The sequence below is a fragment of the Oxyura jamaicensis genome, chromosome 9 (assembly GCF_011077185.1).
Source record: "Oxyura jamaicensis isolate SHBP4307 breed ruddy duck chromosome 9, BPBGC_Ojam_1.0, whole genome shotgun sequence".
Classification (NCBI taxonomy): domain Eukaryota; kingdom Metazoa; phylum Chordata; class Aves; order Anseriformes; family Anatidae; genus Oxyura; species Oxyura jamaicensis.
In genome coordinates this window covers 14,436,542-14,578,599 of record NC_048901.1, presented here as the reverse complement: position 1 = coordinate 14,578,599, position 142,058 = coordinate 14,436,542, and the positions used below count along the sequence as shown (strand labels likewise).

At 44.4% G+C, this 142,058-nt stretch overlaps 4 protein-coding genes and 1 long non-coding RNA gene across 10 annotated transcripts in view; 2 read left to right on the top strand and 3 right to left on the bottom strand.

The window, feature by feature from the left end:
- Positions 1–967: 967 nt before the first annotated feature.
- GMNC (geminin coiled-coil domain containing) lies at positions 968–8,934 on the bottom strand. The gene is made up of 7 exons (XM_035334788.1): positions 8,929–8,934; positions 7,311–7,346; positions 6,583–6,742; positions 6,405–6,490; positions 5,164–5,280; positions 2,109–3,713; positions 968–979 (listed from the first exon to the last, which is right to left on the bottom strand). Exons 1-6 carry the CDS (start codon positions 8,932–8,934, stop codon positions 3,069–3,071), a joined length of 1,050 nt encoding a protein of 349 aa, XP_035190679.1. The 3' UTR covers positions 968–979; positions 2,109–3,068.
- A 44,383-nt stretch (positions 8,935–53,317) lies between these two features.
- On the top strand, positions 53,318–108,527 carry OSTN (osteocrin). 4 transcript variants are annotated; one of them, XM_035334238.1, is made up of 6 exons: positions 53,318–53,347; positions 53,853–53,943; positions 100,681–100,779; positions 102,787–103,004; positions 105,757–105,836; positions 106,149–108,527. In XM_035334238.1, exons 3-6 carry the CDS (start codon positions 100,681–100,683, stop codon positions 106,169–106,171), a joined length of 420 nt encoding a protein of 139 aa, XP_035190129.1. In that variant the 5' UTR covers positions 53,318–53,347; positions 53,853–53,943; the 3' UTR covers positions 106,172–108,527. The 4 variants fall into 4 exon arrangements, with proteins under 4 accessions (XP_035190129.1, XP_035190128.1, XP_035190127.1 ...); XM_035334237.1 differs by lacking the exon at positions 53,318–53,347 and adding an exon at positions 53,374–53,476 and having other exon boundaries at positions 53,857–53,943; XM_035334236.1 differs by lacking the exons at positions 53,318–53,347; positions 53,853–53,943 and adding an exon at positions 93,484–93,602.
- Positions 98,778–118,416, bottom strand: UTS2B (urotensin 2B). 2 transcript variants are annotated; one of them, XR_004753124.1, is made up of 6 exons: positions 118,211–118,416; positions 116,077–116,178; positions 113,500–113,537; positions 112,476–112,569; positions 110,242–110,749; positions 98,778–98,789 (listed from the first exon to the last, which is right to left on the bottom strand). XR_004753124.1 is itself a non-coding variant. In XM_035334240.1 (5 exons), the coding sequence occupies exons 1-5, from the start codon at positions 118,332–118,334 to the stop codon at positions 110,724–110,726; spliced, it is 384 nt and encodes a 127-aa protein (XP_035190131.1). In that variant the 5' UTR covers positions 118,335–118,416; the 3' UTR covers positions 110,096–110,723. The 2 variants fall into 2 exon arrangements, 1 of the variants encoding a protein (XP_035190131.1); XM_035334240.1 differs by lacking the exon at positions 98,778–98,789 and having other exon boundaries at positions 110,096–110,749.
- A 9,440-nt stretch (positions 118,417–127,856) lies between these two features.
- Positions 127,857–142,058, top strand: part of CCDC50 (coiled-coil domain containing 50) — a 42,596-nt gene continuing 28,394 nt past the window's right edge. For both annotated transcript variants that reach the window (XM_035334234.1, XM_035334233.1), the window contains exons 1-2: positions 127,857–127,892; positions 128,027–128,114. In XM_035334234.1, coding sequence (XP_035190125.1) covers positions 128,066–128,114 — 49 coding nt within the window. In that variant the 5' untranslated portion in view covers positions 127,857–127,892; positions 128,027–128,065. The remainder of the gene's footprint in view (positions 127,893–128,026; positions 128,115–142,058) is intronic.
- On the bottom strand, positions 128,991–130,857 carry LOC118171268. The gene is made up of 2 exons (XR_004753130.1): positions 130,336–130,857; positions 128,991–130,023 (listed from the first exon to the last, which is right to left on the bottom strand). It is a non-coding gene; the product is annotated as an uncharacterized LOC118171268 (long non-coding RNA).

Below are 142,058 nucleotides of genomic sequence, written 5' to 3'. Positions count from 1 at the left end.
TACCAGAGGCCATATCAGAATCCAGAGCTTCTTGCTTTTTATAGAGAAACAGAAATTCAGAAGAGCCTCAGTCCTCACATTGGCTTGTTTATTGTGCACTGGTGCTCAAATAGTCTTGTTTGCATTGTTCTTAGTGATAGCTAAGGAAATACTTGTTCAAATGATGGTGTTGGTGGAAAAAAATCACCTTTAGTTATTTGGTGAATTTCCTTTCCAGTGTGCTCATTGTGCTATGGCATTCAGCAGCATTGTTCACATGGAGCAGACAGCAGATATATTTTCTCACAGTTTTTTAAACTAGAAATGTAATTTTTTGTTTGCAAGTCAGGATCAGCACTATGGGACTTAACACAAATCCCTGCCACAGGACTCCATATTTTTGTGCTGAGCAAAACTCAGGAGCCCGCAGCAAGAGGAAGATACGTTTAGGTGAAGTATTCATTGAACTATTCAGTTACATCTATAATTTATTTGCTATGAGACAAGGGGGCCAGTCATCCTCTTACAAAATGCTGCAAAGATTTGAGCACTGTTTCAGTTCTGCTGAAACCCTACTTGGAATTGTACCAAAGATCTGACTGCTTTGTGCTGTTCTCTGCAAAGAAATTTTCAAATGAATTGATCTAAAGATGTGGAAAGCAAATGTCAAATGGGGAAAGATTTTCTCTCCTTAGAGAAAACAAAATACAATTTATTATTTGATCTGTCAGCAAATATTGTATTTGTTACTGCTGCTGACTCCGTATCATTGAAAAACATAAGCAATATTATTCAGCACCATTAGAATTCAGAGATCTTTCTCTACTTAAGTTTTACAGCTTCTTTGAAAGATGTGCTATCTACAACTGTGCTGCATATAATGTTCTGGCCACACGGTCTATTTGTCTGCATGTTGTTCATCCCATATGACCACAAATACCAGGGCTTCCCATCACTTAAAGGCAGATTTTTTCTGCACTATTATATGCACCAATAAAAACTCCAGTGAATACAGTTATTTTCTTCAGTGCCACATTATATAGTAGATCTAAAGTCTATTGGTAGAAAAATGCCTTGAAAAAAAATAATAAACTGTTTGTAGGACAGTTTTTTAATATACTTTCACTGAAAAGCAGAAAAGTGCTATAGATCAGTGGTCTTGTCTGACCAGCCTTTATCAGCTGGCCACGCTTTCACAGACTACAACAAAACTCCAGAAAAAAAATAATCTTGTATTTATTTCATGTGCATTGTTTTTTAATCCAGTGCAATAGTGCCTATAATCAGTGCTTTCAAATAGCCTATTCTGGAAGTCTGCTCTATGACTTTAGAGTAACTACACAGAAATACAGTCATTTATTTAAAAGGATTCTGGGAAATCACTACTGCTCCCCATGGAGAAATCCAAATAATGCAATTCTAAGGCACAAGAGGCTGTCTGGGAGACACTTTTATCCTTTAAAAAATAAAATACCTAGCTTTCTATAGAAAAATAAGCCCATTGGAAGGAAATCCTCACATATGATTATTTTTACTTATGAAAGTACTTCTTCAATGTCACTGGGGCCATTCTGAAAGCCAGAATAACCAAATCATTCCCTTCACTTCCAATATTTAGGCATTAAATTACTATAAAGCAGAAAACAAATGTAAGACAAACATCACCAGTGAGCTTACTTCAGGTCAGTTGACTTCATGTCATTAGTAGTGTTACCAACAGCCCTGGGCAGTGCTGGAGCACCTCCTCACCAGGCATTTTAAAGCATTCTCAAGGCAGTCACGGTCTTAGCTTCAGGTCACCACTGCCTGACAGATGCGGAGAGGCAAGAGATGGTGTTGAAGGTCGTTCCCAAACACTCCCTAATCACTAAGTGATACTGCCTCCCCAAACCAGGAGAAACTTAAGTGTTTCCCATAGGAAGCAGGAAGGGTATGGGGGGAGGAGGAAGCAGCCCTGATTCTGGGCTGATGTTGACTGCAGGTAAATATCTGCATGATCTCAAAGATCAAGACAAAAAGGTCAAGAAGTTGTTCCCTAGAAACATCTCCACTTTCACAAGTGCAAAACAGCCCAATGGAACCAACAGAAACCACTTCTGAAGGCAGGAGTGGCTTCCTTCTATAAAAACATCCATTATCAGGCCAGTGGACAGGGATGAAAACTGATCAGAAGACTAGTGGGATCCTGCAGCTGAAGGGAATGCAAGCTTTGCAGAGGAAAGAAGTGCTCTGAGTGTACTTCAGCCACAGCTGAGAAAATGCCTGCCACTAATATGTCAAGTCAGGGCCTTGGCTGGAGATGGCAGTGTCATTACTGCACAGCATCTTCAAACCTAGTTCCTGTTCTGTAGCTAAAGTTGGTGAGATACAGGGCTCTGTTTTAACTCCCAACAGATAAAATACCTTTAAAACATAATGCAGAAAACACATCAGTCTTTTAATCACAGCAGAAGAAAATCTCTTAAATTTGCTGAATCACTTGTAATTAAATAGCCTTTAGGCGACAGAAGCAAGTCCTGTTTTTTGAATCATTATATTAAAAAAAAAAGACAGCACCAAGTGACTGCAGGTAGGACAACCTAGTGTAACACGTTAACAAATAGAGTGCTTGCCTTAATCCAAGGCAATCTACATAGCTGAGAGAGACCCAAATCACTGCTGACCCTCAGCCTATGCCACCTTTGTCATCTGTGGATGTTGGAGTGAGGTGTTATTTCCAAACTGTATTCCCTAAATCCCTTCCAGTTTGATGCATGTGGGAATGACCATCAATGCTGAAAGTAGTTCAGTCTAGAAGACACCAGTTAAGAAGGAATAGTTGATGACAGAGAAACCACGATGTAAGAAAAAGTAGGTATCTCAACACAGGCACAAGGGAATTAGGTCCAATCTAAAGACCTGTCCTGGGGCAGATACCTGTCTCAGTGCAATCTGGAGCCACACCAGTGAAAACCTGGAAGGGAATGACGAATAGGTGGGTAGCAGGGTAGCATATAACAGGCTTGTTTCTGATGCCTGAACTTGTCTTGAGCACAGGGTGAAGTATATGTCTCTTACATCCCCTCTAGCTGACCCTTGATGCAGGTGCCTTATTCAGCCTGCTTGGGCACCCAGGTGAATCTCCATCCTCCATTATCTTCTCTGCGCACAAAAGCTTGTCCTTGGTGGAAGGTGTGTGTTCTCACATTGCAGTGAGGACTTAGAGATGTTGTGAAGGCTACTTCTGTCCTGTTAGGTGACAAGTCATTAGTCAAATATGGCAACCCATAGGCTGGGAGGGAGGAAACACTTGGCACTGGTGAAGAGACACAGGGTGTTGAAGGAAACTGGGGAAGGAAGGTAGAGTCCGTGCTGCATGGATGGACACTGCTGTCAGGTGGAGGCATGTGGCTGTAGCTATATGCTGCTGTTCCTCCTTCGCTGTGGCCATAGTCTATTGCTTCATCAGGGCTCAGGCAGTATGAATCTTTTCCAAGGTCTGAGGACAGGGCACTGTAGTTAGCTGAAGATTCATCGATGGTGTCAACATCTTTCAGTCCTAAGGTCTGCAAGACCCAGCTGTCCACAGCAGGACTGGCTTGCTCTTCACAGGCAGTGAATTCATTAAAGAGGTTCCTTCTGGCTTTGGAAGCGTGAGGAGTTTCTTGAGGAGTAAAGCAGTAGTCCTCTTTTAATCTCCTTTTGGTGTTTTTGAAAATAGCAGAGTTTTTTTGGCCATGGCAGGATAGCACTTTCTATTTTAAAAAGAAAAAAAAAAAAAAAAGGAAGATTAAAGATCAATTATTTAGTTACCAGCAAGTAACATTTCTGATACCAGATTTTAGATGGGCAAAGCAGTTACTACTGTCCTTATAAAAATATTTTTATTTCCACTCTGTGCTCTTTTTGGACTCCTTAAGCATATGGAATATGACTAATTATTTTGTCCTTACAGCCTCTGAAACAACCGAGTCCCTGAAAGAGAAGAATTTGACAATGTCAATAAGGCCTGTGTTTTGATTGCATTCTCACTCAGTAAGGCGTGAAATGAGAGCTCCCGTCTGGCTGTGCTGCACTTCTCCGTGCTGGTGCTGCCAGCAGCATTTGGCAGGTGAGTGGGGTATTGGGGGGGAATGTGGCAGCCTGACAAAGAGGGAGGATGCTGAGGTAAGTCATGCTGGGGCAGGTGCAATCGCGGCCAGGGAGCACTTGGAGCTGCAGCCTCCACGACTCTGAGCTCTTTCATCCACCTCGGCTGCCAGGAAGAAGTCCCTTCTGGCCCCCGGGGATGGTCAAAGAAAGGCAGGAATAAAAAGGAAGGTCCCTACCATGTCATGAACTCGCTGCTTGGCCACCTCCCATGACAGTGTCACACTGGACTCTCCTCCATATAGCATCGAGGGGTGGCCACGTCTCCTTGCTAGGCCCAATGAAGGAGACCTCTTCTACTACCAGGAGCCAGGTCTTGGCATGGCGGAGGGATGGATGTGCCACATTGTCAGCTGGGAATAGGATGTAAAAGGAAAGGCCCCTATTTTTTTGTAAGCCTTTTTACCTCATGCCCAATCCAAAGAGCTGAACAAATAATCACTTGTTTTCATGGGGAAGCCTAGAATAGTTTTTTTTTTTTAAAAAAAGTCTTCAAGTTGACAAGAAATGTATTTTTATTTTCTTTTGGGAGAGAATTAAAATGTCAAAAAATAAGTAAATGTTAATATTTTTTAACATGCTAGTTATAATACAAATATACATAATACTAATTAATAAATTGGAAAAAAATGAGAAGATCAATGTTCTAATGTAAGTGAATGGAATGTACCATAGGAAGGTAACAAAAATTAAACAAAAAAAATCACCCAAAGCATAAAAAAAAAAAAAAAAAGGAAAAATTAATCCTTATCCAAAGGAGTAACTGACAAAACAAACAACTTCAATAAATATTTTAATATGATAAAATCTGAACTTGTCACTGGAAAAAAAAAGTTTTAGACCAAATAATTTTACCTTGTTCTACTTATAACCTAAATTTAATCATGCTATGGGCTACAATGTCTCCACAGTCAGAACCTGAGAGGATGTTACGTTTAAAAAACAAATCTCAGCTGCAGGTTGTCTGCACTCTTACCTTCCACATATTTTAATGGCATGTATCTATTCAATGTGTTTCTTCTGCATACATCTATACAACAGGTTTGAGTACAATACCTTGGCTTTTTCTTCTAAACATTTAATCAGGGCAGAATTCAGGTATTGTCGGAGGTTGTTATTTTCTTCATGTAACCTAGCAAGTTCCTCTTCCTTCTGTAGCAAAGTATCTTGAAGCTGTGGAATAGAGATACTGATGAATAGGTGTTGACTCTGTAACTTAATAGCAATTGCCCTATGGTACAGGCTGCTTGGATTTGATGAACTGGGTGTTTGCTTTGTGAACGCAACCCATCCCCTCAAGCCTCTTGCTTCTGTATATCTAAGTGGCAAGATTGTTCAGTTTTCATTTTAGAGTTTTATTCTTTAGTAAGTGTTTGCAAAGATCACTCTGGAGAGAAAACAAAACAAACAACAACAAAAAAACACCTAACCACCTGTAACTGTGGGATAATAGAAAAGAATTACAGGTATGAACAGCCAGAAACTGTCATGGGCATGACAGTAGCTACCAGATCTCCTCCTGAGTGGCAGTAAGCATCCTTTTACGTCCCTCTCATTCTGACTTATAGTTGGGTGATGGAGAAAAGGAGAAAGGAGCTGGAGGTTGTTAATTTATGGGGATAGGATGCGGAAGGAAGATGCAATTGTCATTGGCAGGATCTCCTGCACCCAGCATCTCAGGCTGAAAAACACTGATTTAAAGGATTAAGGTAGAGCCAGAGAATGAAGTACACTGATGTCAGGAACTAGGATTTGATTCCAGGGACCTTAAAATTAGTAAATGAGCTTCCATTGACTTTAATGTGTCAAAATATCACTCCACGTGTTTCATCAGAATGATCTCTCTGGAATTCCTTCATCTAGGACTGTTCAGAATTTGTCCTGTTGCTTGATGCAATTTACAAAAAGGAAAGAGAAAATTACAAGGCAATGCTTGTTGGTCAAAATGGTTGATCCTCCATATATATGAGCAGGTAATTCTGGTGGAATCGTTTCTCATGAAGGTAATCCTGATGGATTAGGACAGACATAGTGTAATTTCAGTTAACAGCATGAGGCTCTGCAACATTAGAGCCTGAAGTCCCTGGACTTCCCCCGTGCAATGTGCTGTAAGGCGGGGAGATAAGCAGGGAACCCCCCAACAGCTGTTCCATCTTCGTGGGACAACATAGGGGAGACAAATAATTCAAGCAAGGACCAGAGAATCCCCAGAAGGGGGTCAGACCCCCTCCCCACCCCAGAACCAGCCCCAGAAGATGCGCAGCGAAGTGCGGGGTGCCGAGGGGGGACACCCTTACCTGCCTGTTCCTGTAGAGCTGGGAGGACAGCTGGTCTCCCCGCCACGCCTCGTCCTGCCCGCCGAGCTCGGGGGTGCACAGCCGGCCTGGGCGACAGCAGAGCGGGGTTAGCCCGCTCCGACCGCGGGGCCGCGGCGCTCTCCCTGCCGGGGCCGGGCCCCCCTCACCCCCCACTTACCGGGCGGCCGAGCCTCCCGCCGGCCCTGGCCGTGCAGCGGCGGCTCCGCGGCGCAGACGGCGGCCCGGCTCTCCCTGGAAACATCGCCGGGGGCCGGCCAGGGGCAGGAGCAGCCCGGCCCCCCGCTGAAGTCCGGCTGCGGGCACGGCCGGCTGCCGCTCTGCGGAAGGAAAAGGGGTCATGGGAATGGGGGGGGGGGCGGCGGCTGGGTCCCCCCTCTCCTCCCTCCTGCTCCTCCGGCTGCGGCAAGCCCCGGGGGGGAGGCGGTGTCAGCCCTCCTCTGGACCCTCAGCGGGGCGCATCCCGGTGAGGAGCATCCCAGCGCTCCGGGAGGGTCCCTCCTCGGCGGGGAAGGGCTTATTCCCCCCCTCACCCCCTCCCCTCTGTCCCAGCTGGGGCTCTCTCAGGTGCCTGGCTCGGGAGGGCACCGCTGCCCCCCCCCCCCCCCCCCCCGCTTCCCCCCCCCCCCCGGGGGCCCGCTCGGGGACCCGGCCCCCCCCCCCCCACGTTCCCCCCGGCCCGGTGGCACCGCAGCGCCCCGCTCTCAGCCGCTGGGCAGCCGGCGGTGCCGTCCCCGCCGCAGCCCCCCGTGGCAGAGGGGCTCCGAGCAGAGGTGTGCCAGGGACGGGGTTGAGTTTGCTGCGGTGCTTTGGGAAATGCTACGGTCCTGAACGGGTTTAAGATGGAGAGAGGAGCCAGGTTGTCCTCGGCCGGTTCATTCGTCCCACCTTGAGGGCTTGATTCAGGTCTACAGCTGCACAAAGCTAGCGCTGCCTGCTCTCTTTTCTGCCCCTGCCGTTCTGCAGAAGTCCCAGACTGCACAGTAGTAAAGCCTGGGGGTTGTCTCTGGAGTCACCCCTTTTCTCTCCTTCAAATAAGCACGATCTGAATCTCTGCAAAGCAACGGCAGAGCCTGGAGCCTCGAGAGGGGAATCTGCTCATCCTTGGGAAGGCAGAGCAGCAGGGACTGCTGCTGCAGGTAGAGCAGAGCCCTCTTCCTTCCCCATCTGAGAGGGCACGAAACCTCCTGCAAAGCCCCAAGGCAAAGAGACCAGCTGCTCCTTTTCTGCCTCCAGGTCGAGAGAAATGCAAAGAGCACTTACCATGTTAGAGGCAGAATGAAATGCAGGTCTTGGGAGCAGGTTTCTGTTAAAGCCCCAGCGAGGTTTAAATGGCTCTGAAGGAGGGGGAGAGGGGGGAGACCGGGGAGGCGAGTTTAATCTAAAGGAGCTCCCAGTGACGCCTCAGAGCTCTCCTGAAACCCAGCAATCTGATTTGGTGTAAAGCTGTCAAACTTGTGACGTGAATAAACAGCAAACTTGCTGAAATCAAAGTCATTCTGGCCCCACAAATCAACACAAGGAAGGAGGGAAAAGAAAAGAAGGGGAGAGAGAAAAAAAAAGCCTCCACACACTTCAGGACAGCACTGAGCCGGTGTCTCTGAGTTTCACTCCAGGAAATGAGCAGAGATCCAGGGAAGCATCCCACATGTTCAGAGCAGGGCTGTTGGTGTTGCTAGTAAGGTTTTTGTTTGTTTGTTTGTTTGTTTTTGTTTTGTTTTGTTTTGAAGCCTTGTTTGCAGCTGTAAAATCCAGCAGGAGGAAGCAAGTTTGTCCAACATGCCTGGCTGAGCGAGTGAGTTTTCCACAGTTTCCTGGGGGTGTGAAAGCAAACATGATCCGGGGCAGTTCTGTGGACAGTTCTGATGAGGAGGAAAGCACAGGTTTCAGAGCAATACAGTCTGCAATTATAAGCTTCTGCAAAAGTCTCACTTTATTGGGAATTAGATTGCTGTCAAGCCCCAGGCTTCCAGGAGAAGATCTCAGGATAAAAATTCAGTGTCAATGGTGTAAGATTTACTGTCTTACAGGGTAATGTTGCAAAAGCCATATGCAGGTGTGTAAAAGAAAGATTGTCTGCATACAGTCACCTCTAATTCAAAGCAGTTCCATGGCAACTAAAATCTGTAGATAGACTTTGGATTTTTCCAGGGAAAAAAAAAAAAAAAAAAAAAAGAAAAGAAAAGAAAAGTCAAAAACCTCTTCAGTGAGGGTCTGTCTTTGAATAGCCTAGGGGATGGTGTGAATAAGGCTAACAGCAGAGCAGTTGTTCGGTCAGGATCCTGCCTCCTGCCGTGGTGAGAGCTGTTCAGGGACGTGACCCGACCTGCTTGAGGACACAGGCTGCAGCCAGCTGAGGGTGAGGCAGGGCCAAAGACAGGCCAGGCTGGCATATGGGATGGTCTTTCATTTCCCCCCTGAAGGATGCTCAGTGCTGTTACCCATTTTGCAAGGCTCAGGGACAATAACAACCAAGAGGGCCACTTGTCTTACATTATTTTCTTACCGGCATACTTTCCTAGGTTGCTGCCCAAGGTAAACTGGCAGTTTATGCCAAATTAAATTGTTGCCATCACCTGCCTTGATTATGTTTTCTTCCAAGAGAGGCGTTTTATAAAGGCTCATGCTCCTGAGCCACACCACACCCAGCCTTGGGTCACCAAGCTACGTCAGTTTCCTAAACCCCAGCTCTGTGCGGTATATCCACTAACCGCTGCAATAAGCCTCGCTCTTCAGGTGCCAGCTTGGCTGGGGGGCTCGCCAGGACCACAAGCACAATGCAATGCTCCCAGTGAGCATCAGGGCCCCGTACTGCTGTGTTTGGCTCGTTTTATTCCCTTCACTGGGCTGCTTCAGGGGGCCTCCCAGGGCTGTGCAGCAGCGGCTGCATCCTCACACCCGGGGCAGTAACACGCCGGGGAAGCCCCCAGAGGCCGCAGGGCAGGAGAGGCGGCGGGCCGGGCAGCCTTGGGCGGGCTGGAGGGGACGGCGGGGCCCACAACAGCGCTGCGTGAGGCGCCGAGGCCGCGCGGGGCCCGCCCGGCACCGGGAGCCCCTCCACGAGCTGCAGCTTCGGCCCCCGGCCGGCCGAGGCAGCCGCCATCTTGGGGCTGCCTCAGGCAGCGGGAGCGCCGGGCCCCGCCATTGGGGGAGGCGAGCTGGCCCGGTGACGTCATCAGCCAGCGTCTGCTGAGGGGAGGAATGGTGGCTGGGGGGGCAATGGTGGCCTGGGGGGGAGGCACTGCCTCGGACAGGGCCGGCTCTGCTCGGCCCTGTGGGTACCAAAGGTACCCCCTACACAGGGGCTGCCTCCTGTAGTGCCCCCCAGTCATAGAGTTATTAAGGTTGCAAGAGACCTCCACATCATCTTGTCCAAAAGTGCCCCTACAATGTCGTTTATTTCGTTCCTCATGGTGCTCTGAGTGTCTGAAAGCACATCTGTAGGTGCAGGGAGAGTTTACTTCCTGCTTTGTGGACCTGTGTGCGTGGATTGCTGCTCAATCAGATAATGACAGGATGAGGGGGAATGGTTTTAAACTAAAAGGGGAAATTTAGATTAGAAGCTAAGAGGAAATTCTTCACAAAGAGGGTGGTGAGGCACTGGAACAGGTTACCCAGAGAAGCTGTGGATGCCCCATCCCTGGAAGTGTTCAAGGCCAGGTTGGATTAGGCCCTGAGCAACCTGTTCTAGTGGGTGGTGTCCCTCCACGTGGCAGGGGGGTTGAAACTGGATGATCATTGAGGTCGCTTCCAACCCAAGCCATTCTATGAGTTTATGATTCATTCTGCTGGCCCACAGCTGCTACTAGGTACCCCTTTGCCTGGCACACCGCTGGTGGCTCTGTGCTTCCTCTTGGCTGAGCCATGTATGCTCTGGCATGCTATTTACCTCTGAGAAGTGGTTAGAGGAGTGCAGACACACTGAGTGAAAAACGGGTATGAACAAAACCTGTGGTCACCTCATTGTTGCATCTACAAAGCTGGCATCTTGTTGGGTTTTACTGTTGGCTTTGTTTTCTAAGCTCAACTAATTCATTTTGATTCCCTGCATCACGGTTTTCATGCCCGAGAATGAAGGATGATACATAGTAACAGGTCACCATATCAGAGCCCAGCTGCCTCATAGGAGATAACTTTTGAGTGATGCTCTGTCAAGGGAAGGCCAAATGCAGTTGGTATAAACGAGAAAGAGCTAATTTTGCAAAGTGGCCTGGAGATGTTACACATGATGATAGAAAAGCTTCAAGTCACACTAGCTATTACACATCAATGTAACATGTAAAACAAAACCAAGTAACAATCACCTGCTAATTCTTTTCCTGTTTATCTGAGGCAGCTAGTCTCAGAGCTCTTACTGCTTGTTGTAGTTAATCTGGCACTTCAGTTGAAGTTAGAGTTCAGGGATGAGACATTTGTGAATATTGTAGTATTACTGTTGGATTCTGTGTAGATACATTTATCAATGTTTTAATGAAATTTAATTTTCATTAAATTTTATTATTATTATTGTTTAAATGATAATAATGAAGCTAATCCTCCTTGGATTTTTCTAATTTAACCAATTTCTATGTAGAAATGCCTCTAAAATCGTGTTTGGATTATTGTGAACCGGCTTCCAGAAGTGATGGCTTACAAAAGGATAAAAGTTTTCTTAAGCTATTTGTAAATATTATTATTTTTCCAGATGTACCCCAGTCAGTCTCACTTTTCATGCTACCTCCTGCACAGATATCTAGACTCACCCAAAAGTCTCTTCATTTATTCTGTCATATTGCAGCTACAGTGCTTCTTATCCCTCTTAGGAATGGCAAGTGTATTGGTGGCAAAGGAAGGCTGATATAATATGTCCAGGTATTGGCCCTGTAGTGGGGTACATACAGGTATCTGGTATTTGCATGAATCTCTGGTGATGTTTGTGAACTAAAGGTGTGATTAGTTAAGCCTGATGAGACTAATTTGCAGGAATGCTTTTCAATGGAAACTTGTTCAGATACAGGTCCTGATTGTTTCTGTGATTAGTCTTCCCCCACAAACACAGGTCTAAAAGGCACTTTCCAAACCTAATCCCCTGCTGTTTACTTTCATATTTTTTTAATCTCCCTCTTAAAACTAATTAGGTTATTTTCCTTATGTCATTCCCACTGAGAGGCTCTCTGAGCTCTGATGGCTGGGCACTTCCTAGTTTCCTGACTGAATGTATTCATAGCAGGTATAATCCCTTTTGTCCTAGTGCCAATATCTTGCTTGAGTTTAGATAGTCCTTATTCCTCTGTAGTGTTTATCTTTGATGTCTTTGTAGAATGCTGTTGCATACTGTCTTTTCCCTTGCTTTTTAAGTCAAATAAGGCATGCTCTTTTACAATCTTCCCATAATATATACACCACAGGGACCCATCTCAGAGAATATTCCAGCTGACATGTACCTGTTTTTCAGATGGATGACAAAAATTACTTAAGTCTCCTGTGTAATTCACTAATGTTTTAGAGAAGAACATTGGTAAATCTTTTATTTCTTCCTGGTACATTTTAAGCTAATGTTTAGCTTTTCTGTCACTCTCTCAGGTGAGTGACCGGTTTGGAGATTGTTGTCAGCTGGCAGTAAATACAGCAAATGAAGTCCACAGGTGTAAAATGCAGTTTGTCAAACTGAGCCACAGCCTATTGGGCTCCAGCTCTTCTGTTTTTATGCAGTGTAGCACTGTGGCATTTCAAAAATATTTGGAAACAAACAAATTCAAAAGATAACCAAAAAACTGTAACGGAGCCTTCTGTATTTGCCTGTGGTTTCTCACAATGAGGGTGGTGAGTCAGTGATGGAGTCTATACTACACAGACGTGATTCTTTTGGTGGCTTCAACGTTTTCTTGCAGTTTGAAATGAAGGCACACAGTACATTTATATATTTGTGATTGCATTTTTTTTTGTTTGTTTTCTGGTGCATGCATCCTGGATGAGATTTATCTCTGAGAGATCCCTAGAAGTGAATTTGGTATTACTAGTGTTTAGTTTGCTGCGATCTGAAAAGGGTCACTCGTCATTTTTTGTTAACTCCCCAAAGGAAATAAGTTGTATTTTAGCAGCAAAAGGAAAAGGGTAACATTGTGATGATACAGAAAGTTAATTTGAGTAATGGGTATTATTTGATGGATTTATATGCACGTAGTGCTGTGTGTGCTCAAATTAAATAATGAAAAGCTAAATGAGTATCTCTTAATTTTAGTTAATCTTGAATCGCTTTGGCAGTATTTGTGGACTTCTAGAAAGTGTCCTATAGTGCTTAAGGTCCTGAGAAGCTTATACGCCTCTCAATTTGCAGTCATCTTCCACACTTATCCTCTGGATAGCAGCATTGCAAGGAACTCATTATCACCCCATGCAGACATTAGGATTTTGAAAGGATGTTCTTTATTGGACATGCTTAATTTTAAAGTGGAAAATCACATTACCGTTGTATCACATTTTCTTGTGTAAGTGGAATTCTGTAAATTTGTGGCCATGCTTCAGATTTATCTGAAAATGTTAACTTTTTAATACATAGATAGCATGCTTCTTATGTATAAGAATATCCTTACAGATGAGGTATGTAAGCAATGTGCTTGAATAATATAAGTGGTGTTTGTGTGCCATGTGTTGTGTGCACAAGTGCTCACCCATCTGTCATCACCCATGTTCTGTTAAGAGCTCAGCCTGGTTGTCTAACTGCTGTTTTAAAAGGGACAGAAGATCCCCGCTTCAGAGAGAGAGCTGTTTGCGAAACCCTGGATAACAACTTGTGATAGCCTAGGACTTGAAGGGGCTTGTGAGTCATCTTGTCCCATATCCTGGTTTGGTTAGGCAGTCAGTTCATAAAAATTTTAATGATATCCCTCCCATGTGTTCTTTTATGACACCGGTGCTACTTCTTACTTCTTGAAGTTTGAAGTATTACTCTAACTTCCTATCTAAATCTATTTGTGTAGATTAGCCTCTTCTGCTTTTTTTTGACTGCAGTTTATGTGGTTCTTGTTCATCCTGTGTGTCTGCCATCTCGATGTGCTTATAAGCAACAATCTATGCTGATTTTGTTTGGTTTTGTAATCATTTTTTTTGTTTTCCTGATCATCTGAGGAACAACACACCCTAGCACTTAGATCTCTTCTTTCTTCAGTGTGGAGCACTCCAGATTGCAGTTCATCGTATTTCCAGATATGGGAATGAGTAATCATGTCCTGAAGTGAAAAGACAAAAAAGTGCTGTTTTTATGTAGCACAGGATATGTTTATAGAATTCACTGCTATACTATGTCATTGAGGTGAGAGTATCATGGTAATAAAATAAATAGAAGAAAGCTTTTTATCATTCTGGAGTTTTCTTCCTAGATATCCTATCACAGGAGGACAGTAACTGCACTGGTTTTGTGTTTATCTCAGAACGAATCCATCCTGGTCCCTTTACATTGCAGGCATCTTGTCATTTCCCTTGGAGAAGCTGGAACTGTAACATAAAAATAAGGTCCTAAAGTGATACAGATCTCATGTCTGCCTTTTGACATCCTGATAGATTCTCTTGAAAACTACAGGTGGGAACCTGTTGCTATTGCCAGTCTGATTGCTGCATAGAAGAGAAATACATTCTGTTCCTGGGTCTGATGTTATACAGTGACAGCAGTGTTTGTTCTGAGGTTTTGGACGAGCTCTTGGGGTCATCTGCTGTCTTTCTTCTTAGCAGAGTCTTTAACAGACTCTGTGTCACCAATTTACTGTGTATGCCCAGGTCATCGGGTCATTCTTGGCATCTTTGTGTTCAGTTGCTCATCTCTCCATCAGGAATGGTATGTCTGCTTAGATTTTACATTAGTGTAGTCACAAATGTAGTGATCTAGCCCGTGGCCAAATGAATCCCTCTGTTCTTGGCTGTGACCACTGGGCTCTACAAAAGCAATGTTAATTTTGAACAGAAAACTTCTTTCATGGGTTTTAGGGACTAATTGGATGGGAATTTTAACATAAAACTTGATGTGGTTTTGGAACTGAAACCTCCTTTATGTGGCATCAGCAGCACACTACTACCTTGTTTGTTTTCCTCCATCCAGAGGTTACCACTGAGCTGAGTTGCCATGCTGCAGCTAAGTAACCTTTTCATCACAGAACTCTGATTCTGCAGTGCAAACAAATGCACTGAGGTAGCCCCATGGTGAAATGACAGATCATAGAAACAGTTTCTCTTGACTGTGTTGTGAGGGTTGACCATCGATCACCATTTGGGTGAAATTGCTGAGCATATGAGAGAAACAATGGTGTGCTGAGAAGCCATGTTTTTCTCCATGGTGTTTTCTATTGAAGTCAAACTATTTTGCAGGGAGACCTGCCAGAAGAGCTTAGCTCGTGGGTTTTATCCAAACTGGGATGAATTTTCATGGGACCAGATGCAGAGCTGGATGGGTCTCCATGTCTCATCAGCTGCTGATGCGTGCATCTGTCTGCTTCATAACCTGGTCTGTGGGCTCTCAGATGTGCACTGTGTTGCCAGTACCTATGGACTGGACTTCACCTATTTAGTGCTGCTTTTCCTCTTGGCTGGTGCTCAGGAGCTGGCAGTCTGGCTCCCCTCCATCTCTCCTTGGGTGTAGTGCTGGGCACTTTCCATTCTTGGCTGGCAGCTGGGAGGCTTGGCAGAGATCTCTGATCTGAGTAAATATATGTGAGGGCATCTCTTCATTGCAGTGCTGTATAGCGCTGCCTTCCCTAATCAATAATGAATGAATGATCCCAGGATGCGTGGAAATGTGTTGGGGGTCAGAAGGTGAAGGATGTTGTTGTCACGAGCTGAGAAAGATGTCAGGGTTTTTGTGCACGCCATTCAAAGGCTGAGTTAAAACAGTAAGTCACTAGGGAGACATTCTAGTAAAACAGCTCTGTCCATATACACAGACTCTCCAGCTCCTAGTCCGTGCAGGTAGTGTTCGATGAACTGGTGATGAAAAGGAATTAGTTGGCTGGTAATTCATCTAAAAGATTGGCAGAGGATTTTACAGGCTTACACCAGAGCTGGCTGGAGACAATAATCTCTTTTCTCAAAGAATGCTGAGGTCCTGACGCCCAGCTCGTTGGAATGAAACCTGAATGCTTTTTAATTCTCTGTGAAAGATTTTTTTTTCCTCTTTGGTTTTTGTTTTTAGGAAGGAACAAAATGTTTCATTGTGATTTTGTCAATGATTTTGATATAATGGATTAAAAGAGTAAATGTCTTCCAAATCCCAAAGCTTTTTAAAAGAAGAATTCCATTCCAAACACATCAGAGCTGTTTTCTCCTCTGAATTTTTGCAGAAATTTCATTTTAAGGAAAAGTTTACACATTTCAATGGCAGTGTGGGCTCTGTTGCAGCAATGATGTGCAGTAGAGATTGACTGCTAGCAGCATTTTTTGTACAGTTATACTCTGTGCTATCCTGGAGGTGAAAGGGCTGTGGGGGGAGGCTTGCATCCACTTGGCAGCCTTTTACTATGCCAGAGCAATGTAAAAAGGCCTCAGAGTGAATAAGAAACATGAGAAATCATTGGTTTTTAACTGCCCCTGGATGAGAGAGCAGGATTCATCGATGCCTTACTATAATTTTACACTTGTGCAATTGCATTGCAAAATGCAATAGGACAACAGGGAAAGAAATGGGATTAGTAAGCTGCTGCGGGGTAGGCTTCAGAGAAGAGGCTTCTCTTGGCTCAAGGTTCCTGTGTCATACTCTCCTGATGCGGCATATTGCCTTCCAGGTCCCCTGCTTCTTCCCTTTTCCAGGGATATACTCTCTGAGGACACTCTACCTTGCAGTAAGAACTTTCACGTAGTGCTTGTGTGGAAAACACAGCTGTTTCTGAAACACTTTCTGGAAAGCGAATCCTTGTACATTTTACAGTTTCCTTGGAGTTTCCCTGCCCTTGGTCCTGGAGACTCGTTTGTGTGTTTGTGACATTCTGGCCTCTAAGCATTCTGGTATGGGCCAGAGAAAACTCCTGATGCCCACCACTAGATTTTGGCTTCTGTGCTTGCGCTGTGCTATGCATCTCCAGAGCCTGTGGTCTCTTTCTCAGTATTCTGCTGAAGTCCTGTGGCCCCTCCTCAGGCATTCACTTTGTGTCTGTGCCTTTCTGTTTCTGTGGATGCAAGGTGGAACTGAGCCATGCAATTTGGATAAGAACCCAAGTTCCTGAGGTTTTTGAAGTTTTGGCTGTTGTTTTGTGATTTGTCAAATATCAAGGCAGTCTGTGTTCAGTGACAGAGCGTAGACCTAGGTGAAACCCCCAGCACTCAGGAGATGGGAATCTACAAGGAGGTGTCTGGCGAGCACACCTGATGCATCAGGCACAAAGGAGCTGGAGCCCCCCAGAACAAAATCCTTCAATGGGGAGCTGAAAGGCTCTACAGTGCTAATTCAGGGTCAGCTCCTGCCTACAGGATAGCCTTCAGCAAGTCACTTTATCTCTTTGTATACCGATTTATGCCAAAATGTGTGATGAAGAAAATGCTGGTTTAGATGTTCTGACTGATGAATAGCCCTCTGCAAGTGCAGGTATTTTTATTTTCAGGAGTAACACTAATTGTAGACTTTATTCCTTCAAAGATGTGGTTTGTTGCTGTGAGTGAGGAGGGATAAGGCGTAGCTGAAAATGTTTTGGTTTTCAGGCATGCCTGCGTGGTGGTGTGTCTTATTGAGCTGTGCAATGTGTGGACGCTAGAGGGCTTGCTAGCATCCCTCCGTCTGCTCCCACACAAGCACATCGAGGTTGTTCAGTGGAATAAATCAGGGAGCCTTCACTCAGGTTCTTGCAATTGAGTTTGTTTTATTTTGGGGACATCCTTGGAGCAGTGGGCAGTTCTCTGTCATTTATTCAGAGAGCACAATTATTCACCAGATTATTTCCATCAATAAGTCCAGGTCCCACGTGTGTCCTCTGCTCCCTCCAAACAAAGTTATATTCTTTTACCAGCATTTTCCACATCCAGAAGAATTGGTTGGTTTCATCTAATGGCAACAATAATTTGATCTGTGTATTTGCTTCAGTGAAGCAATGTTGCTGTTGGCCTGCTTTTTAAATCAAAAGGAAAACCAAAAACAAACAAAAAACATTTTTGATACTGAAATCCTTATTGTCCATGTAAAGAGTTAAAGTAGTCATGTTCCCTGAATCTTGAGATGAACTGTAGAATAATATTAATTTATCTTATTAGACAAAATATTATTTTTTATCTCCTATTTTGTCTCTTATTAGATTTACCAAGGTTCAAATTTTCAGTGTTGTTGTTTTTTGTTGTTGTTTTTGTTTGTTTTGTTTGTCTGTTTTTGTAACTCTAAGACCACCTAAACAGACATTCTTAGGTAATTGTGTGAATACGGTCCCTGAAATTTGTGCATCAGGACAACTCTTTTATACAGTGAAATATCTCTTGTATAGAAGCAAAGAAAAAAAATATAGCATGGAGGTAGCAGAGGGATGTGTACTCAGATTCTGCAGACCTGATTTCTGAAATTAGGTTATGAAGTGCATATTTTAAGTGATTAAAGATTTAGGAACTTCTTCTCAATCACATTTGGAAAAAAAAAAAAAAAAAAAAAACAACTTCATGTAAGTCTGATATGCATTTCAGTGGGCTGTTGTTGTAATCTACTAGCTATTACTTTTAAAGACTTAATCTGGCATTTCATTTATATATGGCCCTGAAAAAAATGAAGAAAGTGATACATATTTGCAGTTTTATGTCAGGATCCCAGCTTTCACTTTAGCACTGTCTTCTTAGAGTCTACAACTAGTGACTGGTCTTTCTTTGTAAGAAATTTAATATTGCCCAAGTGCAGCTGTTGTATAAATATAGTCATGTGGCTGTGTTAACTCCAGCTGAGCAGCATGGAAATACCAAGCCATCGCTTCCTGAAAGAAGTTCACATTGCACCTGGAAGTGTTCAGGTGCTCTTGAGATCCCAGCATCTGTACTTCCACATCATTTCCCAGCTCTGCACGCTGGATGAATTCCATTTTTGTCTGGGGTAGAACAAGACTGTGTTTATCACCAAAAAGCAACCAGGCACTGTACTGCCAGATAGGAAAGCAAAACATCAGTGGTTTAAAAGTATGTAAGCTGAATGTAGGTTTTTGAGTGTGGCAGTTTGGCTGTGATAGTAAGGTTTAACGTACTTTTTCTTGTTTGTTTGTCTGTTTGTTTTTGTTGTTTTGTTTGTTTTTGGTTTTCCCCTGAAGGGTTTAGAGGCCATGTCATAGTTTCAATGCGGTTACACAAAGTGACTGATTGGCAAGACTACTTAATACTTAGTGAAAGTGAAACAAAAAGATCAAGGAACTCTGGCAAAATCAATGGTGTCTCTTTAGCTACTTGTGTTTTGTAGAAGTCTGATTTTTAATTAGTCCAGATTTTAAAAACTCAGCCTTTTTCAGAACAATGTAGTTCTGTTTGGTTTTCATTCAGGTGTTCAGTGACAGAGGAGATCATGTAAAAATAAATATTTTTTTCCCTTATTGGACAGAACTGAAAATTTCAGTGAATAGGTTTGATAACCAAAATGGAGAAGTGTTCTAAAATTATGTAGGAGTTTTATTTCCATAGTTGTTTGTTTGTTTTTCTTTTGGTACGTCAAAATGAAGAAAAAGAGCCTCCTGGCAAAGGGAGAATACTCAAACAAGAGCAGGGCACCAGTTAAAGCACCTGTCCGGGAGGGAAGGGCTGGCCTCTCAATTCAGTGCTAGCAGCTGTTCGTGGGTTCTGGCCAGCAAATGTTTACTGTAAAATCTGAAACACTGCTGGAAGCAGGACAAGAGTTGTCTTCATCTGGGAGGTATATCCTGAGCCCTGGGCTAGGAATTTATTTTTGCTTGCTTTTTGCTGTAAAGAATCTGGCATCATTTTCCTCCACATCCTTTGCAAGAGATTTGAGGCATGCCTGTGGCTTTGTGGCCACGAGCACTCCTGCATCCATTAACGTAGAAGAGATGAGCAGCCAGGCAGCTTCTCAAAAGGAATAAATCAGGAGGATCAGGAGGTAGCAGTGCTGTAACCACTTCTCATCTGGTAACTGCATTTCAGTCAGTCCTGCTGTGATCACTGAAAGTAAGGTCTTAAGGCTAGGTCTGGGGTTGGGGATTCCCCACAGATACTCAAAATGGAGAAAACAGTAGAAGTGCATGTTAGCAAGGAGCCCAGTCTGGCTGGGGTGTGTCAAATTTATTCTGCGATTACTGGAGAGAGTGCCAGTTCCTGGATCTGAATGGGGTAGGAGTGCTGGGCTGAGGGGAGGAGAGTGTTTCAGGGTGCACGTGGGCAGCTGGGGAGCTTCCAGAGACTAAAGGAGGGGAGGGAAATAAATAATAATAATAAAGGTACTTGTGAAAGTGAGGGTGATAGCACTTCCTCTGCCTTATAGCATCAAGTGCATCTCTAACCAAACACAAATTGCTAACAGGAGCACTGCAAACACAGATTTTGTTTTGGTTAAACCTCAATGCACAAAGGATGATTGCACTAACACTTAACTATGGCCATTTAAGCATTTAGTTTTCAGCAGTGTTCAGGTTGCCTGAATCTAAGTGCTGAAGTTAGGCTGATTTTCTTACAAAGAATATCTTCAGTGTGTGGAGGTGCAAGGACCCTAGGCTAGCTAGGCTCCTGATTCAAGTGCTGTGGATCACTTTCTCGAAGCCTCCAGCACTCTCCATTGATACAGGGAATGTGGTTTAGTGCAGGCAGCATGACTATTGCCCTGTGCCATCCCAAATCAGAGCAGTACCTGATCTCAGTCTGATACCAACTAACAGAAAACACAAGAGCTTTTTCAGTGTGGCACACTTAGGACTGGCCCACCGCTGGGCCCATTGTAACTTACTGTTTTCACTTTTATTAAAAAAAAAAAGTTTGTTTGTTTTTTTTTTTTCCCCTCTGTATAATTGCATCTCCTGAGGCTCGGAGTGGAGCAGTGAGCGCAGATGACCGCTGTGCAGTCTGCTGGGAATTCGGTTGTTTGCAAGGTATCCCCTTGTCGTGCTGCTGTTGCTCACGTACGAGGCTGAGCACAGCATTCAGTGCAGCACACTCGCCTTGTGGCGGAGTTCCCAGCCACTCTGTCTCACCCTCAAGCAGTTGGCTCTAGTTCTGCTTTACCTACTGGCTGGGCTGCTACCTAACAATATGTTTGAGTGGTTTAAAAACAACTATATCGCTGAGTCCCCCCTTCAGCGTTTAAGAAGAAACCTCTGACTTCAGCACTGGGGAATAAGAGATGGAATGGCTTTGGAAGTCAGTGTGCTGCCATCAGGCAGCCTTACAGCAACGGGTTAAGCAGGTACATCCCTGTAGTCCGTCACTCACTAGGCTTTTTTGAGTTGACCTGCTAGGATTTTTCCCTCTGCTCCCACCCCTTCCTCTTCTCTTTCTTTCCCTCTGTTCTTTTTCTCGAGTCTCTTGATTTCATGCTGGCTTTTTAAATTGAGGATAAAGGTAATTCACTTCACAATGCCACAGCTGGAATGAAATTCGGCCACTCGCCTGTGTGGCAGGGAGGGGTGCGTGCTGGCTGGGGGTGGCTCATTGCATCTCCTAAGGCCACTACGGGCTGTCGCTGATTTATTGATAGTGCCTCTAGCGACAAAGCAAGAAGTTAACTAATTACGAACATATGGTACAGCTCATGCTTGACTCAGCAGACACCTTGTTAGCCTGGAGCTGGCTAGGTGTTCAGAAGCCGAAGAGGAAAGTTTTGGGTGGAAGTTGTGGTCCAAAGTCCCACTGACAAGCCAGAGGGAGACCTGATTGATCCTAATCTATCCTTTTTGTTAGCAGGCAGCATGCTGCTGTCAGGAACAGCTTGGTAATAACAGATTTGTGGCCTCTAAGTCCTTGTGGTTATAGTCAGCACGCGACACTCAGTCGGCTCCTTGCATGCTCTGTACTTAATTGGTCTCAACGGTGGGGTCTGAAATGAGACGGTAGTTCAAGGTGCAACACATGCTGTACCTGCGATTGCAGCCGGCGAGCTGCCGCACAGATGTCAGCTTTTTGCCCGTGGGCTTACCACTGGGGAACCGGAGGGTCCCCACAGAAAGGGACAAGGGATGTCTGAGAGGACCCTGCAGATTTTCGGTGCTTAGTATGGGCTTAATTAGAGGAAAATGTAGAGCATGCGTGGCTGGTAGAGGAAGAAGGAGGGAGGCACATGGCACTTGTTAGGAAGTTCATCAAGGTGAACCGCAATTTTCTCTGCATTGAGTGGTCAGCATGCGTAGTCTGGACACAGGAGTGGTTAATGGGAATTGATACCAGTGAAAGGGGGAGGAGGGTGTCTTTTTCTGTCCATCTGTTGGTCTTTCACAAGTGAATTGGGCTATGCCACAGAATTCAAAGCGGTGTAGTTAGAGGCTGGTTTTTTTTTTTTTCCATGGGTGTGCATGGTCTCAAGGAAGAGCAGTCTTGTTGCTGTCTGGATCGTAGTGAGTTTAAAACAATTCCAGGGTTCTCATAGTTTGCTTGGCTGGAAGTGTTGAGGATAGAAAGATCACAATTTTAATATTAGGCAGTAGAAAGAACAACAGGGATGTGTGATTTCAGACAACCAACAAATTATCTGTGATTACCCAGACAAAGCAGAAGTGGGCAATGAAGGTTACCTGTATCCTGGGCATGCCTGCTCACCTCTACTAGGCACTAGTGAAGATGTATCTGAAGGACTTCATTTGGTTTTGGTCTTCACTGTACAAGAAAGATGCTGAAAATCTGGAGAATACAGCAGGAGGGCCGCTGAGTTGGTCAGGAGGCTGAAGCACATGATGTGTGAGGAGAGGGTGAGGGCACTGGGATTGCTTAGCTTGGAGAAGGGGCTGAGGGAGTCTGACTGCGGTCTTCTATTGCCATGGGCTGTGCAGAGAAGACTCTTCTCAGACATGCACAGTGAAAGGTCAAGTGGCCAAAAGCTGAGACAAGTTACATTACAACTAGATAAGAGGGGGTAAAAAAACACAATAAGGGTAACTAAACACTGGAGCAGGGGTTAGAGAGGCTGTGAAATTGTTGTTCTTGGAGGTTTTCATAACTTGATTGGAACAGGTCCTGAGAAGCATGATCTAAATTTGGAATTGAGCCTTAGTTTTTCTATGATTTAGTGGGTTCCTGCTTGGGTAAGAGCAGGATCTTGCTCAGACCAGGCAGCAGCTGCAGCCCGGCCCAGGGTGTGGGACAGTGACATGGCTCACGTGCTGCTGGGCACTGCCCTGCTGGCTGGCTTGTGGCTGCCATGCTGGTGTCATACCATGATGCACATGGCAATTATCATTGTACCTCTTATAAAGTAATGAGGTAGAACAGTTAATTAGTGGATAGAGTCTGTATGCATGTTCAGAATATAGTTCACACAGGTGCAGTGATAGCTTTTCTTAGTGGAGACTGTGCTTAGATGGTTAGAGCAGAAACAGATGTTGGGCCAAAGAGGTTCCTGTCCCTCAGCTATTTCTTATCACTGCCTGTGCGAGGATGCTGCAGGTGAGTCGGAGACCAGAATGTGGGAAGCCCATATGTAAACTCACTTGGCTGCTGAAGCGGGTTTGAGCTCACCTGGCTGACTGCGCTGCTGCAGGCTGGAAGCACTCGTGTAATTTGTACTACGGGTTCAGTACGCTGAGATGTTAATCCCTTGTTAAGTCATCTAGAGGAAGCAGAGGAAAAAATTCTTAAGCTATTAAGGCTGCTCTTGCAGTGTTTTTCTGACTAAAGCCCTTGCTTTGTATTTTCTTGCAGGGATCTTTTCTGATGGAAAGCTTGCCTACTATTGTAACCAAATAACAATAGTTACCTATTGAGATCACTGTCAGCATCTCTGCTGTGAGATGTCACAGTTTGTCTGATATTATATGTTCAGGCTTAAATCCTCAATAAATTCTCATTTATGTTGCTCTAATAGTGTGAGGAAGAGATCTGCATGGAATAGCACTTAAGCCCAGCATAACGCCTTATTAGCATGTCTGCATGGTGCAAAGCAGCTTTGCAGGAAAAGAGAAGCAGGATTTGGTGCTTGTTAGCCTCTCTCAGAACCCGTTTCCCTCTGATTCCTTACCCAGGGAAGCAGAGTGGGGCAGTGGAGACCTTCTCAAGGTGGTGTCAGCATTCCTCACTTCTAAAAAACAGCCACTGCTTTGGTTTGTGACAAATGCATGTTATTTCAAAAGAGAAGGTGGTGTTCATGAACGTTGAAGTAATTGAGCTCAGGTTTGAAAGTGTCTGGATCAGTGAGTGGTTTTGTGACTAGCTCAGAAAGGGAGCTGGGAGTGAAGGATTCAAATCATGATCCAGAAATCCTGTATGATACTCAGGAGGATCTGACTAGGGAGTTTCTGACTGTGTTTCCCTGTCTGCTAATTGTCTTTGGCTTCCCAGCAGAAATCCAGCTCTTAGCAGTTGCCGTGCCGCGATGCTCCTGTGTTGATACCAATTGCTGCTCCCTTTCCCGCCAAACGCAGGTGCAGCAATTAGGATGACTTGCATCCTGCTGCAAGCAATATGTCCGATCTTCAACGTACAAAGGTATTGTTTGAAGGGCTCTAAAGATTTTGAACAAACTGGCCTGGCAGGGGGACTTTCAGCTTCCCCTCCCTTATGGGCGCAACAGCCTGTGTTTGTAAACAGAGCCTTAGAGGACTAGTGGGAGCCACTAGAGGACTGTCAGCTAGTTAATTGGATGTCAGCTCCCCGCCGGGGATAAAGGCTAATGAGTCATCCTGCATAAAGAGAAGGGCCCTGAGAGAAAGGCGAGTAATTGTACAGCAATAATCACATCCACAGAAGAGCCCAGCGCTCGCCTGTTGGGATAAAGGCAGAGCAGCATTTGGGGACAGAGGGCTTCCCTGGTTGAATTTAGTTAAACAGAGATTAAGCAGGTTATGAATCTATAAAGATGAGGTATGGCCGGTGTGTGTTGCCCATGCATACATGCACATGTGTAATGGCTATATATACAATATAAACAACATTCTTAGTCTTAATATTTTGGTTGCCTTTATGTTTTATGAAAAATATGTGCTCGTCTTTACAAAGTAAGGAAACCAAGATGTCTTACTATTGGGGAGTTTGCAAGGAATGGCAAAAAGGAATCAGGAAAGGAATACTGCAGCCATTACTTCAAGTTATGAAGTTACTATTTTTCTTGTGAAAATTTAAAAACAGTTTTTGGTAAAAACTGTCTTCTAAAATGATGAGGTTTTAATTGAGAACCTGACGTTTTCCAAAAAAAATTGAAGCTTTTTTTTAGAAGTTAGCATTTTGTGCATAAATCCATATTTCAAAGAACATTTTGATTGAAAATATATATCTGTGTAGTTACATGGAAAAACTAGAGGGATTTTTATTTTATCTTTTTCAGTAGATGAATGAGAGAAACATTAGATATTGGCTTCAAGTTGTATAATAAGGGCATGTGCTACCGTTTAAACCATTTTGTCAAAGGATAGGCTAATAACAGAGAGGTAGTCAGGCAGACACACCAGCAAGGTAAATAAAGCTTAAAAGAATCTTAGAAAAGATGTCTGTATGAGATCCTGGGGAGTTATTAGGCCTGACTGCATGCCATAAAATGGACTTTTTATGCCTAAACTCTGCCAGACAGGTGTTTGCCTAGCCAGTTCTTAAAATACAGAAGAATGGAAGTTCCTTAGCCACCCAGTTCCAGTACCTCACCATACCTCTGTGGAAATTGTCCTGATGTTTAACTTAAACTGTCTCTGTAGCCATTTAAGTTCATTGCTTTGTGTCCTGTGCTCCTTGGACATAAATAAATAAATAAATCCCATTTCCTCTTTCAGCAACCTTTTCTATATTTGCTGTCTTAAAACTTATTCAGAACAAGCAACATGTTATTTTCTTCCTCTTTCCTGGTATCCAGACCACTGATCTTTCTGGTGTCTCCCCACAGGGCCTTCTCTATTACTATTTATTACTTTCTTTAACAACAAGGAGGGGGAGAAACAAGAAGGGAAGGAAAAAAAAAAAAAAAAAAAAAAAGGTGAAGGTGCTGCAAAGACAATTGGTTAGCTGGGAAAACTTTGTAGGCAGGAGCTGCCTGCTAATTGGAATATGTCAGGGATGTGGAGATGGTGCTGGATGCAGCCAAGCCACAGTTATCGTCCTAAAACTTCTTGGTCCTATGTGGCACACTCATCTTGTCCTATACAGCACACAGGTAGTTTGTGCCATGATCCTATTATAACTCGTGGCAATAGCACCAGGAAGACCTGTATGCCTCAGTGCTCTTAAGTCATTCAAAAGTGGCAATTTGTATGGGCTGAGAGCCAACCGAGTAAATGAGGCATTGGCTTCTCTCCAAATTTATGCAACGTGCTGGATTTTATCAGTGCTGCTCTGAGTTTTTCAATATAGGCTTGGAAAACAAACGTGCAAAGTGGTGTTTGCGTTTGATCTATAGTCATCTGCAGGTACAGATGAATCGGTCCAAAACTGTTCTGAAACAGTTGAGGAAATATTTCTCCCTACCTCGTTTCTGTAATTGCTGAGAGACTGCGAGGTGGCCTGGGACTGTGGGACTTCTTGGTTAGGGAAAGACTTTTGAAATCTGTAGATCCTTCAGCATCAGCCTGATCTCCTTTTTTTTTTTTTTTTTTTTTTTTTTTCTCCATTGACTTCTGTATATGCCTTCTAATAGAGGAGCTGTTCTGGAAATAAAGATTTCTAATGAAGCAGTATTTATAACAAAAAAGCTTGCAGAGAGTTGGAAGGATGGTGCGGTTCCAGTTATCCAAGGGAGGATGAAGCATTGTGCCACCTCCTTCCAAAGCAGTAGTGAGTCATGTTAGCCATATAGCATGGTGTATTTACCTGGCTGCTGCTAATGCTGGTCAATTCTGTGGAGAAAACTCAAAAGGCTGTCTGTCAATCCTGCACCAAATTAAAACAGAATCATGAGAATTAATGTGCTTTATAAATGCAGGTTAAGCACACTATAAGCATGCTGTAATTACAGTCAGCTGCCTGGCTAGTGCAATCCAGTAGCACTGAGTTTAGGATTAAGTTGAATATACAATTAATAGGAGCTTATATTAAAGGCATTAGTAGAGTTACAAAAGCTTTGTAACAACAGTGTGACCCAGGCTTGAACACAGACAATGGGTTTTTGTGTGCTATAATTAGCACACACAAAAACTCCCTATTAACTTGACAGTTTTCCATTTGTTCTTTAAAGAATTGAGCAGTGCAAAGTACCATTGGCCCATCAGGAATGGGAGCTGTGCTCCGGCACAGGGATCTTAGTGGTGTCTCCCTTGGGGAATTTGGGCAGTGCCAGCTGGTTGGTGGAGATACCTGATGAAATCACCTACAAGGGCAAACTGTCGCGCATTGCTTGTGCCTGCCCGAGTGGTGCCAGGACTGGGGCACAAAGAGTTGCAACCAGCCCTCTGAAGTCCCCTTTTGCTGTCATCGTCCAATTTTGGGAACAGGTGTTAGCCCCACAGAATGTTATATCTTTAAGAACTTGCCCACTGCGTGACATTATTTGGACCTGAACCTTGTTCTAGTGATCTCCTGAGATGGAAGCATCTGTCTGTAGGTTTCATATACTTAGAGTAATAGGATGCTACTTTTCCTATTTAAAAGAGCAGGTTTTTTTGGTGCCTGAGTTTCAAAAATTTGTCACTCGCAGAAAAATTGTGTATTTCCAAGTGGTTGCAGAGAGGGCCAGAATTACTGGATAAAATTATTCCTTACTGCTTCCTTTCTTTTCTATTAACTACACAGTCTGTGCTGGAGGATTTTATAAAGCACGCATTACTCGCGGCGGTGGCTTTCCTGTAGTGCACTAATATGTAGTACAAATGACATCTGTCATGTTAGATTTGTTCTGGTGCTTAATTTCAGGGAAGAATAGCTCTCACTTGTGATGGAAAGTTTTGAGTATCTCGCTGTGTGTTAGACTCCTGTAATTTGTTAGGGGCAGATAAGAGGGCTGTTCTCAGCTGAAGCTAGGCTCAAAGTCCTACTAATGCACTAATTCATAGACTCCTAGAATGGCTCGGGTTGGAAGGGACCTTAAAGATCACCCAGTTCCAACCCCTACCATGGGCAGGGATGCCACCCACTAGATCAGGTTGCCCAGTGCCTCATCCAACCTGGCCTTGAACACCTCCATGGATGGGGCATCCACAACCTCTGTGGGCAAACTGTTCCAGTGCCTCACCAACTTCTGAGTGAAGAAGTTCCTCCTAATACCTAATCAAAATCTCCCCTCTTTTAGTTTAAAACCATTCCAATTTGTCCTGTCATTTATCTACCTGAGCAGAAAGTTGCTCTCCATCTTTTTATAAGCCCCCTTTAAGTACTGGAAAGCTGCAATGAGGTCTCCCCAGAGCCGCCTGGTCCTCTGGTACCTTTTTATCAACATCTTATTCATAAAGATAAACTGATTAACTTTCACTCCTTCTCCCCCAAATCAGGAGCAATTATCCAGCTCTCCAGTGTCATTTTGCTTAATTTCTTCTGCGTGTGCCACTTCTCATCCCAAAGGTGGTGATAGCTGGAGGATTAATATAATCTGGAGTTTTTCCTGTGATGACTTAGAAAGATGACTAAAATAAAATGTTCCAGCCAAGACAGTGATTTGCTGTCTTGTCTGCATCTTGAATGATGACAAAACTTAAAATAAAAAAATTCTTACTGAATGACATTTTCAAAATAAAATAAAACCAGAAAATATCATTAGATTTGCTTCTCTTTTTGGTCTGTCCTAGAAATGTGCTCCAGGTTGTCTTAGATTGCAAGTCCTTCTGCACTTCCCAGGTCTTGTCTATCTGTCCTGTATTACTCCCTCTCCCATGACACAGTCTGTACTGGGGATTCAAAGGCTTTCTCCTGCATTTCGTATGATCTGTGGCTTATTTCCTCACTTTTTTGTTGTTGTTGTTGTTTTGTTTTTGTTGTTTTTGCTGTTGTTGTTGTTATTCCCCTTGGTGCCTGAACCTTTCAGTTTCTGCCATTCTATCTAATACTTAACTGAAACATTTTTTAAAGCTATTTGGTAGATAGTTTGCCTGAAATACAAGCAAATAGATTTTTCTTTTTTTGTGTAGAATGCTAGGGGAAAGCTATGTTTGCCAAGGTATACTCTGATGTGCACAAGCTTTTCATTTTTGTATGAGTAATGTATATTTTTCTCTACATATGGCCACACACACCTACCTACCTAATCTGTTTTATCACCCTGTTGTGTGTGCTCCTGTTGTACGCCCTGCCTCCAGATATATTTCATACACCCAGCCCGACCGTCTGATTGTTGCTATTATGCTTCAGAGTATGTTTTCAAAAATAATTTCCTGCCACATTCCTGACTGTATTTGTAGGCTGAGTTTATCCTCTTCCCTGCTGTTCCATGATCTGCCCCTAGGTTACTAACAACCCCAACAGACAGCCTGGCTCATGCTACCTGCTGCTTAGACGCAGATTAACTCACTACCAGCCATATGGACTACCGACTTCACAAATTCCTCTCCTTTTGCTTTCTGTGCTCAGAAAAGTTAATGGACAGTGTGCTGGTTAAGAAAACACAAAACAAAACCCCAAACCTGTGACATAATCACCTGGGTTTAACACAACTGGCCCCTCCATCTGCCTTTACACTGGGATTTGTGCACAGAAAGCAGAATGAGGTGCTGTGTGCAGTGTGGGTTCATGGTGGCAACTTTCCCTTATGGCATATGGGCTTGTTTAGAATACAAGGGAATTAGACAAAGGCATTATGCATACATTGCATGCACACATAAACATATATGACCTTATATTCCTCAAGTAATCCCCGTTGAGGGACTGGGCTTTACTCAGCAGTAACACTTGTGTTGTCGTTGGTTGCTTTCTTTGCTACCATTTCTGGCCTGGGCTCTGGTACTGGAAAGCTACACCACGTTAAGCATTATTAGAATGGCAGACCATACTTCAAGGTGATTTTCACAGTGATGTATGAAGGCATACAAGGTAAAGATTTGGGAGGTGGATGTGAGACCAGAAAAAATGCTTTTCAGGAGGTTAAGATGATGGGACATAAATAAGGAGAGGTCCAGTTATCAGAAAACTGAACTCTTTAATGCCCAGCATTGACACTGGCATGTCCTTTCTAAATATTTTTTACTGCCTGTATTTTAGAGGTGGGGAGCCAAGATCCTCAGGAATTACTTGGGTGAGTAAAGGACTAAACAGTTATGAAAATGAGGATGTCTTGAGACCGTTGATATGCAATGATGTAATTCCTGTAACTGCTGTGACAGTTGGAGCAGCAGTGTGTTCATGGGTGTGTATGCTTTCCTAAGCACTAGTGGAGCGGTTTATTCTTGGAGCATTTTGGTGAATAAGAAATGTAAAGCTTTAGAAAGAAACAAGTGAAAAGTAAAAATATAATTTAAACTCTTAAAAAATATATATTTTTGCAATAATCTCAGGCTTCTAAATAGGAAATACAAACACTTCCATAATACCTTTGACTTTACTATTTGTATTGCACCATAGAAATTCAAAACTATCTTATTGGAGCTGTTCCAGTACTTAGCAGGCAACCTCTTTTCCTTACTCCTCCCCCGAATTAACATTTTGGCTAATGTTTTTGGATTTTCTGAATTTTTCAGTCTTTGGGGAAAGAAAAAAAGAATCATACAAACAAATAATCCTGTATGGCTTCTCCAGTGACAGAAAGCAGAGTGGGATAGAATAAGGGAGAAGAAAGAGACTAAAGTATAGTGTGCTTATTTTCCAAATGATGACGGATTTTCAACAAAATACTTCTGTGGTTTCTTTTTTTAAAAAAAAAAATCTAAACATCACAACTTATGATTACCTTTTGAGCTCTTTAACTGAATATACCCAGAACAGCCAGGCATCATGTGTGGAAAATATTGAGGGGGGGGGGGGGGGGAGTTTGAATTTCACATTAGATGATGTACTCAGGTGATACTGGTTTTGGTGCCTCCCTTGAGCTCTAGTGGTTACTACAGATTTTTATACACACACACACACATATATATAAAGATTCTGGCTTAAATTTTAATTGAAGGAGATTTATAGGCAATCTTTTAAAAGTGATAATTGATCTGAAATATATCCCTTCTTGGATACTCCATTTTGTAATATAAGTGTCTTCAAGTTGTCGGTACAGTCAGAGGCAAGTCTTTCTCCTGATTTTATGCAAGATGGTAATAGGGAAATGGATCACAGAGCCCCAGAATGGCTGAGGTTGGAAGGGACCTCTGGAGATCATCTAGTCCAACCCACCTGCCCAAGCATGGTCACCTGCAGCAAAATGAAAGTAAAGGAATGAGCTGGTTCTCAGGTAGATCCATTGAAAGGTTCTGCTGGAAATTTGGAAGCTGAATCTCACCTGAATAGAGTCAAGTAGGGCTGTCCCTCATCCCTGGGATGCTGGGGAGCTAAATATCTGGGGACATCCATCTTCACCACTTGCTGACTATGACCCTGTATGTCATTCTGTGAAGCTAGATGAATTTACTTGTGTGTCTGAAGAGAGGAAACCTGAAATTCTTCTTCTGAGTTTAGTAACAAAAAGCTCTCATTTACATCTCAAAACTTGATTTGACTTTGACTTCCCTGTCTTGATCCAAATGAGTCTCATCCCCTTGGGTTTGCATGGCCATTGTGGCCATCTGAAAGAGCAGGGCAGAGGCAGGCCTGAGGGCCGGGTATGCTGGCGAGGAGGGAATACAATGGTCTTTCTTTAGTCTTTGGAAAATGGGAACGTTTCTTCAGTTCTAAGGCTTGAAAACCCTAAGGCTTCAGCAAGGAGGGAAGCTGAGACAGAGGGCCAGGGTGCCAAGCTGTGCTACGGCCCAGTGCCAGAGCAGCCCGAGAGCAGATTCACCTGGCTGCACCACAGCAGTAGCGTGGGAGGAGAAGGGGTTTTGCTGTTTGCTTCGCTCTGCCTGGCTTATACGGCCTCCTGGCTGGCTGACGGTATGCTCAGGGGAGCAGGCACGATGTACAGTTGTAAGGTTTTTGCTTCCCTGATAATACACATCCAGCTTGAGTCAAGCGTCCCATCCTCGTGTAATGAAAATTTCCCAGCAGGATGGTGACTTGTGCTGTGGCCCCAGGGCCTTGGGAGGAGGGGCAGGGGGGAGGAAGAGATTTCTGTATCAGCAAATACCTCAGGAGTGAACGCAGGATTTTTAGCGAGCACGTGCAGGCCGCCATGAGAGCAACAGGGAACCAAATGCTTAATGAAACCCTCTGACAGGAGGGTAAGGCTGGCTGGCGTGGTCACTGGTGCTTAGCTCTGGTGTAGACGCCAGCCAGGCCCTGCTGAAATAATCCTCTTAGGAAAGAAAGAGGAGAAAGCATTTCCATCTGCTGCATGTTCTTGTTGGATGCAGCAGTTGCTGGGTCCCATTCTTCTACATTTCTCCCTGCCTTCCCTCTCTGAGGCATGACAGGAGATCTTAGGAAGGGAGAAGCACTTACAGTTGTAGCCTTCCTCATCTGAACCTGGATATAACCACAGATATGGGAAGGAAAGCAATAGGAGTTGGTCTTCCTCTAATGAATCACTTTGTGTATGGGCTGCCAGTCCTTATAGCCCCACTTTCTGCCTCTGTTCTTACATCTCTGCTTTATTTCTCCTTTTCTTTCTTGTCCAACACTGGATCACACTGCTTCTTCTCTTGATATGGTTGCCTCCTAGACTTTCTGCTTTCCACAAGCTGTCTTCTAAAGTTCTGCTGATGGTTTGGTACCTCTTGGGACTAAATGGATGCTGAGATCAACATTCTAGGATAATTCAGTTTTGGCATCAAAATCCTGAATCCAGACATCTGTGTTTTATGCAGGGAAGGAAGCTCTGGTCTGAAACAAATCTTCTGCACTTTTTTAAACAAAGGAGTTACAAAATCAAATTTCCCACCAAATTTAAAGAGCCTGAACAGAGTTTCTCTCTGCCCAATGTGAAACACAGACACGGGGTAATATTTAGTGCCTCAATGCTCTCTTAGAGCAATTGGTAATACCCCAAACCTGTCGGTCAAGGCTTGCAATCTTCAGCCTAAAAGGACAGGTCTCTACATCTTCAGAAGGAGTCAAACCTTCACACACTGTTTTTGCTACCATTTTTTTTTTTTTTCTTTTTAAAGTTGTGGACAATCTCTGACACTTACTTTGTGGCATTAGGATTTTAGCCTAGTGCCGTACAACGTCCTTAGTGTGCTGTGTGCTTGCCATTCTAGGAGAAGCTGGTCCCAGTCATGTGGGGTTTGGTCTTTGTAATGGCCAGGTCAGGTAGGAGGAGCAGCATGTTTATTTCAATATTAAGCCGTCAGCAGATTATAGCAATGTGTTGTGAGGAAAAAGAGGTTCCTGAACATTATTAAGTCTTTAGTTTGGGATTAGGAGGTTTTAAGACAGATTTAATTAAACAGAGCAGGGACACCTTTATAAACCTGAAGTTGGGGTTAATTCACTCCCCTAATGTGCTCCGTTTCTTGATTACACAAAGATGAAACAAATTCCATGTCGTACCTGGGGAGCCCTGCAAGGGAATGTGGAGTTTCATCTCCAGACAGTTCAGTGCCCTGACAGACCATGATTAATAACCATGTCAGGGGACTATTAATGATGGGATAAAATGAAATCAAGCCACGTCTGCCAGTGAGCCAGTCCCACACAGGGTGCTTTCATGGAGATAGTACCCTAGCTGAAGGGACAGGGACTGACCCGGTGAAAGAGGCCCTTCAGATCTGCAGCATGATGGGGGAAGAGGAGAGTGGGATACAGAAGTTGTCAGCAGTTCATGAGTAATGGGATCGGAGAGAGGTGTTTGTTTCATTGCCTTTTGCTTGGCATCTTTTGGACTGTGAAGAACCTCTTTTCAGTTAAGTGGTGAAATAGGTCAGATGCAATTAGAGCTTATCCAAACTGCCACCACTACAGTGTATTAACTGTATTAATACAATCCTGAATTGTGAATTTTATGCAAACTGTGTAATAAAGAAACTAGAGTATTTGATCAGGAGAAATTATTGAAAATGTCTGGATGTTTGACAGTAAGAGAGTAAATACAGTTTTGGGGATATAACAGCAAATTTTCTGTTCTGTATTAATGTGTTTAGAAGTTGTTAAACCCAGAAAGGACCATCTTGCCTCTCACAATATAGCTCTGACAGTTTTTTTCTTAGTTTTCCCTGTACTGAGATTGAGGTTTTGTATGTGATTAAAATATCCTTTCCCAAAAGGCATCTGCCCTGGTTTTGAGTTACGAGGGTAGGGGAAAGTTGCAATGTCTTCGGAGAGCCAGTTCCACAGTTCCCCTGCTTCATCACTGGTGTTATTTAAAGTCTCCATTTCCTTCCCATTGTGAGTGGTAATTTCCAGCTGTTGAAGGAAAGACCTCGTGCGTACCTGGAACTGGAAGCATACTCACATGCTGCTGTTGGTCCACATCCCATTTATATTTTTTGGTGGACTGAACAGACTGGCCTCTTTCCATCTCTAACTGTTCGGCAGGCTCCCAGGATACAGTCCTCTCTGTCTGTAATCTCTTAATTTTATTTTTGTGCTTAACCCACCAGTGTCTCCTGAGCCATGGCCTCCCTATGTTTGCACAGAGCACCCTCATTCACATCCTTGACAAAAGAGATAAAAACTGATATTAAGTCTTGGATGAATTTGTTGATTTTCTTGCTTGCTGTGTTCTCCAGTTCCTTCTAAGTACCGTTGCTGTTCAGAGTATTGTATTGTCCCCAGTTCTGCATATGCATGTAGTAAAATGAACTCTATTTGAATGGGCCCAGCTCCCAGAGGGATCTGGACCACTTCCTAACACTTATCATTCTGAGAGATCAGTACATTTTATTATCAGAGCTTTTATGTTTATTACCAGGTTCTGGTAAAAATACCAAGAAGTATCAGACTGATACAGAGCTCTGCAGGACGCTAGGATGTTCTCAAGTAAGTAAGTTAATGTGTGTGGCCAGACTTTGAGATGGTGCATTCTAGCAAACCCAGCAGTCAGCGCCTGAAGTGTCTTTTGCCTTCTTACATCTCTTTTAGGGTTATTCCTTCAGCTTCTAGGTTTGAACAAAGTAATGTCATAATGCACATCTTACATTTTTAGACAGAAAAGAAGATTCTTAATCCAAACACACCACGAATACTGGGCAAGATGAGGGAAATGTTGGTTCCTTGTTCCGTAGTTTCAGTTCTGTACCTGAAATGTCCTGCTACAAGCTATCTTAAATGAATAAATAAATTTCAAATCCTATGTGTGAACTGAAAGTACATGAATATACAGATCTAGCTTCTGTATCCTGTGCAACTGTTTTCTCATTTTTTGTTCTAAGGATCTGTATAAAGCTGGTGCAAGTTCATGGTGTAGGCAATCACAGCTGAACACTGAGCCAAGGATACAAATTAAGTCCAGATTTTTGAAACGTTCCTTTAGAAGTCCTCTATAGTTATGCACCGTCAGCCTAATAGTGATGCCTTTGGTCAGACCACTTCATGAACACAGTATTCAGGGAAAAATTGAAGCTGGGGAGGGGGGGGTCAGAATTTGCCTTTGTGTTGTATTCTGAATGCCACTTGGTACAGACATTATTTTCTCCTTTTGTTGGTGTTGTTGTTGTTGTTTCTGGAATACCAAACAGCTTGTTTGTAGCAGGGTTGTATCACTACTGACATGCGGATCTGGACTCTGGCCCTGCAGATAGTTAACGAAGGGAAATAATGCCACCTTATGTCCTGATTTGTCACTGCCGAGCCTGATGTTTCGAGTCAAATGCATTTTCAGCAAGGACTGTTCTGAATCGTGTTTCCCCTGCTTTGTGGAGTTATTTCTACTTGATCAGAATGGATATGAGGTGGATGTGAAATGCATACGTGTGAGGGTAATGATTTGGCTCCTATTTTGCATGAGCTTGGTAGCATCAAAGCAAAAGCAAGTACTCATCAGCCTCAAAGGGCTAGCACCAAACCACTGAGCATTCACATGAAATACTTCTTGGGTTACTAGCAAATGAGATAAAATTTACAAATGCAAAAAGGTTTAGGCATGTGTTGCATTGATTTGAAACTCTACACAATAAATTTAAAAGACTTCAAAACAAATGGTACTAAAAGTGAACTGCATTGGAAATGTATGTTTACAGGTGGTATATTTCCTTGTGTTTTCCTTTTATTTTTGACTGTTGCTTTGTGTTTATGTTATTTGTGTTTTTTACACTTTTTTTTAGAAAATAGTTACTTTCTGAAATTAAATACATATAAATATATATACATATATAGAGGTAGTTGAAGTATTAGGAGCTAACTGAGCATGAATACATGGAGAGGAACCTGCTAAAAGACCAGTTACTATTTTACTCAGACAAAGTGGAAATGAACCTGCCAAGACAGTGGTGCTGAAGTCATTGGAACTCACTGAAGTAAGCAGAAGTTGAAGGTGATGTTCTCTGAAAAGAGATGGACAGTTTAAGCTCCTTAAAATATGATGCAAAGCTATTCTTTTCATTAAAGATTTCTTCATCTTTACTGTACAATATTAGAAATGACCAAGGCAGATTCCTGCCCCTCAGAAGGGAAGAAGTATGGAAGATATTTTGTTTTCTTTAGTCATATTTTGTTAGGAAAGTTGGTATGTATGCTGCTCTAAATAACCTCAGGCATGCTCAAATAATGGGCAGGTTAACACCTTCACCTCTGCTCCCAACAAAACATTAGAAGTAAGAGCTTAATACTGAAGGAGTACCGAGAGGTCACAGCTACAATTTTTAGAAATTGTTAAAAACAGGGAAGTGATCAGATTGGATCATGGCAGAGGAACTGCTGCAAGTGATGGTGGCCTTCAGAAAGGAAAGATGCGTTTCCTATAAGACGGTGAGTTCACTCTTGCAATGGCATGGGTGTGTGCTTGTTTACCCGCTCCTTGTGTTGATATACAGGAAAATGCACAATAGATTGGTGTCTGTCAGCTTTTTCCACATTGCCACAATAGAATTTATTAAAAATAACTGTGCAAAATCATAGCTTTTGTGGTCTATTGAATTATCTTGTATAATTCTCTGGAATCAAGGCTTTACACAGGACTCTAATGCAGGAGAAATTGTGTTTCTTTATATCTTACAGCCTGAGGAGAAAATATGGTCACTTTCTACAGGAATGGGCACTCAAGTATTTCGTTTCTCTGGTGGAAAAACAGAGGTTCTGATCTTTGAGTTTTACTACAGCATGAATTTGTTTTTCCTCGTGTTCAGATTGCATTCTAGGGGGTTGCTGTTGTCTAAGCAACTTCTTTGTGATGGAATACCAGAGAGAGAGAGAGAGAGAGAGAGAGAGAGAGAGAGAGAGAGAAGAATCCACTCACTCTCCTGCTTTTGTAGTCTCTTTCCAGGGTTTTGGCATCATCTCTCTGTGTATCTGGTGTGTAGTTAAGAGAACATTTAACTCTGTTTTAGCTATCTTTATGCCCTAGTGGGCTCCTTCATAGGTAACGCCTTCTTCTTGGAACACATTCATTTCACTTGCTTTTGTCCTGAACCCTTATCTTCCTTGGTTAAATTGAGTGCTGAAATAGTTGGCAAACTTTGGGCATCTTTAATTATCATTAGTAAATTATTGAGAACACAGCGGACAATTGACGGTCAGGTCTTCAGAGCGCCATTAAAAGAGATTAGAAAAGGCTGTTTGTGTGCGTTGTACAAATTTGTTTGTTTTCAAGCACAGAGAGTATAATGAAAATGTCGCAGGAAGGCTTAGCTGTTGCCGTAGTACCAGTCAAAGCCTGGGACACACGATTGAGGCATCATTGTTCTGGGTTACCCAGGACCTCTGGGTTACTGAAGCTGGGAAAATGAAAGACAAGTGTAGACTGACCGCCCTACCTCCCTTCAAACCTGTCCAGGAATGTCTGTCTGCCTGTCAGTTGCAGGTGGATTCTGAAGGCACTTTTATATAATGACATAACTTAATTATATAAATCAGTAATATATTGACTGAATATCTCAGGTGGATATGTGCATTACCTCCAGCAAAAATCAATAACAAATGCTTTGGTTAAGAATGCAAGAAAAAAATAATAAATGCTCAAACGTCATCAAGGGAAGTTTCAATTTGAGGCAATGGATGTTCAGCCTGTTCTCAGATAAACAGGCAGTTAGGTGTTTTTAATTGTAGGCTTTGTCTAATATAAAAATATATTCTCTTATTACTCGTGCAGGATCTTGTCTAAACATTTGGTGTCAGTAATGTCTTATATCTGGTGGATTTCCCAGGATGAAGTTCCTAGTGCCAGAGTGCGTCGAAAGAATGTGGTGAAATGTGAAGTACAGGGGTCAGGAGGATGGAGCCCTGCATCTGGTTGTAGGTCTTCTGACTTTGTTTAAATTTCTGTTGAAAGTTTTTCTGGGTTGCATATCATCTTAGTTGTGTGTGTCAGTCAGGAGAGATGCTGGAAACATCCTTCACACTTTGTAGAAATTCATCTGGCTTTTCCCTCTGCATTGCCCCTGTGTTTCTAGCAAAGAATCTGTCACTTCATTTCTGGATTCACACATGAGTTTGGAATATTGAAGCGGAGCTTGACAAAGTGACTTAAATTTCTCACTTCCATCAAAATTCTGAATGGTTGTGTTTCAAATCAACAGTACTTTCCCTTAGGTTTCCTTGGAATTGTGCCAAACTCTAGCAAATGCTTACAGACTTTGAAGCTTCTCACAATGTCTGGTTGGTTTGATACAGTTTCTAACAGTGTTTTGCTGAAAAATTCACAATTGTCTTGATTGTGTGGATATTGTAGTCTCTGCACAGGTATATATTTTCACTGCAGGGTGGAATTAATGGGTGTCTGGAGAGGGTTTTCAGTTCCTCCAGCAAAATGTGCTTTGTGAGTTCCAGTACTCTACCTAATATGTGTTGCCACAGTTTATCACATGAGACAGACCAGATATGCAGGAGAGCCAGTTCGGATTTCCTCATGTGTAAAGTGTTACAACAGTTTTTGAAAGACAGGAGATGGTCATTTTGTTGACCCTACAAACTGCCAGACAATGATGTATATCACTACATGGTGTTATAAATAGCAGGTGAAAAACCTTATATATTAGACTGAGGGTCTCCCTGCCAAAAGATGCTGTAGAGGCTAAACTTTTACATGTGTTCGAATGAAAACCGGAGTAGTTCAGGAAAGAGAAATGCAGCCAGGGTTACTAAACATGGAGAACACCCATCTGACTCAGGAAGTTCCTAAGCCAAAAATAGTTGGGGATGCGACAAGTTTAAGGGCGAAGTATCACATGTCGTGTCTAGCAGCAGCTGTGGTCACTGTTGAGGTCAGGGTGCTTGATTGGGTCAATATTCAATCTGACCTGATACAGCAAGCATTCTTATGTTTTTAGATAAAACTTTGTTTCTCTTAACCCATTTTTCTAATAATCTTATACTGTAGTTTTAACAAATAATGAAATATCAGATGATTGGGTCTGGCTTGAACTATTTCCATCCAGAGCTGAATGAATCCCTTGAAGTTGCAGACCTTTGGGCACACAAGTGAATCTAGACTTGATGCAAAGTTACTTCCTTAATTAGACCAAAAACTGTACTGTACTAATGCAAAAAAAAAAAAAAAAAAAAAAATCATCTTTTTGCTTGCTGTCCCATGAATTATGCCCCCTCTTCTGTGTGGCTGCTATGCTTTGGGCTCCATGGAAGGGTCTTGTGTGAATCCTAGAGGAATGGTTAAGAAAGCTACCGTCTGCTACTCTGTGCCCTAGAAGGGCAGCATGAACAAATGCGAGCATTTCTTTTAGCCAGTCTGCTAGCCTAATATTAACTAATTCAGCAATTAAACTAGATTTGAGCGGGATACCTTGCTACCTATTTACAGTGACAGATATGAGGGCATGAAATTCTGGTTCAACCAAAAAGAATGTTCAAACTAAAAAAGAATGTTCAACCAGACCAGGGGGAGGAGGGGTTTTTGTCCGTTCCTGAAGGTCTTCGAATGGCCCCGTCATTGCCGCGTAGTTTTGCACACACCCTGCACACAGCCAGCAGAGTGCCTGAGTTTCACATGGCAGTGCACGTGATGCAGTTCTTCGGTCCTTCCTCTTTTTGTCCCCCTAATCAATTTTTTCCACTTTCTTTGGGGAAGAAAGAAAAGGTTGTGGAGGCGGGGAGAAGCAATTTCCTTTTAATTGCTTGTTTGTCCTTGTCTACTCTCCCATCCTTTCACGTTTCTCAGAGAAGGGTTGGGGGTATTTTTGTCTCTCTTTTCTTATTTTTGCTGGTACTGATGGGGAAGAATGACATTTTCTGCTTGGACGGAAACCAATCGCTTCCCTAGACCCCCTTGAAAAAGCTTAATTTGCTCAACTAGTCAGTATTCTGTCTTCGTTAAAAACTCCCAGACTGGAATTTGGATTTAATCCTTTGACTCACGTTTTTCCTTCTCTCCCAGCCTTCCACATACCCACTTATACTTCCCAAAGTACTTTCCTCACCACCTTTTTTTTATTATCATAGACTCAAGTTACCCTTAGCTTGGGAGGAGGAAGGACAAAAACCCCAACCCCTCCCAAACAAAAGCAAATAAAAAAGACCCTCACCAAAATAAATAAATAAGTAGGTAGAGAAAACAAGCTGCTAGTTCATAGTCTTCTGTCTTTCCCTTAAGGCATGAGGTAATGCCAAACTATTCAGTGTGTGATGCAACTGCCTGATAGACATTCAGAGAATCCCAGCAGCAGTAAAGACAGAGTTTACCCAAGCACAGTTTGGCAGTGAAACCAGTCTTCCCAACAAGAGGCTATTTAAAGCCACAATGCGACGCATTTTTAACATTTCCATTCAGCACAGGGTTTAATTGCTCACTGACAAACCACCTAGACGTTTGTGCCAGTGTGTTTGTGACTGGAATTGTTTGCTATCTGTGTATTGTGTCTGTACACTTTCTCCTTTTTTGCAGAGCTGTTCAGTTGTTAACTGAGGTTCTGAGGCAGGAATGAGAATGCATTCCCTTAGCACTTGCTGTCTGAGACAGGTCAGGAGGGGCTTTACCCTTTGGTCATGTCTTGCATCCTCCCTTTTTCTACAGTTACTTCTTCCCAGCAGCCTTTCCCCTTCTGCCAGCTTGTTCACAAGTTGAATGGGGTATGAAGATGTACTTAACTGTATTAACTTCACATAAAAGTGAGAAACTGTAGCACAGAGAGGTTCAGTGTCTTGCTGAAGGACGTGGAGATGATTTCTGACAGAACCAGGAATAACCGTGGCTCCTGACTCAGTGCCACTGGGATGACTGGGCCACACAGGCTTTGCACTAGCACAGGCTTTGCACTAGCTAGCTTTGTGGCTGCCCAGCCACAGCACAGCCTTACTGCCAGAGCTTTACAGCTTGCTTTTTATCTCTGCCTCTATGGATTATGCTGTTATCGTATCTACTGTAGCTATCTGATGGTATATCATGGATATCCATACACCTTAGTGTCCCAAGACTCAAATAAATGTCACTGAATGCCAGAAACATTACATATGCTCCCCTTGAACAGCAAGCTATGATCCACAGTGCTCTGTGCATTTCTTTCTTTCATTCTTACCTGCCTCATCAGAAAGTCTTGAGGTTGAGTTAATTTTACCAATTAAAAAACACCAGCACTTAAAAATGTGCTTAAGCTGCATCAAAGTGAAGTCAGGTCACATCACAGGACTCATAGACATGTTCTGACACTTTGCTGGGCCAGGGCCTTGATGTCTGTTGAACAGTTTGACATCCGTAGATAGGAGTAGTTTTGTGTGAGTCAGCAAAGGAAGATGGAGTTACACATGCAGATGGCAGCTTTATTTTGTGAGAACTCTCCAGGTTGATGAGCCTTAGTGGTACCCTCTCGGAGACAGCCAGCATTTTCAGCAGCTAAAGCACCAAAGTTGGATTCAGGGCAGCTGGATTCGGGTAACTGAGGTTTACTAGTGTGAGCTCGCGGAAGTCACTGTATCTGTCAGTGCCTCAGTTTCCACACATGCCACGTGGCCATAGTGATGGTTGTCCTCCTCTGTGAAGTGCTCAGGAGCTGGCTGATGCTAGCTGCATGGAGGCAGGTGCTGCTGGTTTGCAGGAGGTCACCATGGGTGCTGATCATCTGTGTACATCGGCAATGGGAAGAGAGTCCAAGAAATGCCAGGCAGCCCCGCTCCCTGCAGCCTCACTCCCATCACAGCACAACTTCCGGTACTTAAGTATTAATTAACAAATGAGCCAGTCCAGAAGCACTTAAATGATTGGCTTGGGTGAACTGTCCATTCCCTTGAGGCTTCTAAGCTCCTTTTTTTTTTTTCCTTTTATATCAAGGCAATGTCTCAGATGTGGTGGACGTGTTGACATTGCACAATATGGAACCACCCGCTCCTCTGTCGGTGCTTTCGCTGCCTTTGCACAGGACGTTACTGCAGAAACACGCTGCTGGGACACTACACTTCATGCCATCCCGTTGCATGGCAGGAGTCCAGGCCAGCACCCGGGAGCGAGTCAATGTATGAGATTAGTTTAATCCTCTCTCAGAACCCTCTGATGGGGAGGGGAAGGACAACGACCTAGTGCCAGCGTTTATTTTGTCCACAAGTTCAGCTTGAATAGAGAGGAGAAAGTGGCGGTGGTGGAGAAAGGGGAGAAATAGCCTACCTAGAGTTCATTGGGTCTGGAGGGCTGCCAAGCCCTGGGGGTGGCTCACAAATGGGGAGCGAAGAAAAGGGGGGAAAGAAGAGTGGAATGGTGATTAGAAATCACAAATGAAAGAATCCGAAGGAAGGGGGAGAAGGAAAAAAAAAAAAAAAAAAAAAAAGAAAAACACAAATGACAAAAAACTCTGCTTTCTGAATATGGGCAAGAAGGAGAAAAATTCCTTGCCTTTCTAAGGGTCCTATTCATCAGCAGACGCACTTGCTCTTTTGCCAAGGGAAAAGGAGCACCCTGAACAGTCCTCCCCTCTCTCCTTGGGAGGCACCTGCTGGCATAACCGTGGTGCGAGAGAAAATACTGTCTGTCCCCTGCCAAAGCTTCTTTTACAGTCCTGTTTCTTGCAAGGCTCTTTGGTCTCCATCTCCTTTTGCTCCAGCCCGCCTCTCTCTGTTGTTGTGCCTCTTTTCTGAGGTGTGTGTCCGCAACTGTGGGCAGCTCAGAGTTTGCTAAATAAGGCTTCTCCAGTCTGCTTAGCAGTGCAGAATCGCAGCATGTAGGAGGATGCCTTCTAACGCTTCACCTGTCACTGTTGCTGTCAGTGCAGAGCTGTTCCACACAGACGTTTCCACATCTTAGGAGAAACCACCAACACATAGGATCCAAAGCCAGGCTGAATTCCACATTCTGTGAGCGGCCCTGGATGTTGGGGCTGTTTAGATCTCTATGTGGTCAGTAAAATGCAAGCATCTGTCCCTCTGCCTTTCTGTGCACCTGTAGCCAGGCAGGGTGAGAGCTGTCTGGATGGCCGGGCTCCCTCCTGAAGGGCAGAGGGACTGTACTCTGCAGGTACTTGGACGTGAGCAGCCCTCAGGTGGAGAGCCAGGAGCACACACAGAGGGAAGCAGGTTGCAGGGTGTTCTACAGCAGACTTCAGAGGGAACCTAAGCTGCTGCTTTACAAGGGGGCTGCTTTTGGCCTTTTCCACAGAAACTGTATGCAGGAGCGCGTTTAAGAGACCTGTCATCCAGTCTAACACTCCTTGAGGAGTTTGTTTTACTCATGCCTCTCTTCTTGCTGTGCACGAGCCACAGTGACATGCAGAGACAGTGCACCTGTGGCCTTCTGGACTCACCAGCATTTTATGTTTCCCCTTCCCATACCCTTCCAGCTATTCACTCTTTTCCTAAAAAAAAAAAGAAAAAAGAAAAAGAAAAAGCATGTTGTGTGTCCTGCTCTCTCTCCTTTATGCATAAAGCAGCTTTAAGCTAGGACCCTTTTTCCTGGCATGCATTGACTCACAGCCTTGGTGGGGCTCACCCTCCCTTTTGGGGACTGAGGGTCTCAAGTCCCACCTCTTGCCATCGCGGCTGACCCAGCCACAGGCTCTGTCTCCCAGGCCAGTGAAACTGGTGAGCGTGCCTTTCTTTTTCTAAAGTGAGACACTCTTTTGTGCCAGGAGACGTCCGGGCAAGGTGCATCCTCCCTTTTCTCCTGTGGCACGCTGCCTAAAGCCCTGCCCCCGGACGCCTCTGGCTGCTGGCAGCTGCTCGGCTTTCCCCTTCCCACCAGGGGCCCGGCAAGAAGACCCCAGCAGCAGCACCCAGCTCCCACCTCCCTCTCCTCCTGGTCTGCAGCCTAGCAGTCAGGCTGGAGGTTTTTCCCCCTGTATCGCTGCCGGGAGCTTCGCGCGGCGCTCGGACAGCCCCACCTGGCGGCAGCGCCACCGGGAGGCAGCCGCGGGCCGAGGGAGGGAGGTGGGAAGGCAGCGCCTCGGCGGGAAGAAAGCGCTTGGTGCGAAACGCCTTGTCCAGGGGGGTTATCCCGTAAAGGTGAGACAGGTTCTAGCCACTTGGTGCAGAATCTCTCGAGAGTGCCGGGGTGTGTGATTTTAATTATCCACCCCCCCCCCCCCTTTTTTTTTGAACCAGATGTGATGTTTGGACCCGAATCCAAATCCGGATCTGAATTTCCTCCCGGATCAGGTTTCTTTTGTTCTGGGACCCCATTTTAATTTGTAGACAGCTAGAAAGACAGAAACACATGTTCCCTGGAAGCAGCCGGGGTGATGCTGGGTCGTTAAGTATCAACAGAAATGACTGAAATACCACATGTGAGTGCTGGTGGACAGAGTAACAATTTTGGAAAAAGCCTTGCTGGAGTGCTACAAAATGCAATTGTTTAATTTGGTAGGGCAGAATGAATGTGTTTGGAAACTGAAAGCCCAATTCCTGCCCCGTTTCCTGCTGTTCTCACTTCCCTGTGCTATCTATCATGTGTGCTTATTGCATTAGTTTTTGCCTGTTCTTTTAAATGACTTTTGACTGCTTTTTAACACATCACTGGGGCTCTCTGAGAGTGCCAGAGCTGCAGCGGAGTAAGTTATTCGTCTGTCTGAGATCCTGGTGGAAGGTAGAAGATGCCCCTGCTGCTTGCCCTTTCTGAGCTCCTTCTGATTCCTATTCTTCACTGTCAGCAGAGTACTGAAGTCCACATATTTCCATCCGATGTAATTTGGGAATTGGGTGTGCAGGAACTGTGTAATCCCAAAGAGCCTGTAGAGGCTTTGCTACTAGCAAACAAGCTCAGGTTCTCTTTTCCATCAGAAACCGAACTGGGTGTACCAGGATTCCCCACCCCCAGCTGCCGGGGCCATGTGCAGTAATACTTAAATGCAGCACATCCTAGCGTGACAATACAAGACCCAGCTATCCTGGCTTTTCAATTACTTCACAGGAAGCTGTCAGGAACGAAATATTCCTGGAGCAGCCCACTAAGTCTAGGGTTTAATTCCTCTGTATATTTTTCTAAAGCAATCTCAGATTATAACTCTCAAAGTGGAAATCCAGGGGGTGAAATTTGCTATATGTTTCCCTGGTAAAGAGTGTGTGTGCTTGAAGGAGGTGGAGAGAGAAGAGCCTAGGCTGTTCTCACTGCTCAGCTGTCCACTGAGAGCTGTCTAGAATAAACATAGGTTTACATTGCATAAAAAGTGATTGATGCTTAACCTGTACCATTGTTCTGTAACTGTCTTCTGGAGGAAAAACGTACCTCAGAGCTCATTTATAAACAGATTGAACATATGTTATTTAACATATATGATATTACATGTGTGTAAAATGTGGATCAGACTTTATCGGTGTTTTGCATCCTTTCCCAAGCTATGCACTTGACTCGTCCTCATGTTGCGTCCGTATAATTGCTAAAGCAAAATTCCAGGCAGCGAGGAATCCCATGCAGTACAAATGCACTGGTTCGTTTTGGGGACTGATTTCAGATGGAGCCTTTATTCATAGTCAGTGTTAAATCCTGCACAAAAATCAAGCAATAACTGATATGCTCTGTTATTTTGTCCGTAACAAGCCCCATTATTATTAGCCATCTCATGTGAGGGGAACAACCTAAGTCTGAAAGCACTGCAGCAACACTGTCACTGTGCTGTGCCCGGGCCAAAAAACCCTGCTGCCCCTTTGCTGACACACTTCTGCTTTTGGTGGTGATGGTAGTGGAAACTCTTAGTTCAGCCATCTCAGCCCATACTGCAGTTCCCATGTGGTATTCCTGTGCTGCTCACTATAGAACAAAGAGGAACTTGATCTAATCACTTTTTTACTTTTATTTTTCCCTCAAAGTGCTCTTTATGTAAGCCAAGACCCAGAGATATTTAAAGCATGGGTGTTCAGGTTCAATACTTCTCATCTGGCTGGGAATCACATTTTTTCCACTGGGCCGTTCTTCTCTCCCCGAGGCTAAGGAAAACCAGCAGCACAGCACTGCACAGCGCAGAACCACACAGGTTCCTGGCTTTGGCACCTCTGTCCTTGATGTTTGTAGGAATGCCCAACATCAGATGAAGGCATGTATGTGCTTGGGTGCTTTAGAAAGTGAGCTCTGCTCTGCAGATGGGGGCAGCATGTTCATCAGGAAGACATTTGTGTGCTAGTTCTGTGCATAAAACAGAGAATACTGGTTTTTGTTTGTTAACAAAACCTTTTTAATGTGCTTAGTGAAATTTTGACACCCATTCCATGTTCGTTCAACCAAGCTGCCTTTGGTCTGATTTTTCTTTCAGAAGGCTGGATTTTGTTCAGATTTATCCTCTAACCAGCTCTAGAGAATGCCATCCCCTCCACAGCAGAACAGTACAATTTTTTGAGTGTTTAACAGGGTTTCTCCCCTCTGATCCATCATCGTGTAGTCTGGCTTAACACCTTCGCCTCTCACACAGAGGGCAGTTAGCAATATATCTGCAAACTGTTTGCTGTAAATTCAAGGTGAGACCCACGTGTGTGGCTATAAAGACTTTTTCATGTGAGAAACATTTGTGGGGGAATCCTGGTGCAGGCTACCCACAGGGGACTTTTGCTGTTGACCTGTGCAAGGCAGTCATTGCACCCAAGGCTCCTGATGAGATGCAGTGGACACAAACCAGGACCCCAGAACACCCTGGTCTGTATCCCATTGCTAGCATCTTGCAGCAGCCCATCCACCTGCGCAGCACATGGTAGAACCTTGGGATAGTCTGCAACCCATAAATATGCAGCACGTCTTTCCTAAAAACTGGAGGTAACAGCAGCATCTTGGCTGAATCACATCCATTCATGAGCTTGTGCACCGGGTCTGGTTGTGTTCCTGTTTCTGTGTCCTGCTGTACCACGCTCCACAGCTTACCCGGTGATCTGGCAGAGCTGCTGGATCAGCCTGGGGAAGTTTTTGCATGCCCTCCTCGCTGGCTGTGACAGCTGCTTGGATAACCACCACAGCTCTATATCTTCCTAGCCATAAAAAAAAAAAAAAAAAAAAAAAAAGGCATTTATTTGAAAAGCAGCTCACTGAGGGTTCTTTATAAGGCTTCAGACTGATTCTGAGAGGCTGCAAAGCCCTTCCTAAAGCTCATTAAGAACTCACTGAACAAAGGGAGTTGCAGCTGTTTGACAGATTGTCTCAGGGCTGTCACACAGAGGCTTAACGTGACCTGTCATGTGTTATTTAGGCTTATGAGTGATGGAGGAAGAGTAGTTCTGGAAATAGGAAAGGGAAACCATATTAAGCCAGGGGAAACCGTGTTCTGGGCTTTTGGCCGGTAGTGGCTTTAAGCATAGATTATTTAAATGGCAGGCTGCTGGGCTGGCATTAGACCTATAGGTTATTTAAAAATAGCAGCATCTTAATAATTTAAGAGAGTATGAGTATCAGTACGTGTGATGTGATCAAAAATACACTGGTATAATTCCAGGAGCCGTCTGCTGCATGACTGGGCTCACTGCAGTAGGAGAGGATTTGGGACATGTTTTAACAGTTGGAAAAAATCTAGAATGAATGAATGGTGGGGAAATTTCACGCTGTATTGAATATGCATATGTAAGTACACATGTATTATAGCAAACATATATTTTTCTGTTCTGTTTTCATGTTTCTATGATTGATTTCTAATTTATTAGGGGTTGAAAACTGCCACTGGAGGAAAAAAATTGTTTCTCTAGTGTAGACAGAGGACTGTCTGTTTGATTTAAGGTCTGTTGTTGTGAGTGATGGTGTTTGCTCCATAAAGCTACCAAACATGCAGGCAAACTTAGAATTATGCGGTAGACATGCTAAATGTTTATATGTTTTTCAAGGCTAACCACAAATAGAAAATGAAAAACAGAAGGGAAGTAAACTTTTTTTTATTTTTATTTTTATTTTTTTTTTCTTCAGGCTTTCCTCTGACTAGTGGAAGGAAACATCTCTGGGCTGGTTAGTGAATCAAAGCCCATGATGGAGGCCCCTGACCCAGCCTGCTAGTCATGCTTGAAATTAGCCATTGAACTGATCAGATCTGGTAATTCCATCTCTCTTTACCAAAAAATGCTAGCACAGATTAATTATGTGCCCTTGTGCACTAATTTCTGCTTGCAGCCCCATCCCCACCATATCTAGGTAGCAGAAATGCCTTTCTGAATTTCCAGATCACCACGCTGTCACTCCTTGAAGAAAGGAGGGTCAGTCCTTCGTGGTCTCCCTGCCAAAGCTACTGCTCAGGTTGCAAAATGTACCTTGTTTTTGCCTGTCTGCGTGCAGACATAACACCTAAAACTTCAAAGTAATAGCAAAAGTAAAGTACAGGTTCTTCTGCTGCAGAAGGTGTCTTGATAGCTCCTTGCTGGATGTTCTTCCTGCTGTCTGGCAGAAGGAGATGGTGCACATGCATGCATACAGATACCACAGGCAGCCACTTTGCAACAGTAACTGTATGGTGTGCAAAGACTTTTTCTTCCTTAAGAGGCAGCGTGCTTCACATTTCATTTCATTAAAGTCAGAACAATTCATGCCAAAGGGATCAAAAACCTAATGGAAAAATCAGTCTTGGAAAACGCTTATTTGGAAAGGGTTACTACCACACTGGGCGGCTGGCATTGCTTTGCTTATTAGATTTGCTAGTGCTTGAGAGTGATGGAACGCTTCAGCAGAGCAGCAATATTAAAGCAGCTGAATGGCTTAGGTTTCCCCTTTACTCCTAGATGAAAGGCAGAGGAAAGAAATGGTTTAAGAGAAAAGCAGCAAGATGAGAATTTGCTGTTGCCACCATCAGCTTTGGGAGGAATTTGACCAAAATGATGGACTGGCACTGGCAAATATCAGCTTTGCCTTGGGGAAAGTAGAGTTAATTAGAAAGCCAGAGCCAGCCTTGCAAAAATCGCATCTGTGCTGTCATATACACCAAATAACCCAAAAGAATGTGGTTTGTCTCCATAATAGTGACTTACAGGGCCAAATAACACTTCTCCAAACCTTTGGCTAACAGCCATAGAAATCTTCTTTAAACAGATGCTGTCAACATGAAAAATCATTATACGTATTAGTTTGGAGATATATATCTTTATTAATGTTCCTAACCTGTGTTACTAAAATAAACTCTTTTTGCTTTAAGCCTCACTGACACTTTGCCATTTCTGTGGTCTATTTGCCTCAACTCAATTTTGGTTCCCAAATTTGACTCGTCAAGTTCCCCTTCGCCCTGCAAGCCTTTTCAGTGACAGCACCAGTAAAAGAGAAAATGACAACACCTGAGTTCAACTTAATCTAATGTGGGACCAAAGGTGTTTGGGTACATTTTCCCCTAACTGCACATTTTCAGCTTCCCTTGTGTTAGGAGTTCTTCTCAGCTGAATCATTGCAGCACTCCTTTTCTGTTGTCTTAGCACCTGGTGAGGTGATCAGTACCACGTCTCTGTGACGTATTTTATTATTACTGTGTAGTGATTGTTTAGGCTGTGGTATCATTTTGTCTAGAATATAAATGGGCTGCTGCATGGGGCTATCTTATTCATATTTTTCCCCTGATAAACTGAATTCCTCAGACTTAGTTTAGACCTTGCCTCACAAGTTTAGTCTAAAACAAAGATAAGCCAGGAAAAAAATAAGCAAATGGAAACAAACTTAACTATTCCTGAAACGTTTGAAGGTAGTTCTTGGCTTTTTCTGAGGGAAGAGTATACTCAGGCCCATCTCCATATGGGGTGATGTTTTTTCCTATTAACTCTACCTGCCCACTGCCTGGTGCAGATTGCATCTGTCAGCCCTTTGTCTTTACTTGTTTCAGGACAGCAGAAGCACTGGAAACCTTTCTTGCTTCTTTTCCAGACTGACCATAACCTGCATTCTGCTGTGTGATCTTACAATGAAAGGTAAAATATGTCAGAGTGTCTGGTCAGCGCAGAGCTGAACTGCTGCTTTGTCTCCTGGGCGCTTGTGACTGAGTTGTTAATCTAAATTAAGACTTTCACTTCATCTCTTAGAAGAAATTGTTTTGCTTTCTTGGTGTATTTTCTTACTGAGCTGCTAAGTCTAAGGCAAAAGCTAACAGGTAAAGGATATTTTAAACAACAACAAAAGACCAAGGCAGAGCTATTCAAAGCAATCACAAGTAACATTTTCTTTGGCATCAATTCAGGTAATTGTTGTGACACGTTAGTGACTTACAGTGAAAAAATCCAGGTCTGAGAGCAACAGTGATTAGATAAACATATCTTTATGATGGGAGCAGACCTTGTTAACAGCCTGTGGCATTCATGTTCCTCTCAGATCACTGGTTTATGATCAGAAGCTCTCTAGTGGGAAACACAACTGCAGTTTTTCAATATGCACCTAACACTTAGTTTCAGTGACTTTTTCTGGCTCTGGTGCAGACTGTATGTACTTTTAGCCATCTCACTTGATCTCTCAGTGGTCCAGTTCCAAAAAAGCAGGGGTCTTCATCGTCTTTTGTTAGCTTCTGGGAATGGTGGAGCAGATCACCAGGGAAATCTCAGTCAAAGCAGCACATGCTAATGTGAAACAGCAAAGAGCATGTACACGTAGCTGTTTTGTGTCTAACTGCTGGTCCAGAAAAGATTTCTTATGGAAAGGCAGCAAAGTTCAGGTATGGATTTACCAGGAAAGGCCTGGGAACTGCAGCACTGGAGATGTTTGTCTGGATGGGGTTGACCACCTGGGATTCCTTCTGCCCCTGGTTTAGTCTTGGATTCTGTGAAACTAGGACAAATAGTGATGAGCACAATGATGCCATGCCCTCCGTTAGGTTCATTAACCATTACCATAAACCAGTTCTTAAATGGATTGACTTGAAATACTGGGTTTTCTTCTTGTAAACAGAACCAGTCACAAGTATTTACCATCATTAGCTTTTTATGCTTGAGACATCTCCTTTTAATCACCGTGGACAACCACAGATTTAAGAACTCTACACTACTATGAACTTCTTCAAAGTTTGATATTATTTATACCCTGAATTTTGGGTAGTGTCTACCTTTAATAACAATAGCTGAAGTCAGTGAAATGCAAACAGCAATTTAACCATTGGGGAAGAAAATATTAATGAACTGTCTGTGAGCTCCCAAAACTTTGATTCAAATTTTGGATGATGGTTCAGCTCAATTCTGCTTCTAATTGAATGTGCTTCCACCCTGACTGTATCAATAAATAAATAAATAAATCGGATAGTCTCTGGAGAATTCTCAGTAGACTGTATTAATTATTGCTATAGTATCTGATTGATCCAGAAAATAATTAAGGCTAGCCTCATAACTGGGAGTATTTAATATGAGTAAAATGTAAGTCAGCAAGGCCCAGGAGGGTCTTTTACCATCTATGGTCACTTTGGTTCTGACCAAAATATAAATTACATTTATATTTTTCTATCTCCAATAGTTAGTTTATACTTTCTGCTTTTCAGTCATGGTGGTGGAGCTGCATATTAATTTCAGATTTCCTGTATCAGATCATCTGTCTTGAGACACTCAACTACCTTTCTATTTTGGTATTGCATTACAAAGCCGTGCCTATCTTGATGCAAACTGCAGCAATTTGACTAAGGGGGAATAACATATTTGGAAGGTGAATAATACTGTTGATCCCCAAGAAAACAGGAACTTTTTGTTTCATACCTAATAACATGGAGCTGTATGAATTTAACCTGTTCTTGTTTACGGTCTTCAGATATTTTCTTGCATTACCTCTGTAATGCAGTGAAATCTAGTCTGATGCTATGTCACTATTAATAAAATTCATGTCTAGCTTTAAGAGTGTTTTCCTGTAAGTAATGATGCTTATTTTATTTTATTTTATTTTATTTTATTTTATTTTATTTTATTTTTCATTGAGGAATGTGATTCTTTGGTAAACAGTCTTTTCTGATTGTTGCTAAATCTAAATTCCAGGGATTAGGGACTGGTACTGCAAGACCAAAGGGAAAAAAAAAAAAAAAGAAAAGTGTACTTTATTAAGAGACTCAATCCTTAGTTTCCCATGGTAGGTATCAGAGATTGAATCGAGCCCACTAAGATGGTAGGATAAGGGCTGTACTGCACAATCCACAGGAGTAAATAAATACACATATTTTAAAAAGCACATAAACATGACTAAGAATAAGTTGCAATACAATCAGTATTTCCACAGAGGTTGTTTAGTTGTTTAACTGTCAGTGCTGTTCTTGCTCCTTTAAGTTTTGGTACAATCAGTTCCTTGTATGTTATCCAACAGATTTTAGGCGATTATAGGAAGTTTCAGTATCAATGAACAACATCTGGCTTTCTGACATTCATGACTGCATGGAGTAGAATTTATTCTGCAATTCAAGAACATCATTATAATATTTGTTTCCATATTTCAAAGAGTACGTCTGTTCATCTTCAGGAATTCTGCAGGGATATGTACTGTTTCCACTTATTTTTCAAGTTGCTGTGGTAACAAGGAGATACTGCACTTAATATTTATCACGTGCCAGATCTGTGCCCTGGATATTGGCCCAGTTCTTCGAGGTACTTAATACTGCCTGAAAGTGTCAGAGAGCTGACAATTCACAAGTAAACCAGAGGTAACTGAGGACATTTAGTCTACATCACTGTTGTGAAAATGGTCATATGCCTGTTGATAGCAGGATGGCAGGATAAAAATTCAATGCACCTCTTTGGCTGTATGTTCCAAGAGATACAAGTGTCAGCCAGATCTGTTGACCAAGAGAAATCCGGTGAAGTTGTCCTCAGCAGCAAGAGAAAACAGAAAGCAAACATTTTCCCTATTTTTTTCCCCATTTTTATCTCTATTTTTTTGCCTAATAATTTCCCTAAATTATTTTTTTTTTTTAACACCTAGAGGTTATTTGTTTTTCCAGCCTGTGTCCCCTGTAATTTGTACTTGGATTTCTTGGGCAGAATACCCAAGGGAGTGAGTGTCAACCAGAGAGGTGTTTCTTTGTGTAGGATATCCCCAGTTACAGCCTACCTGGAACCTGAGCTCTGGGGTCCCATCCAGTCCTGCAGACCATGACCTGCAGTATGTTTGCTTCTGAAGTCCAAGAAACTTGACAGTGAATAACTATGGAATTAGCTAAGCACAGCTGAAAATTTATTTTTGTCAAGATGTTCATGTCTAGAAAGAATACTTTACAAACTTTGTTATTGCAAGTCTGCTATAAATCTGTATTATTACTGATTTGATGCTTTCAGTAGCTGTTTAAATGAGTAATACTTAAAAAAACAAAAACAAAAAAACCCTACCATATTGAAACAATTATAGAAATAGTGATCTTCTGATAAAGGGATACACCTGTATGTTATTTTTCATTGTCAAGTGAAGCAGGGAAACACTGGCACAGTATTTGTGGTTCTGGGAAACTATTAGGTCCTTCACTCTGGTGTGCTCTGGGCTTCTTTTGTGGCCATGGGAAAATAGCTTGGATTCAAATATATGCTCATATTGCTGTGGCTCAACAAATAATTACTGGATGTTGTCTCAATGCAGGTGCTCAGCCCTCTCTTTGTGTAGGGTCATGATGTCGTAGTGAAACTTCTTTTACTATGTGCTAAGTTAAGTCCTACTGCTGTGTGTTTGCTGAGAGGTGAGAATATTCATGGATTTGGTTCACCCAAATCCAGTGGTTCCTGCTACCTTACTGGTTCCTCGGGTCTTTCTGTCTATGTGAAATCTGCCTTAAGCATAAATTCACCCCTGCTACATGATGTGCTACAAGCCAGCTGTACTGTGGCAGCTGTACTGGCTGTGAAGTGTTCTTTTGTTCATTTTCTGATTTCCTGTAACCAAAACTCTGTCTTTCTACAGACACAAAACAATATCAAGCACTGGCACACAGTGGTCATTTTATTAAAAAATGCAGGTGAATGCTTTGGAAAGGGCGCTAGCTGCCACAGAAGGGTAGACCGGAGCCTGGATTTAAGATGGAATCTGTGCTGAATTTTATCTTACCTGTTTTATCGACAGTTTCACATGGAGAAAGCATTGGATTGGAATTCGGAAGCCCTGACGTGTATCCTTCGTGGCTGTTCCAGACTAGGTGTTTGATTGTGGGTAAGTCACATCATACCCCCTTTGCCTTGTGTTTCCCATGGGTAATTCCACCCCCCAGCTATAAAGTGCTGTGAGACTTTCCAGTGAGAGCTAGGTGTGATCCGTTATCTTTGGAATAAATATCCAACACATACTGTTTAGCATCACAGGTAATGTAGTTCCAAAAGCTTGGCAGCCTGCCATTAGAGGTCACTGTAGCTCTTTATGTACTGGCCTTAAAAAGCTGCTCACATTCATAGCAGTAGTCACTTACCTTGCAGTTCAACCTGGTTTCATGGGTGTTTGTATAGGAAGGAATAGCCTGGAGTTAAGTGATACATAAGTTTGCTGAGATCACGTCTGGGGAGGACACATGTTGAATAAAGATCACCAGTCTCAAGTTTGGTTTCCCTAGTGATACTACAAATAGCAAAACCAAGCCAGAAAAGATTGCACGAGAGTGTTAAAACTGTGCTTCTCTCCGGTCATGAGGATGTGAATCTGTCCAGTTTGGCATGCAGGTGTGGTTTCAGCAAAGCATTAAACATGATTATGAGAAGAGGATAGCACAGATGGTCTAGCTACTACCGAGTCCCCTGAACTTGAGACCTCTTAATCTAGATGTACTCCTGTCTCTTGTGGATTTTGAGATAAATCTTGTAGTATGCTGTGATTTGTGTTTGTTACTATCATATAAGAGAAATGGATAAGTAACACTTTCGAAACTTCACAGTTCAGTAGGATGTAGATACGGGGGAGTGAAACATGAAATATGCAAGAAATAAAACATATCTAGATGTGGTTGGTGCCATACAAATTCCAAGTATTAAAAAATATAGACCTTAAAGAAGTTGCAGTAGAGTGATATAAACAATTGTTATTAAGGTACAATTTTATTGTTTTTAATTGACAGTAAACTCTGGCCAAACTTTCCTCTCTTTACTTGAGAATGCAAGACAGAATTTCCTTGAACATTTGTTTTTACCATTTTGTGTTATAACCAAATATCAAGAGACATTTCTCTTCTGCAAGTATAGCCACTTTAGAAATGAGGTGAATGATGTGGACTTTAAAAAATGGTCAAATAGTGATAGTAGATAATGCAAAGGCTGGCATGTTTTCAGTCACCTTTATGTCTTTTTTGTGGTGATTACCCAGAGTACTGGAGGATGCTACCAAGCATCTGTATGGGCTAGCGTGTACTATGTGGAGTACTGCCAAGTTAGAGATACCTGAGCTAGGTCTGAACAAATGGTTGTATTTGTATTGCACAGCATAGCACTGTATGGAGCCTGTAGCACTGCCACATCAGCCTGGTCCTGCAGGAGCCTTGTTTTCTGTGTCTTTCAGCAGCATTAATTTACTCAAGTGGAACAGAGCATGCATTTGTTATTCCAGATTCAGGGTCACCTGCTGTGGGACTGTGTAACCATGTGAGGGCATGCCCTCAACATTCTTGAGCATTTTTCTCTCTTACATGAATGAGCGTTGCTAAAGATAGTGCTGATCAACAGAGATAAATGTGGGGAATAAAAGTAACTTGTTTGGGTGGAAGTAGACAGAATGTGGTGAAATGAAATGTGCAGAGCTAAATGACAAAACCATGAGATCTTCAATAAGAGAGTCTGTGCACAGATCCCAAAGTGAGCACTGCCCATGATTAGACTGGGGGCTGCTCAGTTCTGTCAGATCAGAGGTAGCCTGACTGCATCCCAGTTCATAACATTACAGAGAGGAGGGTGATGAGGTGCAGCACAACCTGTGCACTGAGTTGGTCCGTCGTTTCAATCACACAGCTCTCATGTCCTTGCATTCTTTGCAGTTCCTTGTGGTTTAGTCTTAGTGGATATATTCATCACCTCTTTCTTGTGAGACTAATTAACCTATTACCAGAAATCCTGACAATGATCTGGGAAAATCAATGATGTAAAGAAAGGCTGTTAGCACTTAGTATGCTTTGCAAGCATACTAGCTGGAAGGTCGTTGCTAAGAGAAGAAATTATTTTCCTCCTGTCAGTGGCACGGCTGGACGCTGTTAATGTCATACAGCCCTGTGCTGGCCTAAGAGAAATGAGTGGTGTGAAACCTGCCAAGTTTTACTCAAAGGGCTGCTGTTCATATCAGAAACCTTGTCACCTCAGTGAACTTAAAGGGAGGAGTGGGAAAGGAAGTCCTATTCTATTATTTACATGTGGCTGTTGGTTTTTATTTGCTTGTTTGTTTAAGCAATTTTCTGTATTAAAATTGAACTGAGACATCAGTGTTGGTGCTCAGGGGTGGCGGTACTCTGCCAGTACAAATACAATCCAGGTGTATTAGGCAGGTGACCTGTGGAGATAGGGACGTTTTAATGACACTGCACAAGGTACTGGCAAGATACCTGGAAATGAAGCTGCAGTGCAGAGCAGAAAGGCTCTGGAAGTTATTTGAGAGCAGGCTAAGACTGTTTGGGATGAGGAATCAGTGCGACAGGAAAGAATAATGTATGAAGACATCTTAAAATGAAATGAGGAGCAGGGGACAACCAGCCCTCCCTGGGTTGAAAGACAGCTGGGACAAGTACGATTAGCTCCTTCCACGTGATTTAATCAATGCTTTTGAGAGATCAGCTGGGCAAAGAGCAGAGTAGGCTGAGTGACAGGACTGATCCTGTGATGAGGAGCTTGAGGAACAGGTGTTAGGCCAGAGCCTAGGTAAAGGTAAGACTCTGAGAAGGCATAGAAGAACATCATTACAGGGGTAGGAGGAGTATAAGCATGTTTGAGATCCCTGTGGTGTCCTCTGAGAGGCTCATGGATGTCTTGGGGCTTGTGGAGGACAGTTTTGCAGGCCCAAGCCAATTGCTTGGACTGCAAGTGGACACAACCTCCTATGTACTTTGGTATGCAGTACCTAGGAAAATCGTACCCAAATACTCTCCTGCCAGTGGATTCGGCATCAAGAAGCCACGTCGTTCAGAATGCCGCCCTGCTTCACTTGCAGTGCCTTTGAACATGCACCAGGCGGGTTGGCAGGAGAGCCAAGAGATACTGGAGGAATGCCTGCCTGAAGGGCTGTCCTGCCTGGCTCTTCCTGACCCAGAGAAACAAGGGACAAGAGAGCCACTGATGTCAGAGCTGGACTGAGCAGCGAGACTGTAGAAGTAGAGCAATTTCTCCAGAACTCTCCGAGTCAGCATCGTATTTGGATAGTCTGACAGGCTTCCTGCACACCCGTGTATTCTCACTGAGCATCTTGAAAGCCTTTTGGCCAGCATCACAGGTAGAAGTTCCCTTCTGTTACTAATATTCTTCTTCCTGCACTTTAATTTAATTTCCCCTATCATTCCTTCTTTTTCCACTGCACGTTTCCCCTTGAAAGCTGAGATTGCACAAACGGATGTATATTCTTCCTCCCCAGGTGCATGTAGCCTTTTCTCTACTGTTTGAAGAAGTTAATGTTCTGCCTGAAGTGCACCTGCAATTCCCATTAATGTAAGAGAGTAAAAATGACCCACTGGTAGAGAGAGAAGCTCTAAACTCCCTTCCTCTGACATCAGGTCTCAGGGGAGGAAAAGAAGGACACACAGAAGATAGTAGGGAAGTCATTCTAAGCAGTGGTAGCACGTAGGGTGTACTGGCTGCTGGCTGAGCCTGCACATCCAAATCCTACTTGTGTGCTTAAGCCTAACTTTGCCATTAGGTGCTTTACTCTGAACAGGCACAGACTGCAAAGCCCCCGATTCCTGCTTAGGGTATTTAATCCTGTATGGGTGTTACCCACAGATGTGTGACCCAGACAGATATGCTAAAAAGTTCTGCAACTCAAACTGTATACAGAAAGAATTACGGAGTGCTAGAGTGTAATTCTGGTCCTCTGATCCAATAAAACAAAGTAAATTCTGACAAAAGCTGTGCGTGAAGAGCAGTTCAAAAGGAAATTTCCAAACAGTTTAAGTACCACATCCCAGACAAATTATTCTTAGGACAGTGAGTCAAGTTATTTATTAAGAATAATTTTGTAAGGAAATAACTTCTCTATTTTTTCCTCATTTATCTGTTTTTTCCTAGTATAGTTGTTGCTTGCCAAATAATTTGGACAAGCACATCTGGCATGATTCTGCTTTTGTTCGTGCAAGCTGTTCCTCATTTGATGTTTGTGGCACATCCAGATGATACTCTGGAAGTGACTGAAATGTGGTAAAATGGGCACTGTCAGTAAGGCTTACAGAAGGACGTCTTCGTTAGGATGAGGAATAAGACAAACTCTCCAGACAAGACCATGGATTCCAAGTGGTGTTTAGCATATTGTGTCTAGTTAATAGCTCAAGCTCTGAAAATGCAGTGGGGACAAAGGGGCAGAGTTGGCCTTCTGGGATGTGTGGGGGGGAAGGATGCAATAGTGCTCTTTGCAGTGATCATCTAGATTTACCTTCCCATACGTCTTTACTGTCTGCTTTCTAACAGGGTTGTGAAAACCTGTTTTTATCTATCTATCTAAAAATCTGTTTTTAGCTATCTAGCTGGCTCTGGTTACTAAAGATAAAACGGGTGTATAGAACAAGCTCTCTTATATCTGAGCTGTGGATCTGTTTTGCTTCGGGTCCTGCAGGAGCTGACTCATAAGGAAAAGACGAAAGAATTAGGAAAGGACATTTCAGGTAATTGATTGCAAAGTGGCCACAGGTAGTCTTCTGCTAGAGATGTGGATTTTTTTTCCCAGACTGTGCATGTATAATATGTAGTGTCTTGTTCTGAGGGTGGTAAGGACTGTGTTTCCTTTCAGTCCCTTGTGAAGTAGTTCATATTAATGAGATTCTATATTTTTCCTTCTAGGAGCTCCTCTCCTTCAGCCTCAGTTTTTCCCACACCACTGTGTGATTATCAGCATCCTTAGTGTCCTCCTCCTGCTCGTGACATTCCTTTCAGACCTCTGTTTCTGACAGCACCTTATAATTATTACACAAGAGTATTGTTCTCTGCCCTTCTCCACGATGAAGGCATATGTGATCCAAAAGCCTTTCCTCACTCCCCTTTCTGTATGCAGCTGCTAGGTATAGTTGTCTCTGCCAGGTGGAGCAGATCAGTTCCTTTTTTGTCACACTCTGTTTTCAGCTGTTTGTGAAGAAGGCATCTCGGTGCTGTGTGCTGCCCTTCAGCTGAGGATTGAGTTCAGGACACTCTCACACATCTTTGTGGTGGGCAGCAGCCTCGGGGACTAACTCTTGTGGCACTTACCACTTCTGAGCAGAATTCCAGTCATGTTTGCAAGATCTTATTTGCTGTGTCAGGCAACCAGAGGTTCTTGCTTTGATGTAGGAAGGGTAGGTAGGAAGATATTGAACCAGCAGTCTTTGTGATTGTTTTATATGGTATGTATTCATGTAGTTTAAATTTCAGCATCTCAGCAGTTCATCTGAAAGTTGGAAGTAGGCAGAAAGAGCAGAGGAGACTGTGGCATTGAAAGGAAAGATGTAGAACAAAATTTCAGTCTGCAAGATAGCTGGATTCAAAGTGTGCTTTTTTTTTTTTTTTTTTTTTTTTCTCTTTCTTTATAATAGGAAATGAATCCCAGATTCCAAACTCTGTATCCCTAGTATAAGTCTGCGGTAGCTGTTAAAGCTGAGTGGGTGTAAATAGGAGCAAAACTGGGCCCTCAAAGTTCAACAGGAATCCTAGCTAGTGAGTGCAGTTGGTGAAAAGGCAGGTTTCCTGACAGATCAAATTGCTACTCCCTGTTGCATTAGCCCTCTCAGTTTCAAGGAATGACACACCAGCACAGTCCAGGTCTGCAGTTTGTGAGACTGGGCATTTGCAGATCCCAGTGAGCCAGAACACAGGATCTGCAAGGAGAACAGGGAGGGGAGGAAAAAAAAAAAAAAAAAAAAAAAAGAGAGAGAGAGAGAATTGAGAACCAAAAATAGATCTCATAGTCCAGCTGGCAAATATTCCCAGGCCACAATTGTCTTTGGCACCCCTCCACCCCCCAAGGTCTCCAATGGTTCTGAGGCCCCCACCACAAGAAAATCAAGGGTTTAAAAATACAACAATTAAAGAAAATCTTGATGTCATTTGGGTTTGGGAGTATTTGGAGGTTAGTGTTGTAGGAGTGTATTTGCACATATGTTTTGTTCAAGTCTGAACTGTTCAATGACTGAAATCAACTGCTTTAGGGACAGGGGGAGGGTATTCTCACTCACGTCTCACTCTAAAAATCATGGAATTGGTGGGATGAAGTAGTGCTTTCTGTGGAAGAAGCTTTAAATTGGCGAGTCCCTCTGCTTGCTTTGTGCCAGCTCCACCCCACTGACCTGCAAGGTTCTGGACTATATTCAGCTTTGTGTCATGATGTGGGGGGCTTGACCCAGTGAAGTTGCTTGTGTTTGCCTCCAGTGTTTTGTATATGGGAGCAGAACGCTAATGGGGAAAACTGTATCTGTACGTATCTTAATTTTTGGACTAAATTTAGGCACATAAGCTTATTGTACCCTCACCTATGAGAACAGGAGAGAGCACGTATAACAGGTTTGTTCATCTGATGCATCAGCAACTGAGTCTGCTGCGATAGAGATCTGGTCCCCTTTTGATGTCATTTGCATTATAGACAAATCAGTCTTGCCCCTGCCTTGCCTTTCTTTGAATTTGCCCTTGCTTCTGGGTTTCCAAAAGATGCCTAGAATGGACTGTCTGAGCAAGTAGCAGATACATCCCTTTCTGTCTGCGAGGTTCAGGTCTGCCCAACACAGTAAAATGAGAGCTGTTGGCTCTCTGTGTTGTCGTGATCACTATATTTATTTCAAGAAGGGTGACTCTATAGTGGTTGAGTTGAAGGCTGCTCATTATAACCCTATCTGATTAGAGATTAGGATTATGCAAATTAAGTATGCAGAAATTAAAATGATGATGCAGGGGAAAAAAAAAAAAAAAAACACCAACACAGTTCCCCTCCCTCCGGAGTTGGAGAGAGAATGTGTCTCTTTTGGTGGTTACAGACTTCTCTGGTGTTGATTTCAAACAGTGTATTTGAAACGTGGTCTTCTCTGGCAGAAGCTTGCCAGCCCTCTTCTGCCTATCAGCAGCTCTCTCTTTGGCTTCTTTGGCAAGGTATTTGAAAGTAGAGCAGATATAACTAATTCTTTTGAACTAATTCAACTGATGTAGATGCTGACTTTAATTCAAGTGTGTCGGATTGTTTATAACCAGCTACTTAAAAAATATCAGTTAAGACAGTAAGTTTTCTTAAAATGTGTCATTTATTATAGTTTTCTCCCAAATTTTTAACAACTGCTTCCTTATCAGTGGTTGAAGCCTCGTGCCTAACTCATCCTCCCACAGTTTGGAACTGACTAAGGAGAATTTTCATTATCTTTTCAAAAGAAAAGAGACAAATCATTTTTGAGGAGGAATAAGGTAGAGAAAGTTTCTACCCCAGAAGGAATGTTTCAGAAATGAGCATCACAAAGCAGGGTTATTACAATAGACACTGTTTTTCACTCTTGACAGAGTTTGCTCACACTAAATTCAATATTCTCCATGTTCCTTGGCCAAGTGGTGGTGCTCACTGATGTATATGCTGGAATAAAATAGAGATGAGTATTTTTGCAGCTAACCGCTGGCTGAACCATCAGTGTTTCTGCACTGACAGAGTGAGAGGAGTGGAGAAGAGGCATGCCTTATTAAATAAAGAGTTCCTTCTTTCCTGCATTGCAAGTGATGTAGGGATGGGACTAAATCTTCAGTTCTGTTATCTTTTGCTTGTACGATCTTGCTCCTTTCTCTTCTACAAGAACAATGTTAGTCACCTGCTGATGGTTTAAAAATGTCATAGAGTATGCAATAGCTGATAAAAGCCTAAGTGAGGGTAGGTCTCAGGGATCATAACTGGAAATCTGAGTTCCCTGTTCCTTTGCTCCCTGAAGGGGAGATGGCCAAAGCTTCAGTCTTGTTCTCTGGAAGCAGCACTCAAACATGAAGGGACGGGAAGGAGAGAGAATAGCTGTAACCCTTCGTGCAGAGAGGCCCTGCTGGCCTGCTCACCCTGAGCACAAACCATTGCCTTAGGTGTCACACAGCACTGGCACGTGGCATCTGGATCGACCTCGGAGCAGGTCCTGGAACAGTGAAGATGCATGCCCTGGCATACAGCGTGGTTATCAGTCAGCACCCTACCAAATGGCCCAGATTAGAGTTTCATATCTCACATGAAGAATTTTCATTTGCTTCCGCATCAGGTGAGGGTGAGGTGACCAGGCCTTTAATCTGCCTCCTGTGGCAGCCTCTTACCTGAGCCCTGATTAGCTGCTGCGTGCTGACTGTCTGGCAGCTGTCTGCCAGCCAGAAGACAATAAAAGAGAGAACTGAGCACAGCAGTGTTTGTTTGGGGGGGGGGGGGTACAGGTGGGCAGGAGCTGTTCTCTCGTGGCCTCAGGGAGCTGCCAGCCTGCTGTAGCAGACCCTGATGAGAACAAGCACAGCCATCGCTGCTGCTAACATTTACAAGCAACTGATCTCTCTGTGGAAGTGCCATAAATGAAGAAGAGCAATTTTGTGATTAAAAATACTAAAATCTTCCATATGGGAGAAAGATTTTTATTTTCTTAATTACTATATATTTAGTGTACAATGAGAAAAATAAACATAGCACTCTCCAGCTGGCTGAACCACAGAGCAGAAAGAAATATCTGCCCCATCTATAAAGGCACGAACCTATAAAGTGCAGATGACAGACTGAAGACTCAAATCTTCACTCTGTTCACATATATGGAAGTTTTACATTGGCTTCAGTGAGACCAGAACCAGGATTTGGCTCACAGGAAAGGAGCATTAGCCAAATCAGGATAAGCTCTTGAGTCAGAAGTCCTGGGTTGGTTGCTGCTTTTCCCACTGTTTGGCTGATTTCTTTACTGCTCTCTGCCTCAGTTTCCCTTATTTGTCACAGTGTGTAGCAGATTGAGGATTAGTCTCACCTTCCAGCTGTTAAATAATAAAGCACTTATATTACTTAGTAAAACTTACCTTACACCTACGATGCTATTTTTGTAAGGAACTTTTGAAACTCCATTAGAGGCGCAATTTTGCTAGCATAAAACCGGTTTGTATCATGAGGATTATCAGCTTCTGTCTGTGTGCCTGGCTCATTCTGCTCGTCCCCAGCAGTTGTGTTTAAAAGACCACAGCATCACTTACGCTGTAGGTGTTCAGGTACAAAGAAGCCACAGTCACTACTTTGAATAAGTGTCCTGATTTTTATTTTATTTATTTTTTTTCAGAAAAGGAAGGGGAGCAAGGAGCTTTCCATTTCCCCCACGAATTGTAGGTTGGTTTGAGAGGTGTCCAGCTAAAGGAGCTCCGCAAACTTAGCTCCAAATAACTCAGGGTCACCTCTGCAGCATTATTGCTGTGGTTAGTACAGGCACCGCTGTGACCGTCTAAGGACTTAAATGCATCCGCATGGCTTACTAGATAAAGCAAAGTGGGAGAAGCCACTCAGTGGATATGGCTTCGTGTTATTTTTGGATGATTCCAGCTTTTCTCTGAAATGCCATCTTTGTGCTTAGTGGATGGTTTATCTGACTGTATTGCTGTGGTTGGAGTGCAATGCATAGGACAGCATAGTTGTGTTAATAATAATAATTAATAAGAAGGCAGTAACAGTAGCAATTCTTATCCCTCGATTCAAGCATAGCATCTTCGCTGTTAAGACAGATGGGTTTGTTCTGAACTCCAGAGGCTGTGTTACTTTTCAGAAGCGTTATTTTCTTATTTTTTTTTCCTAGTTTTATTATTTCAAGATCCTAAGGTTCCTTGCCAGTCCTAAATTATCTTTTTTTATATTTATTTGGCTTCCCATTGAAACCATCCATTCATCCAGTTTCCATAAAACCCCTAATAACTATTTTAAAGCTTTTGTTCTTGGCTCTTTCCAAACCCATAAATACTGGTTTGAAAACCCAAGCTGAATTCTGTGCAAATAATCCTCTCTACCACCCCTTCTCCTCTGGTTATGAGTGGGGCCTTCAGTATTTTCCTTCCCAGCTCTTGTTAGTTATCAGTGGTCCACATACCCCTTGGCTGGGGGCAGAGGGAAAGGTAATGGTGGCATACAAGGAACTGACAGATGGTATCTCAGAGATGTGTTGGATGCAGTAATAAATCAAAGTAGCAGTAGGTAAATTAGTTAAAACACATTTTTGCTCCAGATGTGTCTTTTCTTCCTCCTTTAGTTTAATCCTATCTTGAGCATATGGATGCCCCGAGTGAGGAGGGAATTATGCTTCCAGTCAACAGATCTCAATTTTTGTGTGGCAGACACAGGCCAAGCCCAGCACTAGCACCACTCACTGGTGAGGGCACAGGGAAAGTCCTGACAACCACAACTTGCGCCATGAGATTTTTAAGCTCATTAAATGTTTTGGTGCTCTGATAAGAGGAGTAATCAAAGCTGTGCACTGAGCTGTTGTGTAGCTTGTCATATTGTGAAGGATGAAGCAGTAGAGATGTCCCCTTTGCAGCATATCAGTGCCTTGGGGAGATATGGTTCTTTACAGAGCTGCCTTTTGGACAATAAGCCAGCCCCAGGATCTTTTTCCAGAGACTAAGTCTTGCCACTGATTTCTAGGATGACATCTGCTTGTTATGGGAAAGTTTTGTTCCTGTCAAAAAGCACACTCCCTTATGCATAGCTCATCCCTGAGAAACTCCTTGGTATGCTTGTACCAGTTGAAGTGTGGAGCTCAGTCAGGACACAGAACTTGCATAGACTTGGTGCCAGGTCTGTCAGAAGAGGATTGGGTTCATCCTCTCGTCTTTTCTCTGTGCTGTGTTGGCTTTTCTTTGTGTCATGTAGGTGCTAGGGTGCTGCTTCCTGAGTGTGACGGACTTGACTCATCCCAACTTCTACAGGCACGGACACCAGGTTAATTGCAGCTAGCCAGAGCCAGCCCTTTACTTAATGAGTGCCTGAAGTGAATTCAGAGTTAAATGTCCATCTTATGTCCTTTTCAGACACTCATTGTCGATTCATCAGCACTGTCTTTTCAGGAGCTAACCAGTGTCAGAAGCGGGAGGCCAGACCTAGAGCTATTGAACTCAGTGGAAAAAAATCTTCCAGAGCCTTGAATCCTCACCAGAGATAAAAGTAAATCTTCCAATGTGCTTTTTCTACGTAGAGACACCGAGTGGGGCCTCTGGCCAACATCTGAAAAACTGGGGCCTAAAATTAGGCCCCTAAAATACCAAGAGCAGTGAGTGATTCCAACTGATACCAAGTTAGGAAAAAGGGCCTGAAATAAACAGATTCCTCAGTAACCAAGATCCTGTTTTTGAGACAAGTGTTCATTCTCACAAATCAAAACAACAAGAAACCAAAAAAAAAATAAAAAAATAAAAAAAAAAAGAAAAGAAAAAAGTCAAATCAAATCCCAGCAACCCTATGATATTATCAACCAAAGCATGTCCTAATAGAATGTTTTCCAAAATTCCTCAGGGAGTACCAGTGAGCCGTGAAGGGGATATTGCTCTTTTTTGAAGTATTAGATTGTTTTTTTTTTGGAATGCAGCACATTTATTCATGTGTCATATTTGTTCTTCTGTTAAGTCATGTATCTGCTGTATAGCTCTTCTTGTCCTTCGTGAAGTTTCTTCCTTTTCCAGGCTTATGCTGTAAGATAAATCTTATTTTTAAAGGAACCTTATTTTATCAGAAACATTTGGGATGAATGACTAAGCAATAAGGCATAGGAAGTCTTTGACGATTATTATTTGTTTATTATTGTATACAAAGTTGTTACAGGGGATTGAGCACCTAGTATGTATATACTGTTTTACTTGAGTTGCTGTCCTGTGCCAGTACCCTGCTTTTCAGGCAAGATCTCATTGCAGTTATACAACCAGAAGGCAGTTCCTACCCCAGGAGACCATGTACTGGCTTGGCACCACATGAGGGGAGGGAGGACTCGTGCTGGGCTGAACCATGTATTTCCCCAGAGTGAGTGAGTGTAACTTTGCAGGCTGCTTCGGGCACCAACCACTTTTTTTTTGTATGTACCTGTAGAGAACTTAGGAAAATTAGTGTTATTACTGGCTTAGATTTTGTGCTTTTAATACAGGTTGAGTAAGTAATATCTCTAAGAATGTGCACCTTGAAATCCATGTGTGAGGAGGAGTATAGAGGGCACCCTAAATTTTGCAGCAAAGAAAAACGATGTGTCTCTGTGTTTTTTCTGTATCAAAAAATACACAGTCATCTCAGTTCAGCACAGCATCATTTCTAACAAACTTTTTTTCCATTCTTTTTCCAATGTCCCATGCTACCAGATTGCCCTGGCAGTTTAGACAGGGAAGACCATAAAAAAAAAAAAAAAAAAAAAAAAAAAAAAAAAAAGAGCTAAAATACTCTCAGGACAGGAGAAGTGCTATACATAGCCAATAGAGAGTCTGACCATCCTTATGAAATCCAGCAGGAGCTTCCTTTTTTAACAAGGCATCTGAACAAGGGCTGGACTCCACTGCAGTCCATGTTGCCTATCCTCTCTCTGTAACTGGAGAACTCGCTAGTCCCTGTAAATGGAGCATGGTAAGAAGCTGAATCTTCCAGAAGCCCTACTGGCAACTTGCTTTGCAATCTAATTAAGAAGGGAGGTGGTCAGAAACTAGAGACTGGTACTGCTGCAAAGCCCTAGATAGACCCTGACATAGAGAAAGGGCTTTTCCTGACAATCCACTCAGTTGATTCTTTTCCATTTTAAGTTCAAGTGCAGTCATGGTGGCTATAGTGACTTGTTCTCTCCAGTATCAGTTTATGATGGAACATAAATGTAGTTTTAAAAATACATATTGGGTTTAAATGCAGCTCAAAATGTCAGCATATTACTCTGTGGTCTTGCAACAGCAGCGTTCTAATAAAATCACAGCTATTTAGCTTCTGGAAGACAACACAGAGAATGATACTCCTCTGGTACTGTAAGTTATATTTTCCCTTTATGGCTCTGGCAGATTTCTCGAAAGTTCAGTGATGTCCAGAGAAAAACTATCTTAAAGAAACTGAAACTCTGCCTAGAAAGGAATCCTGATGTTACCTAGATGTGGATCTTCCTCATGCTAGTTTTAACAGAATGCTTTGGTGATTGAAGGAGTTTTTATGTGTGGCTGGGAGGGTGTCCCATTCCTCTCCTCCATCTGCATCCAAGAAACACTCTCTAGCTGTTTTAGTAAGGAGATATTTCTACTTTTAAGATTTCCAAGGGAGCCCAAGGCAATGTGCGCATAACTCGGCTACAATGTGGGGTAGAGCCCTCTGTGCTGGAAGTCTTTATGGTGCCTCTACCACCCTTTATGAGGGCTGATGGGACAGACTGGGACTCTCCAGCCTGGGAAAGTGACTACATGTGGCAGTACAAAAGATGCCAACAAAATCATGGCGTGTGGTACCCCCAGCTCTTTGCCACTGCTGCTGCCCAGCCTTGAGACTCAGAAGTCCCCTTTCTCCACTTCCTAACATCTCTGCAGTTTCTGCCCTCTGCACCTCCTTCATTCTCAGCTGACAGCAGCTCTCAAATAAGCAGACATCTCTCTGATGTTGTCAGGAAAGTCCTAGGGCAATTTGCATCTCCCAGTTGTCTGTATTAACTCTTTGTAAAATTTAGGTGCTGTCTTCAGCTCTCTTTTCCCTACCTGCTTCAAGAAAAGGTGAGAATTTTCCACAGTGCAGATTTCTTGCTTACCTCCCTGCCATTCCCTCCCAAAATGTTCTCATCACCAGTGATTCACAATGTATGTCTACCTGGATTGAGCTGCCCTTGGAACGTAGACAAGCTTAGACTGGAGAGCTGAAGTTAATTGAGAGGAAGGTTTTTCAATCCGTGGGCTGTCTGAAGTGATGGAGAGCCCACTGCAAGTCCTGTCTTGGTTAGGTCCTTGGGGCAGCCTCCTCAGAGGGAAGAGAAGAACAATCACAAGCTAACACCTCTGTCTTCCATGGCAGTTTGCTGGAAAATGAGCTTTTCTGATGATAAAAAGTCAGGTGTGTGTGTCATGTAAATCATCTAATAATCAGCTTTTATGTGAGACAGATGTTGCAGCTGCACAAAGTAGATTTCTTATACATTTCTTGATTTCTTATCCAGGGAAGTGCTGAATTCTCTGACTACATATTCAAACTGAATGCCTCTGTTTTAGCCTAACAAAAGTTAATGAATGCTGACTTAGTAGAATATCACCATTATCTGTAGAGATCAACTCGAGATCTGGTGGCCTGATTCTCTAGGAGTCTATTAATCTTCAGAAGTTTCTCTTCACCTTAAGTAATGTACAAGCATCCAAGCACCTTAAGTAATGTTACTGACATCCAAGCAGATAAATGTGTGAGGTTTTCATAGGCATAATTTGTTGGGTTTAGTTTGGTTCTTCCTTTGAGCAGTGTATGAAAATGAAATGCAGTGAGAGCTGTGTTAGATTTTTCAACTCTTAAAGCTATTTAATGTAAAAATAAACAAGATTCTGGGCAGAGGAAGGGAAAGAGTATTTGAAATCATTACGGGAGACTTAGCATTATTTTCAAAATGTGGACTTGCATTTCTTTTCCATCAAAATAATCAAATTCTGAAGAAGGTATCGTGTTAGGCTACTAAAAATCTGTCAGCCTTTTCAATAATGGGGATAATATCCTTGCATGTCATAGCAGATTCCAACTTCAACTTCCAATCTACTTTTTCCTTTAGTTGCTTTGAGCATTCCTTTACTCTTGGACTCATTCTCTTTCACTTTATATTTATATCAACCCTAGCACCATTACATCTCAGGACATTCCTCTTTTGTCTCTGTACAGTGTCATAAAAGCACCATTAAGGAACCCTTATAGTTTATCCCAAGACTGCATAATTTCTTTGTATAACATCGATTCAGTTAACGCTTTGCAGTGCATCACTGAGGGTCTGCAATACTTGAAGGATTTGTGCCAGCTAAGATATGTAGCAACCCACTTTAAAATCATTTATTAAAATTTGTTTGAAACATAAAAAGTTTACCTTCTCCTGCCCTAGCTTTGTTATGGACTGTCAGCTTTCTTCTGTGAAGGTAACAGACCCAGTGTTGATGAGTCAGGCTTCAGTAGAGCTACGCTGATTCATACTGGCTCAAGATCTGAGCAAGTTCAAAGGCATGCGGCATTTGGAGTTGGAGCAGGAACCTTAAATCAGAGGTCTTTTCCATCCGTAACATGTGGGTATGGCAAGAAGGTTATCCATTGGAAGGCACATGCGGTATCGTAAAAAGATAAGTGCAGCTCAGTTCTTCTGTTTTGTGGGTGCTGTAGTTAGCAGAACCATTGGCTAACTTGAATGCCATACAATTTTTTCTGGATCCCAGTGAGTCATACTTCTGTCCCTAAAAACAGGGAATGCAGTGTTTCCTTCCTTTCTTCAGGGGCCTTGTCTCCTTCATCATCAGCAAAGAATACTGTCCCTTTGCCAGGCAGAAAAGGCAAGTCACCACATCAGCTTTTCATCCTGGAACCAGTCCTGGAACTGGTGGAGCTCAGGCTCTGGTAAACCAGGAAGCATAAGTCATGCCTTCGCTGCTTATGATCGAGGTGGCAGCCAGAATGCCAGCTTCAGACATTTCCCTGGCTTTCTGCTTGCTTTCTGCCACATGGGCGATGTCTCTAATGTAACACTCACATCCTGTAAGTATTATTGTCTGTCTGTAGGTACTCAGACATGTAATTGTGTTCCAGAATTTAACACATCCCCACATACTGTCTGCCCAGTGCACTCTGAGCCTGAGGCTGCAGGGATGTAACACGGTTTTGCTTAGTCTGCAATGGAGGAAGGTGAAGCTGAATCAGGTCATCCTGCTGCAAACTAGGGGTGCACAACCAAGAAACACTACAGTCAGCTAGTGGTAACTTGACTGTACCCAAAGCCTTTGACTGTAAGGCTGTGAAACAGGAGAGGGTCCTTCCATCCTGTTTATCACAGCTCTGATGTGATACGGCAGGGCTGTGACCTGTGTTTGGGACCACAGTGAGCAGTAATCTAATCCTGCGTTTTACTTAAAACTGCAGCAAATGTCTCGTGTGGAAACTCTATTTGAGAGCACAGAAAAAAATGGACAGTGGGTAACATTCTACCTGAGCCTTGATTCACAGCACAGCAGGAGAGGGAAGGAGCTGGGGGACTGCCTTGCTCCTGAAGGAGATGCAGGAGAGCGTTGGTACTGAGCTCTGGAGGTGACTTGAATCCCCTGGTCTGCTGTTAATGAAGGTTGGGTGCCCAGTGCCAACAGCTCCAGGAGGACCAGCAGAGTGTGACACTTCAGGTGCTAAGGCTTTCCCAAGGTACACATGGGCATGGACAAACACAGACCAGCAAACAGGCATGGTGCAACAAACCATCTTTATCCCTTGCCATGGGGTGGAACAGATTCTGTTCGGCATCTGCCATGCAAGCAAGGCTGACTTGTCACCTTCAGCTTTCAGCACAGAGAAGCTAAATCTCTGCTGCCCGTTATAGCCCTGATCCTTTAGTGAAGGCAGAGGGACCTATTCTGCCCTGCAGGTAATATTCCCATGAAGTTCATCAACACTCATTTGAAGTATAGGGCATAAACAAACCCAGAACCTAATACTGACCCCACATGATGGCCATGGGCTAGAGCTTGCCAACTGTATACATGGCAAAGAGAGACCACAGTCACAGCAATTAATGTCTTTCCTGAGGGTGGAATAGCAGACTTCCTTCACTCACACTTATGCAGAGCCAACCCCATTTCCAAAAGCTAGTGTGCTCACATTACACCGTGTTCAAAAGTCCTTGCTGTTCTCAGAGTATTTCCTTAGCTCATTTGTCCAGTGAGGGGCACAAGGGAAAGCAATTACTGCAGCAAAGGTGGAAAATGGAGGTAACGGTTCAATGTAATCACCACCTCACCGTGGAGAAAGCTACATCTCTTCTAACCACAGAGGAGGTGTTTAGTGCTCCGGCTCAAAGCAAATATTTCCTCATCACTCAGCAGCAGTTAGGCAGGATGTGCCAAAGCCAGACAGGTCTTGCAGCATGAGGAAAACAAGAGCTGCATGGAACTGTCATCAGCAACGAGAGTCCTAGAATTTAGACTTGGCTCTTCTGGCTGCCCTAAAACAGACAGGCCACATTACACAGAGATTAAAATTCAGCAAACTTCGGTGCTAGGTGCCAGTCTTTGCATTTAACTCTTTGAAGATTGGGAATGACACTTGCACTCTTCTTGCTAAGACACAGGAGGAATCCTTTCTGGAGGCAGCTGTGGCTGGTGCAGAGGGTCCCTTCTGCAGCTCTGCTGGGTGCAGTTCTTGTACAGCTGTAGCTACCCTGAGCCCTAACTCAGTGCAAAGAAGGGCAGCCTTCTTCACCTGCTTTGCCCTGGGATGAGCCCCTGCTCCTGTGGTATCAGAGACCAGGCTGGATTTTATGCCTTCCAAAGTCTTTGTATCTGGCTGACAGAAGGGAGATAAGCCAGGCCAGGCTGATCTTATTCATACTATCTATATATCAGTGAAACTTGCTGTATTGATTCTCATGATGTTATTCCTTGTTTGTAGTGAGGTCAGGACACAGCATACTGGATTTATGTCATGAACAGGTATGAAAACAATTTTTCTCCAAGTGCTTGTGCTTATAAGGTATTAGGTGATAAGAGTTTCTTGGGAGATGGCTGTTACAGCCTAAAAGAGGTTTTAAAAGGTAACTGTTTTGAAGACTCCAACCTGTTAGTTGAACTGTGACCAAACTCCTAACCCAATGGTGGAAATCTTGTGGAACATTGGAATTAGATTGCTTTAACTAATGGAAAGAGTAAAGCGAACACACAGTGAGAACCCAGGTAGAGGTCTCCATTGCTTCATTGCTTTAACTAAACTATAGCTTTCGCCTTCAGAAATGTAGGCTTGCAGATTATCAAGTCTTGCTTCCTCTACTATAGACAGTCACATCAGATCATACCATTTCTGAACTGATTAGAACCGGGATCAGCTGTTTGCTATTTGCTCTGAGCTGGGTCCTGAATGTTGAACTGTGTTTCTGCTGGCCAGCTGTAGTGAGGTTCTTTACTTTCTCTTTAGGTCAAGTCTAAGAGATGGTGTTTTATTCATGAATAAATTGCAACTTCAGTCCAATTTATGTCTAAAGACTTGATGTAGAGGTTGCTGAAAGAAAAACATCCAAAAGAGAATTCAAGAAACTTCAGAGAAAAAACGTTGCTTCTCTGCAAATTGATCTCTCTATTTATATAGTCTGACACCAACCTGTGCTCATATGCAATGACTTTCCAACATGGATGCTCTAGATTGGATGTTGATGCCCAATATGTAATTTTTTTCAGAGATGTTATTTTTTAAGTCCTGAAGAAGCTATTAACAAGATCTCAATTACAAAGGATTTGTACAAGTAGCAATTAAAAATGTCATATATTTGCTGTATCAAATGTCAAGTCACATACATCTGTTTAATGAAATCGGTTTCCAGTAGAGTTCATAACATCATCAATGACCTAAATAGTACACCTGACAGCTTGTCTGCCATCTCGAGCTGTAAATCTGGGTAACTAATGGTATATTGAAGAAGAAAAGGTCAATAAATGCAGAAATGTGTGGAGAATAGAATCTTTCCCTGGCAATTATAATTCCTCCCTTTTCACTCTTCTTTCCTTTTATAATCTGTCACATTAAACTAGTTACGCTTGGCAAGAGCCTGATCAGGGCAAGTTTCCAATAAAGCTGCAGCCGTTCTCACTGCACAGCATCGGATGGACAAAGGTGACTGAAGATCTGGGAACAGTCAAGGGGAAAAGTCTGTCCTGGAAATGGAATTTAAGAAGGAGCCATAAATACATGTAAATATATTAAATTTGAGTAAGAGATGGGAGAGACTACACAAGTAAATTATCTCTTCACATGCAATTAAAAAGGCTTCTGATGAGCTTAGTTTTGTTTGGAGCAAAACTGCTACTGCTGAGAACAAAGCTGTCTGAGGATTCTGAGCACTAGACCTGGTAGCCTTTCCATCTGCCAGTACATTTTTTTCCTTGTAGTGTGCTTAACACTTTGCCCAGTCCAGAAAGAAATGACTCAGTCAAAAGGACCTTCTCCATCTCCCTTGGGTGATTATTCCACAGCCTATTAGGTCTCCCCGTTAGGAAGTGTTTCCAGCATCATTTTTTTCTGTGCTTACTTTTAAATTATCGTTCTGTGAGTAGGTATTATCCTAAACAATGCTCTTCCATTTTTAGTGTTTCCATTTCTTCTGGACTTGTCTATGGTTATCATATACCCTCCAGCATTTCGCTGGCATTCAGTTGAGCTGCAGATGTTTAATGTGTTTAACCTTTCCTTGTGTGCCAAGCATAGGACTGGCACTGGGATATTTATACACCATTAAACAAGGGTGGTGACTGTTAAATGTAATTACTTTCTTCTCATTCTTTCATGGTAAAGGTTGTGCTAGAGAACAAGGGCAGCTTCTATTCTGAACTACATGGAAAAGGTGCAACTGCTAAACAAGAATGAATTCTAAACAGACTATATATAGTAATATGTTAGTTTAGTATCCACCCTTGATTTAAGTCCATAGGGGAAGCAGTTAAATTTAATAGATGCCAGCCTCTCAAACAAAGACCTTGCATGTACGGGCACACACAAGAAATTCCAACCAAACTGATGAATATCATCAGGTTTACTAGTATTCTGTATTTTAACTGCAAAGAATATCTCGAAAACCACTAGAGTCTTTTAGACTGTGGGAAACATTGCAAATGTTACCACACTATGTCTGGATGCATAATATATATGTGTTTTTGTATCTCAGCATATTTGGGTTTCTTTGAACTTTAAGATTAACTCTGAACGTCTTGATTATACAAAGCTCACTTTAGGGATAATTATATCATCACTGTATTGCATATTATCCTAAACTGCTGATGTGTACTGTCTACTTGAACTCAAAATACATTTTTTTTTGCATTAAAGGTAGGGATGATAACACTCATTTATTAAAGTTGAAAACAGTTAGCATTTGCCTTTCTTTGGTTAGTTATAAATTTACTAATCTTGAAGTCTTTGGGTTGAAATTTTCCGTGCCAACTCTGTTGGACATTAGATGTAAATGTTATGATTGTTTCAGTTAATATTTTTAAGCCATCTCTGAAAATAAAGAAACAGAAAAATGCATTATAAAACTGCAAGAGCAGTCATACCAGGTCAGACCAGGCATCTGTCTAGCTCAGTGACAGTGGCCAGCACTGCAAGCTTATTTGACACTTCCTTCATATATTCTCACAACCTCCAACAATTTGTGGCTGAGGGATTTTAGAACCAGACACGATATTTTGTACTTAATAGTCTTGGAGGGATTCTCCTTTGGTGACTTTGTTTTTGAATCTGTGCAAGCTTTGGCATCTAGAATATGGTGAGGAGTTCCACTGTTTAAATACACACTGGTTGAAGACAGCTCCTTTCTGGTTTTTGAGCCTATTTCCTGTCATTTTTGATTGAAAGTCCCAAGCTGTTGTATTGGAAGCAGTCATTTAGAAGGCCTGTCTCTGCCAAACCCCATCTTAGTCCTCATTTCAGAGTAGTAACAGTCAGCTCAGAGCCCTTTGCCATGCAGACAAAATAGAAATATTTAAGATTTTTTTTTTTCCTCTGTGCATCACTTCACACTTATTGAAGATTAATGTCATCTGCTCTTTTTCTTGCCAGACACTCCATCGAGTCGTCTTCATCTGAAATCTCTCATAATCGTCCCTAAACACCTGGAATACCCCATTATCAGTAGAGAAGTGTCTTTTAACTATTATCTATCTTTTCTAGATCATTGCATAAAGCATATTTTTGTCAAGATAGAAGTTTTAAGTTTTCTTTGAGCAGCTCTAACCCTTTCATATGCTAGAAGAGAGACTTCAGGTAGCAGACAGTATTGTCACAAGCCTGCATTTTGCTATTGCCACCAGTATCACAAGATGTCATGGGTTAAGGGAATGTCATGGGTTAAGATGTCATGTTAAAGGGAATGCTGCAGATGTTTAACAATAATTAAGGAAACTATAGATGTTCAGCTTCACTGAAAGATTAGTCCATTTTATTTCTATAACCTTAAAGACTTTAGATACCCAGGATCAGCAGATCTTGCCTGAAGAATAAAATAGCAGACCCAACAGTGACTGAAAATGAGACTTCTGAGATTTGCTCAGAAATCAGTAGGGTGTTATATCAGATAGAAAAAATAATGTCCCTGGGTTAAGAATGAATAAGAACAAGTCCAGGGCAGCAATTGAGTGAATGGCGAACTAATCATGCTGGAATAAATATTTTCAATGGGGATACATATGCTGAAATTGAAAACTGTACTTAAATGCTTCACTGGACCCCTTAAGGGATGGCATAGTTGTCAGTGAATATTGAAAATATGTGAATTGTTTGCAATGTATGAGCAGGGGTAGGTTGAAAATAACCGGTCTATCAGAATGCTTCCGACTGTCAACCTTGACTGATCATTAGTTGTTTGCTTTGTTTTCATGTATTTCTCCCAGAATCCCTTGTGGGGGTCTTCTCTGGGGTCTGTTTTGGCCCCTGATGAACCTCACCAAAAATATCAACAGGATTTTTTATTTATTTTTTTTTAATAAAGTTTCTTAATCTTCCCCCTTCTTCCCCTCCTTCCTCTCCAGGAGATCCGTTCCACACTGCCTGTGGAATTTTGGCATCTCATTCCTATCTGGAAGAAAAACAAATTTCAAAATGCTGGAATTTCTCACAGATCAGAAATTCCTTTTTCCAGATAGTTCGACATGAAAGGATCCTAATGGCTTCTGTGGCACTTGGAATGCCTGTGTAGGATTGTCAGTCAGATATAACAACACCTGTATGAAGGAGGAGGGACTGTACAGCAGCACCCCCACCACCTTGCACAAGGTAAAGCACCTCTCTGCCCCAGAAACGATAGCTGGGGCTCCTGAACCTCCTCTTATCTGGTCCTTTGTTAAATCTGTCCTAGAATAATGGCTCCTGTGCATGAGTCAGTTTAACCTTTCCAGCTGTAAAGGTAGTGGATATCTTTGTTAGAGATGGAATTCTCAGAAGTTCCTAAGAGTCAGCTGTCACCTCTCAGCAAACTTAAGTGGGACATTTCATCCCAAGCCTGCTGGTAAAAGGGAATTTTGAGGTGAGCCAGAAGCCATTGTTCCTTCAGATGATACTTTTTCCCTAACATAAAAGAAAAAAACAGAAGTGGAGAAGAGTCCAGTTAGTAGGAAAGAAATGAAAATAGTCCCAATATGTCCCTATACCCAGTCCCTAAAGCTACTGTTTCCACTTTCAGTGTGTTATTTTTGCTACATAAAACTGTCCACTCTCTAGCTTCTTTCTGATAAACCTCTTGGGAGAATGGAAGATGATTGAACTGAAGTAGAAGCAGGGGTAAGTGGGGACAGGAAGCTCAGTTTATATGGGATAAAAAGGAGAATGTAAATCAGCCCAGAAGAAATGTGCAGGGTGGCAAAGCACAGGCTGGGATGGGGACGGCACGGAGATCTTGTAGGGGTTCTGCTCCTCTTCTGCTGCACCCGCTCAATACCAGTTGTGACTGTGCACACTTTATTTTGAAAACAGGCATGACATTCTCCAAAGCATGCACCTCCTGTAGTCATTTCCCCCAGTACAAAGAATATGTAACAAGCTACCGTGTCACGGTTTCTAGCTTTTTAATTTCTATCATAGAGGACAGTCAAGGCTTACACTTATAGAGATGAAAAAGGCACCGGAGGAAAATTGTAAGCGTTTTCTTCCATAAATGACAATGAATTGCCTTTTCTTTGTTGGAAAACAGTAGTTAAAGGAGACATAGCTGATGTAATTTGTTTACAGCACCCTGAATCCTATGACAAAGTCAGTCACAAAATGTTCTTAGAGAAGTTGAGTAGTCAGGAAGGAATGATAAAATAATGAGCAGTGGACTAAAAAATAAATCAAATTATTTTCAATATGTCTTAAGGGACAACAGCAGACACCTCAAGGTTCAGTAATAAAATTTAACATACGAATTTCTGGAAAGATTGAACAAATACGAAGCTTGCAGAGTTTTGCAGGTGTAACTTTATTTTATTCGGGTTACCCACGACTGGGGAAAACTGACTTATCTCAGAGGGATCCAGCTCAGTGGGGTCTCAGTTCAGGGACAAGGTTATGGAGTACATAGGTGATGCAAGAAATGGGTAGTAGGAGTAACTGGGGGAGATTTAGTTACAAGGAAAAAAAAAAAAAAGAAATTCCTCAGTTTTGTGGAGGTGGTTCCTAACGATGTACCAACACGCATAGGATCTTTGCTGGGCAATGTTATTCTAAGATCTGTTCTCTTAAGTTGCATGGTAAAATGAGTCTCAGAAGATAAGACTTTCTTGGGAGAGTCCTTTGGGCCCAAGAAATCCCTTTTGCAGGGATTGTGGTGGTCCTGATAGCCAGGGCCATGCTGGCACTGTGCACATTCCTCGCGTGGCCACCCAGTGTGCAGCAGTTGTGGTTTCACTGCCAACACTCCGAGATGCAGGAGAGGCACATCTCACCTGAAACACCAGCAGCCCTGGTTTAGGGCATGCTCAAGTGACCATCAGAAGTGAATTAAGCCTCTGTCAGTGGAGATGACCAATTACTTGTTCCCTTTCAGAAGCATTTTATTTGTTTGTTTTGTACCTCCTGCACTGCAGAACATCCCTTGGTTATGAGCACTGGGGTATAGACACTCTGAACATCCCGTGGTTATGACCAAGGTATTTTGCTTTCTTCCACGCCTCAGCACTTGTGACTCCTGCCTCCAGGCTCCAGGGTGTGTATGTTTTCATTACACCTTGGGCTTTAGTCCCCCACACCAGCTGTAAAGCTACATGTGAGCAAGGACATGCTATACTTGTTACTGCCGTGGGGTGCTCAGCAACAGCAGTACTTTTAGGCATTAAAGAAGTGCAGGCAGAAGCAGTGTGACCATCTACTTAGCCAGAGATGTGGAGATAAAAGAAGGTTCCTTGGATTTTCTACCTCACACATAGGGAAAATAAACGTCTTGACCTTCATAGGCATCTTTTCAAAGACTTTGCAGTAGTGGATGGAGGATCTTTCTTTCACAGCTCCAGTAAGGGAAAGGGAATCAATCTCCTGCAACAGCAACTTCCATGAACATCAACTCTGATTTTAAAGTGCTGGGGGGAGAGAAATGAAGGCAAAACCCAAGGAAATGAGCTAGATTCCTGGAGCAGAGCTGAGGGAGGGTGGAATAAAGGTATGCATGTTTCAGAATCTCAAAGTAAAGGACGGAAGAGATTGTTTGGTAAGGCTTTTCAGATCACTGCCTGAGAGTATAAACAATGTTCATGACACCCACCAACTTGGCTGGCTGCACTTGGAATTGGCCTGCCTCAACACTGTTTCTGTACATGATGTTTTGAAGGAAAATGAAGGAACTTTTGCAGGTAGTGATGGTCCACCTGGTTGTTTCCCTGTAGCTCCCCTCTGTCCTAGTGTGAATTATCAGGGGAAAATACCAGTGGTGTGAAACAGAAGCTTCTTTAAATGGCTGAATTCAGGCTTCAGTCTGCTTTTATCCAGGCCTAGCTCCCTGGATTTCAGTGATTTTTTTTTTTTCTAATTGACACCAGTACAAAGAGGAGAAAATCAAGCGATAAAAATCTCTTCCAGTAAGTAATCTTGGAGCTGTCTTTGCCATTAAAGTCTCTCTTCACAGCAGGGTCTTAAGAAAGCTCAAGGAATGCATGTCTGTAGATTCAGGAACAGGCACAACAAGTCTAAGTGCCTTCCTGAACCAGTCTCTTAAAATAACTCCACCAATGGCCATTTGTGCAGTGACATTTTGGAAATGTGCACTGCTTTATTAGAAAACTAGACTGTGAATACCAGGCAATCTACTGCAGTTCCTGGGATGCCAGCCCAGAATCCCAGCAGCCTTCCCATTTCAGCATAGCTCAGAAATGCAGTTTTTAAGTAAAATCTTCATGTAAAATAATAGACGCTGGGAGATGGGATGCCTCATAAATTGGAAAATGTCAGTTGGTTTTGCAGAGGCAAATGAGAGGTTGTTTATTTAGTTTCACCTCATAAACATTTCAGAAGGGATTCTAGCACTTTGTTAAACTGCTGCAATATTGGAGTCTTCCAGGTTTATTTATACATACCTAGTAAACTCCCAGAAGTAGCCAGATTGCCTGGTTTCACCACCCCATGGCTGGTGACCGGGCTTGTTATTCTTGTTGTTTTACCCAATTAATGTTCTGATAGACAAATCTGGGTAGGGTGAGTGCATTAAATGCAGACATTAGTTCTCTGAGGAAATGTGAGAGTTCACCAGCTAAACTGTCTAGTCCAGGTGTACTTGTCCAAAACAGGCTGGTGGTTAAATGTCCAACCGTGTGTATCCTTTCTTTTGCAGCTGCAGTCAGAGCTCCGATTTCTGTTTGGAGATACTGGCTTGTATTCAGCCTCCATCCTATCAGCAGCTCCCTTGTCACACTCAGCGCAGTTGGGTCTCTCACTGGGTTCAGGATTTGCAGAGGACTTGTTGTAAGGCAGGATCCCAGCCTGATGGGTTGGCGTTGTAAGGCAGGATCCCAGCCTGATGGGTTGGCTCAGCTCCCGTCAAGGTTATTGGCCAAAGTCTCATCAGCTGCTGGAAAGCTGAGCTGATTCAAAGTCCTTGTGCAAATCCGTGTGGCTCCGTACCATGATTTGTTTCCACTTAGTTTCAGGGTAGTTGTGCTCACTTGCCCCACTGGAAACTTGTTTAAGCTGGTGGAGTACAGTGGTGTTTCCTCTGATTTCAGCTGGTCTCAGAGTCTCCCAGTTCTCCTGGACCACGGCTTGATTTCAGTTATGCCAAACTAAATGTTACTGAGAACAGAGAAGCTGTAACACCGTTATAATACTGTGAGATTAAAAAAAAAAAAAAAAAAAAAGGCTATTTATTTTTCTACTTTATCCATCACCCTGTGCTTATGTGTCCTTTATGTGTCCCTTATGTGTCCTTTACCCTGTCTCAGTGCAGTGGGATCAGCCACAGGTCTCCTGACCCACGTCCTCCCTGTGAAGTCAGTCCGACTGCCAGTGGGGTAAGCTCTGGAGCCCACTGGCAGTGGTACCCAGGATACCCCCGCTGAACACCCTCCCAGATGCATTTTTAAGGTAGTATCAGTTGTTAAGCCTTCACCCAGCAAAAGTCTATGTGAGGCACTGAACTCAGCGGTCTTGGGCCAGTGACAGGGAGATAAGTGTCATGGGCTAACAGTGCAAAAGGTTTTTGCATGGGTGTTAAGGCATGTGTTCGTGACAGACACCAGGCAAGGTTAACCATCTGGACAGCATCTCCCGTATCCTGTATCTGTGGGTGGTTTTTGTTCCATTATTCTTGTTCAGCTGTATACCTCCCTCATCTGGAGTATCTCCATTGATTTAGTGAACATCTCTGGATTTTCACCAGCATAAAAGAACATTTAGTTCATGGCTTATAATACTGATGCTGCCTCAGCCGTGCGAGGACCGTGGCAAGTAGGCCAAATACAAAGTAGGGGTAGACAAAGATATCCTACACTGGAAATTTTGTGGGCAGATTTTGCAGCGCTAAATATTTATGTGAATCAGACCTAGTCAGGATGTAAGCTGGCCAGAAAATGTGCACAGAATGGGTGTGCAAAATGAATATGAATTCCATTTCACTGGGGCTGAGGGGGGATATGGCATGGCAAGAAGAGAGAGCTGTGATGCAGAGTACATGTGTGGGGATACAGCTGTGCAAAGAAAAAGGAAAAAAAATGCAGAGATTTATGTTATCTGTGGACGTAGCTGCCAGTGTTGTGGTGAATCAGTTGTTGCTACTACAGCCATCTGTAGCATGCAAAAGGGGTGAATCACAGCTCATGGTTTCTAGAGAAGCAGTTAGGACAATTTCCCTAGTTCCCAGCTCTTTGTGTTCAGTACCTAAAGCTGTGCTTTTCGTTCATCGTGGGAAGGAAGGAACAAGTGACCTGCACCTTGTCTGCAGAGAACTCCCCTAGGTGTAGTGCTTGCCTGTTTGCATGTTCTCCAGAAAGCTGCCCAGACTACCTGGGTACAAACATTCAGCATGTTGCAGTGGCTTTTCCCAGGAACAAGTATCTATCCTGCCAGTTCTGTAAGCCCTGTTGGCCGCTCAGATTTAATGTGCATCATTCTGCTGTGCTGAGGACTGGCTGTGCATTGCTGGGCAAGAAGTGTCCCCCCCATCCTCCTGCTGGTAGGTGTGTGCTCCCTGCTACCCAGGGCGGGAGGGGAAGGGAATGTGTTAATGTTTCTGTAAAAAGAAGGGTGATTTTTCCTGGCAGTGCTTTTAGGTTTGCTTCCAGAATGTGTACAGTTATCATTTATGCTCCTTCAAATTCTTTCCTTTTCTCAGAAGAGGTCGGTGCATAGAAAGAGAATTTGGATTATCAGGCTGCTGGCACCAGCCTGCATTTTCCATTGTGTGTGCTTGAAATACAGTTTGGTCTTGTGCCTCTCTTCATTTGTTTACTGATTCCCTTCCCCTCTTCCTGCTCCCCACAGTAAGTTGTTGGACTCTTCTCTTCATGATAAATATTTTAAAATTAAACGAGACATTAAATCACCTTTACAATTTATTTGAAAACCTTAAAATTGCACATTTGATCTCCTGAAGTGTGAAGAGCCCAGTGAAATGACCAAGACCAAGGCATATCTCAGATCCTCAGAGCACTCAGAAGACACCAGATCTGGGTCCTTGCTACTGGAACAAGAGATCTGAAAATGTCAGGTCTGATCCTTGATGTGCCACTCCCTCTGTGTCAATACAGGACAGGTGGCACCTCCTCGCTTTTTCTGTTGCTGCTGTTTTTAGTGGGCTGCAAAATCAGGCCCTGGTTGTAGGAGGCAGTGAGCAAAGGGACCAAGATGCTGACTGAGCGCATCAATTCAGTCTTTTCTGTTCAGGGTTTCTGTGCCCTTCTAAACAGATTGGTGCTCGGTAGAACAGGACAGGACAGCTCTGGATTGATCTGGATTGTAGAGCTTTACCCGAGGATGCTCTTCCACCCCTCTGAGCTTAAAGATCTGTGGTATTGAGTATCAGGTCTCCTGACTTACTTATGTGAGTCAAGTATAGCAATTTTAAATTCTGCTCTGTGGATTCAAATCCAGCCCCAAGCCACAGTGAACAGCAATTATCACTGCTTCGTAGCCAACTGATGGGTTCCTGGGAAATGAGAAATGCAACCTGTATCTTTTTGAACCATTTTTAATGTCATGAAAAAGGCCACCTTGGTTTGCGTGAGATTGGCCTGGTGAGCTTTGTCCAGGCAAGGCTGTCTGGCAGCGTGTGATATATTCTGCTGGCAGCTGCTAGCACAGTGGAGAAAAGGGGCTGCTCCCTGCACCCCCGCACTGAGGGCTTGGGACTGGGGAGGCAGGGGATACATTTTCATGGGAAATGGCCAGGGATGCCTGTGATAGGATGATAAAAAATTGCATTTCCTAGGAACCACTCCGGTTTCAGAGCAAGCAATGGATATAATGCTGCTTCTAACTGCTGTTTGGCTCTGAAAGAAATATTAATGTAAAAATAGAGTAATTTAGAAATAACTATCTTCCCCCAGCTAGCTGTCATGGCAGTGAAAGCCCCATAGCAGAGCGAGTCCCAGAGCCAAGGTTATTTCTAAACCACTTCTAATTCGTGGAAACCAATTTGCGAAATTTTGAGTGGTTTGGGAATAAGAAAAGTCACTTTACAAATCATTGTCTGCTGTAGGAAAGGCAATTGTCATAGACCCAAGATGTAAAAGCACGGTATGTTTTTTTTTTTTTTCAGTGTATCAAGCCATGTGACAAATTAGAGGGATACCAAATAACATAATTTCAACACAGTCAAACAGATCGTGCTCCGCTTGCATGGTGATTATCCTCTCAGTTTACACAGATCTTTGCACTCCTGTGGTGCTTTAATAACATCACTTTAAAACCCTGACATTTTGGTAACATGAGGAGCAGTGAATACTCACAGCACCTACAGTCTTCAGTCACTGTCAGCTCCAGGCTGAGGTTTCTCTGCTTTCTATGTGTGCTTAGCCTGAACTCCTTTTTCTGATGCTGAATATTTGACAATGCCCCCAACCCCCCCACCCCAACAACCTGAAGAGCCTCTGGTTTGTATGTCCAGCTGCCTGAGACCTGAGCGCCTGTGCAGGCAACAGGCTAAAGGAGAGGTTTCATGGTTCAGTCAAATGCTGTTCATTAACCCTGGCTGCACCCGAGGGTAATGCAGGTTACCGGCAGTATTTGCATGGCAGTCGAGCGAGGGACCTGCTGGAGATGGAGGGGAAGGGAAAAAAATACACTGAATAATAAAAGACAGCCATTGGTCTGAAGAGGTTAATGCTCTAGGTATAAAAAGGGATGGAAGAAGGGCAGGAATGAGGTGCGTCTGGTAGTGCCTTTGTGCCGTAAGTGCCTTGAGGAAGGGTCTGATTTTTCTCTCCGTTCACTCCAAGCAGCCAGGCTTTGATTTTGTTCGTGCATGTGAAAATCACAGATAACTCCACGGACTTCAGTGTGATGCCAGCACGTTTTGTTATCGGAGCTTTTGACTTCAGAGCAGTTATTCCACTTGTAACCTGGCTGCAGAGAATCCAGTCCTCTATATGGGATGGGAAGTCAAAGACTGGCAGGCAGCTGGCTGTGTTTTCCAGCTATTGGCTCCCTACTGGATCCAGTGACAGCTAAATTCAGTTCTCAGTGAAATGGTCACTCTCCGCTCCTGACAGCGCTGGAGGTCTCCAAGCATTTTGAACGAGCAGGACTTCCATCAGTGGCATCATTACGCATCCAGTAACGTCTGCGTGCAACCAGTGCCATAGAGCCTTAGCAGCCCATGGCTTTTTTATGTTCGGAACACACCTTCATCGCTTACTGTTACTATTTGTAATGTTATTGCAGTATTTAAAAAAAAAAAAAAAAAAAAGTCATCCATTCCTTCTAGTTTTACCTTAAATGCATCTAGTGTGCAAGGCACTGAAAACCTCACAATGCCGTTTTGTTTTCCAAAGATAACTGGGCTTGGCTATGGCAGGGCAGTGCTACAGTGAGCATAGATACTTTGGACCCATGAAGGATCTACCTGTGAACCAATGCCCACGTTACTGTGACACGATGATGTCAGTGGCCCGCTTCTGTATCCTCTCCTGTCTAGTCGCTGGAGCTGTGTGCTTGGTGGCAGTGATCTTGATCTGGGGCTGCAAGATAGGGCTCAGAGTGCTTAGTCAGTATTATCTGCTGTGTTTCGTTCCACTGGTTGGTTGGTTTTAAATGTATTTTGGATGCCTAATAATTCCAATAAGAAATTTCTAAAAGAACACCAGAAAAGCCATCCACAGTATTTAAATCACTATGTTAATGCGACTGAGCTCATGCGGCTAAGAGATTGCAAATCATTTTCAGATGCAGTCAGCGGCTTTTTTTGCGCTTGTCTATGTCCTCCCGTGACCATTGCTTGGAGAGCCATGTACACACTCGAAGGATTTGCTTTGAGGGGAGGGCTCAAATATCAAAGCGGAAAAAAAGCATTCAAACCTAAAAGCTGACCATAAAGCCCAGCACATCATTTTCAGAAGCAGAACATTATTGTTACTCTGCTGACAAACTTCTTTTGAGGGCAGCAGCACGGTCCAGCACCATTTTAGATTTGTCTTGAAGCCGCACGTAACCAAAATAAATATATGGTTACATAAGAAACTATATTGCATTCTTGCTCCTGGGTTCCAAGTCTAATTGTAAAGTAAGCACAACTCCTCTGTGTCTGCCCTAACGGAGGTAGAGGGCCAATCTCCTCCCACGTGCAAGCCAGTTGATTCACACCTGGGATGACCTGACCAGCCAAGTGGCAGGAAGATGTCTTTTCCCTTCTTCTAGGAACTGGGAGGTGGAGGCCCTCTGCGGAGATGGACACAAGAAGGACAGGTAAGGAGAGGCACTGGGCAGGCTCAGGCGAAGAGCTCCGGAGAGCAGCTGCATTTCAAAGAGGGCAGTGTGTGGTTTTTGGACATGGCCCAGCTTGGTGCGAGTAACTGAAGCCCAGAGGATTACATTGCTCATATGAATCAATAATGATTTATATAGCTTCGTTAGCATGCCAGCAGCAGTGCCTATAGTTATAGTGACTTAATGCCGCACATGATACAAGCCTGCTTTCTGCTGCATATGACTAGGGAAAGAATTATGCTGAGAAGCTGTGACAAACCTGCGCTTCTAGAGCTAGGCTTTGAAATTTGGCAGGGTATAATTATACGTCCTTGGCCCTGAAGGTGTTGTGAAAATATATGAATCATTGTTTATTTCCAAAGCACTTGGACACTACAACTTTAAATGGGAGAGAAAAACCCACGAAGGAATCCAGTTTACTGAGATACTCGTGAAAATTCTCATGAAAGACAAACTTAGGCCTGGGGAGGGGAAGGATCTGGCAAAGTGGCTGACATGATGCAGAGAAGGACAAAGAAACATACAGCGAGAATAAGCAGGCAGTCCTAGGACCTTGAGTTTTCTGAAGTTGGCAGTATCTCAGCATTAATCAGGTACAAATTGTTCAGTTCCATGCAGAAGGGACTGGATAATGTTTACTGTCCTGTACTCCGCATGAGAACAAAATAAGTTCTTCCTGGCTTCTTGGTTAGGCTAGGGTACTGCAGCAACAGAGGAAAAAAGCTGGTAAGGTCCAAGATCCTTTGCCATTATGTTCTGAAGAGGACTTTATAGCCCCTGGCTGTAGGATGCTATACACTGCTCAGTATTCTGTCTCAGTTTCTACACTTGTAGTGCACATAGCAGAATAATGTGTGTGTGTAAGCCTAAAGAAAGGACACCACAGCAGAGAAACTAAATTAATTAAAGTAAGTGAGGCATATAGGCAGCAGGAGAGTGACTTCTATAATGCCCCATGTGGAAGTGAATGTTATCAGGACAAAAGCCCACACACTAACAGAGGACAATAAGATAATTACCTGTGAAGAACAAATAAAAGTGATACCTCCCTCAGACAACCAAAGTATAAAATCTCTTTACAAAGACAACCAGTATCATCAGCACTGTATCACACCTGTGGATAGTAAGGCCCAGAGAGCTTCATCCAGGGATATCTGGTCAAGGCAGAAGTGGAGGTAAGAACAGCCCTATGCATCAGCACAGTTTGAGGGCTGAGCTGCTGGAAAGCAGCTTTCAGAAAAGACCTAAGGGTCTTGGCGGACAACAAGTTGACCAAAAGCCAGCAGTACCCTTGCAGCAAAGAAAGCCAACAGCATCCCACAGTGCGTTAGTGCGTGCAGAGGTCTGGGGTGCGGTGTTCCCCAGTACAAGAGGGGCATGGACATACTGGAAGGGCCACAAAGATAATTAAGGATTTGGAGCAGCTGGTATACGTGGATAGGGTGGGACTGTATGGCAGGGGTGATCATATCAATGTGTATAAACACCTGATGGGGGAATAAAGAAGTCAGTGCCAGACTCTTTTCAGTGGTGCCCAGTAAAAGTACAAGAGGCAACAGTCAGAAACTGAATACAGGAAATTCCACTTAAACATATGATTTTTTTTATTATTTTACTTTTATTTATTTATTTATTTATTTTTACCGTGACAGTGACTGAACAGTGAAACAGTCTGGAGAGTTTGTGGAGTCTCCATCCTTGTGGATATTCAAAACTAGACTGACCGAGCTCTGACAAGGCTTTTTTAATTGACCAGGCAGTCTCTCCGGAGGTCTCTTCCAACCTCTGTGGTGCTGTGATTCTTTTTTAACAGAATCCTCTCTTGAATAAATGTAACGGAATAAAGTCTCCTGAATGCCGGAGCAATGTTCACAATGAAATGTTTACTGGGATCCTGGATGTCTGCTCTTTTTCAGTTCACTGTTGCCAACAGATATATATGTTCAGGTGTAGGGCTGCACATGCACAGGTGGTCTGTGTATGTGTGGATACCTGGAGAATCCCTGCATACAGAGGCAAGCCAGAGCCTCCAGTCAGCCTGCCAGAAAAAAAAATTAAACGTGAAAAATTACTAAATTCCACCTAGACAGAATTTCCAGCTGGAAAAAAAGAGGATGTGTCTGGGGAAACCTGGACATGAGCTATTCCTGCCTCCAGGATCTTGTGCTAATTCTCTGCACAGAACAGTTTCTCCTTGAATAAATACCTACTCGAATAATGTCTTCACACACCAGAAACAGTATATTCATCATTTGATTGCAGTGGTGGGTTACTTGCTATTTATCACTCTTTGTACTTTTCCCTATAAAACCCTTCGGCAATTCCAGCCAAGGGAAAGAAATCAGAGTATGTAGTTGTGTTTATCCATAAAGGCTTGCTGCCCCTGTGACATCAACACATCCAACTTGTGGGGACTCAATTCTTTCAGTTGTGACAGTGGTATAATTTACAGACATTGCTTGAGTAAAATAAGCTGTAACAGAAGAGAGCTTGGTCCGAGAGTTATTTTTACTTCTTTTTATGATAGCTGTGTCATATAGCTCTCTATCAGTTTCACTGCTACCTGCAGAACGATGGCTACAAAATATATGAATGAAAAATGCTGCGGGTTGGGTGACCTTCCAGGCAAGAAAGGGACAGAATAATCGAGGCGCTGACAATCAGCACAATCAGTAATTTGTTCCTGTAACAGCACACAGATCTGCTCTAATCAGCAAGTATCTTCCTCCTGCTGCATACAGAAGTGCTTGGTCCGTCAGATAACTCCTGTGCAGCAAGCCAAATCAGCTCCAGCCCGAGCTGTGGCCACCTCTAGAGGGCGGTGATTGACTGATTAATGTTTGTGCTGTAATTGAAAATGATTACTGGTTTATCCTGGATTAATCCAGTTATGATGCTGCAACCGTTTAGCAAATTACAGCTTCACCGCAGAAAGCTGCAGTGAGTCTGACAAGAAAACGTCTCTGTCCAGTTGAAATGATAGAGGAAATGTGGCCAAGTAATGTAGCAGAGTTTGGCCAGAACATTAGGATGAATTTACAAACTGTTGTGAGATCTTTAATTATCAGAAATACTAGAGACCTTCACTTCTAGAACATCACTTGCTTGTGAGGTCCATTGCAGGAACCAAGCCATAAGTACATTTAAACCAGAGCAAAACAGGGAAGGAAATCAAATCAGTCTGCCTCAGTTGCTCTAAGCTCCTAGGTTTTTGCTAATAACTTGTTCCTGTTGGCCTCCAGCATAAAATGGTCTCACCGTGCAAGCTGCTGTTCCAGGGACAGACTTACCAGGAATGGGAGGACAATTAACATTATTTGGTGGATGTTAATTGCTTCCAGGGAGAAACAGCTGCCCAGCCCCACCTGCGTGCCAGGTAAGGAATGAGTGGTGACATTTGCTGCAGCCTCCTGTGATGTGAGTGGTCCACATGTAGCCTTGCCCAGCTCCCTGACCACTCTTTATGTTTGAAGAACATCACTCATCTTCCTCTTTTCCCCTAGACCATCATCAGCATTTTGCTGGTTAGCTGTTTGCTTTAATTCTTCTGTATCCTTTCTCCCACTGCCAACGAACCAAACTCCACCTTACTTCTCAGCTCTGGACAGAAAAGGGTGAACGGTTGTGTTAAAAAGAGGTGTGAAGTCAGGACAGACATATTTTTTCTTGTTGTGAGCGTGTCTTTGAATTTAAGCTGCTGCTGTGCATTCTGCATTCATTGGTGCTACATTGCCAGATTTGTAATTAGCTCGGGGCTGACACATGTGCTCTGGAGCCAAGATGCACTTTGCTGCCTGTGGCACTGCACCATGCCACAGGGGTTCGTGGGTCAAAGAGTTTATTTCAGTGACAGGTGACATCAGCACACACGTCTTTATTTGACGAAAGAAGCAGGGTGAAAACATCATAACCAAGGCCTCTCCCTCTTGGTACAGAAAGATGGGGCTGCTTCTCTGTACGGCATCTTTATGTGGAGCATTGACTCCAAGTAGCATGGCTGCAGGGGATGGAAACCCAATCTACCGGCTTTCATTATTGTCTTGCCAGTTTGAATTAGTGCCAGCCTGGTGATGGCTCAGAGTGATTGCTGTTTGCTTAGGACTTTTGAGACCTCTTTGGATGGTTTTGTTGCCCTGTGGACCACTGTGTCCCTAGCACAGAAGGCCCCATCATTCTTCCTGAGCACCTAGGGCCATGAGCCAGTGGCATGGGCACAAAAGATAAACTGTATTTTTTTATTTCCAAACACATCCTTCTGCATCATAGCGTGACTGTTACAAAAGAAGCTTGCATTTAAATTAGCTCTCATTGTTTGGGATTTTTTGCTGTGGTTTGCCAGTACTTTTTATGGATTCATAGCTGTCGTGACCCAGAGTCTATCACAAGCACTTAATTATGGCACAAAGGATCTATTAAAAGTATATACAGAGAAACTGCTTGTAGGAAGTTTAGCAAAATATTACTGACTTCAGTTTTATACGCTACCTCCACTTTGTAGGCTTTGCTTCTGAAAATCTGTTAGCTGCAAGGAATCATCTTAAATGGAAGTGACACAAGAAAAGCTACTTGGATAGCTTGCAGGTTTTAGAATAACTGTGCGAAGCTAGTTCTTCCTTCCGAGGTAACACACACTTTTAATTGGAAAACATGTATGCATGGGGTTAACGTAGAGTCTCTTTTCCATAGCTCTGTCTTGCAATGAGTCGTCTGCTCTCTGTCTCCGTGTATCTATGTGAAAGGAGGTGGGAATAGCTTCCTTTCTGAAACTTCCTCTTACATATTAACTGAGAATCCATGGTAATTATTTTAAAATGTCTTCTCTCAACAAGAGATGAACAGCAACCGAAGTAATATTGGATGTTCTCCCTGAACCAGTGATGTAACTGTAAAATTCTGTGCGTTTGGTTAACCTAGGTGAATGCTATTGCACTTTAAGATTGATCAGAATTGGGCCCATTTAATCAGACCAGTTGATTGTCTCAAGAAATAAAAATAGACTGAAGGCACCAAAAATAAAAATATCTCAGCTATTTAAACAAAACCAGAAACAAAATCCACTTTTTATGACTTCAGTGTTGTCCTTATTTCCCACACTAAAACCAGAACTGTATTCCTAGTATAAGACTGTATTGCTAGTGAACTAGAATGTTCACTGAAACTGAAAAATCCTGTCAGTGTATCGAGTCCCATGCTTTTATTTCATGCCAATTCAGGAATTCTTGAGGAAAGATCTACTGCTTTGGCCAGAACACCTTCTGGACCCAGCACTACTCATGTTGATTTATTAATGACAGATGTGTGACTTTATGTGATCACTGGAAAGGATGACATGATTTGAAGAGGCTGGAAGGTAGGCTTCCCGTGAAGCAGTGAGAGAAGGGGAAGGCTTCTGTAACTTAGACCACAGTGATCTAATAGTATTGGCACAGGTTTTGGTGAGAGAAGAAAACGATTAAAGGTATGATACAGCAAAACCAGCAAATATACGTCACCATATTTGTGTGTCATTCCTAAGACTTTAAAGACAAGGTCTCACAAACTCAAATATAGTTTCTACAGGCAAGGCTGATGAAGACCAAGACTGCTCAACACTTACACTGGTGAGCCCTTGCTAACACCAGTTCCTGAGTTGAATAAGAAGTTGTCTCCTGAAGGAGTTAAGGAAATTTTTGAGCCTGATTAACTGATATGCAAACAGGTGTTGAAAAATACAGAAAGTACTTGCAAGAGTATGATGGCAGCAGGGAGGCAAGCTTGTCTTTCTCTTGAATGGTGACAAAAAGAGCTTTGAGTGTTGTGCCTTTCCTCAGACAAAATCACATTTTGTTTATTCACTTAGAGTTAAGACAATAAAGATTCCTACCAAACTCTTGGTTGCCCTAACTTAGTTAAGTACATTGGAAGTATAATTAAACCACAGCAGTGTTGAGCACATCTGTTCCTTGGGCACTCTGCCAGCCAAGTAACCACCATATACATTTTTCATTATCTGGGAAGCTTCCTTATCAGCCTTCTTCAGAAGGTGTCAAAAAGATATCTGTAAGTTGTTGCTCAAGTCACTTCAGAGCAGGGAATTGCAGGGAATCGACTGTTAACACTCTCTCTATATATTTTTTTAATTTTATTATCATTATTCTTTTTTATTTTTTTCCCCAGAAAAAAATAAAAAAAAAAAAAAAAGTGTGTGCTGGTACGATACGTGCTTTTCTAAGGTCATCCATCAGCAGCTGTCCTGGTCAGAGTTCCTAATAGTTGTGTTTATCAATATTCATTTCTGAATTCTTTTAGACTCTATGCTTTTATAGGAAGAGAACAGTATACATTAATTTTGAGATAGGGAAAGCGTGTATTATTTATCTAAAAGAAAGAGCCATGACCTCATAGTAGGACCAGGTGGTAGAAAAGTAGCTGGAGATTTGTTACAGGATCATCAATCAGCAGAAGGTCTAAAAGCAAGTTCTGGAACCTAGTCTTGGACATCCTCTTAGAGTCAAAGCAGCTGAAAACGTGGCTGGATTTCTCCTCCTGCTTTTTCCCCAACCCAGCATCCTCCTGTCTTGTGAGGCACTGAGTCCCAGAGGGCTGAGTCTCAGCCATGCTCCAGGCTTCACTCTTTGTTGTGAAACGCTGAAATGCCGAAGTTACAAGCGTTCAGTTGTCTGTGCTCAGCTTACTGACACGGGCACAGCCTGTCACCTACCAGCCATATCCACATCAAACGTGGTGGCAGAAGGGAGCCCTGCAGAGACCCTACTTAAAGAGCTTGAGATAGAACCTGTAAAAATTCCCCCAAGAGGAGTAAACGCTGGTGAGTGTGCCGCCTTGTGTCTGTCCAACAGCAAAAAGAGAACGAAAGAAACCAAGTGGATAGGGCTGCAGCTGCTGCTCAGCAACACCTCATGGTCACACTAGCAAAAGTACCCCATATATCTAATAATAACTTGTGATTAAACCATGCTTATCCTTTTTTCCTGAGACCCTGCTTGCATGTGTTATACAGATCAGTCAAGTACTGCTGTGTCCTTAGACTTCAGGCACCCAGCCTCCACCTAAAGCAGGTAGTCCTATAAAGCTGAGGCAGCCCCGGTGCTCTTCCAGTGGCAGCATTTTGAGCTGTCTTTCACAAGTTTGCTGCTGTTTGGCTCTGTGGTTTTGATTCTGCTGCAGTTCGTGTATCCACAGGGCCCATTTGGGCTTCTGCTGCTGCCACTACTGCTCTGTCATACCCTGTAGTGGAAAACAGTCCTAACCTACGTGCTACAGCGTGACATGGGTGCTCCTAATGTGTATTTTTGCAGCACTAGACTAGGCCATACTTAAAATATCTGCCTGTACTGAGAGATGCTGTAAAAATACTTGCTTTATATCTCCTTGTCTTCTGCAGCTGTACATTTGCGTTGTCTTCAGGATCCAAACCAGCCTCTCATTCTCCATTTGCTCTTATTTCCTGATATCTCATTCAGGGAGTGTGGTGAAAACATGCCCTGCAATGAACAATCCTGATTTGGCAATTCACGTCAGCTCTGCAAAATTCTGCTGCCATCTTCATCTAGGAAATGAGCTGTGTTAAAATATGATTAACCTCTTGCCTTTTACTAATCACTCTGATCAAGACAGATGATGAAATCCAAGGCTCAGCTCCTGGCTGGCACATTTTCCCACCTAATGCAAAGCTATGTTTGAAATTTCCTTTTATTCTCTGTTGCTTGTAGGAAGGATTTTTGGAAAGTCAGACTAAAAACTATTCTGAAAGTAGTGTGACTATCTGTTAAGAGAATAAAATAATTATGAATAAACTGCTAAGGAGTCTGCACAGGTTGGAATTGTAGACCCCCAAATTGTTCACAATTTCTATGTAAATTACTTAAGAAATTAGATAAACAAAAAGGGGTGAAAGAGAAGATAGACTCTTTCTAGTACACAGGCAAAGAGAGAAAGAAAAAGTCCTCTGGTAGTGCCTAGGGAAGATACTTTCACAGCTCACTGCAGTCATTTCATTAACTGAAATAAGGTGTCTGAAAGATTTAAGTTATTGTGACCTGCTTTTACAAAACACTCCTTTTCTACTGCTTAGCTTACAATATTGTTGCTCTGGTAAACATAGTAATTAATTTCTTCCCAAAGTAAATGTAGTCCTGAAGTTATTTCTGTTGTCCCCAGGAAATACAACTCTCTCTCTATATATATGTATTTCAGGACATTAGGTTTCTCTACAGCAGTTTGCTGAAATGAGAGGTTAGAGAAATGATGATGATGCTGAAAATATTTCCACTCCCATGGCTGTCTCATTCTCTGAAAGGAAAAAAAAAAAAAACAAACAACACAACACAACAAAACAAAACAAAAAACAACAACAACAACACACACAACAAAAGCCTAAACCTTAAATCATAACCTAATCACCTTGATCAGAGCAATAAATGTAACAAACGTGAGGCAAGTATGTGTGTGAGAGTGCAAGACAGAGGAAGGTTTAGGGCAAGGATCAGTGGAAAATCTTTAGAAATGATGTAAGAGAAAGCACAGGCAGGGATTGGAGTTTGTAGCCTACAGCAGAGACTATAAAAACTCTGAAAGAAAGCTGAACATTAGGGATAAGTTAAGGGAAAGAACATAGCAGGACCATTAAGGTTGGAATTGCTTGTATCCAATGCAAGGTAAGATGAGTGAGGACAGAGAGGGGTTTGGGATGTTTTGTGTGTCTTTGTGCTCTGTTTACTTCTTTGCTTTCTTCCCTCTTGTGCTTTCTTCTTTTATTTTTTTTCTATATTTTTATATTAACAGGCATGCATGAAGTCCACACATGCCCATGTCAGAAGGGAAAAGTATAGCTTCTTTTTCCAGTTTGAGATTAGGATAATAAGGTGCCTATCACCTAGTATTTTTGGTACTAAAATTAAATAATATTCTGTGGAAACTTATTTCCTTCAGTTAACCAGACAATATTTAAACAAGATGTGTCAGTGCATTTTACAACAGTGACTAGTTGCTTTCATGCTTCTGCAGTGCTTTGCAGTAAACTGCTGTCTGTTTTTATTGTTATGGATTTTCCTCTGTGTGTCTTATTGTCAAATGCATAATACTTCTTAAAATAAGCTGAAGAGCTATGACAGAATAGTTCCTTTGCATTACTAAATATCATTTGCAGTAGACAAGTTAGCTGCATGTAGTATGTTGTAAAATACAATATAAACAATTGATTTAGGGGAATATTTTTGCTTTAATTTATAAATCTGCCAAAAGGTTTTATTAAGTCCCGTATTAGATAAATGTCCCAAATTAGCAAAATGATCCAGATTCCATCACATTCCTGCAATAACAGAATAATCCTGCAAAAACATTCCTACACTGACAGAGTAATTATCATTATCCAGTGATCTGATTACTTCAGCTTTGTACCACTGTAAATGAAGTCAGACTGATTCAGTGATAGTCATTTGTAATTTCTCCATTCTGGGTTCAAAACTATTTCACCATTTCTTTTTGCCTCCCAGACTGGAGTCATACAAGTAAATACATGTGTATAACCTTTGCTTTAGATGTCCAGAGGCTACTGTAAAGTTCAGATCCCACTATTTTTCAAAGCAGAAGCACACACTGCCTTTAGCTTTCCTTCGTTGGTTTTTCAATTTGGAATGACTGTCCTCTCATGGGGAGTGCAGAGCTGAAAGCTGAGGAACTACGAGGACATTTTGTGCCCCTGCCCACTGATTCTTTTAGGGAGCCTGGGGCAAATTATTACACTTATCTCTCTCTGCTCACCTGTGTTCAAAATGCAACTCAGCCTTCCTTTTCTTGTAACATACTTGAGTATCATGAGGAGCAACGGAAAAACAAACAAACAAACAAACAAACAAAAAACCACCAAAGCTATGGTATAAATGATGGAAAAGCTGCAAAATATATCAAGCTGGACCAGATGTTTGTCAGTATTTATAAATACCTGCCATGCTGATTTCAGCAGATTAGGGCTTGAATTAATGACAAAGTTACCTCTCTGGGCTTTTTAGACCGTAAATTTAAAAGATTGAGCCATACAAGTGGTATAAGAACTCTCTTGATTGACCCTGCCAAAATTGCAAGTGATTGTAGCTTTCCTTTTCTTCTAAGTAAACCTAGTGAACCAGATTAATCTCTAATTTCCGTTTGCAATTCTTCCACTTAATTGACTTTTCTTTTTATGTTAATATCCTTGATCAAAACTTTTAAAAATATTTATCCGATAAATCATTGTAAGGGTTTGATTCTCTTAATCACAAATTCCAATGCCATTCTTGCCTCTTAAGAGCTTATCTTGAAGGCATATCTTGAAGGATATTTTTACTGGCCTTTAAATGTCCTATGTCTTTGTATTGGTAATATATAGTGATAATATACTTGTCATATCAAGTATGAAGAATTTCCATTTATCACTCCAATGCTGTTAGAAGAGGAGATGAATTTTACAAATGCAGGAAAACACAATGTATTTCTCAATTTTTATTGATACAATGGCTTCTTGTTTTTCTCTTAAATGCTGGAAATGGCACTCCAACAACGAAGGCTTTAGTTCTCATGCTAAAGATGAAGGAAGAAAATTAAATGCAAAGCTATTAGAAACATTCAGAAAAATTGGCATGTTCATTCAGTAAATATATAAATGATTTAGGGCTGAGAGTTTGTTGGCAATGAATAATAATCTAATAATGTTTTGTTTTCCATTGTGCATACCAAGAATATTGTAACTCACTCAACCGTCTCACTTAGGAAAGGTGGAAATAGGCTCTTCTCGTTAAGGGATATTTTCTTATAGTACACAGCGTCTGTTTTATTTGATAGTCCTTAGGCTTCTAGATGTGTTTTATGACTTCTGGTTGCATCTGCTGCTTCCTAGTTTCCTACTTTCATGGTCTTGAAGCAAGTTTGCTAAAATGTGCCACTAGAAATGGCAGTGTAGTCAGTTTTGCAAGGTGTCCATACTTTGCACAGAGATTAGGGTGCCACGTGTTCAGCCTTTCCTGGTATGAGCGGTGTGATTTGAGCACTGCTCACACACCCGTTGAGCCCCCCGAGGGCAGAGTCAGCGGGGAGCCTGGGCAGGCCCTGCAGGGACCACCCAAACCATGACCAAACCGATAGCGATGGGATGAATGGCCATATGCGTGAGCATCCTCTGGACACGTCTGCTCCCAAAAGCCCAGCTGACAGTAGCTGGGTCAGCATTTTTAATAGAAACTGCAGTGCAATGTGAGCTAAGATAACTCGTGATGAAACACAGGTAGTTAGGACCAAACACTGGAAGCTGTATCGTTACAGTGAAAGTAATTATTAAAATGAAGACATTGAAAAATGATGAGTGGTCCCAAATGCCTTCTTGAGAAACCTTTAAGGAACTTCATCTTCAGAAAGTGGAACGTTTTTGTCATTGAAATATTGACAGGCAAAACGGTTCATTTAGGACACAAAAATACCTAGACATTTTCTGAAAATCACTAGTCCTCTTGCTAGTCTAGCCACTAGTCACTTAAACCTCTTGCATGAGTTCAGGAATTTTATGTTACATCAGATGAAACCTGTCTGCATCTATTTATCTACATAGTTGGGAAACTGAAAATAGAGGGAAATTTACATTGTAGAAATTGACAGTGTCTATACCATATGTCTAATAGAATATATGGCATTGCTTAAAAACCTAAACCTACTCCAGGAAGCGCATTATTAATAACATAAAGTGCCTGACACTGCCTGCTTGCATTTCTTTTTGCCACAAAGCCCCATGCTTCAATGTCGTGCTTCAGTATCTTTTTAGAAAGCAGGACGTAAGAAGTGCTCTATATCTCATCTGTGGGGTGAGAACAAAAACACCACTCTAACCTATTTTTGGACTCTGCTTTTTTTTATGAGGGTGGGATTTATTTTGATTTTTCTCCCTTTTCTTTGATATTTACACGGCTAGAAAATTACACTTCAGATAAACATAGTCTCTTAGGAGTTTCTGAAATCACTAGGACTGCTGCTATGGGCATATTTTTGGCTTTGTGGTAATGAATATGCTCAGAGGATCCATCCTACAACTTTTAAAAGTAGGGCAAATTGGTTTTAGCAGGAGCAGGCTTATTCTCAGACCTTCCCAAGAGCTATTTATAAGTTGTTCTCTTGGTAAGAAACTCACCCATCAAAATCTTGTTTATAAGGCAGATTCCCACAGGCTGTCTGATCCAAGGCTGGTGAGGCCAGTGTTAAGACTTGGTGAAAGATTTAAGATGGGTAGCAGCACTTCATTTCCTCTTTTATGGCATTGGAGCAGCAACACAATGAGTCAGTAGCTGGCTTGCAGACACAGCCATGATTTACCCCAACTGTTTGGACCCTGCACAGCATGAGACCCTGAGAGCTATCAGGTGATGGAGGCTCTCCAGCACCATCCCAGTGCTCATACAGCAGAAGAACTGGAGCTTAATGGATGCTGCTGGGAGCTTCCCAGCGCCCAGGAGACAATTAGGGCTTGGCTCTGAGGCAGCTTGATTTGGGCGTACGTGGCACAAAGCCCCAGGGGCTTCGGGGCTCAGCCACATCATTGCAAGAGCAAGGTCCTCATTTGCAGGTGAGCTTGGACACGTCCCATGTTGGTGCTGTGACAACAGCCAGAGCACAGTCATCAACGTGTAGTGGCAGCTGGAGTGAAAGATTACAGTGCAAGGCATGATGTCTTGCCTCAGTTCTCTTGCTAACAGGCTAGCAAGAAAAATAAAGCTCTTGTGATTTATACTTGCAGAGTAATCTCTGCAGTAATGTGAAATATGATAGTTCAAATGGGTAAGAACAATGACAGCTGTTACTGTTTTTGACAGGCAATGGGTTTGGAGCTTGGTGATGAATTACGCTCTGTCTGGGGTTTGTTCAGCCCACTTATCTTCAGGATGTCACTTTGTTTTTTGTTTTGGGGGGGAAGTTTTGTGGTGTGGGTTTGCTTTTTTTTTTTTTTTTTTTTAAGAAAAACATCTTTTAAGTCTTTTGGTTTGATGTTGGTGACTTAACAGTTTCTGTTTGGTAAAGAGTTTTGCTTTCTTGTGATCTTTTCTTGGAAAATATCTCTGCACAGATTCCTTAAAAAAGTTTTGAATGTTTATCCTGCTTTGATAAGGTAGAATAATGTTCTCCCTTTTATCTTTGATTGTATTTTAATTGGAGCTGCAACAAAGATACCTAACGGTATGAGGAATTTGAGTTTTGACACGTTTCAAGCTAAAATATCATTAAAACACATAAATATGTCTGATTTTCAGACTTGCAATTACATTTACTGAAGGGTAAGCCATATTTTATGTCAGATAACACCAGGCCAGACCCTGAAATACTAAAGACATGGAATAATACCCCAATCCCTTGACCTATCTCTGTGAAACCAGTGGAAAAGTGTTTTTTACAATGAGTAAGAAGGCTGGAAATTCAGTCTAAGTGGGAAGGGTGCATCTTCCAAAGGCCCATGTGTTTGTCAGAGCTTTGTTTTTTCTCTCTTTCAGTGACAAATGCTCTCAAACCTTGCTTTAGGTCTCTCTGAGAACAGGACAAGGTATAATGTAGATAGGGTGAAGCAGTAACCAGTGCATGGCTGGGAGGGGTACCTACAAGGTTTGGGAAACCCCTTTCAGCATGGGGGGGCTCTGAGTGCCCAATCACAACAGATAAGCTCGAGTACAAAAAGCAACAACTGCTTTTAACGTCTAAGATCCTATGACATGGCTGAAGGTGGTGAACTAAGTTCCATTCTGGCAGAAGATAGTGTGATTATAATTATGTTACCATAGTCCTCGTTGCACCCAAAGTTTTGCAGACACTTTTCTAGAGTTGAACTGCTCCTTTCTCTTGTCTTGGTCACAACACTGCAGGAAAATCCAGCACAACTTGATCTTGCTGGACAGAGTTTTGCTCCCTGTTAAACCAGTGACATTTCTTCTTAGCTACTGATTTCCATGGGAATTAGAGCCAAGTTTTAAGTCCTTACAATTTCCTCTGCTTCCAATTTCACTGGCGTCAAGTTCTGACCAGCTAATCAAATGTCTTTTGTGTTGCAGGTGCCTTAATGTTTATTTTGGTTAGTGTACCAGTTGCTATTTTTAGCTCTTTGGTCCTTGGGATGAATGAATACCAGCACAGACCTTAAAGCATAATAAACATGTGTTTTTAACCTTGCCATTTATTTTTATGTCCCTGTATCCAAATAATCAGGATGTGGTTACCTGTGAAGGTAGTAGACTACTACTTCGAATTTCAATGCACAGCCACGTACAAAAATATACATTGTCGAGGGCTACAGCTTTAAAAACACCAAGCCAAACTCTTGTCTGGCTTTAATGGCTCTTCTTATCAAGCTGAGAGACAGTGGTACCACCTCGTTTGCTGCTTTGTCTTTGTCCCTTGATCCCAGTGAACTTAGTCTGCTTCACCCCTGCAGGACAACTAGCTGCTATATTCCTCACTATAACGAATCCTCAAGGACAATATCAAGAAGATATGTAATAGGGTAACCAAATAACAGAAGCACATGCAAAACATATTAAAAAGAAACAAGCCACCAAGCAAGAAACAGAGTTTCAAGGAACTGTGTAAATGATATATCTTGTTAAAACTGGACTCCAAGCACTTTGGGGCTTCTCTCTTTTGTAGTGCAGGAAAAAGTGCAAAGCCAAATGCTTTTTACCATGTGTATTCTGCCTGGTCTTACAGATTTGCTAAGCAAAGGATAAAACAACTGCTGTGCATCATAGAAATGTATTTATACCTCCTTTCTATTTTTGCTTTTGCTGAGAGAAGGGTCAGCAAAGAGTCATAGAAGCAGGCTTGAATTATACTCTGGGGCCAAACCTGGAAACAGGCTGGTTCTTATTAACATCAGTTGAAATATTCCCACCTGGTCAAGTCAGAGGTATGTCAGGTTTTAAGAGCTCGATCCAGTCAAGGACTTAAACAATGTTAGCCCAAATCCATGGCCAAAGAAATCCTTGCAGTTTCCCAGTCCTACCAAGACTTGAACCTCTCTTCCTTTAAGGCTCTGGAGGCATCTGGAGTTCTGCAGCAGTGGCATGTGGTCGCAACAATACCAGTCTCAGCAATGTCTTCCTATGCATGTTCCTCCTGGTTGTGGGAGCTATAAAAACAGCCAAAACTTTATTCTAAGATCCCCAGAAGATCCTGGAAGTTGTGGCTACCATTATCTCGCATTAGAGACTAGTGAAATTCAGCCTTGCTTTCAAAATGCTGCTAGGGGGATATGTGATTTCTGTAACAGCTCCAGGCACCTGCCCACCATGTGGGGAGGTCAGGGTTAACCTGGGTGGTCATGAGCCAAATTCTTTCTGTTTACAAGTGAGTGTCTAATTTACCTTGTTTTAACCCAATTTTGCATTTGTTACTCCTCCCGCTGCAAGGAGTGGGTCATTGTGCAGAAAGGAATCAAAAGATCCACGGGGTCCTGAAGGGGTGAAGAGGAGGGAGCTGGTATTGCACCCAGAAATGAGGGGCACTCAGCTGGTACTGGCTGGCTGCTGATTTTTACACAGCGATTCTGTAAGATACGTTTTATTAACAACCATGGGAACAGGGTCTCCTTTTCACTTCTTAAAGACCTTTGAAGTGAGATACTCCCTTCATCTTTCCACCATCAGTCTGTAAAGCCTTTCATGGGTATTTGTTGCCTTCTCTCTCTCCTCTGGGAATGTGGCTATGGAGCCATTAATGGATTGTTCCCCTTTGCAGATGCTGCAGCTTCAGCTTGTTGTGGTGCATTTGGCCCTCGTCATCACCCTGCTGCAGCGGCACTCCAGCTCGATGCTTCTGGCAGAGGCAGCTCCAGAGGTGGGTGAATGTTTCTGGCAGCTGTCACCTAACACGGCTCTTCCTAATTTGCTCCTGGGCGTAGCGTGTGGAGGGCATACACTGAATGATGAATAGTGCATATTGATGGCGCAAAGGCAAAGCAGGAGCAGGAAAACTGATGCACAGTACGTGGTGGTGAGAGGACAGGTGGAATGAAGTCTCACCCAGATTCAAACAGGCTCTCCTCAAACACCATCTCATTTCCCTGTGTTAAAACATTGCCCAGTGAGTCCAGAGGGAGATCTCCTTGGAAAGGGGAAAATGGGGTGGTGAAAAGGGGGGAAACAAGCTAACACTGAAGGGAGATTTTCCTTCTTTTTCTGAAAAGACAAATAGCATGAGGAGTCAGCAGCTTCCAGGAGCCATAAGGAGAGCCTGGACAGAAGACCCCCTGCTCAACACTTACAAATGAAAGGAGCCACAAGAGATCAGGAGAGGGAAGGAACAAAGTAACTTGCCTAATCTTGCAAAGGAAAGCAGTGGATGAAATGGGAGAACTCCCGTTCCACATTTCATCCACTAAGATATGTAGAGATTGCACCTGAAAATACTTGTAGTGCATTCTCTTTTATGTCATCTTGACATACACCAGATGTGGCAGCAAAGGTACTTATGTAATGGTTTCATGTCATAAAAATCAAGGATATAAAGTTTAATCAAAGTAGCACTGCTTGGCTGTAGGCTCTTTACACAGGTTTTTAAGATGAGCTTAGAAGTTAGATGCATCCTGGAGAATGCTGATGAATCCTTTGGCCTTGCTCTCTGGCTTCAAGTGAGCATGCCCTGATTATAAAAAATAATATTTTATTATAATAATATAAATAATATAAATATAAATATAAATAATATAATATAATAATATAAATAATATAAAAAAATATTAAAAATATAAATTATAATAATATAAAGTAACTGCTCATACTTACTTTAAATTTGGTGACTTAAATGAGTGAACAAGTAAGCTCTCTTTTTTTTTTCCATTTTATTTTTTCTTTTTTTTTTTTCCTTTTTTTTTAATGAAAAATTACTGGATTTTACTAGTCTCTTTTATTCATGTATTTTCTGTTCATAGGTTTATAAGCCCTCCTTTGTACCCAACACTCCTCTCTTTGCTTATCTGTGATGTTGTGCTCTGTTTGGTGATTCATAACAGGAAAACCTTTGTCTACCTCTGATTATCATTTTAGCATTCTCTTTACTTTTTCAAAGATGAAATAAGTAAAACTGCATACAGTTCTCAAGAACAAAGGCTACTTTTTACTTTCCAGTTTAAGCATTATTGTAGATAATTATCCCCACTAATCAGAGGGAGAGTTCATTCATTTTTTTAAGGTATAATTCTGTTGTAGACCTTTATGAAAGTTTTATAGCCCTGAAAGGGAACAGAAAGGATCACTCAATGGCACTTAAAATTAATAGAAAGGAAAATCAGAGGACAATATGAGATCCTTTACAAAAATATTAAATGTTGCTTCACTCTTGTGATTATTTTGGTCATGTGCTCCTCCTTATATAAAGGTCAGAGTTTTATAAGTTCCATCACTCGTTATGCCACGCACCAGTAGCAGGGAGTTTCACCACCACAACTATGGTGTGGACCACGTAGATATAAGCATATTAGGTCACCCCTGTGATGGTTATTCAGCTCGTGCTGTAAGTGAAACTGGTCACATGGATGAGATAACAATAGTGAGCTGGCCCACAAAAAATGGGCTTTGTGAAGTGCTAAATATTTATGATTTTGATGACTCTTTCAATAATAATGAAGGGGAGTCCTGTTCTACCAAAAACTATCCCAGCCTTTTATATCAAACTCCTGTGGTTGGACTATGACCAAGTTTCACAGAAAAAAACTTTGTTTTAAAACGTTGGCCCAGGTTTAGCATCCTAGTGATTGTGTATTTAAAGGGCTGCTGCTTTGATATTGATTGAAAAGGGTTTTCTGGACCTCCAGCAGCAAACAAATATCCCTGCTTTCTTCTGCAGCCTTTGGAGCCTTCTGCTGCTCTGGGAATGGAAGCACACCCAACTGCCAGTGAAGAGAAGTCTGCCTCCAACCTGGCAGCCAAACTGTTCCTGCTCGATGAGCTGGTGTCTCTGGAGAATGAAGTGACTGAGACCAAGAAGAAAAGAAGTTTCCCAGGATTTGGGTCCCCGATCGACAGAATTTCTGCGACCTCTGTGGATACTAAAGGCAAACAGAGGTAAATTCCTAGATGGCTCCTACCAGTGATAAAGCTGGAAGAAAGCTGCCGGCAGGTTGTCCTGGATACACAGGACTTAGCTTTAGCCACTAGCAATTTCACTAGTCAGTTGCAAGGTGTGTCTGAGCATGGTACCAGAAACTCTTCAGAAAGCATCCTGGTTGCACGATATGTAATTCTTCAGTTGTGATGGATAATATATACGGTAGTTCATTTATCCCCAAAGTGCCATCCAGCTAACAAAGAATGTTCAAAGCCATGCATTTTTTTAGTACACTTCTTTCCTCTGATGTGAGCTAACATTCAATATAAAACTTCCTTTTTGGTTCTGAGATTATTTAAAGCCAAAATATGCCTGAGGTTCAAAAGCTAAGGGGCATGGTTAGGTGTTCCCAAGGCTGGGGTGAAGAGAAGCTATGGTGGTACGCATCCTGAAGAGCAAGACAAACATCATGCTGTGAAAATGGACAGAAAGGGTATAGAATGAGCTTCCAAGGAAAAAAGCTTCAAGAACTTGATCAACTTATGATAAGTCAGGGTTTAATCAATACAACAGTACACCAGTACCTTCGCAGTACATGCTGGAAGATAAGCAAATTTATAACGGAGGGCTAATGAATGATTGTTGATATGGCTGTGGAAAGTCAGCATGTCTGGGGCAACGCTCAAGGGGATGTTCTCTGTACCTGAAAGAACTTAACTGTCTTGTTCCCTTTTTCTGGTAACTCTTCTTTTGAATGGAATCCCCAGTGCGGTCAGTATTTAATAACATGCTTAAATCTTAATCTGAAAATGGAAAGTATTCACAAGAGCCAGTCAATGTTACAGGATTTTTGGATTATTATTATTATTATTTTTTTTTTCCTCCAAACAGTGTTTTGCAATATTTTCTTGACATTTTTCCACTTATCCATCCGGTCTGCTACTAGGACTTTTTGAATGCAGCCCAAAGTGTTAAAGTATAAAATTTTTAAATCCTCGAGTAGAACTATTTTGTCTTTATATCACTTCAAGAGATCAAAATCAGTTCATTCTTTGTTTGCCTTTTTAGCGTGTTTTCCTTTTGAGGGGAAGAAATTCTAGTTCATCTTTGAAGCCACAGTGCCTTTTTTGCAAAAGTACATGGTAATCCCAATTTGTCACATGCTTTTTGTGTGGAAATCTTGTTTCATTCTACGTGCCATACAAGGGGTGGGGGGAACATGCAAAGGGGAAATTGTGGTGAAAAATTTTAGAAGGTTTTATAACAGCTTGTCTCTGAATAATGAGATCGTGCAAGTGGGGGAGACACTGCACAAAATTTTTCTTCTTTCCCAGCATCATCAGCAGAGTTTGCAGTTTGACTTCGAGGTTATCACTTCTGAGGAGCTGACTAGTTTTTGAGTTTGGGATTGACACATTTATGAGAATCACCTGAGCTGCTTTGATGACTGCACTGACAGTCTGACACTGTCATCAGCACGAGCAATGGATCAGATGCGTGATGTGAAGCAGTCAAAAAGCTGTACCTTCAGGTGGAAACAGGCAGAGGCTGCTGCACTTACAGGAATAAAACGGAGGATTGAGCACCCTGTCACTGTCAGCAGATAGTACATTGTCCACTCATGTACTATCAGAGAGGATTACCTATAGAGACTTTAGTTAATGACTTTTGAAGCATGAAAGTTGTTAAATAGATTTAACCCGCTGAAGTAATACAGCAGGCAGAGTACCTGCCAAAAACCAGAAGCTATTGGAAGAGAGCAAACCAAATGCTGGGCCACTTAACAGCAACCACTGTTTTGGCACCCACTGGTTACAAGTGGGCATGGATCCTTATCTTGCTTGTCAACATCAATTTATGAAGCTTTGAAAGCATGGGAAAAGCATGCAAGAAGTGCTGAGTTCTCAGAAGAGGTGGAAGGTTCTGTAGATGAAGAGAAGGAAAAAGACTCTGGGAATCTTTAAAATTGCTGTTTTAAATAGAAATGATCACTCCGTCCCTAGTTAGTGCTGAAATCGGCAGCTTTACCTGGAAGATGAGCGGCAGGCTGTGGAGGCAGACGGTCCTGTTATGGCCCCAGACGGCCACAAGAGGGGAAGCTCAGCTGCACAACTTCTGCGAGACGGCTCAGCCTTCCCCGTTGACATGATTTTACAGTCTCCTGCTCAGTTTAACTACAGACCACGGCGGTATTGCAACTGATGCGGCCGTAGAAACCCCCCATGCTAACCAGTTTGGGAAGCGAAGTCCCCATTTTACCAAACCAGGCTCAGTATGACTCCAGCAGCCCAAGTCCCTCCTGCCCCCGTCCACTTGTGCCTACATTGTGCAGGGGGCAGAGCTGCCTGTGGGGCGGTGGGCTGAAGAGCAGCCCTGAGCCACTTTGATTTCCCTACAGTTTAGTGTGAAAGTGCTTGATGTATAGGTTTTTGAGGACAGGAGGCTGAGGGCTACGCATCTCCTTTCTTTTATTAATAGCAGCTAACCCGTGAAGTTGTTTGTTTGCTGTCAGATAAAAGCAGGGTTAGCACATCAACATCAGTCAGTCTGTAAAACAGGTGCAACTCTTGACTATTCGTTTCTGAGAGAAGTGAAGCTTTTTTCTTTTAAACACACATTTTCAGCTGCTGCAGCACAGCTCTTCTGTCTGAACAACAAAGTTGGGGGTGGCATGAACTGAGGAATCAAAGATTTAGTAACACTTCTGATTATTCCTATGATGTCTTTTCCCAATTCTTTCCCTCCTTCTTTCCCTTTTTCCCCCTGCAGGAAAGTGGTCGAGCTGCCTAAGAGACGGTTTGGGATTCCTCTTGACCGGATCGGAGTGAGCCGTCTTGGCAACACCAAGGGTTAGCAGTTTCTGCAAGTAAGCCAGAGTACTCCAGGTGTGGGCATGCATGGCACGGAGAGCCCCACCTGCTCTGTCACACGGAGGTACTCAAGTCGTGCCAGTAGGTTTGGGTTGGGAGCCCTGGGGAAGGATGGCCTCTTATAACATGGTTTGTGACACAGCTTAGCTTGAAGCCCCTGAACTAGAACTCAGTACCCTCTTAAAAGAAAACAAGTATTCCTTAGCTTTTCCATCTCCTTACTGTGTCTTCATCCAAGCCTTGCAGTCCTGATTTGGGAAAATGTAACATTTATTGCTTTTCTGCCTACAGGTGCTTCTGTTCTGAATGATTGATGCTGTACTGGAAACATCACAGAAATGCGGAAGATGCACCAGAGCACGTCTTGTCATTGACTAATGATTCAACACTCAAGGAAATGACCTCCTGCAAAATCTATTTCACATTGCATTTTACAAACATTGCATTTACAGATAGTAAGAAATTCAGTTCATCAGGTCAGAATGCTCTCACAGTTGTGCACAGTGCCACTGATAGGAGGAAACAGAAAATATGTATATAGTTTAATTGCATGGCATTTCTCTCTTAAACCTGCAGAAGTTCATTTTCCTAGCAAGGACTGTTAAAATTTTTTGATTTAAAATAAAACTTTCAGAGAAGCCAACAGCAGTCCATGAGAAGCAGACAGTTTGCTTTGCACATTTCTTTCAAGAGGGTGTTTGTCTTGTAGGTGAAGGGAGATTTTAACAGTTATGGGACAAACCCAGGTTTTATTTGAACTGCTATTTGGGAAAAAAACATCTAGTGATATCATAGGAGTTAGTCTGAATAAGAAAAATGAAAATACCTTAGGATTTGTACTGATGCTTTTAACAGTCTTTCTCATATCTCCGCACCAAATTTGGAAATGTTTTCATTGTATGGCATATCCTGAAATGTGGTGAGACTTTTAGTTTCCTCCTCTAAGCTGATGAATACATTTCAGTCCTCCCTATGCATAGCATAGGATACTGTCCAAATATGAAGTCATCTACTTCCTAAGCCATCTGCATCGTATGCCTTATTTTAGCCTCTTGATGCATGCATGGGGCATAATCACATGTCCAACTGTAAAAGTTCAAGCATTTCTTAGTCTGATAACATGTAAACGTATGCCTGTCCTCACCATTTCAATTCAGAGTAAAACAGGTAATTTTAAATCCTGCTTCATTGCTTTTCACTTTTTTCCTAGCTTATAAAATATTGCTGAAAAAAAGCTGTTTGCTGACATATCACTGCTCAGATTCTTAGCTGATCTTTTCTAAACCTCGCCTGCTCCTTGTTGGACTATGATCCATGTCAGCTAAATGCCTTGGATTGATATTCTTGGGTATAAATCATCCTTAGAATTGCAAAAGATGATCCACTGAGAAAGGATTACATAGGACTAGGAAAATAAAATACATCTTGCCACATATTTACCTTGTGTTAGGCAGAGAGTTGCAGTAAGGCAAGAGATAGAAGTTAAGTGTTTATTTCCTGATCTTATGTGAGGCACAAAGAAACTGGCAATCAGCTAGCAAGATGGGGAAAAATACAGTCAGCCTCTCAGTCAGCTATAAGAAAGGAGTTGGGAAGTCAGTGCGTCCTTGAGATTAAAGTTATTCAAAAGATTGGCACCTTAGGACAATTGCCCCAATATAGGCCATAGTGGGAGGAGAGGTCCCCATTCAGAAGGGCAGGCAGCATCAAGTACATGTCCCCTAGTCCCAGTGTTCATTTTCTACCTTTATGCTTGCAGATGAAGGGTTTGGGACTGAGTGGCTGACCTGAGACAAGATTTTCTGTCCATGCTAGAAAAGAATCCGCAAATGCAGTCCCAGACAGTCTCAGCCCCTGTCCTCTGGAGTATGTTACAACTACCTATCCCAAGTGTGCCCTGTGGCTTAGTAAACAGTTATCTTATTGCACTGAGCTCACCCAGACAGTCTGCCGATAATCTGATTGTGATGCAGCCATATGTAGGGGATATGGGCAGATTATGGAAGTTGTGTGTTCCTGACCACTCATATAGTTGTCGGTCAGCAGCAGCATGGTCACAGTTATTGTAGGATGCATTTTGGGAGACTCCGATCAGAAGAATCCAATGCTAACATACCAGATCTGCTTGATCATAAAAGTTTTCCAGCAGTCATTTAGTATTAGTGTGGGTTTCTAAATAAAGAGGTGTTTTGTAGCCCATAGTTGGGTGTAGAAATGCCCTCCATCTGAAAGAAATCATGAAGGCAAATCAGGACAGAGGTCTCCGTTGCAGTGTAGCCTGTAACTGTGACCTGAAAGCTTCAGTCCTGCTCTTGGCTCTTGTCACACTGCATTGATTACCTGGGGGGAAAGCAACAGCCTTTCTCTTCCTCTGCCCCATCCACCTCAGAGCACACTGCAGTCTCCTGTGGCTCAAATACACTTTAAAATCCATTAATCAACAGGCACTATTTAAAGTACAATGATGTCTGGAAGGATAAATGCCATGATTTGTTCATGGATAAATGCTGGATAGCTTTAGTCATGGTGCATAGCATGCAGGTCAACAGACATGAAGTGAGGATATACTACAGCATCCATTGCATGCTAGATTAGCCCTGTGCTGCCTGTTTGCAAACCCATTCAGATGCCTGTGAGGATTTTCTGCTAATAAATCAACATGATCTACCAGGATGCCTAAGTGAATTCCCTTTAATTATTGCCTGTGGGTCATTAGCTTTAGCAGCAGTGACTGCCCAAGCATGGGTAAGGTGCGAGCAGCCATGATGTGGAGGTGGCATCCAAGGAAGGTTTTCTGTCCTGTGTGTTTAGGAGGAAGGACAGGAGCTCCACAGTGTCACACTGATGGTGAGTCTTGCAAGAGCATCAGCACCTTTGCTGCAATCCCATAAATGAATTGCATTCAACAGTGATGCTCATCATCCCAGCAGAAGCAGCCAACACAGCAGGATAGGAAATAGCGGGGTGGTTTGGGTACCGTGAACACTTAAGTAACTGCACTGGTAGGATGCAGAACATCACTCGGGCTAAAAAGCACTGCTAAACACTATGGTGCATTGCACTCCAGGGAATTCCTGTGTACGGGATCAGAGCAAGATGTTAAATAGCCATGACACTGCATTCCTTTTCCTGACTCACCGGTGAGCTGTCACACCAGGCAGGGGATGCATGGCTCCAGCTAGCAGGTAACAGATGGAGCCCGCTGCTGCTCCAGCCTTTCATTGCACTGCAATTTCCTGCGAGCTGAAGGCACCTGTGCTGAACACCAGCTTGGGGCACTCAGTATAGCTCCCCTTCACCTGCAGCACCAAACACGTAAAAGGAAAGAGAGACCCTTCTCTTAGCAATAGCCTATACTTTTTTCCTGAATTTGATGCTGTTGTGAGGGTATATAAATGTATGTTCCCACGTACTTTTTTCACATTCACAAATTCAGCAGAAAATGGGAAATTTGTTCTGAATCACTACTAAGGAAAAAGCAATGAATTAATGCTAACAGCACACTTTGTTTTGAATATGATTAGACCTCACCTATATAATCAAACTGTTTTTATTCTATATATGCCAGCTTTATCCTGTAATAAGATGAATAGATCTCCTGTTGATGAAGTACACACAACGTACTGCTGTGGGAAGCGTGCACATCTTGCCAGAGCCCTAGGCAATGAATGTAGCATGGTAATTAGTGCTTTGGGAGAGATAAAGTTTTGAAGAATACATAGTACGCAAGCTGCAGTTAAATAACATGGTTAGACAGGCCTGGAGAGACAGTTCACTTCTAGTCAAAGTCAGTCAACACGGTCCTTTTGCTTTGCAAGTAAACTTGGATAACAGAACTTAAAATGGTTATATGGAGGACGCATGGAGGGATTGTGATTTCTTCCTTTTGGGCAGGTGCAGACATACTTCTGCAGTAGGAGAAAACAGCATCTACACTGACCAGAGAAAAAAAATCTCTTCTCAAAACATCTCTTTGGGGTGAACATCTCTTTGGGGTGAGCAGATAGAAGTGAGTGGGACTGGTCCAGTCCCTTGAGTACAGCAGCCCACACAGGGGACTCTCATTCCCAGTTCTGGCCAAAGGAAGGGCTTATTCCTCAGGCATAGTATAGCAAACGTGTGTTGCTAGGTGTTAAATAGGAGTATTTTTCATTTTAAACTTCACATGACCCATTAGGTAACAAACATGCTCCCCCCCTTGGGCCTATGCAAGGGACGAAAAAGAAAACAGCACATGCTTCTGTGCAACAGAAAATCTTTATTGGAGTGATATCCAAAGGGTCCAGACTTCTGTGCTTGTCCTCCCCCAAACCTACTGTGCTCGCTGGCAGGACACGACAAGGAACAGCTCTGGCTCAGCAAACTAAGGCAGGCAGCCCTGAACCTTGCACCCAGCCTGCCTTTGTTTTGTAACGGAGGGTGCTGGGTCATCACTGACCTGCTGGTGGGAGGCAATGGGAAGCCCAGGCACCACCATGAGCAACACCTCCAAATGTGGGCAGAGGCCCAAGCTCAGGGAGACTGAGTTGGTGTTTGGTGCCTCGGGGGAGCTGGTGAGAAGGGGAAGAGGATGTGGTGGCAACAGACTGAATGGCACACACAGGACAGCAAGAAAAGTTGGGGAACATCTTCCAAGCAGAAGACGGTGGAAGGTGAAGCCTGAATGAGGGAGGAGCGGGGAGCGGCTGTGCATAGCCACTCGGGCTCCTGTCACGGTGCCTGTTAGACTTGGCTGTGGTGCAGTCACGGAGGATGGCATCCAAATTAGCAGCACAGTGTGAGAACAGAACAAACTCTTAACACATTAATACCCAGCGAGGCAGTTTGGGGAAAGGCCCATCTTCGTCTTTCACTCCTGGCAAGTCTTCAGATGCAGTATTTCCAAAAGCAGGCTGGGGAGGGATACGAGAGAAGGGTTTTAGCATACAAGGGACTTTTTCCAACTTCCCACTGCAGCCCTGGAGTGGGTTTCAAAAGCCCAGTGTCTTGAGAGAGTTGGGTGTTACGACAGCATTGTGGTTTCCAGGCACCTCTCAGTAATAGGCTTTGATTTCATATAACACTTCTAGAAGGTGACTCTTTTGGCTTCTTAAAATACAAAGAAATGGTCTGAAAGTTGTTTCTGTGTTGCTCGATTTATAATGGTTTGCTATTCCTTTGCTCTACTTCAGCAATATCAGGAATCAGCTTATTCTTTCCTGTCTACCAGCCAGCAGTTTTGCAGCCTCAGGGTTTCTCACTTGTCACTAACCAGAAAAGCCAGATACTGACCTGCAGACACCTGATCTAGACACTACATTTTTTTTCAAAAGCTCAATCACTCTAGCATTTTGCTACCAGCTACCGAACAACATTGACCACTGTGGGATCTTCCAAAAAGAATAGATTAGGGAAAGATGTGGATTTTGGTGTTGGAAAAAATAGCTGTGTCACCAGCATGCCTGGTTCTTTGAGCCCTGTGCAGGTCTCCTATTGTCAAGTATAAGAAGGGTTTTCTGCCTGGTTTTTGAGACCTGGATCTTGGGAGAAAGCTTCTACTGGATCAGCAGTGCTCAGGCCAAGACACAAGCTCCTCCCAAACTGGAAGGACTTTAGATGAAAGTAAACACTCTCTGCTTTAATATCTGGCAGAATCTAATTTAAACCTGGCTGGGAGAAGCAGTTTTATGTACAGCTGAAACTTCCAGACTGGTGGGGGCAGGAATTAGTTTAGCCAAATTAATGACAGCCTCCAGGGCTGCTTATTAATTGCAGATTGTCTAAGGATCACCTAAGCGCTTAATCCAGCCTTGCACAAAGGGGGATTTTCCTTCGCCTGTCTGGCAGGTCAGCAGCCTGCACACGCACAGAGTATGTGGGGTAGCTCTTTTGGCTTTGGGCCAGATCTGTCATCAGCGACTTCTGTTTTACAGCTGCCACTGCTCTGTGAAGGAGTCTTCTGGAAGCCAGTGTGAACGGCTTTGTCCTTGTCCTGCCTTGCAGCAGTGGTGGTGCAGGATGCTCCTGAGAGGCTGGATACAGACAAAGCTCAGGGGACGTGATGCGTGATGCAGGGAGCAGTCCTGCTTTCCTTGCAGAGGGGACCAACTGGGGACCTTCTAGATATGAGCTCCCTGCATTCCTGCTTGATTTCCACATCCCTTTTCTTGCCGCTTTTCAGCAGCACAAACAATTGCTCCTTTTTTCTCTGCAGGGAGGCAGTGACCTTGGCGGAGGGGAGCGCCTGCAGACCACATGCCTCATTATTTCTTCAGCACGAGCTTTGTGTCCAGCCGAGAGCGAGGGGTGCGCTGCGGGGACGCGTTCAGACCAAAGGCACCTCCGAATAACCCCATGGTCACCCGTGAAAAGGGGGCTGCGGCCCTAAGTGCCTGCAGTGGGGCCTGGGCCTGTGCCGACAGCCGGCCACCTGGGCACCCAGCCCTGCTCCCCAGCTGCGAAACCAGCCAGCCAGCAACGAGAGAGCGATGGCATGGAGGGAAATGCTGTTCTGAGCCCATTCTGGGGCATGTTTACTGTCACCGTCTTGTGGCAGAAACGAAGCCCTGGAGATGAGGGCTGAATGGGATGGCTGCAGCCAAGCCAGACCCACGGACGGGGCACTAACCCAAAACTTACCGCGTTTTTTGGGCTGGGGTGCTGAGAGACTTTCCAAAGCATAGGCCACCTCTGACCCTTCCTCAGCTGAGAGCTGATCCTTCAACTTCTCCAGCTGTTAAAAAACAGACACAGCAGTGAGTAACTGCTCCATCATGAGGAGCTCCATGGCCTGCTGGCAAGCACGGCACAGGAGAGGCAGGGTCAACAGGCAGCCAGGCCAGCAGCATCCCTGGGAAGGGCAGGGTCTTCCCTGGAGTGGGACCATCCTGTGAGGATCTGCCTTTGGAGCACTCAAGCCTCGTTGTGTCCCTTCCCCCTGCTCTAGCTGAGTTCCCTTGGTTATTATGTGGAAAGCCCGCAGAGCTCAACGTGCCTCGGCTCTGGATCGAGGGGCTCGGCCGGAGCTGGCAGCCTGCCCTGCCTGGCATCCCCTGCCTGGCACCCCCCGCAGTGGGTTTTAACTGGGAAGTGAGAGATGCCAAGTAGAGCTCAGCAGGAGCTTGAGGATCCGCGTGTGCCTGTGCATGCCCACACAGTACGGCAAGGCTCCATCCATGCCTCAGGCCTTCCATGCTTGTAGAGAGCCCTAAGAAGGGTCAGTCTGGGTGAGGTGCACAAGGCTGCCCCCCTTGCTTGAACCCAGTGCCGGCTGCAGCCTGCTGATGCAATGAGCTGCAGGCAGCAAGCCTCCCCTTCTCCCTCCCTTTTCTTCCATGGAGATTTCCTTTGGCATTTTTTTTTTTTTTTTTTCTTTTCCAGCATGGCTTGTGCTGGCCTCTCATCGGTGGTGGAGGCAAGAGCTGTCTCAGCCTGGACTGCATTACTCTACAACTTTGCTCTGCTTTTATCTTTCCCAGCTTCTGCAGCTGTTTAGCCCAGGTTTTGCCTTGCCCTTTGTGGGACACACATTAAAGCAGCAGAATGAGCAGCAGCAGGATGTAAAGGCAGAAGGAGCAGGCATCAAGACAACATACATAGTGTAGCTGAGGTATTATTCACATAACCGTAGGTATGTATGTGTCTGTGCATCTCCTTCTCTCACCTGTTCAAGCTCTTCAAACTTCTTTGCCAGCTCCCAGTCTGCAAGAAGGGAGAGCAACATCAGTACTGGCATTGCTCCCCAGAGCTCAAATCAGCAGCAGTTTCCTCATGTAACGTATTAAGGATTGACAGGGAAAGACCTATTTAACATTTAATTCCTGTTAGGCATCTCCAAACCAGAGGTAGCAGAAATAGCGACAGAGAAGCAGGCTTTCCGTGCTCAGACCCATGGGTCTTGGCCCTGGCTCTCCATTTTAAGGGAGGCTTCTTGGGTTTACCAGCTCTGGGGTCATCGGCCCCCACATGGTCCATCCAGTCTCTTCGCTGCATTTTAAGTTTTATCCTGGGAACTGCATAAGATGTGGCAGGGTCTGTGTGGGCCCTTCCCTGAGCAGTGGCTGTGTGCTGGGCACCAGCTTCCTGCATCAGACTGAGCTGGGGCTGAGCAGCACCGTACCAGGCAGTCATAAGCCTATGCTCATGCATGAATGAAGTGCCCTGAGATACCCTGTCCAGGACAGGGCAGTCAGGTGCTGGTGAATGGGATCTAAGGCCTCCAGCTGAGCTGGGGAAGGCCTGGGCTAGTAATAGGAAAGCTGCAGGAAGGGCTGGGGGATCTTCATCTCACTCCTCTTGAAGGCTGAGGGACCTTATTCCAGACTCAATCCAATGCCAAAAGCAGACAATTATTTTAAACACAATAGCTGAAACAATGGAAAGTACCGCACGGAATGAGCTCGGCCAAAGCTGAGTGACCAGACCACAGCAGTTCTTCTGGAAGGAGAATGCAAAGCCATCTGCTGCTTTGAAGTGCCAGTTAGTGAAAATATGCACTAAAATAAGCAGAAGAGCCAGGAAATTGCTCAAGAATGTCTCTGCTAGGCCCAGCAAGAGCCAAAAACCAGCCCTGGAGCTGCCTGCTCTGTCTGCTCCTGGCGTGGCGGCAGGCGTTGCTCTGCACCTCCGAGGGGATTTAGGATATCATTCCCCTGACTTCAGATAAGCCTTCAGCACACAGACACCCTGCCAGACTTCTTTTTTTTTTTTTTTTTTTTTTTTTTTTTTTTCACGTTTGAGGCTGAGCAGGAGGGTGCCAGAAAAAGAGCTGCCTGCATTCACAGTTTCTCCTTCAAGAAGGCAACAATTTAGTTGAAAAATCCTGAATATTTTCAGACAGATATTCATAGAACATTCAGATATTCATAAAAGTAGCAGTTTCTAAGCTAACCCCTTACACCGGGGCTGGGTTTGAGAGGCAGAAGGGTGCCGGAGACTGGCTGGGAGGCAGGCGGTGGGGCTCAGCTCCTGGCACTGCCAGCAGCGGCCTCAGGCAGATTCCTCTTAAACAGGTCATTGTGCATCCGTATGTGAAAAGTGCCACTTAAGAGCTTATTATTATTGTTAAAATTATTATTGTTATTGTTGTTATTAGTTTACACATTGTTGCCTCTTTCAGAGTTTTGAGTGCCTATTTTGGCTCGGCTTCCCACAAAGCGTAAGCTTGGCCAATGGCTGCTATGAATAGAAAATGAAGAGCAGTCGAAATTTGGAACAGATTATCTCAAGCAGGGGGAAGGAAGTTAATTTATGGATGATGCCTTGAGAAACTGCCTGCTGTAAATCCTCTGTCTGTGCTCTGCTCAGAGATTCATTATATTCAATTGTCTGGCATAAAATGCAGCCTTTCCTCTAGGAGTAATAAGTGCAATAATCCATAAAGCAATCATAAAAATGTTATTTTTGAATGCATCTCCTTTGCAAGAAGAATGCCTTTGTTAGTATAAGGACTTGATTTATTTGTATTTATCTATTTGTCCCACGATCATTTTACCACTGCCTCACTGCATTAACAAGGGGCTGGGGAGGAGCACTGTGTGACTCTGATGAATGGATTTTCATGGTAACATTTTTGCTGAGCCCCATTCTCTGCTGTTTTCACTTGCAAAACCAGCTTCCTGCCCTGAGACCACCACATATCGCCCAGCCCCTTCCCTCACTGTGGCGGCCGTGGGAAGATCTGACCTCTGGGCTCCATGTGGCCGCTTGCTGTGCAGTAGTGTCCTGGAAAGCCCAAGCTTTTCTCCAGTGAGCCTGAGTTTGGAGTCTGTCCCGACATACAGGATGGCCTGAGATTTGCTGTCTGGTCACATAACATAGGCAGAAAAATCTTGACCTCCCCTCTGCAAAAATCTGCACAATCTTAACTCCCCCTTCCGTGTGTGCTCACAAGATGCTGCTGTTTTTAACGTGCCAGCATGACACGGAGCAGCAGCTCAAAGTGCATGAGACTCTATGGGCTGTGGGTGGAAAGGTGGCTCCAAAGGCTGAGGTGGCTCCAATGTTGAGAGCCTGAGGATCTAGGGGGCATGTTTTTGGGCAGCTTTACACCTCATTGCAAAAGCAGGTCCAAAAGCCCCATGGTGCAGAGCATCTGGCTCTCATCACATATATAGCCATTATGCTGACACACGGGGCTTCCACTTTCTGAGCAGTCAGACTCTGCTGAGGAACCTGAGGAGCAGGTTCCTTGCATTTATATGAACACAGCTGCAAGAAGCTGGGATCTCCCTTCACTTACCGATATTTTCTGGTCTCCGCCATGCGAGTTTCTTATTAAGAAGCAGAGTCAGCAATGTGTCCTCGTGATTTGTGTCTTCTCTCTCCGGAAGCACTCGGTTCTCTGCAGCACATAAAACGCCATTCTTGGTCTCTCGTGCCAAAAAGGATGGACCCTCCAGACCCCGACAGTAAAATGAAAATTAAGGCTAAGATGTCTCCTGCAAGGCGAGTGTATCAGCTGCCTTTGCAAAGCCAGACACCAACCCACGGGACCCTCTCTTCTCAAAACTGGGGCGCTCCCCCTTCGCCCCCCCCCCCCCCCCCCCAATCCCATCCTTTTCCCCAGGGCTGGTGGAGGTGGGAGCTAGCTCCTCGTGAGCGTGGATGCATGCACCTTAGCTGGAGAGCTCTGCAGCTCCATGCCTAACCTCGCCCTTGCTCAGCACTGGGGCTGATCTATCTGACTGCAGGATTACGGCATTCTGCAGTGGCACAGGATTCTTCCTGCCCTAGGCAAGGTGTGGAGGAGTTTAAAGCGAGCCTCTTTTTCCTGGAGGAATCCTCTTACGGTAGCTGTCGGCCATGAATAATTTTCCTGTTTTCCAGGAAAATCCTCCCCAGGCTCCCCTAGCAATTTGGGCTTCTCTACGAGGCCTGTTTTGGGAGCTTTCTGAGTGGTTTTTCTCTAGTGGTTGTGGCTATGCCCTCAAATGAATGGTTGTGAAGGTCAGAGGTTCAGCAGTATCTGATGGACACAGGGGATCGGGTGATCAGAGCCAGCAAGGCTCTGAGACCCTCCCAGCTCTGCCAAACAGATTTCCAGGAGCATCTGAAACCTGTGTGATGCATTCATTTTGGGGAGGGGCATAAAACAGGAGAGCAGACATTCCCCCAAATTTTTGGTCTGTTTACCCCTGCCCCACGCCCAGACCTTGCCAAGCCCTAGAAAATATATACAGAACCCATGTAAAATGCAAAAAAGTGATGCAGAAAGATGTATTTTCCTCTCCTTTCAGGACCTTTAAGACTTCTGCTCACTCCCTTCGAGGAGGTGAGAAAGGAGCAATTGGTCTCGTACAGCCATCAGCCATACATAGCTGTGATGGGATGAATGCAAATGTTTTTTTACATGCATGAGACAAAAAAATTGTAAGAGATGAGCTCTCAGGATGCTCAAGAGGGTGGGGGAATCCGTCCCAGTAGCCACAGCCACAGAAATCCACATAGGCAGAGGGTCCCCTGGCCCAAGTGATGCTCCAGGTATGTGGCCAGGCTTATCCCCACCCGATGCCGCTGCTGAAGCCACGGGTGCTGACTGGGATCTCAAGAAATAAGCCTGAGGAACGCAGCAGGGCGACGCATTGTGTAAGACTTGCAGTTAGCGTGGAGTGCTATAAGCCTCCTTCCTAAGTCTGGTATTCAGTTATGATTTTAAAATAGTTACCTTTAGTCATTTGAGGGATTTGATACAGAAAAAAAATATATAAACACTCTAGGAAAAACTAAACAGCAGCGGTATTTGGATAGAGTGGCCTCAGGAATGTTTTGGTTGTCATTACAAAAATAAATAGGTGATATAAGAGGAAAAATCATTTGAAAAGCAATGTTATTTTCTAGCCTATATTTAGCTGCCTTTTTTTTTTTTCTGCTGCCAAATATCTCTAAGAAAGGAGATGAATGATTGACATTTTCCTGCAGAGTAAGTTCAAGCTAAGATTAATTTAAATTATGGGAGAAGAACATATAAACAGAAGTTTCGTGAATAAAAAAAAAGTTCAGCAGCACCCTACTACTGACATTTAGGAGCTGTCAGATCTCATATGCTACATACTGGAATTGCTACTCTCTGATATTTTAATATATTTCCTTGGAAATTTTCTTTCAGGAGGAGAAAAAGAAACACCAGCTATCACCAGATCCGATATTTTTACTGATTAGCAAAATGTGTTATGCGACCAGCTGCAGAGCAGAAGGACATGCTAATATGACCAAGTCTCTGGGTAGCACCCATGTTGACTGATTAGTTAGTATAGCTCAAGGTTGCTTGTATTTTCTTTCACGAGTAAGCAAGTGTTGCATGGCCATGACAAGCAGCAAAGCAAAGCAAAAAGACAGCCACCTACCTGTGTCACCTAGCCTGTGTTCCAGCTTACCTTGTAGTAAAAAAGGCTCTCCGTGTGTAGATGGGACACACACAGTCATGGTCAAGATGGTTAGCACTCCAAGGGACAGCTGGACAGACCACATCTTCTCCATGTTCCCACCGCCCAAAAGCATTCTTCCTTCAGGCACGGTGGAGGACTTCAATGCAACCCAGTGCCAGATGAGCTCACTTTTAAGAGGCAGTGGATGTGCCGTGATTGCAAATGGCCTTTGGAGGAGGGGAGAAAAATATCTCTTGAGATATAATTCAACCTGTCAATATGATTCACTCCTTTGGGAGTGGACAGAACGACCCAGTAACAGACGTCAGATGGAACCTGTTCAATATATCTCATATCAGACTGATCTAATGAATTTTGATGTTCCCACAGGCATGCACTGTCCATGCACGTTGATATACGTTCCATACGTACATACATTAAAAATATTTTTTCATGGCTTTAGTGTTAATGGAGTTCAGACATGAGGACTCCCACATTAGCAAGGAAGATTTGTCTAACGTACCAGTTGCCATATGTCACCAGTTTGGACAGAATCAGGTTAATGGGTTTTTGTAATTTATCATTGCACTTCCTAGTGCCTATATTAATTAACGTGAGATATAACGAGTGCTGAAATGGTGGGAAAGAGAGGGACACTTTCCATTTAGCTGATTGGACGGTATTGAGTGCGTCTCGCTCACGGTGACTTATGGCTTTGTCAACGGGAAAAGCATCACACCCTATTTTGGGATTCTGTCTGAGTGGGGGAGTGCAGATTTGGCAGCAGATATGGAATACATCAAGGATGGGCAACTGTCTTCGTTTTTTTTTTTCTGGGGAAAAGAAGAATTGGAAGGTCAGATTCCAGTTCTGGGTGCACAGCCATATTTTATTAGTTTAGAGCAGAGTACTGAGGCACATCACACATCTTCCATGCCTTCTCAGGACGTGACTTCATCTTGGTTTGTTTTCTCTTTGTTGTCTGTCCATCACTATTGATCAGGGACCTGCTACTGGTTTTCTATTATAACCTTATGAAGAAAAATGCTCTAATAGTAACGGCACTAGACTTTGTTCTTAATTTCTGCTTCTTCTGCCAATCATCATCTGCAGAACTGAATCATTTGTACTATACTTTGGCCAAGCTCTGACTTGTACATGCACTCCTAGTGACTCACCTCTTGTGCTTTTTTGACACTACATCATGCCAGATTACCCAACGTAGCTTCATCTGATGGTACCTGCACTTCATCTTAATTAAGAGACAATGCCATTTCCATGTTTGGGCTTTTGGCCTCTGATCCCAGCTCTCCCTACAACTTGCTGTGCAGCTTGTGCTGTTTTAATATCCCTTTTAATATTTATTTTTTACTAAAAAATGTGGATTTTTTGCAAGAAGTGCCTATGAAATTGAAGGGTACATTTCCACTAAGGAATATTTCCCTACTGTGGAAATGATTTATTTGTTTATTCATTTATTTATTTTCCTGCAGAGATAATATATAGAAATAAAACAGACTCATCTTTCCTCTCAGGCTTATGAACTAATGATCAGCCAGCTGAAGTACTCCCCTCCCCTCTTCACCAAGCACTCTTTGGACTGAAGGACACCTACATCCTACTGGGAGTACTTTTCCAGCCACCTCTCTCCCTAAGCTGCCCGTAGCAAACCGGTCTGTAGCGAGCAGCCCCCAAGAAGCAGAGGCCATAACATGAAACTGTTTTTGCCTTGATATGCTGGTGGATTTCCCCATCTCATCTAAGGCTTTGCAGAATCCATATCTCTCTGGCTGCTTTTTTCCCTTCCTCATCTGTGAGGTATCATGGGCTATTGACAGGATCTTTCAGGAAGATGAGCTTTTCCCTAGGATTTTTTCTTTCACTGCGGTGAAACTTCAGTTCTGGGCCACTGAAACTGTTCAGCCCCCAAAAGTGACCTGCGAATAGATTATGCCAGTGCTTTCAACTGAGGGCTCTGGTGACAGTGAGGGACACTGTCTACATTGACACACTGGAAGGGTGAGGGGTGGACGCTCTCAGTGAGTGGGTGGAATGAGGCCTGACAGCCACTGCCAGACGCCAGTGGACTTTTTGCACTTGCTGCAGTTATGAGATGGTTGATGTGAGGTGTTATGCTAAGTAAGACTCCCAGTTGGGAAATATCTTTGCTTTTAGCCCATTTGTCTGGGTGCTGGAAGTATTATTCCATTTTATTGTTCTTACATATTTTATTCCCAACAACAACAGTCTCCACGTTCTCTCAATTACTTCACTCAGTGATAATATCTCTACAACATCCACTAAACGCATGTGTCTAGAGCTCAGCAACAGTGAGAACCTGAAGATGGGAGCTCATATGGTCCTAATTTGTCTAAGTCTATTCACGTAGAAGTTTCTCTTTTCATAAAACTATGCAAACATTGGGTAATCCAATCCAACTGAACTGGAAAATTGACCAGGGTGGACAAAATCGGCCAGCCCAGGGGGGTGGGAATGGAGAATACCTGGCCCAGGCAGGCTGGATGCCACTAAACTCAGCTGAAAAGCCCGAGGGCATTAACAGACCTTAATGGCCCTGAACAGCCCCAGCTGGGGCCTCCACCTGCCCTCTCTGCTGCAGGCTGAGGAGCCTCATTTAAGCCCAGCCCTTGGCCTGTTTTTCTTCCTGATCTGTGCTGGAGGGGTGCTGGTCAACTTTGTGCAGAGTACCCACAGGTCTGGGTGTTGACCTGGAGGCTGAGTTCCTGGCTTGACCTCAGACCCATCCTGTCACCGTGTACATCTGTTGTTCGCTGGGGTGTGTTGGACTCTGGTTGCCATCACTGGGCATGGTTCTGATCAGTGGGTTGTCTTCTAGCTTGACTTTGGAACTGCCTCATCCCTCTGGACTTTCCTCGTGACCTGACCAAAGACCTAGGGTCTTGATTGAATGTGGTTGCTGTCTCTGGACCTGCCCTGCTGGCTGTGTTGCTGTGTGTGGCTTGCTGGCCCTTTGGGGGCTGCTGGCTCTCTGAGAGCTCCCTGAAAATATCTTCTTCAAGGTGTTGAGCTTCCTTCTGTGTGCTGAACCCTTTTCTTTGCCAGGCAGACCTTGGAGCCGTAAAGACTTCTAGGTATTCTGTATGAAATTCCCATCTCTCTGAAGCCCTTTGAGCTTTGCTTCTAAATCTAATGGATATCTCAAGAAGAGATGGAGTCCTCAGATAACCAAAAGTTAGCTTAATCCCAAAGCAGTAACACTTCTATTTTTGGAATAAGCCTCAGACTAGTGGAGCTCAACAACTTGCAAAATGCAGGAGGCAGTGTTGAGCTGCTGTGAGCAGGAGAGCCTGAGCCTTGCTTAGAGTGGCAGGTTTCCAAACCACTTCGTATGCTGTATGTTTGGGATTTGAAGAGAGGGAGGGATTTTTCTTTTCCAGTGCTTCCTGAGAACATCGCATGCATCATATATTCCAGGTGAGCCTCAGCAGTGTTCACGGGCTTTACTGTGGTCTTACGATCTCCGCTTAAGCTTTGTTTGTTTGGTCCTAAAGGAAACAACCTGCTGTGGGAGGACCTGTGGGAAGAGGGCCTTTGCTTACAGTTGGGAGAAAGGGTATGTGAACTGTCCTGCAGCCTCTGTACCACGGATGGGGCTTGGCTGAGACCAGGTATCTCAGCTGGTGGAGACAATATTTTACACTGTGCCATATGGGGAGACCCCTGTCTCTGCTTTCTTGCTCTGAGCATTTCCAAGGATAAAACAAGGGTGGGGAATGACAGAGTTGGAATAAGGGAGGGGTCGTGCTCCACAGAGGGAAAGGCAGACTGGAGGCATAGCAGCCTCAGTGAGAGGGAGGAGTTAGGGAGCTTATAGCAGCAAGAAAAGAGAGCTGCCCTCACAGCAGGGGTCAGGTGAGCTTCATAGAGGAATTCAGAAAGGCAAGAATCATTTTGCTCCCATCCTGAGCAGTGACTCGCAGTGCATTCCCCCATCCTATTGCATACCCCTACCCTGTCTGTCCATGTGTGTGCCCACTAAACCACTTCCCTCCTCAGGAGCCCAGTCCCTGTGGGCCCCTAGTGCCTGTCCTTCCCTGCGTAACCAGCATAGACCTGGTGCCACTTGTCTCTCCCCTCTGCTTTATGCTTGCAGCTGTCTGTCCCTCTTTCTCTCCAATGGTGCTTCACCTGATAGAAATCAAAGAAGGAGACACTGAAAAACACCTTGCCCTCTTCAGCCTTCTTTCTTAACACATTTAATATCTGATTTCGTCTCTGTCACTTCTACCCCAGGGTGAACCTGAAAGAGCAAAACCCACTCTGGTCCTGTTATTTAGAGCACCCCAGGAAGGCGCTCAGATACCCTGCTGCAGGCTGGTGCAAAGTCTCAGCCAGCGCAGCTTCACTGCAGAAAGGAATTAAAATAACGTGGATAAGCCAGAAGAGCAGCCCCCCTTGCAGCTCCATGAGAGGACGGAGTGCATAATGGGGAGGGAGATGTAGTTATAAAATGAGATTCTCTGTTCCTCAGGGGACTGTTAAAGCCAGTCAATATTTATGAAGCTTTTAGTCTGACTCATGCAATTTGTTCCCCCTTCTACGTGCTTGTCTTTGGGACTCAGCTGTTGCTTGGCCTGTTACTGGCATAAAATGAGATGCTATGGTTTAACTGTCTCCTCACCTAGTGAAGGAAGGTCCCAGGCAGGGCGTGAAATGTCTCCACTTGTCACCTCGCTGCAGCTAACCAAGGGAGGGCACAGAGGGAAGCATCACCAGCTCCCATCAGAGGGGGATTGTACTAAAGAGAAGCAGTGCCTCGTGGTTAAGGCAGAGGAGGGCAAGAAGTGCAGCTGGTCTTCCTGCCTGCCTTTCACATCCACTCCGAGGGCTGCCTGGAGACCATCCAACTCCTTACAGAACAAGACAACTCCAAAGTGTCCTCCTGGAATGAGGGCTGAAAGAGCAATGCAGGACTGTTAAAGCATGTGGTGTGGGAGGAGGCAGCCCGTAGACAGAAAGCTGGGACCAGAGACAGTTGTGATTCTGTTCGCACCTCTGCGTCTTAATCCCGAGCTGGAGCACCTCCTCCAGACTAGTTCTCAGTCTCCCATCCCTCCTCACAAAGGGTTATTTAGCTGAGCCAGGACAGCGTTGAAGTGGCGTGATCTGGAATAACCTTGTTACACCATCAGATGTACTCTGAATTTGATCCTTCCCTGTTCTGACTCACCTTCTGCAGGCCCCGAGTCCATCCCGGATGATGTGTGAGCAGTGGCCCTGGACTCAGCAGGGACACAGTGCCCAGTAAGTGATACTGTGATGTTTCCTTACAAGAACAGCATTACCCTACAGAGGCTAATCTTCCTTGGGCTACAGAAGGAGGAAAGCTGAGAGTGATCTGGAGCAGGAGCTGAATGTTTTTGCCTGGATTTTGCATGTTTCTACTTCAATCAGCCATTCTCAGTAAGTCTAAATTGAACACAGTTCGTATGTATACTTTGGGCAGCATGGCCATAAACAAACCGGGGTGATGTGCTGCTAGAAGTGCTGGCTGGGGCACTTTTTAGGGCTGTGGAGGTCAACTGTCTGCTAATGGTGCCAATTTTCACACTGTCCTTTCCCTTTCTCCTTCTTCCTCATCTCAGTTTACATCATATGGCCTTTTGAGTTATTGAGAAATAACTTTTTTTTTGTGTTGGTATTTTTTTTTGGAAAATGTTCTCACTAATGGTCACCCAGGGGAGGTCTTGTAGGGTAAATATATCTGTTTTATTTTGAGGAAATTTGCATAGGCAACTGTAATACTTGCATTTCTGAGAGTCTGTCTTCTTACCTAGCTTGCCATTTGCACACAGGGCTCCTGAGACTCTCTGGTAGCTCCTGCACATGCAAAATGTGTTTTGTTGAGTGAACATCAATCCTCTGTGGATGTAAACTTGTGTATACAAAATCATGACTTGAAATGAGGGATACCACTGTGATTTGAGGGTCTATCCATCACTCACATCACAAAACCCTGAAAGTGGCCTTGGAAATCAAGGCTGGCAGAAGTGATAACACGAGATTATTTTTTTTCTAACCAGCAAAGGATGGGAGGGTGGGAATCAAAAGGTGATCTTAGGTAAATTTAGCAGTTGTTCACAGTGAAATATAGCAAGCTTGGTGCCATGTGAGAGCTGCACTGACTTCAGCCCCCACCAAAGTCCTTCCAATGACATCAGTGTTGAAATTTCATCCAGGCAGTAGTGGCTGAGTAACTGATGGCAGGCCAAGGGGCTTCCACGCTACCTGCCACTTTTATTAGGTTGCTTATGCCTCTGTGCAGGCTTGCAGGCAGCTCCCTGCAGAGCACAAAGAGAAGAAATATCTGTTCTGGGGGTTTCTGTTCTTCTGACCTGTAAGTAAATGAAAGAGCATGATGCACAGCAGACAAGGGAAAAGCAGTAAATCCATCAGTTTTAGTATTACTTCTCCATTTCTTTGTTGCAGGATAATTTTGGAATGCTTTTGGTCTCTTTTGCTGATGTGAAACTTAACTGCTTCGTTGGGGCTGCGGGTGAACTACTACCCTTGCAAATGCATATGTAAAATTGCGGGCACAGATGCCGAGCTCATTTGCACATTGCAGTTTCCTGGGCAGCCTGTGCGAACATCTGATCTGTGCATGTAGCTGAGCTGTGAGCAGCATTATACCTGACTTCTTGTTGTATAGGTTCTCTCTCCAACTGGAAAGTCAGCAAAGGCCCTGTAAGTTCACAGCTCACGATTTTCCTGCTGCCTCCCATTATGTTACATGTAAGCACAGATTTTGTTTCCTTTGTTCTTCTGTTGCAATCTCCATTCATAACCCCTGGCGTGCTTTGTTTTATAATACCCTAATCCTTGCAGGCTCCTGCTCCACTTTTCCTCCAGAGAGCCTGGATCGAACCTTTCAGCTACCTATGGAAATTGCACACCTGCTTCTTGGTGCTCCTTGCCAAGTGCTGTAACATTGCTTCCTTTCATCGGCCCTTTCTGGCACAACACTTGAAACCTCTCCTAAAGAGCATCTTTGCTCACTTGGAAAACCCTCATGGGTTTTGGACACAGGTTTGTATGGCATCTGGTATCATGAAACACCTAGAATCATTTTTTCCATCCCTTTACATTGACCAGTAACACCTACGTTCCTGCCTGTAGGATCATTATCCTCTGTCTACCCCCACAACAGCCTCATCAGTCGGGGTTAGCCTTGCAGCCATTAAGGAAACTAACAAAGACTGTTCTGCTGAAAGAGAACATCTTGATGAGGCCCAATTTATTTCACAGTTGTTATCCTGCTGACCTAAAATGACAGCATGACACTTGGAGCAGTGCCCGGTTTATTTAAGAAGCAAGCACAGAATTGCGTCTTGTGGCCTGCAGAAGGAACGGAGCAGCATGAGGCGCTCCCAGCTCCTGGTCCTAGCAGCTCCCGCCCCCAGAATCTCACTGTGGCTTTTCTGGGGGGCAGTCCAGATGGCATTGCTTTTAGCTGTTTTTAATAGTTCCAGTTTGTGCTTCACACATCCCTTCAGGAGCACACAGAGGGCTGGAAGGGCATTGTGTGGTGCCCCAGGATGATGCCTGCTGTTTGGGGCAGCACCAGATGCCTGGAAGCAGCTCGGGAAAGTGCATGGGCTCCCTGGGGACTGAGACTTGCCCAGTAGCACAGTCCCAGCCATTGCTGAGACCCTGCCTGCAGCTGTCTGGACCACGCTACTCTGGTCATGGGGTGCTTGGTCCTCGGGGTCTGCCACAGAGAGAGATGGGGCACGGTGCAAGGAAAAGGGGCTGGAGTCTCAGGCTGCTGCATAGGGAAGTCCATCTGTTTTTTAGGAGAAAAGTCACAATGAGAACAGAGTGGAACAGTGCTCAGAGAGGTCATGCAATCTCCAGACGTGGAGATCCTTAAAACTCACCTGGGCAAGGCCCAGAGTGAGCCCATCAAATTTTGAAGCCAGGGAGTTGGACGAGAGCTCTGCAAATATCCCTCCCAAATGAAGGTGATTCATGAAAAAGGAGTTAAATGTGTGCTGTGCACTTCAGCTCAAATTCTGGATCAGCTTCCCAGCTGCTTTTGTCCTGGGAAATGACATGGGCTTGTCATCCTATGAGATTAAGCTCTTGTGAGAGTTCCTGCTTTTACGAAAGACTGAAGTGTTTTCTTATCTTAAATAAAGTGGTTATTTTCCTAACTTTATTTGGATTAATCTATCCACTGCAAGGTCTATTGTCAAGCTAGCTGTTGTACAATTTGCACAGGAAAAGCCCAAGTCAGTCTAGCAGAACGGACACCTTCCATTCTTTTGCCTGGTAGCGGCAGCTTTTATACACAAGTGAGAGCCAGGAGGGTGATCTGAGATCCGTTGCAATTAGGAGCCCTTTGGGAGCATAAAACGTCATTGTGCCGTGGTGCTAGCTCCACATCAGTAACACATTTCCTGGATCCTGCTTAATTCTTTCTCATCTCCAGGCCCCCTGTGGTCATTCTCATGTTTCTGTAGGTCTTTGAAACCTTCTATAGTCTTCAAATAATTCATGCCATCTTCCAGCCTCAGAGTTTTCAGCTGAGTGTCCCCAGATCAAGTGAAGATGAGAGAAGTTCAATGTCACAAAGGCAAAGAAAATGCTTTGCATGGTGTGCAGGGCCCCGCACTGGGGAATGGCGCTGAGAGATGCTGCTCGCTGGTTTTACTTGTGCTGTCCCTCCCAGCAGTCTGCTCCAGCCCTTCTGGGCTCTGACGACCCTTCTGGGCTCTGGAGATACCCTCCTTGTTTCCAGCACTGAGACCTCAGCACCACGTACGCTGCTGGCCTGAAGTTTCCTCAGGCCCTAGCAGAGCTCACAGCCCCGCTGCTATCACAGAGCAGGGTCTCACAAGAAGAAGCGTGTTTGTTTGATTAAGGGAGCTAGAGAAGGCACGAGGAGCCACGTAATTTGTATAGTGGAAACCAGGAACCGCAGGAATCTTGACTAATTTGTGCGGCTGGCTTTGGCCTTAGATAAGATGGTACAAATTCATTAAAGGAGGCAAAACAAAGAGCTGCGTGTATAGAGGAAAACTGAGGATTTCTGGGATCAAGAGCTTAAAGATCGTGTTTGTGAATGCAGGGTCCAAGCGTTGGCTGTGATGTATTAAATGTGCTGAGTGAACGCTTCAGGCTTTCAGCTTCATTTGTCCCTTCCAGTACCTACAGGGGGCTACAGGAAAGCTGGGGCGGGACTCTTTGTTGGGGAGCGACAGAACAAAGGGGAATGGCTTTAAACTGAAAGTGGGTAGGTTTAGATTAGACATTAGGAAGAAATTATTCACTCAGAGGGCGGTGAGGCCCTGGCCCAGGCTGCCCAGAGAAGCTGTGGGTGCCCTGGAGGTGTTCAAGACCAGGCTGGATGGGGCTGCGGGCAGCCTGGGCTGGTGGGAGGTGTCCCCACGGCAGGGGAGTGGAAATAGAAGGGGGCTTAGAAAGAAATAAGAAAAGAAATAAAGGAGAAGAGAAATAAAGAAGTAAATAAGATAAAAGGAAAGAAAGGAAAAAAATAAGGGGAACAAAGATAAAAGGAGGGGAAAAAGGGGGGAAAAAGGAAGGAAACAAAAAGGAAAAGGGACGGGCTGAGGCAGCCGCCCGCCGGGCCCGGCCGCAGCAAGCAGGGGGAGGCCGCGGGCGGCAGGGGGGCGGCAGCGGCAGCCCCCGCCCCCCCCCTCCCGCCCCGCCCCCCCCCGTCCCCCCGCCCCGCCCGGCCCGGCCCGGCCCTTTCTGTCCCCTCCGCCGCCCCGTACGGCCGCTGCCGCCGGAGCCCGCCGCTGGCGGCTTGGTGCGGTGGGGCGCGGCACCGAGCGGCACGGGCACGGAGCGGGCAGCATGGCCGAGATCGGCATCGACCAGTCCAAGCTGCCGGGCGTCAAGGAAGGTAGGGCGGGGGCGAGCCCGTTGTGCCGCCCGGGGGGGGGTTCCGGGGGAACCGGGCAGGGACTGAGGACACCGGGGGACAGCGAGGGACACTGGGGACACGGGGGGGGGAGGCACCGGGGGGCACCTGCAGCCCCCGCCCGGCCGCCCAGCCCACCTTCCGTCTGGGGCTGGTGTTGGTTCTGCAACCAGTGCACATGCAGCCCGTGTTCCCCAACTTGTTTCACTTGCTGCTCGTTTATTTATTTCTAATGTCATTTTTTTTTTTTTTTTTTTTTTTTTTTTTTTAAATAAGCCTGAATTTGGCTATTTGGCTAGTCCGGAGCTGAAGGTGTGTGTGTTAGTGTGGGGAGCTGACCCCTCGTATCCCGTGGTGCTTGTGGACAAAACCCCACATCTGTCTGCTGAACTTTTAGGGCTTAGCCTTGCTCCCGTCATGTCATTAGCCAAATTGTTAATGGTCATTAACGAAATTGCACTTGGTCCCCTCGGTGCTGCCAGGGTCTCATCCTTAGAGCCTGCCCGGCGTGGTTACTCGAGGAATGAACCCGGTTCACCTCCGCAGCGGGCCGGTAACGTTGAGTTACAGCTTGCGGGAGCTCACCGGGCTCAGTCAGGGCGGCTCAGCGAAAGCGACTCGGTGGCAGTGGGGTGAAGTTCAGCCTGTCCCTGCTGAATCCACACCTCTGGGCAGCGTGGATGGCGTTTCAGGAGCGCCCTGGTACGGCAAGCTGTTGATACCCGATAGAGCTTGGATTAACACATTGTCCCCAGCAGCTCCAGGGGGCAAAGTAGGTGAGGCCTGAGCTGCGTTGTGCAAAGCCTCAGGCAGGTTTCGTGCTCGGAGCTCTGCGATACCGTTTGTTTTTGTCGAGCAAAGTGTTGAATCCAAGCTACGCCTTGGATTAGGTCCTGTCGTGGCCAGTGTTAACGCCAAGCAGGAAAGAAAAGCATTGCCTTCCGTACCTGGGGGGATATTTATTGTTCCTGACACAAAAATCACTGTTGATCCTTCGGGAAAGACATCCCCTTTCTCCGTGTTGGGCAAAGGTCAGCTTAGTCATTCATTAACAACTGAGCACGGTCCTGCTGCGTTGTTGTGGTTCGAGTACTTTGTTCTTCACTTGCTCCCCTTTTGGAGGGGGGGTGTCTGTCTCTCTGTCCACGTCCAGCTTTCCTCCTTGGTCACGGGTGGCTGGGACGGCTGCACGACAATGTCGTCCTGCTCCTTTGTTGTGGGCTCCAAAGCTGCTCTACAGGCGGGGTCGTTTCCCTGCAAGGAAAATCCGATGACCGTGGCTAGGTGCTTACTACTTGTGCTTACTTCCTTTATTATTTTTTTTTTTAAATTTTATTTTTAAAGGCATTTATATTAGCTGAAAGCATGACATCGGTGGAGCTTTGCTGGTGAAAACTGCTTCAGCCAGTCCAGTTTACTTAGTGGGCAGGAGTTTACTGCTGTAAGATATAACCTCAAAACGCTCTCCTAGCGTAAGCTAGCACTTGGTGCTGCAGCCTGCTGTTACCAAGCTGCTTTTTCCAGGCATGCAAAGTTCATGTTCTGACCGCTGTGGTCAGTAAAGCTCTTGTAAGACGTTTGCTGAAGGTTTTGGTGGTGGTTGCAATATGTGGGCTGAGCATCTCTGCCAGTATTTCCACTTGCTTCTCAAGTGCCTGTGACATTTTCTCTCTTCACAAAGCAGCTTTTGCTGGGTGCTCCTTTGACCCTCCCTGGGGGATCGCTCAGCTGTCTGTGTGTCGATCTTTCTTTTTTTTTTTTTCTTACTGGAGGTCTAATTGGCGAGCCTTTCAGGGACAAAAGCATCCTGGAAATATTATTTTAATTAGTTACTTATAAAGCGAGTAAAAGAAACTGGCTGGAGCTCTGCTTGGTCTCTGTTTGTCTTTACCTTCCTGTGCTCCGATGCGCTGCTGGAGGTGCAGTTTGGGCAGGACTTTGCTGCCTGTTTTAAATGAGCTCTGGAGCCCAGCTCAGCACCGTGCCTTGCCCCAGCACCCGGAGGTGTCCCTGATCCTGTGCGAGAGGCTCCGGGAGGTAATTCTGGAGCTGTGTAGACCTGCCCCTCTCGGGGGGGTGCATCTGTGGTCCTGCCTGCCCTTGCCAAAGGGATGAGGTCAGTGACAGTGCTTTGTGGAAGGGGCACCTGGCAGCCGAGGTGGAGGCTCAGTCCCTTCCTGGCGTGGTTGGCATTGGGGAAAACCCTGGGTCCCCTGATCTCGGTGCTGGTCTGACACCGCTGAGGAGAGAGAAGGGAGTCAGGAGGTAGGGCAGGAGAGATCCTGCACTCTGGTCCAGCAGTACTCGGCTCTTTGGAACTGCAGAAGATTTCAATGGCTTAAGTTTTTATTTAATTTTATCTTTAATAGCATAAAAAAGTATAAAGGCAGTGTGTCAGTGCCAGTCATTATAATCAGCCCAGCCACACTGCTGCCCCTTAAGCTTCAGTCTTAACAAAGGCGAATTATCAACCCCACCTGTGTTGCGAGAGGCACAGCAGCACTGCTCACCTTATGATTTCTATTTATTGTCTGATTTGATTTCCTGAAGCTCCTGATCCATACTTTAAAATGCTGCTGGTTGTTTCCCAAACGTGGTAGCAGAAGATGCACCTCCAACTGCTGCCACAGGGTAACAGGGGAGAGGCTGGAGTTGGTATTGACAAGGCTGTCTCGGGGACAGGCAGACTAGCTTGCCTTAGTAGACACAGAATAAAAGTTTGCTGTAAGCACCCATCTTCCTCCCAGGCACAGCACCTTCCCTTTGACTGCTGCAGCTTAACCTGACCTTCACTGAGACTCCTGCAACAAAAGCCTACTGGCTGGGAGCGACAGACGGACGGGTGCCTCCAGGAACAGGCTGCCAACCTTGTTGGCTTATGGCAGGGCTCGCAGCGTGTGCGCTCAGCTACGCGATGGTGGAGGGAAGGAACTCAACGTCTGTCGGAAATGCACGTGGGTTCAGAAAGCTTCGATGGCTGGCACGGTATCCGGCGAGGAATGTGTGGGGATGGATTCTGCTTTGGGATTTGTCAAGGGGGTGGTGTTGAGGGGTGAGCTGTCAGCCGTACTCGTGTGAAGGAAAGGTTCAACTTCAGCTGGTGTCAGTGGGACAATTTGAGAGCGGCTGACAGTCAGCCAGGTCACTGTGAAGCCACCTGCACCGTGCCCTTTGGCTCCAGCTGATGTTTTTTTTTTTTTTTTTTTTTTTCATGGAGCCTGATGTGCAGTGTCACAGCTCTCTGCTTTGTGACTTCCTCTGAGAAGTGCTCTGAAAAATTCAGGCGAGCTGGATGGCTCGAGGGCAGCAGGGCGGTGGAGGCTGATGGGATGTGGACACAAGATTTTCTTTCTAGGTCATTGGTTCATGTCCAGCTCTTCTAAGTAATAGGAGGTCTGTTTTTCCAGTGTGCATGAATTCAGTAGCTGCGGCTGTGGTGCTCATTTTGCCTCTGGTTAAAGCTGGGTGAAAGTTTTATTATGCATTCAGTTGTTCTGGGTCTGCAGCACTTGGCAGAAGAGATGGGCAGGATTAGCATTTCATGCTCGTGGCTCCAGAACTCAGCTCTGAGCGAGCAGGTCTGCCTCCTCCCACCCCTTAAATCCTCGCAGTGTCCTCCTTGAGCTGCCATGAGCATTGAACCAAGGCAAAAAGATTGCCCAAAAGCAGTCTTTGGCAGAGAGAAGCTGCCAAACTCACAGCGATGCCTTCTGCAGACAGGTATTTCCTTAGTTACTGACTAGCAGAGAAGTTCTGGGGCCGGAATAAAGGGTGCACAGCTTGTTTTGTCCCGACTCCTGGAGGTGGCCAGGAGGCAGACGGAGTTCACAGTACCAGGACGTTGGCTGGTGCCCATTGCTGCTGCCTGAGCAGTGCCTTGCAGAGAGCATTGTGTTTACTGTGACCATGGGGCTCTGTTTAATCTTTAATTTCCCGTGGCTGTGAGGAAAGTCAGAGAGCTTGTGTGTGCCAGGAGGAGTTAGAGACGGCAGGACAGGCCCGTTGTGCCCTGCAATGGGACTGCACGAGGAAACCGTGCTTGGGGAAATGCTGGGCTGTGCCTTGGGACTGCGTGAAATGCCTCTGCTCTGCTGGAATTAACCTTGTTTTTCTTCTTCTTGAAAGATATCCAGCTCACGTGAATGTGGCAGTTTATGGATGAGGTGACATGTCCCCTCCCTGCTTCCTTGTCCCCTTCCCAGTGTGCGTGCAGCTGGCCAGCTGCTGAGCGCTGGTTTGAAGGCTGAAAGGCTGCGGGAGGTGGCTGAGCTCTGCCAAAACTGCTGTAAAACTTCAGAACTTTAACTCCGCTTTCTGGCATCGTGCTTGCTGCTGACCTGTCCTTTCGTCTTCCTCTGAAACGACAATAAAGGTGTTTGCCTGTCTGCTGCCCCTGCCTTGCAGTGCATTAGCGGTCCTTTGCTGGGCATTGCTGCCTGGGAAGGCAGGGCAGAGCCTCCCACAGGGATGCTCGGTGCTGGATGGCTGTGGGCCGCCGGGAAATCTTGTGGCACTTCATTTATATTTCCATTTTAAAAACAGAAATTGGGCCCTTTGCATAGTTTCTGTCTTAGTATGTGAAAAGGCACCATGCTGCTTGTTAACACTATAAGCACCATAAGGCCTTGGTGCAGTATTGCTGCTGGGAGAGCCTGTTAGGAGGGCTGTTGTGAGCCTCGTATTCAGCAGAGGAGGCCCGGTGCTCCTAAAAAAGTAACCCTGGGTGTCCTGTATTTTAAGCCATCAGTGCTCGTCAGAAGCGTTACCATCCATGGGGAGAAAGGTGTGGGTGAAACCCCGCTCAGAACCACTACACAACCCTTCTGTACCCGGGTGGTTTGTGTCAGGCTCTGGAAGCTGAACCACTGATTATTTTAATTGCACGCTAGCCCACAGTGCCACCGCCACGCTGCTCTGCCAGCCCTGTAAGAGTGGTGTGAGCTCTTCGACTCAGGGCTGTGCTGGTGGGGTTTGCTCTGCGCGTTCCTTGCAGCCCTGCCTGTGGTGAGTGCTGTTCAGGACAGAAAGTCGAGGTGGGTTAGCAGGTGACTCACTCTTCTTCACTTCTCTTTTCAAAGGAGGTTTTTTAAAAAACTGCGTGCAGCAAAATGCTGAGGTCATGTGGGTGCATGTGCGTGGCTCTTAATTTCGCCAGCCATTCTGCTGAACCGAGTCACTGGTCGGAGGAACGGGCTACAGAGGAAACTTCTGTGGGCTAAATATACGATGCTCAGTCAGTGATGATAGAGGGGAAATACTTGAAGGCACTGTGAAACAAGCATACCCAGCATTGGCTACTTACAATGAGAAAGGACGAAAGGCTGGAGCATGCCACAGCCTGAGACGTCCCTTGTAGAGGGACTATCACTGCTGACCTCTGGCTTGGAGGCAGACTTCACCAGCTCGGGGGGAAAGCCTGTACCCAAATGCGTGGGCACACCTCAGGGTGGCTTGGATGGAAAGCCTGATGCACATCAGGATGGCTTTTGGTCTGCGGAGGTGTCTGAGCTTATTGGGTGTGCCTGCTGCTGGCATGGAAACCTTACCTGGGGCATCCTGGTGGGAGGGAGCTTCCCTCTGCTCTGAAGCTGGTTTTATTCTGGAGTGCTGGTGGGGAAGTGGGGATTTATGTCCTAAATTCACCAGTGTCTCTTGTAGCCATCTCCAGTGGGGCTGGGGCGAAGCAGCGGAGGACAGCAAGGAGAGTCCTGGGACTTTTCCAAGCCACCAGGGTGTTGGCTGTTCTCGTGGCGCGCAGGGAGCGCCGCTATTCACATGGCTCTGCTGTCCTGCAGGCCTTTCAGCCGGCGCCAGGTTTCCGAAGGAAGTTGGTGTTGGGAAGAGGCTGGGCTCTCCTGACGTAATTCGCAGTGCTTGAGGGACTGGGTGCTTGGCTGGGGCTGCGTGGCCCTGCCTGTGCTCCCCACCACCCTGATCCTGCAAGGAGGAACAGGCAGCTCTGCCTCCAGCCCAGCTACCTTGTGCTCCAGGCTGTTGGCAGTGTCTAGAGCGTCAGATCTGGCCACGCAATAGGTGAACCTATTAGGTCCTGATTTTAGTCTTTTTTTTCCCTTCAAGCTGTGTGTATACGCTACCACATTTTTCCCCCCTCCAGGCTGTGTGTATACAGTACCACCTAAAGGTGATTTAGCCCTCGAAAGGGAAAAGAAAAAAAAACAACAAACCTTACTTCTGACTGTCTTGGAGCTTGTTTTGTGCTCTAAGAGCAGGCATGCGAGGGAATCGGGCTGTCAGCCTTACAAATGCTTCGCAATGTGCGAGAGCTGGACGCAAATGCCCAGATGCAGTTTGCTCCAGGTTTGTGCTGCAGGCTTCGTCTCCCTGCCCGTCTGCCCCAGAGGCTGGGGCCGTGTTCTCACCCTCCCATACTGCTGTTTGTAATCTTAGCTGCTGAGGGCAGAGTGCCAGCACAAGGCTCTGACAGGAAGGGGGAAGTGTATTGTTAGTGCTGCAGCTCTACTGACTTGTGACTCTTTTACAGATGGATGCAGGAGTTTGACTGATCCGGGGCCAGCTTTGGTACTCCATGTTCTCCAGAGCTGACTAATAAACGAGGAGATCTTAAATGTGGGAAGTGTGTGTCGGGGAGGGGGAGAGTACCTGAGAGGGGCTGGCAGAGCAAAAACAAACCAAGGAAAGGGTGTGGGGGGGTGCTGGAAATGAAGCAGAGTATCCCTGACCTGTTAGATACAAGACGGCTGTCCTCACAGGGCAGAGAAGGCTCATCTGCAGCGTGGGTGGCAGGCAGGAGTGCTCCTTTCTAGGAAGAAGGAAGCTCATAGGAATCTACAAGAACCAGAGCTGGTGGCAGCATCCCTTCAGACACCTTCAGCTTCGAATGCAGCAGTTGGCCAGGTTTCCAACAAGCCCAGGAGGATGCCCTGAGGCCCATCTTGCTAGAGCTTCACTTCTCTTGGTATCAGATCCAGATGAATCAAAATTGCATGCTGATGCTGCCGTCTGCCCAACTGCAGCTCTGGTTTAGCTACGGGCCTTGGAGCAGTCTCAGGTTTGTCTCTGGTCACCTGGACGTGGAAAAGAAAGTGGCATTTCTGCTGCTTGTTCCTCTAAATGACAGCAGGTCCTCTGGAGTGTAAAACCACAGTGAGGTTTTAAGAGGAACTAGAACTCTTCTTGGCACTTGGCACCTTCCCGTGGGTGTTAGCTTTTCAGAAGTTAGTCTTGCGCAGCGAGTATTGGAAGGGTATTGAGCAGTGCCTCTCTGAATCCCATCTTCCTTGTCTTTTCTGCATTATCTTTTAGGGTTAAGCTGGAAGAGAAGCCTCAGAAAGCTGACAGTTTCAATTATCCTGGCTCCATCTCTCTGGAGCTGCTGTGTGAGCTTATTCACTACTGCCTAAAACCAGGGGTTTAAAATGAAGCACCCACAGTCCAGGGTGCTGTGGCTCCTGAAGCCACCCCAAAGCACAGGGTGGAACTGTCAGCCCTCTGCAGAGATGCTGCTGCGCTGAGCAAGGGATTTAGGCTTGCATGGAGCAAAGAACAGAAGTTTTGCCTGTCTGGGAAATTAGTGTGTCCTCCCAACAGTTTTGTGTAGTATGAAATTGCTGAAAATGCTGAAGTGAAAGCTACTTAACAAATCAAAGTAAAATACGGTAATCGCTGTTGAGATGGATGTGGGGGAGAGGAGCGTATACAGAGCAAATCCCTTGAGATGCGAACTCCATGCCTGAGCAGTTTTCTGAGTGGGTGGCTGTTCAGAGTTGTGCATGAGAGGAGACTGTTTTTCTTTTTCCTTCCCTTACACTGCTTTAAATGAGTGGTGTTGGGCTTAGAACTAAAACTGCCATGACATCCTGTTTGGGGAGGAGAAGAGAGAGAAGGGGGGAGAAAAATCACACACACACAAAATCCTCCTGAGAAGAACAGTGTCATATGATCTGTGGGACAGCACTGAAGGCATGGTTTACAGCTATAATAGTGTTTGTGGGGACATCCGTATGAGCCAGGGATTTTGATCGGGACAGCGGTATTTATTTTGCTATGCCCCACGGTTGGGGGCGAGGGTTTGCTTATAGGGAAACTTCTTTCTACTTTCTTCTGCTTTCTACTTTTAAGGTGCCAAAATACTGTATGTGTTCAGTTTCTCCAATGTGCCTGCACTTGTGGAAAAGGAGGCAGCTGCAGTAGCAGCAACTGGGGGGGTTTTTTTGATTCAGAGTACTTCAAATCTGCGAACCCAGCAGAACCTGGCTGGAAGGACTGAGTTTCTGAAGCATGTGTCAGTAGTCCTGAAGGCTCAAAGTCATTATCAAGTACGTGTACAAGCTTGAAGTGCTTCAGCTTAGTATTTTCTTCTGAAAATGAAGGACGTGGTCTTTAACATCCTTGACCTATGAGTTGTGTCTTAAGCTTGAGGGATAAAAAGAGTTGCTCTTATCTAGAAAGTTATCTAGAAAGACTGCAGGTGAAACAATGTAGGGTGGAGTGAAAAAGATGTCAGCCTTCTGTAATAAAGGCAGAACAGTAATTTGGATTTTTTTATCAAGTTTTGTGGTGGGGCATGGTCTAAGATGACCTTCTGAGGTCCCTTTTGGTGCTACTTTCTGCAGTCTTACGTATCTCCAGCTTCCTGTTTATGCTGTGCAAGCTCATCACCTTCTGCTTTGGAGTGCTCAGCAGATGCTATCTCAGCTTGAGGACTGTTCTACAGCACACTTCACAGGCAGGTTTAAAGGAGAGAGAATGCCAAGGCAGTGGCCTCAGAGAGGGCATTTTGTGAAGGGAGGGCTGCTGATTTCCATTTCAAGGCAAGTTAAAAGATCGACTCATGTTCTGAAGGTTTGGTTCGAAAATATATGTGGTCTTCCTTTCAAAGCGTTGTTTGGGCAGGTGAAAGCTTATTGTTGAAGATAGGTGCAGGCAGAACACAAACCTCTCCTGTCCTTGGCCACAAGGCATTAGCTTTAGAGCAGAGAGGATAACCAACCTCCTTCCCAAATCCCAAGTTGTTTTTAGCTTCCATGCCAAGACTGCCAATAAAAACAAAACAAAAAAACAACCTATGGTTCTGTGGAGATATTTCTTGCACTGCATGTTTGCCCTTTACAAAGGGAGGCAGAGACCTGCTGGTTTGGGTCCCAGTGGGGTTGCCCAGCCTCCTCACGCTGCCTCGTAGCTCCCGGCTGTGCACAGCTGTGCTGAGGAGCAGAAATCCCTTCCCCAGGCTGCCCTGCCCGTCGCCCAGGGGCCAGCTTCTCCCTGTGCCAAGTCTGATTTCCTTGGCATCGTCCACCCATGCTGATCAAGGCCCTAGGAATGCCGTCTGTAACTCCAGCCCCGGCAGCCGAGACGTGTCCTGGCCAGCCCGGGCACCACGTGGATTAGCACGGGCTCAGGGATCTCCTGGTGCCACGGGAGAGGCAGGAAGGAAACGAGAGGCTTTGCTCGCTGCTGGCTGGAGGTGAGCGGGCGATGGATGTCCTGACTCCACGTTTCCTCTGGAAGCTGCCCCCGGTTAGCCCCTCGCCCCTGGCTGGGTGCCTGCTCAGTCAGGCTAGCTGGGGTTCAAGGAAACGATCTGCAGGCCTTGGAGCACTTGCCTAGGCCAGACCAGGCCCTGCTGATAGGAGTCCCTGAAGTCCCAGCTTTTCTTTCTCATCTGCAGTTTTTTTTTTTTTTTTTTAACAACTCAGCATCTTCCTGAGGTCACTGGCTTGTGCTTGCTGCTCTCCACTTAATCGGTCAGCTCTGCAGGCCTTATAAAGTGGTTTTAGCTGCTGAAACTGTTTTTTCCTGTGCCACTTTTGCCCCCCCCCCCCCCCCCCTCTTGTCCTTCGCTTCAGGATTCAAAAGCTGCAGATGTTCTGAGCTAAGCGTGACTCACACCTTCTCGTTTATTTTATGAATTATCCAGCGCGTGATGTCAGTGGGGAAAATGTTGGGAGTGGAGGGGGTGGGAGCAAGAGATGGGTTTTTTAAGGCCCGAAAGGAAATACTTGGAGCATGTGTGTGGGCCCTGGGGCGCTGTTATTAGGGCAGCACACACCGAGGCGGCCCTGGGGCCCCTCAGCTGGTGGCAGAGCGTGCTCTGGGCCTTCAGGCACGGGTGGGCTGCGTCTTGAGGAGCTGTGCTTGAGGAGCTTGTGGGGTCTGGCCCCTTCCAGAGGCAGTACACACTCGTGGACTGGACTTTACCTCTGTCACATACCTCCGTACAACATTGAAGGCTCCTTCGCTCCTCTGGTTCGTTCACCTCTCTCCCCTTGAAGCGAGGCAGATGGCAGAATATAAAAAGGAAAAGGTTATTTTGTGAAATTTCGTCAAGTTGTACCTAAGGGAGTATTTGCAGATGTGCTTCAAGAGCTTCAGCAATGCTTCGAAAGGCGTATTTTGGGGCTGGACACCTACCAGTGAAGCAGGCCTGTGCACAGAGCTCGCAGGGAGGCTCTTTGGGTCCCTTCAGCGAGTGAGCTCCCTCGTGGGTGCTGCTGCTGCACAGGGTGATGCTTCCAGCCATACTTCTGCCCTCCTTCTCCTCTGCTGGCACTTGTGGCTGCGAAAGCGGCTGGCATTCCTGGGCTGGCACCTCCGTTGTTCACAGCTGTGCCAGGAGAGCACAGCCCAGGCCCGCTCCCTGCTGCGGCAGGGCAGATTGGCTTAATCAGGCTATGGCAAACCTGTTGTTAATGTTTCATGCTTTGCTGGGCTTGCCACTCAGAGCTGCACTGATTGCACCCCTGCTGCTTGTTTGGCCGTCTGGTGGCTCATAGCCAGGGCCCGGAGATGGGAAATCAAGTTAATTCGCAGCGGTGAATGTACATTAATCTTACCTTTTCATTTCTTAGCCGTGCAATTAGGGAATAGGGGAAGAGATTTCTTTCCCCCACGGCACGAAGCCTCTCAGAAAGGAGGAACTGTGAGCCTGTTGTCCTTGGGGCCGTCCTATTTCTCAGCACGAACCCGGTGCAGGTAATACCCAGTAATGAGTACTGGGGCCAGGCTGAGGCTGGGCAGGGGGTGAGGGTTTGTGTTGCTGAAGCTTTGTTTCAGACCACGTCTGACCTGTCTGCATCTCCTGCTATTCTGAATTTCCCTCATCGCTGGATGCCTCCTCAAGGAAGGAGGGTTGGCTTTCTTGGCCTCACCTGCATTTGCAATCATGCTTGACTCAGTGCCATGAGCACTGGGTCCAGTCTTAAGGGAGTGCTCTGCACTTGCCATCACCCCAAAACTTGGTAGGGAGCTCCAGGTGTCCCCGTCTCTTGCCACATGTCTGGCTGACAGTGCTCCATTGTGTTCGTAATGGGATGTTCTCATCTTCCTTTGCACATTGTTCTTAGGCTGACGAGACTTGGAATAATGTGCTCAAATGAGTTAGAGGCAGCCAGTCCAGCCAAGTTTCTGGTGGTGATGAAAGGTCTCCTCATGCCTTCTGCCCTGCCAGCAGCTTCAGCAGCACAAAGCGAGGGCTGTGTGCTCCAGTTGCCCGTTTTTGGGTTTAGAAGAGCAGCTTAACATGGTGTCAACATGGCCAAGTGGCTGCTTCAGCAATGTGCAAATGAATCCACACGTGTGAGCAAGTCCAAGGGCTGCTGCTGCCATGCAAGCTTGCTCTGCTTGCTTTCCTTTGTAAGCTGGGGGCAACATGGAGCCCACACACCTGGGGGCCTCCTGCTTTCCAGTGCTGCATGCCTCTGCTCCTCAGTGTGCACAGCGGGAATAGCCATCCAGTTTCCCTCTTCTCTACTGGATCTTGGTGGGATAATCATCCTGGCTTTAAGGCACAGCCCCTGTACTCACGCCTAGGCCCTGCTGCTTGGTGGCATGTCCCAGGGCACTGTCCCTGCTCACTTCATCCCCATGCAGACAGGGTGAGGTGGTGGCCGAGCACAGCCTGGAGCCTGGGTGCTGCCTGGCTGTGTTAGGGGTGGCAGCAGAGCAAGGCAGCTCTGGGCACGTGCTGGGAAGTGCACGTGGTTGTGCCCTGGGCCCTGTGTGCCTCCTGCCCCATGGTGCTGAGCTGTGGGTGGCGCAGACCCGTCCTGGAGATGCCAGAGGGAGCCTTGGGCCCTGCTTTACGTCTTGTGCATCCAGCAGCTTTCAGCTGTGGCCCGTGGGAATTGAGGACCAGAGGGCTGTGTGGTTTTGGTTTTGGAGATCCGTAGATTTCTTCCAAGAGATCTCTGGAGGAGCAGCTAGAAGCAGGCCCATCTATACAGTACAACAGTATATGCACTTGGCCTGTTGTTTAATTGGTCCATTCGTGCTTTAGAAAGTTTTTAGTGAGCCATCGTTCAGAAAAAGGTTAAAAGTCCCTGCTGTCTTGTAGGAATGAGGCTCACAGGAGGAGATGAGACTTTTGGAGGGTTGGTGCAAGGCTGTTAAGAGAAGAACAGTTGTGTTTTACCATGGCCCTCTGCTTTCTTACCTGCACACCAAGCATGTTTCCATCATCGTGTTTTTCCCCAAATAGAAGAGAGTAGCTGGGTGTGGGCAGAACAGAAAAAAATCTGAAGTCGTCTTCCACATATGTGCCTCTCCGGGGAGGGGAGGATGGAGCAGAGATCTGCCAGCACCCTCGGCATTGTGACCAACAAGGCAAAGCTCTCCAGTGCGATGGGGAGCAGAGCAGTGAACGGGCCTGTGTGGAAAGGAGCTGGGAAGGGCTGGAATGTGGTTTCACAATCTTTGCATCAATCTTTAAGTATGTGGCTCTGAAATGTTTGTCCTTGCTCCTGTGCTCCCTTGTCTTGCTCGTACAGCTGTTCATGCAGCTGTGCAATGAACTCGCTCACAGACCTTTTGCAGTTAAAAATAGCACTTCCCTCTTTTTTTTTTTAATTTTTTTTTTCTTTTTTTTTATTGGTGCTGTACTGAGATGCCTTTGCTTAGCCCTAACATGATGGCAGGGCTGAAGCCTCCGAATCGGAGGTGCCCTTCCAGCAGGCTGGATGATACTCATGTAAACAGAAGAAGGTGTTTTTTTGTGATCATTTTGTGAAGCTGCAGTAGTATTAGGGACCACAGAGATAGTTTCTTTGGACAAGATCTGTCCCCATGCCCTATCCCATAAAAATGAGTCTGTGAACCCTGGGTACGCCAAAGGCCAATTGCAAGAGTTTTGGTGCTGCTCAGTATCCTCTGTTCAGTATGTCAGTGCTGTTTAGTATCCTCTTTCCTTTTTTTAAAAGAAGTTGCAATAAAAAGAAGGCAATGACAAAACCTTAATTGCACCATCCAGAATTATACACGCTTAAATAGAGTCACTATGGGATTGTATGACCACAGTCGTCCTCATCTCCACCCTGCTGCCTGTTCTTTCCCCGAAGCACTGTTTTTTGACCTGAAGCTGTGATGGTTTTACTCGAGTGGGCAGCCGAGCTCCACCACAACCGCTCTCTCACTCCTCCCCTCCTCAAAGAGGAAGGGGGAGAAAAGACAACACAAAGAGCTCGAGGTTTGAGATGAGAATGATTTAATTAAGGAAAGGGGAATGGGGAGAAAGAGAAACAAAAGAAACAACAAGGCCGCGCGGAAGCACAGAGAGAAAGAAAAAAAAGTTATTCTCTACTTCCCATCAACGAGCGATGTTCGGCCACGTCCCGGGAAGCAGGGCCTCAAAACGCGTACCGGTTGTTCAGGAGAGACCCTCCCCCATGAGAGCCCCCCTTTTATTGCTCAGTGTGACATCAGGTGTTATGGAATATCCCTTTGGTTGGTTTAGGTCAGCTGCCCTGGTGATGTCCCCTCCCCATCAATTGCCCACCCCCAGCCTGCTGGCTCTTGGGGGCCTGGAAGGAGTTCTGATGTTGTGCCAGCACTATGCAGCAATAGACATAACACTGGAGTGATACCAGTGCTGTTCCAGCTATGAGTGCAGAGCACAGCACTGTGTGGGCTGCTGCAGGGAAAGGTGACTCCATCCCAGACAGACCCAACACA

What these genes read in the sequence shown, in the direction of transcription:
- GMNC (XM_035334788.1), bottom strand. An exon ending in ACCTGAATCAAGCCCTCAAG is followed by an intron (nt 6,743 to 7,310) that starts GTGGGACGAATG and finishes TTCCTTCCGCAG; the next exon opens with AGCGGCAGCCGGCCGTGCCC. An exon ending in AGCTCTACAGGAACAGGCAG is followed by an intron (nt 5,281 to 6,404) that starts GTAAGGGTGTCC and finishes TCTATTCCACAG; the next exon opens with CTTCAAGATACTTTGCTACA.
- OSTN (XM_035334238.1), top strand. Translation starts at nt 100,681, where the DNA reads ATGCTGCAGCTTCAGCTTGTTGTGGTGCATTTGGCCCTCGTCATCACC. An exon ending in TGGCAGAGGCAGCTCCAGAG is followed by an intron (nt 100,780 to 102,786) that starts GTGGGTGAATGT and finishes TTTCTTCTGCAG; the next exon opens with CCTTTGGAGCCTTCTGCTGC. An exon ending in GATACTAAAGGCAAACAGAG is followed by an intron (nt 103,005 to 105,756) that starts GTAAATTCCTAG and finishes TTCCCCCTGCAG; the next exon opens with GAAAGTGGTCGAGCTGCCTA.
- UTS2B (XM_035334240.1), bottom strand. Translation starts at nt 118,334, where the DNA reads ATGCTTTTGGGCGGTGGGAACATGGAGAAGATGTGGTCTGTCCAGCTG. An exon ending in GCGGAGACCAGAAAATATCG is followed by an intron (nt 113,538 to 116,076) that starts GTAAGTGAAGGG and finishes CCCTTCTTGCAG; the next exon opens with ACTGGGAGCTGGCAAAGAAG. An exon ending in ACCCCAGCCCAAAAAACGCG is followed by an intron (nt 110,750 to 112,475) that starts GTAAGTTTTGGG and finishes ATCCCTCCCCAG; the next exon opens with CCTGCTTTTGGAAATACTGC.